The following is a 140,840-nucleotide window of genomic DNA, read 5'->3' on the forward strand; positions in this document are numbered from 1 at the left end:
TCCACAGATCATGTAATGATAGTGAAGACAGCTAGAAGAACATCAGTCAATAAAATTCATCAACATGAGAATAAATCAAACCGAAACCTTGTCAGGCTACATTCAGCACAAGTGGGGACAAAGAACAAGGGGACAAGCTCTATTTTAAGATTAAGGGATGAATTCATTCAGCCTATGAACGTCAGCCAATAAGAATTAGGAAACGTTTAGACCGTGTCACAGTCTTCCTCCCCAGAGTATCCAGGAGGCTCCGTTGGACCCACTCTGTGGAAAATCTTCCCATCAGGCTGCGTCTTCCACGTCAGCTTCACCTCCTCCGTGATCCCTTCCTCGCCCAGCTTCACCTTCAGCTGAAACACAGTTTTCATATATCAACAGAAGCTCCTCACTGACTGGTCGAGGTGAATGAAGTTTTTATCGCTATAAAGTGCGACTGATTCACGATGACAGGTCTGGCTGCAGTTCTTTGATGTCCACCACATGCTCCTTGATAATTTACAAAAATAAAGTTAAAAAGTAAGATTTTGTTTATATAACACCTCCCATGATAAATATCACAACCGGCAGCAATAAAGGCTCCAAAAGAAAACCTGGCGGTACACCGCAGGAAGGAGAAGGACCTGCGCACAGAGCCAAACATCATTCAGGCAGAGAAGCGCTCCAGAACAGACCCTGATCTCAGCCTTTCAAGGATAACACGATGGTCAGCAGTATCAAATTCTAAAATGAGGGCAATATGAAAGTGTGCAATGTTGAGATTGATCTGTAACTGCAAAGAAAAGAAGGGTCAAGGACTTTATCAGGGTCCAGTGAAAATATTCATAGCGAGCACACGGAGAATAAATGGAAAAAATAATAAGTTTAGACTCAGAGATATCAAAACTACGGAAGCCCGTCTCCGCCACTACAAAAAAAAAGTATCAATAACTTGAAATTTTGAGTGATTAACTTGAAATTTCGACTTACTTCAAAACTTTGAGTTAATAAATCGAAATTTTCGAGTTAGCGCTGCCGATCAGTAATCTACGTGAATGACGTCATTTCCTTGTCAGCCGGAAGCTGAAGCCCTCAGCTGCAGCCAGTCATGAATGCAAACATTGCTGATCATTTTCACCGTGGCTTCACAAATGATGAAATCCCTGTGCTATTAGCTGAATCACATGGCGTTACTATCAGCAAACTCTCGAATGCGCTAATTTGTTGCGATCCGGTTTTGAGTGATTACTGATTGGCAGCGCTAACTCAAAATTTTGAGAAAAGTAAGTCAAAATTTCAAGTTACTGTTCTAGAAATTTCGAGTTAAGGATTGTTTTTAGTGGCAGAAACGGGCTTCCATTCCCTTTTTCCAGGTCTCAGCAGCTTCTTAGTCGGCTGTATTGTGAGATACTTTTAAATTTACCCGGTAACTAAAGCAAGCAGCATGGTGGTGCAGTGCTTGCAGTTTCACTTTGCAGCATAAGATCGTGGGTTTGAATCCATGGACTGGTCTTCGTGTGCTCTCTGGAGCTCCATTCATTTGATATTTTATTTTTTTAATTGGATTATAGTTGCAGGAATGCGACTTCCTGTACCTGCATTTATTATTACAGTTATTATAGCTGTGCGCTCACTGAGTCAGGGCATCGCGTGTCCTCTGACCTGCTGCAGGATGGATTCTTGCACTGTCGGGTCGTTCAGGTCTGCAGATCCCACCCTCAGCTGAACCTTCACGTTGTGCGTCACGTTGTATGTCATGTTCTTCTCTGCGGGCTTGACATCTGCAGTGAAATAAGAAGTCACCAGACCAGGAAGATCATACTCTGAGGAAGCAGTGATGAAGGACCCACCTTGGTAACAGAGGAACTCATGATTCTTGTTACAGTCTTCACCGGACCAGAAAGCTGATGACTTTTCCATCAAGGCACAGTCCTTACCATCCTTAGGCTCTCCAGATTTCCAGTTTGTGTACGTGGCATTGCTTCCATCTAACCACCCCCACGATGTTTTGTACAAACCAATCCAAGCAGTTTGGGTGTTTATAATGTTTGACAGCATCAGAGCAGTGATCTTGATGTTGTCCTGCTCTGTGTTGATGCTTATCAGGTCTGTGTACTTCTCCCTGCAGTAAGACTGAGCAGCAGACCAATTCATTGGTGTCTGAACCAGGATTTGATCACGTGTTGCACCTGAACAAGGAAAAAATAGACAGATTCACACCAGTGACTGTTCTTTAGAGACAGTCTGATGCTTATGTTCTTTTCTGTTTGCAGTACTTTCACTTGTGATGTTTTTAAGTGCAGCATCTTGCATGAGTATAGACTTTGTTTGATGCTGATGTTGGTGAATTTAAAAATAACTCACCACTGTAACAGATGAAATGATTCTGAACTGTACAATCTCTGGTAGACCAGAACCCAAACTGAGATATTATGACACACTGTCCCGTCCCTGGCTCATTCCCGGCCCAGTTCTGGAACCAGGATGACTGAACCAGGCCTGTTTGAGACCATTTCCACATGTTCCTGAAGAGTCCGATCCAAATGTGTCCTCCTGATGCTGCCTGCTGGGCTTCCGAGTTATTGGCCGGTCCCTGGATGTTAGCGAGGTCGGTGTACGTCTGTCTGCACTTTTGGAAAGCTTCATACCAGTTCAGTGATTGACTGACGTAGTGGAACTGAACAGGCTGAAGATCACAGACCACCACACAACCTGAGCGACGACATGGGAAACAGTCAAAAGATTCTCTGTAGATTAAAAAATCAAAACGGTGCTCGAACCCTTTAAAATGTTGTTTGTTTGTTTGTTTGTCATTATAAAGTCACATGAAATGCAAAGTTACAAACAGGACTCTCAGTCTCGACTTGAGGTGACTGTTGTGATTCGGTGCCTTCTACATGAAATATCATCTGTGCATCATTTAATCATATGGACCACCTCGAGTACCAACTCTGTGATTGAGGCCTAATGATTTGAGGACAGAATCGCTAATTTGACATTGAACTTCTCCGTATAACAAAGTATAACAAAGAGTGAAACTTGAGTCATGCAAGAGGACGATGGTCCCATCACAGCAGCATCTGAAAAAAGTCCCAGAAAGTTGATTCTGTTCATCTGGATGTTTTCAGCGGGAGAAACGTTTCATCATCATCAGCTGACTGCAGGTCTCCAACCTTGTAACCAGAACATTTACATAATGACTGAAACCAGCCAACTGAGGGAACAATGGGCTGGGACGTCAGCTCCCTGATCATTAATATCCAAATAGTCATGACCATTTGTTATGACCCGGCTCGAAATGACCGTAACAAGAGCGGGGTGTCCCATGACTTCCCTGTTAGGATGTTTTTGAGTTTATTTATACTTTCTAAATGGTAAATGGCCTGTATTTATACAGCGCTTTACTAGTCCCTAAGGACCCCAAAGCACTTTACACATCCAGTCATCCACCCATTCACACACTGGTGATGGCAGCTACATTGTAGCCACAGCCACCCTGGGGCGCACTGACAGAGGGGGGGCTGCCAGACACTGGCGCCACCGGGCCCTCTGACCACCACCAGTAGGCAACGGGTGAAGTGTCTTGCCCAAGGACACAACAACCGAGACTGTCCAAGCCGGGGCTCGAACCGGCAACCTTCCGATTACAAGGCAAACTCCCAACTCTTGAGCCACGATCGCCCTGCTTCTAGTCTTTGGTTTCTTTGAGTTCTGTCTTATGGTTTATGTCTGTCTTCTCTAGTTGCTCTGTCTCCAGTTCACGTCTCTGTGTATCCTTAGTTCCTATATCCCCGTGTCCAGTCAGTGTCAGTGTCTGCCCTGGTCCCACTGTAGTGCCTGCATGTGAGTCTGTGTCTTTGTTCAGTCTGTGTTATGTGTTTCCTGTTTTACTTTGAAGGTCTCTGTCTTATCTCAGTATGTTCAGGTTACGCTTCCTTTGTCTCGTCGGTTCTGATTTGCCCCAGCTGTGTTTCCCTCCTGTTATTCATTCCCTGATTGCTCCCTCTGTGTATTTAAGCCCTGTGTTTCTCTGTGTCCGTGTTGTGATCTACCGTTTACCAAATGGTGTGTTCTGTCAGTCCTCTGGTGTTAGTTTATTTTGATTGTTTCCAGTTATGTTATATTTGAGTGTAACATTAAAGCGGTTTTGAGTTCACATCTGTCTCTGGAGTCTGCACCTTGGGTCCTTTTCCTGTCTGCACACAGCCGTCACATAACATTCCCACGCCCAAACAGACACAGCCACAGCATCGGACTTTTAACAACGGTTTATTCACAACAATGGCACTCACGGTAGTGGGAGTGTATAATTTCGGGGTGAGCTAAGGCCAACACAACAAACAAAACTCAACCTAGGCTTCGGTTCCCCTCTGACCTGTTTACGGAAAAGAAAGAAACAACACAGTCTGACCTCCCTGGTCTAAAAACACAGGAGAAAAGAAGGCTTCCCAAAATAATCGGCAGCTCACCCCTACTTGCTCCGCACTTCACACACATGCCCGACCTTTTATCTAAATAGCTATGGCTGCGGCTGCTCCGTCCGGACCTGAGGCAAGTGCACGGGAAGTCTGCCACACCCCCCCGCACCGCAGCTCTTCGGTCGCCCTTTTATAGTCCATGTCCACAGCAGGAACCAGTTACATCAGGCCGTGGCCCTGCACAGGTGAATCTGCATACACACGTTAAGAAACAGAGAACCCACCAACACACGCACGTAACACCATTGATCAATGATTAATTCTTTGATCAATAACCACGAGTACCATTCACAGAGAGTTGGAGAATGGCTGCAATCACAGCGTGTATGTCACAGCATGACAGATGCACCCTTGGGCCCCCTCCTCGACTCAGAGATGGTCTTTACACAAATGGCCTCCTTGACTGAAGAAGTCAGTTGGATGAGAGACGAAACTTTTTTCCCACTGAAGACGCGTCAAGATGAATTTCATATAATTATGTTCCTGTGAATTTGAACTTGGCAGAACAAGCTATGGGTGTGGTCCGCTTTATTTATTATCATGTCCTAGCAGCGTGTGCTTTTGAAGCCCTTGAAAGAGCAGTTTGCAACTTTACTTTGTCCCAGGGTTTAGTTGGTAGGTGACAGGAGGCAGATTCTACAGTCATGGTACAACATTGTGACTTCAACAGTTCTTTGATGGAATAATTTCACTGACCTGAGAGCAGCAGGAGGATCACTCCACGTCCAATCATGACTGAGAGCTGAAAGACCGTGAAGATGTCGTCATTAATATCATTTGCAGCAGATCACGAAAGCAGCAGCATCAGAGCAGACTCAGACTCCAAAATATAATTACACAGAGCTCTACTTAAAATATATTACTTTTTATTAAAATGTTTACTTAGCCCATGTAGGAGGTACATTTTTAGACAAGTTACTACAGTCAGCGCAGTCAGCAGCTTCACCTGAGATGCAAAGTAATGTAACTGCAGGTTCAGAGTAAACTGCACAGACGTCAGTATCACAAAAAGAAGGATGGATACAAAAAAACCTTTCTTTTCATCATTAGCACAAAGTTTTCAAACATCCACAGAGCTCAGACAGGAACAGAAACGTGATGTAAGTGGGCAATATTCTTATCAGGGACATGTTGTGCACGGGCACAGTGAGGAGTGGACCCAAATGCAGACAAATTAAACGTGAAGACAGAACTGGATACTAACGAAATGCGAGCCGTTTAATAAGGCTGATGAAACAAAACAAAGGGGCAAAGGTGAAACAACATGAAACTAAACAATAATCTAAGCTGGCAGAGCTAAGGTAAAGCAAACGGACATGAAAACCTGGACACGAGGAACGTGGAACACAGACAGATATGTAGTGATGTCCCGTTCTGTATCGAGGCTTCGAAGCGTGTGTCGAGTAATGGAGGAGGCGTTTCCGCGAAGCGCGTATCGAGGCTTGCTTCATTTATGGGAGGAGCTGAAAATGATGACGTCCGAAGCCTCGCTGCCCGGCTGTACCACGTGACTGGTTCAGGAAGCGGTTCGAACTTTGCCGCGAGATATGACAGCGATATAAACCCCTCAGACTTCATTCAAAATGTGGGTGTTTGATGGAGAGTTGCGGTTAGTGAGAGTTAGAGACCGTTTAGAAAAAAAAGAAATCGCCTACGACCTGCCACAGTGGAGAAACTGTTGTTTTTAAATAAAAACCAATGATGTGTCCCCTAAACACTAATCACTGTCCTTGCCTCAATGTTACAAAAGCACAACCACTGTCCACACCTCACCTCACAGTAAATGATCATTTCCATTTCAAGCATTTCCAAATAATCATTTCCCATACTGCCACTATAAATATACACAGTATACTGCCATCACTACAATATACATGTTTTACACACTCCTTTTGTTGTTGACATTTACAGGCTGTGTGCAAAAGGCCACACTCTTCAAATTCATGCCAGCTATTATTTTTACGTCCAGTAGGTGTCCTGCTAGAGCAAATGAAGCTTCAAGAAGCTTCGCGTTGGGGTGAACCAATTGGATGAAAAGCTTCAGTGCTTCATGAGGCTTCATCTGCCGATCACTACAGATATGGGAAGATTAACAGGCAATCCGACAAAGACTGAATGACAGCTAAACCAAAGGAAAGGAAACACACGGGGAGCACAGCTGGGACGAATGAACATAACGGCAAGACAGGAGGAAGCGAGCTGAACACGCTGAACATGGGATACGAGACTGTCAAAATAAAACAGGAAGTGCAGAGAAGCAGACCCGAGACACACAGGCTTGACATAACCTCAGGGAAATAGAAACGGGAGATCGAGCACGGACATAACTTTAGCTACGTTCACACTGCAGGTCTTGATGCTCAATTCCGATTTTTTGATCAAATCCGATTTTTTTTGTCTGCTCGTTCACACTACAAATAAAATGCGACAGCAAACGCGCTCTAGTGTGAACGCTCAAAGCGGCCGCATGCGCAAAAGAAGACGTCACACACAACGCGCTCTGTTTAGACCCAGAGCAAACAGCATTGTTTGACTGATGGCCGTTAATATAAAGACTTCGGACTTCACGTTTCCCAATTTTTGCTTTAAGTTATTTTGTTATTTACATAATGATGTAAATAACCTAATAATGATCCTTATTGCTGTTTTAGAGGAGCGCTGCTTCAAAGGATAGCTTATACAGTACAAAGAAAATGTTCACGTTTCTCCAACGTTGTCTTCACTGGATGGACAGGAAGCGTTCGCGATGTCTTCTCTGGAGCTGATAATTGGCGTCTGTCTTGTGTCGGTGACATAAAAGACAGATTTAATGCGACATGACCATCAAACAGCAGTCGCTTTCTTTCTTTCTTTCTTTCTTTCTTTCTTTCTTTCTTTCTTTCTTTTTTTTGCCTGTCCCATTTGGTTCTTTAGCCGTCAGAATTGTTGTCTGAAGACCAACAAGGATACCCAATGGATTTACTTTGCCAAATGGATCATCGTGGCATTGCCGTATTGGTCCATTTGATCGATCTTTGTTTTTATTATTTATTATATTTTATTTTCAGATGTTACAGACGGGACAGACATGAGTGAGGGATAGGAAAGGGAGAGAGAAAGAGGAAGGAAAAGAAAAACAGAAGGGGAGAGGGACAGTGAGAAAGGGGGGAAGAAAAAAAAATCTCCTGGATCACCTGTTGAGAGAAGAAGAATAGAAAACAAGCAAAAAAAACCCAAAACCAAAGCAACATACTAAACACATCACCATCGCATTAATCTAGCTAAGTGTAAACAGCAGTAAATACTAAATATTCAATGTTGTTGTGCAGCACGCAGGACAGACAGCGCACAATGTGCTTTGAAGTAGCAGCCAAGAAAGGTGTAATTTAAGTCTACGAGCAGTGAACACCCGTGTGCACACCTGTGTGGATCAGCGCGCTTGTATTCAAATGGTTTCCACATGTAATGGTCTGCAAGAGGATGTAGCGAGCCATAGCCCCGTCCCCCAGGGCATGAAGCAGGCATGGAGGAGATCCAGGTTCCAGACATCCAGAGGCCTCAGAGTGCGAGAGCCCAAGGAGGACCACCGGAAGGGCATCCGTGCCACCCTCATGGGAAGGGCTGAGGTTCCTCAGACGAGGCGTCACCCAGTAGCCACCGAGCAGAAGCTAGAGGGGGCTGCACCGGCGTGCCCGCCGGCTCTGCCGGCAGCCAGCTGTGCCAGAGTGAATTGAGCCGCAGGCCCAGAGGCCGGAGGCCCGAGGGCCCCCCGCACCCCGGAGGAGGCCTGACCGAGCAACAGGCGCCAGGCCCCGCCAGGTAGCCACCGGGAGTGAGCCGGTACATACCTGAGTGCCCAGCCCCGGACACCAAGAACCACCAACGCACCGACCCCTGAGGGCATCAGTCACCGGCAGGGAGTGTGGTGAGGGGAGACAGGCCTTGGAGGGCCTGGGAGTTCCCAGAGAGGTGGAGTCTAAGACCCGACCTGACATATAGACACAGACACAAACATGCATTCCCACCCTCATGCACACATATACAAACACTCAGCACTCACCCAACGTAAGGATTGACATAAATGGACATGTACACACAATCACACTCCCCAAACATACTCTATACCCCGGGTCCAGGTACCCTTGCCCCCAGAGGGGGAAACAGAACCCAGACCCAAGAGATGTTACCCTTCCCCCCGGGGTGGAGGCAAGCAGACCGTCCCAGGCTCCGCAGCAGCAGGGAGGCCAATCGGACAGCCAACATCTCCTCCCAGCCCCCCCGCCCCGATGGCTAGCAGAGAACGGGGGTGTGTGAAGACCACACACCTCCCTCCTCCCGCTCATGTGTAGTGTTGCTGCGTGTTGTTCTCAAGTGCATTTAAAACAAGGGAGAGCATGCTGCTGCCAGAGAGCAGCAGGTGTTAGCACGGCCCCTCCCGAGAACCCTCAATGTCTACATGGATTTAAAATTGAGAGGTGGGCACCGGCGCCAGAGGTAGGTTTGAGTACACCAACCGTCCACTGGACGCCGTTAACGTGCCCCGCTTTCTAAAACATCGGATATGTATCGGATTCAGGACCACATACGAAAGTGACCCAGATCGGATTTGAAAATATCGGATTTGTGCCGTTCACACTGTCATACCATGATCCGATATGGGTCGCAGAGGGTCAGAAAAATCGGATTTGATGCGCTTTCGCCTGCAATGTGAACGTAGCCTAAGAAACAAATACAGAGAACATGACAGCAGGGAGACACACATGACAGACAGAAGGACACGACGGGAGACGTGTAGCCAAGATGAGACGAGACCCAGAGGGAGACAAAGACAGCACTGAGACACACAAAGGGAGACTTAAACACAGGGGACATGACAAAGTGGGGAAGAAGACACAAGGACACACACATAAACAGAGACACACAGAGAGGGACACAAAGGACAAAGACACAAGCGGAGCCTAATAACAGAGAACTGGTCATAAGTAAGCTGAGAGACGTAGTAAGAGTGAAGTCAGAAATAACCAGTTAAACAAAAATAATCATAATAATACACAACAGAAAAGTCAATGACGCTCTGCCAGATTAGCTACATGATAAAACAATAATAAACATGTAAAGGTATCATCTCTGTCCAGTGAGCTTCTGTTGAGGTTTGTTCATGAGAGCAATGACGTACCTGAGACGAGGAGCTGCAGGCGGGCTGATGGACTGACCGCTCAAAATTCTCCATCTGATATAAATCTGATGTTTCTGCCTCCTCCCACATCAACATGAAGTATGTAAAACCAGATGAAGTGTGAGTAATCGTTCATTAGAGTCCATTTGTTTAGAAGATGACATATTCAAACTTGCTGCAGATGCAAACGGGTTGTTAATTACAGCTAAATGAGGTCATAAGTGTCCATCCGTGAAACAAAGACGGAGCTCGTGCACAACAAGCAGGATGTCGAGGGGTTTCCCTCAGTTTTCCTTCAGTTTTCCCTCAGTTTTCCCTCAGTTTCCCTCAGTTTTCCCTCAGTTTCCCTCAGTTTTCCCTCAGTTTCCCTCAGTTTTCCTTCAGTTTTCCCTCAGTTTCCCTCAGTTTTCCCTCAGTTTCCCTCAGTTTTCCTTCAGTTTTAAGTCTCAGACTTGTCCCTTTACCAAACCTTTATCCAAACGTCACATTTTCCGTGTTTCTTCTGCATTGTTTGTCTTTAAAGACGGACACGCTTGAAACATTGGTGTCTTCATTTGAATTGGAAGCAGCATTTTGTGTGTTTGCCTTTTGTGTTTGCATAGATGTTAGAGACTTTCTGGCTGACAACTTCAGGGTTATTTGAGTAATGTTGTAATTAAGATAATTCCCTTGAAGGCTTTACGCATCATCTAAACAAATCTGTGATGAGCAGGATGGAGACACAACCTGAGACATTTAAATCCTAGTCATAAAAACATCCTAATGGCTCACTCACTTCATTCATTGATGTTGGAGCAGTCATTTGTTTTCCAACATTTTAGTGTTGCTGCATCTCCTCGTGTTGTATTCGAAAACTGCAGATATAAAATTTTCATTCATCATTTGCTTTGCATGCGTTTTATGCAAACATGGTTTTCTGTGTAAAAAGCAAAGTTTCACTCCAACGATGAAATCAACCTGACATTTTACTGAATGAAAAAGAAGAAGAAGTGACATCAGAAATATTTGCTCATGTTGAATTTGATACCTGCAACACGTTACGTCCAAAATAAATCAATAAATACAAATAAAAGTTTCCCGATGTCTGATGACACGTCGCCCGTCCTCAGGCCTGATGGATTGATCCAACACTCCATGTAATACACTACTGTGTGTGTGTGTGTGTGTGTGTGTGTGTGTGTGTGTGTGTGTGTGTGTGTGTGTGTGTCTGTGTGTGTGTGTGTGTGTGTGTGTGTGTGTCATGGATTGATTTGTGTCCACTTCAGTGCTGTGACTGACTTTGTGTGACATCAAAGTAAAATGATAAATGCACGAAAGAGTCAAAAGACTTCAGACTAAACATGTAAACACAGAAAAACAAAAACAGACTTCCATCTCTCCGGTTTCTCATTTAAAGGCCTGGAGACCAAATATAAACATTTTATGGGAATAACATTTTTCTTCTGATTGTTTTTTAATCATGTGTTTTGTTAAAGTTTGGGACGCTCCAGCATCACGTTTGTGTTCGCAGCGCCGTGATAGCGGTCCTTAAATGATCAGGCAGCATGCTGGCATGTTGTGGACAAAAAGCTTCCCTACAAGAAAAAGGAAAGAAAAGAGACACATTACAATCAATAAATTGATCAAACAGGAGAAGCGTTGCTCTTCTGAGGCTGTAAAATTGCTGCGTGACGGATGAGTGAAACGCTCTCACAGCCTCTTCTCAGCAGCTTTGTCTCATAAAGGAGGAAAAAAAACTACTAACAATGCTAACAATTTGTTTTTGATGCACTGATGCAGCTGAAAGAAGCTTAGTTTATTACATCTATATTGGTTCTGGAGTCTGACATGACCGTGACTTATAATCCTGCAGCTTCTACTTTGAGATGAGAGACGAGACTATTGTTCATCTCACAGACCGCATCCACTAGGATCTCCAGAAACGGCCCCCGTTCTCCTCAATTTTTGGAAGAGGTGAAATAGTTACGGCCTGGGGCGATGCTGTCTCCGTGTGTTCACATCTGGTTTGGAGAGAAGTCACGACAGGGCGCAGTAACCCCAGTATTTCAGGAAAACAGAGTATAAAGTTTACGCCTGTTTTGACGACTGTCAGTAAGGTTGTAGCAGAAACCTTGATTTGTGGTGACAGTCGAGCCGACCGCAGAGATTAGCGTGGCGGACAGACAAACTGAGTGTGACGCATGTTTGGGTAAACTGTTTCATCTTTCTGGTGACTGGAAGATAAACTTATCGCTCATCAGAGCGGGGATAGCGCAGGTCAGTAGGTGGAGTGGTTACCTCATGATCGGAAGGTCGGGGTTCGACTCCACTGAACGGCTACCCTGAGGTACCCCTGAGCAAGGTGCCGTCCCTACACGCTGCTCCCCGGGCGCTGCATTGGTGGCTGCCCACTGCTTCACTGGGTGAATGGGCTCAATGCAGAGGAGTCATATCCCTATGGGAGACTAACACACACACAGTGGGTCAGAGCCCTGACTGTGCCCCTCAAGTAGCTCCACTCACTCGACCTCCACGGCACTGTGCAGCGTGCTTCCTGATGGTCTAAGTAGAACCTGTCTGGTGTGATCAGTGAACGACCCAAAGGTCATGTGCTCTCCTGTGTCGGGCTGAATGAAAGGCTCCATATTGGTCTCAGTGTTCAGATAAACTCAAACGGACGAGTAGGGATGGGTACCAGTATCTGGTGCCATGATCTGTCATAAACGGTAGTAACCAGACCGAAAAGCAGCGCACATTTCGGTGCTTTATTTCGGTGCTTTATTTCGGTGCTTTTTTTTCCTGAGCTGTGATACACTTTAGATTCTAGCCAATCATTTTATGTTTCCGAGGATAGTAGGCGGGCCCAGGTACGTACGTTCTGTTAGAGCAGAGCTACAGATTAAAAATGCCCAAAGCGAAGCGGTCAAAAGTCTGGCTGTACTTCACAGCAAAAGATGCAAACTCAGCAGCAACAAGTGCTTTAAGCTGATACTGTGATACTGTCAAAGGAGGTCACACCTCGAATCCGATGAAACACCTGGCGACGCATAGCGGTTTTTAAAAAAGTCGAGAAATGCGTCGTATTTGATAGCTTGCTGCGAGACCTCACACCGAGCACGTCTACTGCGGGTGTGGTGCCTGTTATCGGACCCGGAGTTAGCAACATCCCCCAAAAACACGAAGAGGAGAGTCCTGGCCCCTAGCCCTGCCAGTGTAGCAGAAATGATGAGGATGATGATGCAGCAGCAGCCGTTCTTCTCTGCGTGAGGAGCTTAATGTTGTTCGTGTGTAATTTACGTTGAGTAGGCTAACCACGTTATTACATTAATGCATGTAAGGTGAACTAGCTAACATCATCATAGCTACATGCGGCTGTCTTCTTGTTTGATGGCAGATACTCCCTTCACCCTGGACAAAAAGGCTAAAATGACCAAAGAAAAAGTGGAAAACAGTTAAACATGAGAGGTTTAGGACAAAGTTTGTGTTTTTTCCATTGTTTAAGCACTGCTTCCAGCCAAGAGTGATACCATATATGCCCCACAGCTGCAGAAAAGGCTAACATTGTTATCTTTTTACAAAAAAAAACAGCTGAACATGAGAGGTTTTTGGACAAAGTTTGTGTTCTCCATTCTTTAAGCACCGGTTCGAGCACCGTTTAAGCACCGGCACCATTTCAAAAGTACCGGTTTGGCACCGGTATCGGATAAAACCTAAACGATACCCATTCCTACGGACGAGTCATGTTTCACATGTGTGACCATGACAGAGACGTTGTCTCTATTCTGTGTTTGCAGGCCCTTGGGCTCAAATATATGCAGGCTGCTGCCACACTGTTTGACACCTTTGATAAGGAAAAATAAACCAGTTTATTTCCAGTGCAATACTTCAGTTACCAGTCAAGTCAAACAGTGATGAGCAGTGCATGATCACATCCCCAGTTCATATACTTCAACAATCACCTTAGGTCAAAGCATTACTGTCGCACATACCTGTAGACACAAAATGCTGCGACTGTATATGATGCGAACATAAAGAAGCACGAGCACAAATATTCTTGGCACGCTGTTTGTCTGCTGTGTCAGATACCAGGATCCATGTAGATGTGCTGTACTGTGATTAGAATATTTACCCATGTTTCTCGCTTTATTTACAAACACAAAACTGTCTGATTGAGTTTATTTAGATCAACATTCACAAATGGGAGAACTTTATGAGAGCTGCTGTAATCAGCTGTGCGACAGCATTATTTACTCTCGCTGCTAAAGGAGGGAATAAAGGAAGCATCCAAGCTCCTTTCCTAAGCTCTCATCATGACCGCCATGCAGCTGCTTCGGGGTCACTTCACACAGGAGGAAACCTTCATGAGCAACAGAGGTTTTGATTGGACGATCCGTTTTAAACCGTTTGATTTTTGGATTTTTCCTGTGTTTCTCAGATCTCTCTTTAATGGTTCCCAGTAAACTTATGCTCACCTAAATGTTTTTCTTGGATATACAGGCCTCAACACATCTTCGTGACTTCGTGTTGTCCTATCAGAGCACTTCGCTCTCAGACGGCAGACTTATTTGTGGCTCTTTGAGGTTCAGAATGAGAGAGTTGGGCTGAGCTATCAGCTCTCCTGTGGAACCGCGTGCTGTTTGGCCTTTAAACTTTCCTTCTTTTGACTGTGACCCTGAGTCATCTTTTAATTATTATGCTGCAGGTTCAGGTTGCTGGAGGACGTCCCGTACACTGAGCGCTGCTCCCTCACGCTCCTCTGCTTCACTTCCTGAACTGTTTGTTTCTCTGCCGCAGCGTCTTTATTTGCCTCTCTGGGAGGAGTGTTGCTGTGAGCTGTCACCTCGTAATCTTCTTGTTCCTCTTTTGTAACCAGGAGTAGTTGGGTTAAGACAAATATACCCAAACAGTTTGAACATAGCAGCACTGCATCAATACTTAAGCAATACTGCAATATTTTCACTGATCCATTTAAATGGAAAGTCTACCTCATTAGTCTCTTGTCTCTGTGAGTCTCGGTTTTAAATCCCTCGACTGTCACATTTGGCTCAATGCAATGTTTCCAGTTTTAAGCAGTTAATAAAAGCTCCCATCGGTGGAACAGCTGCAAGGTCCCGTTAGTGATCTGATGTTTTCCTGAACAGTGAAGACTGGTGTGTTCAAATGTGAGGCCTGTTTGCTTCATCATTTATTATTAATTTTGCTGTTTTAAATGACAATATTAGAGAACTGTCACAGCGGGGTGCGCCGGTGTGAGGAAAGAGGTAGACCCAGATGCAGACACGGTGGAGACAAAACGTAGTTTCAGAAATAAAGCGAGCCTTTATTGGCTGATTGCAGAAGAAAAAACAAGGAACTAGAGAAACTAAGGAGGCTATGAACACTGTTAACAAAAAGGCTGTGACACTCAGTGAAAAACTATGACAAGAACACTGAGTAAACTAGAAACACAGAGAAACAATGGAGTAAACCTATGAAAGCTGTGGTGAGGTTAACAGACACTCTGACACTGACTGAGTGGAACACACAGACTAAATACACATAAGGAATGACCAAAGGAAGTAGAATCACATGGGGAAAACAGCTGACAGCAATTAATACAATGACAGGACAAACTAAACATAATAAACACAAAACTCTTTCAAAATAAAACAGGAAACATAAGGAGATCCAGACATGACTTGAACTTGACAAACAAAGAAAACTTAGAGATGAAACATGGCAGAATGTAACCAGATAAACCGAAATGAAACGAGACTAAAAAGAAGAACAAAACACCAAGAAACTCAGAATACTGGGTCACATGACCCAGGAACATGACAAGAACACGGAAAAAACAATATTGTAGTTCCAATTTGGCACAAAGTTGAATTTCACACTACTGTAAAATAAATAAAATAAGTCACATAGATTCATCTTTTTAAAAAAGAAGAATCCTCAACATGAAATTCTGACTCACAGAAAAATTTATTTTCATTCAACTTTCACGGCTGATTGAGTAAATACGACAAGTCACACCACAAACACAAAAATATCAGCAGCGTCTAATCTGAACAGAACAAAATTCTTTCTCGATGGCACTAAGTATAATATTACAGGCTTACAAGTAAAATACTGTCCGAATAAGACATAAAGGATTTTTCCTTTCATAATTAAATTATCACAAAGCAAAATTAAAACCTCAAAGTGCTCAGAGCGCAACAGAAAACTACAAGTGACTAAATGTTTTTTATTACTAAAATGTTGTTATGTTTACACTTTTTCCGACTGTTATTACAGGTTTTAGTGCGACATAGAGGATGACATCATCTGATTCCCGAGCTTCTGCTTGAGCTTCTGCAAAAAAAGATGCGAAACAAAAACTTGGTAACTTACCCGACACAAAGATGCCGACGCTCTGTTCAGCATCAAAACTCTCCATCTGATATAAATCTGATCGTTCCTCCTCCCACGCCTATCAGAAGGTCCTCGTGTAACGTCCATTTGATGCTCGCAGTCATTTAAAGTGAAGATGACTTATTCAAATGTTATTACAGATGCAAACAGGCTGAAGAGATAGTGCGAGATAAATGAGGTCAGGAGTGTCTTCTTCATGTCTCCCGTACCTCTTTATTAAAGTGCGTTTCAAACCAGCACATCTGCTGCATCATCTGTCAGTAACTATGGAAACGTTTGGAAACGGCGGCGGCGTCCTCTGAACTGAAAGCAGCTTTTTGGGTGTTTTTACACCCAAAATCTTTTTGCCTGAGAACTTCAGTGATATTTGAATATTATTATAATTATGATAATTCTGTCACAGGAGTGTTCAGGCTCGATTCCTCCTCTGAACCAATCAGTGATGAGCAGGACGAGGATGCAGCCTGGGACAATTTACATCTCAATCCTTATTTTAATGGAAACACAAAATGCTCGTACTTTGTCTCAAACCTTCATTTTGTCGTTAAATTTAAACTGGATCAAATGATTCAAACTCCAGTCACCCGTCTCCACGTTACAGTTAACTGAAAACTGCAGGAAGCGAATATATCGACCTGGGAAGTGTTTTGTTTTGTTAAATGCATGTAAGTACTAAAAAAGACAAAAATCTTAGGAACTCTGCACAACAGAGCTGTGGGCTCTAACAACAAGAATAGCAAAGGTCCACCCTTAAAGATGGATCATCGCGGTGCAGTGGTTAGTACTCGTACCTCACAGGAAGGAGGTTACTGGTTTGAATCTGCTGGTCAGTTCGTTCTGTGCCGAGTGTCCAGGGTTCACAAAAGGAGTTTGTCTGCATGAGTTTCTGGTAAGAGTCCAAAGAGATGCTTCTCAGGTTAACTGGTAATTTTAACTGGTCAAAACTTTGAATGTGAGCATTATAAACCTTGAACAAAAAGTAAGGAAATTTGTGTTTGCTTTGTTAATGCTGATTCGCCTTCAGAATTAATAAAGTTCTATGAGATGGGCCCGGATTTATCTCAGACTGTTCAGGAGCTCAGTGGTCCAGATGTGGGCAGAGATCCAGGACACCATCTTTTACGTGTCGGGAGTGAGAACGGGTGTAAATATTTTACTTTACAGAGGTTTTTTTTCTAATTTAACACTGCAGTGATGGCTCTCATACAAATTGATCAGCTCCTACTCAATGAGTAAGTTTTCTAAACTGAGTTAATTCTGCAGTTTCAAATTTGTTTCATAAGGAGTTTTTGTTGCATCCTGTTGTAGTTTAATCGCTGAACGTCATGGATCAGCAGTGTGAAAGGAAGGATGTGGACCCAAATGCAGGACTCGGGAGGCGGGACTTAAACTCAAAATTACAACTTAATCAATGGCCAAGAACACAAAAGGGAACTAATGAGAACCAACTCGCATGTCAGTGGTAACAAAAATAACAAGAACAGAAGCTCATAAAGCCATAAAAATGCACAAACACGAGATTTGAGAACACAGAGAACAAAACTAAAGAAGCTCCTCCTCATTCTCTCTGTTTTGGTCTTAAGGGAGCACAGACGCTTCCGGACCTCAGTGACCAGAGTTGCTGGGATGGGAGAGGTCCATCGTGACCTTCATGCTTTGGTCTTGCACGCTTGGTGTAGACGGACCGCAGGTTCCCGGGTCCACACCTGGTCCTAGAACACAGGTACAGCTGTTTCCTGTCATTCTGCTTCAGCGGTTTGTGGACATATAAGTACACTTCCTGTTTATTATCTAACACTGTAATGACGCAGCCTGGGGCGGGGTCTCCGCTCCCGCGAGTACCAAGCGGACCCTCGCAGTGATGAGGATGCTGTGATGATGTCTCACTCTGTTCACATTTCTGGAAACCACAAATTTCAGACGGATTTTAAAGGAAAAGGCTCTTTTGTGTTTTTAGTTTACTTTAAATATGATGTAATAAATATATTTGAATCTTCACTACAGAAATTGACATTTTCTTTATATAGAATATGGACACATTTTGAATTGACTACATTTTAGTTTTGATCTTTTGTTTCTGTAGTCACATAATCAACAAGTACTGCCACACTTAAAAATCTGTATCATCCAAGTTACGTTATGGGGCATAATATCTAACTGAATTTATGAAATTAATATCTGTCTCTCTTCCACAGCATGTCTTTATCCTGTCTTCCTTCTCTCACCCCAACCAATCACAGCAGATGGCCCCGCCCCTCCCTGAGCCTGGTTCTGTCGGAGGTTTCTTCCTGTTAAAAGGGAGTTTTTCCTTCCCACTGTCGCCAAAGTTCTTGTTCATAGGGGGTCATATGCTGGTTGGGTTTCTCTGTATCTATTATTGTAGGGTCGACCTTACAATATAAAGCACCTTGAGGTGACTGTTACTGGGATTTGGCGCTTTATTAATAAAACTGAATTGAATTGAAAAACGTTGTATAAATCTCTCTGAGTAATCCAGGAGAGCAGAAAGGTGCTGTATGAGAATCATTTACCATTTATTGTTATCATTATTGTTATTATGCTCATCTGAGAGGTCTCATGTGGAAAGCAAAGCTCTGTAGGCTCGAGGTCACACAGTTCACATCTCAGATAAATAAACTATGTCTGACTAGTCCTGAAAATGTTAATTCCTGCTAAGCTGAACTGTTATAATTCACATTACTGACACATGGGTTCTTCTTGTTTGCAGCAGGCTGACAGATGAGGTCAGGCTGGAGCTTCTGTGGACTGTGATGTTTGCAGACGACACTGTGATCTGCAGTGAGAGTAGGGAGAAGGTGGAGGAGAGCCTGGAGAGGTGGAGGTCTGCTCTTAGAGACAAGACAAATTAAAGTCAGTAGAAAGAAAACAGAATCCATCTGTGTGAATGAGACGGAGACCAGTGCGAAGGTCAGAACTTATTTCTATTAGTTTTATTGTTATTTTTAACGCCTCAGTTGACCACATATTATTTTGTTTTTTATTTGTTTTTGAGGAGAAGATTTGGCTTCTTTTTCGTTCCAGAGGTTTTTCTTTTAATTTTATAATTTATTTTCTTTGCTAGTCATTATTTTTTTATGAAAGAAGAAAATGTGGAAACCCTGTTCTGTCAGCAATAAATAAAAGACGGGAAGGTCTGCTTAGCTGACATTTCTGCAACACAGCACAGAATTCATTTAAGAAGTTTCTCCTTTTTTTTTCAAACAAGGATTTTACAAAAATAAAAGTAAAAAAATCACCAAACATATTCAGCATAAACCTTTACATTCACACACTGCATCAAAATTATGCAGCCAAACTTATTTGCAAGCAAAAACGTTTTATGAGATTTATAAGATCTGTACTTTTCCTTATATTTATATATATTTTAAACATTTCTAATTCTTTAATATTTATATGTAAAAAGAAAAATAAAGATAATATGTAGTTTTAGAATGTACTTTTTGTCCTTGTCCTTTTAAAAAATAAAGATTCCACAACAATAAAAAATAAATGAGACACGTTGGCGCAGGAATCCTGCTTTGAGTGAGTCATCTTTTTTTAGACAACCTTTGGCCAGCCTCATCGCGAGCTCCTCCGCGCAGACTCCCTGCATCCTAACGGGAGCATCACTGCGCACCGACACGGAGACCAACGCAGCGAGCGGACGACACCTCCGTCAGCCGATGTATGAAGGCTTCCTTTCCCGGATCAGCGGCTTGTTTTCGGTGATTCTCTTCTCATCCGTCGCTCCTCTATGGATGTGAAGTAAAAGCGGGCGGTAGTCAGTCGGTGTCTTCTCATCTCTGCGCTCTTTCTCCCCGCTCGGTCAGGACCGCATCCTGCCCCGATCCACAAAATGGCGGATATCAGCGAGCTGGGACCCGCCTACGGTGAGATCCAGGCCCTTTTGGTCTTCGTATCTTTTCCATCTCACCCACATCCACCGTGTTTAAATGGCCTCACTGCGTTAGGCTGTGGGGTGTACTGGGGTCAAATGCTGTGACATATTTAACGGATGCCTGCAGCAGGTGAATAAAGCGGCCGCACAGCCCATCACATCCAGTCTTTCCTTTCATGCTTCAGGGGTGGAGCGGGTCATCTTCCCGTGACTGGCACCACTGCCAGGCCGGTCAAATGAGCTCACACGGTGATTTTGTGACCGCAGCCATGTTTGAGTGGACGGTGTTGGGGAAAGATGACCGTCCTCTAAGTCATCATTTCACTGCCACGGAAAAAAGTGCGTGGGGTTTAAACGAGGCCTCGCGCGTGCCTCTGCATCATCGGTGACAAATTAAAAATAACAGCAGCCCGCGCGGGGGAGAAAAACAGGGCGTTCTCGCGGCGCTCCCACGCACGGTCTGCCTCGCTCTCGTGCGTGAGCGCGCGCCCGTCGGGGTGTGTATGGGTGACGTCATGTCTGTGCTCTCCGAGTGAAAAAACCTTTTAAATCAGTTTAATCGTCGCGTGGGAGCTGATCAGCGAAAGGAAAATAAAGTAAACGACGATTACGTCATCGATGAAGCGCCTTTTAATACAAATGAGCTGAAGATCCAGACTTACACCACATCTTATATATACTGGCTGATAAATGCAGTTAATCGATTGGCTGATTGTGGTGCGATCATAAAACTGGATGATGGTGTTTCTGTGGAAAATTATAATCGCTCCTAGTTTTCTGACATTTTTAGATAAAAATCTATATTGAAGGTTTCTGTTGTTTGCTGGTTTAAGACCCAGTAAAGAGCTCTGTCTGTGGTGAGCCTGAACATCCACCCAGAAGACACTCAGCCACTTTATTAGGCACAGCTTGCTAGCACTGGGTTGGGCTCCCTTTTACCTTCACAGCTACTCTAAGTCGTCATGCCACACATTCAACATTTGGTCTATGATCACATGACATCATCACACAGCTGCTGCAGATTTGCCGGCAGTGTCCACGATGAGAATCTCCAGCTTCACCACATCCCAGAGGTGCTCGACTGGACTGAGATCTGAGCCCAGTGGAGTCACCATCATGTTAAAGAAACCAGTTTGAGGTGATCTGCAGTTTGTGACGTGGTCTGTTACGCTGCCGGAAGCAGCCATCGGCAGATGGGCCACTGTGGTAGTATTAAGGAGATGCACAAGGTCAGCTAACAGTGCTCAGTTAGCTTTGGGGTTTTAACGATCTTTTTCGTTAAGGAGCCCAAAGTGTGCAACCAAACCACACCTTTACCTCACCAGGCTGAACCACTGAGTCGGCTTCCTGTTCTTGACGGGAGCGGTGCCTGGTGGACTCTTCCACATTCAGCAAAGAGTCTTGACTGCATCCCTCAGTGCACTGAGTCGCTCCTGCGTGTTTGGCTGAGGACATATTTGCATATTTGCAATTCCAAGCAGTTGAATGGGTGTGCCTAATAAAGTGGCTCGTATAGTATGTGACAGGAAGTTCTGTCCTAAAGATCTGGTTTCACCGACAGAAGCTGCAAATAAGCAGAACGAGGGAGCTTTAAAATGACAGGTTAAGACTTCTGAATCAATCCACTGTATTATTCAGGAGCTCGTTGATCCACATACCGATCAGCTGAGGTTATGGATCAGCTCAGGACGGTGCTGATTGGAAAAGAGCTTTTGGTGTGAAGAAATGGTGGCTTCCAATGATTATGTGAACAAATCATTGAGCGTAAAGACAATCAATCACCTTCTGCATTCGTTTTAGCTACAAAGCTGTGCGCTTGAATGGTTTGTTCTGCTTCCCTGCAGAGCGAGAGTTCATGTTGAACCCCAGTTTAGTTGAGCTCCGATGACTCAGAGAACCTTTAGTCAGCAAATTTAATCCAGATTAATCAAACCAACAGGCGTCACTGGGCCCACTGAAGGGCTGTGCAGAGTGCAGAGTTAGCATCCATACATTCTGGACTTTACTGCATTTTTTCATAATGTCTGAATCCCACTGACGAGTTTGATATTAGACATTAAATTCTCTTCATTGTCAGTTTAAATTGGGGGGGGGGGGTTCAGTAAAATTATTATATAGTTACACCTCCAACCTTAAAATAAAGATGTTGTTCCCCACAAACTAGAACGAGCTCGACGCACCTCACATACCAGACATAGAAGCTGTGTGCAGGGAGCCTGAGGACGGCTGTGCAGACAGCTGTCTGTAGCTGTCAGCAGGGGGTCTCAGCGCTGCACAGCTCAGGTGCCCGTTAGTTGTTAATTAACTGGAGCTCTCTTTCTCTTTCCCCGTGGCTCCCACTTCCTGCAGGTCACCTGAGGCGCCGCTCTGTGTCCATCTGGGCCAAAAAACTCCCACTGTGTTATTTATTATCTGTATTGTTCAAGTGTACAGACACATCTTTAATATTCAGTAAGTTCGTTGCATTTACTTAAGTGAATCGATATGTTAAATAATCACAATTAAACCTGAAAAATTGTGATTATGTTTCTTTCCACAATCAGACAAACGAATACGTCTCATGCAGCACGGACTTCCTGTCGTATCCTCCAGTCATTAAATATCTGGATGTGAGCAATTACAGTTATTGGACACTTTTTCCTGTAATCGAGTGTAATCAGTCAGAGACAAAGGTCAGAACAGACACAGGTTACAGATGAACTGGTTACTCCGTGAGAAATCACATTAAGTGATGATTTAAACTGCTGAGAATAAACCGAGCAGATCAGAGACTGTGAGCTTCTCCTCAGTGTGTGTGTGTGTGTGTGTGTGAGCAGGAGCGTGTATTCATATCTTTGTGGGGACCAAAAATTGGAAGTTTTAGGGGACCAACAGCCCTTATAGGGACCGAAAATCGTGGTCCCCACAAGTTTGAAGGCATTGTTGAGACTCAAAATGTGGTTTTAGTGTCAGGGTTGCAGAGGGGTTATGGTTAAGTTTAGGGTAAGTGGCTCAGGAAAGCATTATGTCAATTAGATGTCCCCACAAGATATGAATGCCCAACATGTGTGTGTGTGTGTCCCAGAGTTGCCAGGCAGCGAGCTCAGCTGCTTTCAGCTCTTTCCAAAACATGACATCATCTGATGGAGTCTGAATGAAAAGCGAGAACAAACAGGAAGGAGGATTTTCTGGACTTTGATTCTGCAGCTTTTACACTTTGAGCAGCGACTCTGTGTCCGTCACCTCAGCAGCAGAAACACGTCAGACCTGCATATGAGTCAAAACACTGACAGCAAAGAGGAAACAGGGAGGCTTCAAGTGTGTGACACAGTGTACCAGGCACAGACTGCGTGAAGCTGTAAATGCTGTAACCACAGCTAATCACACAGTTCACTTCATCAACACGAGCAGTTTATTGTTTTATTCAGATTTTATTTAGCGTTGTTTCCTTTAATCTGACTGAAACACGCGCTGATGTGGTTCTGACGCAGCCGTTTCTGTCACCAGCAGCAGTGTCCCGCCTGCAGAAGAATCTGATTGGTAACTCATCACAATTTAAAGCCTATAGGAGCCAAACAAAGTAGGTCATTCATTCTGGAGCAGCTCTGCTGAGCTGTGATGGAGACACAATAGCAGATGTTGGTGAAGTTGCAGTAAATAGATTTTACTAATGAAGCTTCTTAGATTTGATGGAGTTCTTCACCTCAGTTCTGCTCTTGCTCTTGTGTGTTTTTTCACCTCTCTTTGGCTTTTGTTCTGCGGTTGTGTGTTTATTTCATTCAGCGAGGTTGCTTTTCATGTTTTGGCTGCTGTGGAAATGCCAAGGGCAGCCTCGCGCTACGGGGCTGCTTCAGGCTGTGTGGCAGTGTTTAGGAGTCTGGAGCCTTCCAATGAGAGGTGGATACACTCTGCTAACGTTGCATCCTCCACCTGGAGATTCTGGGACATGAGGACTTTCAGAGAACAGTGTGTAAAGTGGCAGAAACACGAGCTCCCTGCAGCTTTCCAAGAATCCCAGTGACTCAGTGGATCAATTGAAAAGGTTTTTCTCGCACTAGTTTTCTGGGATGGACATTTACTAACTGCGTCCTCTCTCTGTGGATGCTTTGCGTCCGGCCTGATCACCGACATATTGAAGCTACAGCTCGCTACGTTTTGCTTTAGCTGCTGGGTAGCACACTGAATTCTACCTCAGCATTCAGTGAATACCAAGTCAGTACATCAGTGCAGTTTCTCTGGGAAAGCTACTGTGTGTGTGTGTGTGTGTGTGTGTGTGTGCGCGCGCGCGTAGCATCAGTGTGCCCTTGTGTGACTCACAACAATACTCTTTTATACCCAGCAAACAAAGAGCTCCACAAACCCCGCCTCTCTGCTCTTCCTCCGCCCAGTGCTCAGATGTTTCTAATGAGATCCTCGGAGAGTCGATGTGGTGACTTCACTCTGTGTTACTGTTTTTAAATATGCTGTCACCGACTGCGCTGCCCTAGCTGCTGTAGGATGCTACAGTCTGCGCTCTCTGGTGGTCCCAGTGCTTGAATATCTCCACCTCTTAGATTTGGATTATATGGAAGGGAAACACTGACGGTCTCTGTGAGGACTGCAGCGATTCACCAAATAACTAACTAGCTAACTACAGAAGTTAAAATAAAAGTGTGCGTCTGCAGACCAACTGTTAACGTAGCTTGACTTAGCTTCAAATCGGGCAGCTGAAGTCAGACGGCAGCTTTCTTACTTCCTGTCAGTGAACCTGAAGCGAGCAGGGGAGAGTCTAAAGGAGGGCACGGGGGGCACTACGCTGCAGATGATCATTTCTATAAAATCTAAGTAAATAAAGTAAAAACACAAATGGGTCAGTGCAACACTGAAGTATTATTAACATTAATTATTAACATCCACACCGTCTCAACATGTGTTTTACACACTGTTGCAGTCATCACATGCTCCTTTAAATCTCACACACACAAGGACTCACACATGAAGACAGTAAAGCTACATCATAGGGCTGGGCGATATATCGAGTTTTTTAAAAATATCGATATATTTTCATACGAGATATAAGATGTGACAATATCCTTTATATCGATATAGTCTATGTTACGTTATAATTATACTTGTGGAGCCACAGGTTTGCCTCTCTTTCGTCCACTTTTGTCTCTACACAACGTTACTCGGCCTCGCCTCTCCTTCACTGAACACAACTCCCCCTCCCCCATAGCTTCACCTGCAGGCAATGACAAGATGAAAGCGGAAAATCTCCGTTAGCGAGTTACTGTGCGTGGGGCTGGACGGCGTCAACGTGTTAGCGAGCTAACCGCGCTAACGAGCTAACCGCGCTAACGACATGCAGCCAGGAGGTGCTGCACGGCCTAAAATCCTTTCATTTTCTCAAAAATCGACAGCGCGCCTTATGTATGAATTCTGGTTGTGCTTTCTGACCGCGAACCGATTTTATGTGGTACACAGCGCTCAGCAATCTGTCAAATGTTTTAATATGACTTTGCTAAGCTACGGAGCTGCACGGCTTGATGGATTGTCGGAGGATTACGGCTACCGGGGAGGAGCCTCGCGGAGTGATACGTACTGTGTGTGTATAAGGACCACAAATGGCACCTGTTCAGAGACGTGGTGCAGGAGTGAAATCTGTCTCTTTGTTATTATGCTCAGCGTCTGTTAGTTTACATTTTGACTGCACAATTGTGAGCTTTTTGTTATGCACAAAAACAACATTGTTTTCTTTTATTTATGGACCATGATTATTTAATAAATGCTGATAATTTATTTTTGAGTAATTTCTTCATGTACATCTACGCTGTATGTAAATAAAAGTGCCCGTGTGACATCTGGGACACAGTGTGACTAAGAACTCTCTTTTTGTTCTTAACTTATGGCTTTAAAAAAAAATCGAGATATATATCTTATATCGCCATCCAGCTAAAAAATATCGAGATATGAATTTTGGGTCATATCGCCCAGCCCTACTACATCATACACGAGGCAGTGATACGCCTCCCAAAATACAGAGTAAAGACTATTTTCTGTCTCATTTTATATTTAATTACTGTTTTTATTATTTAATTATTTTTGCACTTGAGAAAATAAACATAAACACACTACAAGCGTTACGCTGGCACGTTATGTAAACCACTCAAAGTACTGCGATTTCTAAAATGGAAAAAATTAACAGTTTATTTAAGATTTGTTTTGAATATTTACTGTTGCTGATTAATAAGACGACTACTTCGTATCCGATTACTCGATATTCAAAAGTCCTCTTGGCTCCGCCCACAAACAGATGTTAATTGGGCAAAGCGTTCGGTTATATTTGGTTACTCGGTTTAGTGTTTTTAATTATTTGTCCTCCTGATAACTGCAGTTTGTTCTCCCAGTGAGGGATTATTCTGAAAGTCCTGGACCCTGCTGTGCGGTGGATGGCAGACTTCAGGGTTACAAATGGCGTCACACTGGGATAAACTGCGTGTTTGTGTGTTGACTGAACAGCAGCCTGTTGTGTCTGACTCACTCCACTGTCGCTCTCTCTCTCGCAGCCATGTCTCCGGTGCTGGCGGGCTTCCTGGGGGCTGGTGTTTTGGTTTTGGTCGTGGTGGTTCTGGTGCTGCTCTGGTCCTTCTGTCAGCGCCGTTACCTCCGAATCTCTGGGCGCTACAAGCTGCACGGGGACCGTTACTATGACTCGGAGGATCCGCCCTACAAGTTTATCCACATGCTAAAGGGGATCAGCATTTACCCAGAATCCCTCAGCAGCAGCAAAAGGATCGTGCGCGGCATCCGGCGTGCCGACCGTTCCGACCGTGACGGAGAGCGAGGCTGCACCACAGCGGGCACCGCCGGGAGGGGGATGGTGCTTGTGGACGCTGAGAACAACATCCTGGATGTCCCCGGTCAGCTGCAGATGAGTCACCTGGTCCCTCCTGCCGGCGCAGACGCCGCCCACGGCCAGGGTCGGCTGGAGCGGGCTTTACCGGTCCGTGCTGACTACTGCTGCCTGGACAGCAGCTCAGCCAGCAGCAGCCAGACCAGCAGTAAGACGGCGTCCCCCTTTACCCCCGCCTCCTCAGAGCCCGAGCCTGAGCCCAGCCTGGGCTCCATCAGCCTCACCGTCGACTACAACTTCCCCAAGAAGGCTCTGGTAGTGACCATCGTCGGCGCCCGGGGCCTCCCCGCCATGGACGAGCAGGCGGGTAGTTCAGACCCCTACGTGAAGATGACCATCCTCCCCGAGAAGAAGCACCGCGTCAAGACCCGCGTCCTGAGGAAGACCCTGGACCCACTGTTTGATGAGACCTTCACTTTCTACGGCGTGGCCTACAGCTCGCTGCCTGAGCTCACCCTGCACTTCCTGGTCCTCAGCTTTGACCGCTTTGCCCGCGATGATGTCATCGGGGAGGCAGTGGTGCCGCTGAAGGGCGTGGACCCGAGCACGGGCCGAGTCCACCTGAGCCAGCAGATCACCAAGAGGAACATGCAGGTGAGCGAGGCTTTGCTGCAGCTGTAATAAAACTAATGGTAGTTGTATTTGAAACAGTCGTGGAACAGACTTCTAGTCTGATCCCAGATTAGGGCTGCCACGATTAGTCGACTAGTCACGATTACGTCGACTATCAAAATCGTCGACGACTGATTTAATAGTCGACGCGTCGTTTGAAGCTTTGTAAGATCACAAAAGACGCAGGAATAAGTAGCAGGATTTAAGAGTGTAATAACGGACTGAAACAGAAGATGGCAGCACTGCATGTACAAGGATGCCAGCTGCCGTTAAACTCCGACGAAGAAGAAGCAGCTGTGTCCCAGAATTCATAGCGCGGCCCAGCTCAGTTTCCAACAATGGCGGCAGCTACTTAGTTTTAATATTACTCTTATTATTCTTTCTGGGTCACAAAATAAACGTTTAACATATTTTCAGGTGAGAATGTAGCTGTGTAAACCTCAAATATCTGCTCAGTTTATCAGGACACCACATATTTTCAAAAGCGCTCCGACGTTTTCGGAGACGTCTGTTACCCACTAGCTCGATAGCGAGCCGGGGGCCATGAGAGCACCGGACTCCCGGCAGATTGTTTTCAAACCCACCGCCCTACTCAGGTTAAACATGATATATGAGTCACTTAGATAACTTAAAAATGTTATTGTTTGGCTTTTTTCAGTATTTTATTTGTTCCTGAGTAAATCGGCTGAGTTTATTAAACTCCACCGAAACAATCTGCACATTTCATTAAAATGTAATAAACTATCATCTTGTCTTTATTTTTAGTTAGCACAGACCTTAAACACTTAAAGCTGTAAGCTAATGATAGTTATATAAGAGCAGATGCTGCTGGTGCAATAAGCTGTACTTTTACGTTCAATGGATGATGATCTGATTAGTCGACTAATCGCAAAAATAATCGGTGACTAGTCGACTATCAAAATAATCGTTTGTGGCAGCCCTATCCCAGATCAGCACTGAAACAGTGCCCTCATATAAATATGTTTCTGATGTAATCTCCAAAAGTTGAGTCTGTTCATCTGGATGTTTTCAGAGAAACGTTTCGTCACTCATCCAGGTGACGTCTTCAGTCTCAGCTGACTGAGACTGAAGACGTCACCTGGATGAGTGACGAAACGTTTCTCCCACTGAAAACGCTACGTGTGTGTGAATGTGTGTGTGACTGGATGTGTAGAGCGCTTTGGGGTCCTTAGGCACTAGTAAAGCGCTATACAAATACAGGCCATTTACTTTCCTGGATGATGGAGATGCATCAAGACGTTTCTGATGTACTGTATTTGTATACAGCTGAAGTCACAGTTAGTGACTCTCATATGCAGCAGGAAGCAGCAACATAATAGTGACGTGATGTCCAGCCCATTTTTCTTAACCAATAAAGTTCTCAGTTTCTAATAAATATAAAATCATGTTCACAGTTGGGTCTGTTTTTGGTTGTTTCCATCCTAAATGACAGAGTTAGAAGTCACATGAGGCTAAAGCTTCCTGTTAGTGTTTGCACTCATGATTGACAGCAGTGGTCCTGGCACTTTACATACGTGACTAACTGACCCTGTTGTCTGCTCTCTGCGTTACCATGGCAGCCAGCTGCTCAGTCTGTGTCAGTGACAGCCTCGCTGTTGTTCCGTCTCTTATCAGTTTAATGTTGGATCGTCAAACATGCGAGCAGTGGACGAGAGAAAACACCGTAAACAAGAAACAGTCACCCGGATACAACGCTAACTTTGTTCCCTCTGTTGTGTGTTTTAGTGCGAGAGTCGTGGAGAGCTGCTGGCGTCTCTGTCCTACCAGCCGGTGTCTCATCGCCTCAGCGTGGTCGTCCTGAAGGCTCGACACCTCCCCAAGATGGACATCACCGGCCTGTCAGCCAGTGAGTAGAAAGCAGGACAGAGAGCAGGAAGACGCTCAGCGTTCAGTCTGACTTGCTTAGAAGATATTTTTCTGTTTTTTGAGGCACAGTCAATGTTGTGGTTGGAACATGCAGCATGGAGCGAGTCGGCCTAAAGCACCTGAATTGATTGATTTATTCATAAACTATCCACGCATATCCAAACACCCCCTGATAAACAACATGCTATAGAGCTGCTGTGCAATTGTTGTTTGTTCTTATATTGATGTAAGAGGATATTTGTCAAACATCGAAGCTTGATCTTAGACCGTTCTCCTTCTGTCCTCAGACCCCTATGTGAAGGTGAACGTCTTCTATGGCCGTAAGCGCATCGCCAAGAAGAAGACCCACGTGAAGAAGTGCACGCTAAACCCGGTCTTCAATGAGTCCTTCATCTACGACATCCCGCCCGAGCTTCTGCCCGAGATCTCTGTGGAGTTCCTGGTGGTCGACTTCGACCGGACCACCAAGAACGAGGTCCTGGGTCGCCTCCTGCTCGGCCTCCACAGCCCCTCCCCCTCTGGAGCCTCCCACTGGAGGGACGTGTGCGAAAACCCCCGCCGGCAGATCTCCAAATGGCACAACCTGAGCGAGTACTGAGGGAGGAGCACCGCCCAAAACCAGCCGACACCACCCACTGGCTGGGACTCCACCAGTGAAGCCACTGGGAAATAAAGACTCAGTGTACAGCACATACACACACACAGACACACACATACATAAAACAACACAGTCACACTGTTGTGATCATAGGTAAACTCTCTCCCTCTATTATCTCTCTACCACAACTACATCTGCAAGTATAAGAAGAATCCTGCAGCTCTTTACAGCCAGTAAACAAACCATGACGTCCATCTCTAAGACTGTTCTCGTGTCTCCTCTGGCTGTCGATGTGTGTCGACGGGGGAAGGAATGCTCAAATATGATTAAAAGAAATGTGAGAAAAAAGAAAAAGTTCCCCCTCTTGCTGTTGTTGCCATGCAGTTCATTGCATGTCCGTCTGAAAAGAAAAAAAAATCACTCCAAATGAAGAGTTGAGATCTGTGACATCACCACGGCAGGAAGAAATTTCAGCTCTGATAGAAAATATGATGAAAATACTGCATATAAACTGAAACGCTGAATATATCCAAGTAACGATTGCTCCTCTGGAGGACCAAACACTGCTGCAAAGAGTCGCTGCGACGCTCAGTCAACGTTCCATTTGCAGGATAGTTGCTGTTGTCAGACAGCAGCGTGCTTCTGCCTGCAGATCATTTTCACCCACCGCTCCTGCAGCAGATCGTACGACCGCACCCGACCCCGGAGGAAGTGCACTCGGCCTCGTTTCAACGGGGATTCAGGACCGTCAGAACCTCCTGACTGACCCTAGATCGTGTGAAATCAGCTCCTGCTCTTGAAGACTGAAAGATTATGTAAAATACTTGTTTGTAACATGAATGCATTCCTCTAATTTAGGCTGCGAGTGACGCAGAGGGCGGCTGTGGTGCCTGATGATGTTTCAGCTGTTCTATCTTCAGAACTAAAACTAAAAGAGAAGCTAGTTTACCACAGGAGTGCTGTAGTTACGATGAGGATAACACTCGCTTTAAATGATGGGAGGTAAATAAGAACTTCAGGGCTTAAAACTGAAACCAATGTGGAAGTGCTAAAACCTGCAGCTCCTCTAAACACTGTTCAGGCAGCTGGGTGACAATTCAGAAAAGAAAACAACCAAAATAAAGTCTGAAAACCTGAAAGGACATTAAAAAGCAATGAAATCTGCAGCATACAGCAGTTAATGACTAGAATTCAGCTGACCGTCGAAAGTACAAAAAGTCTTTATAGTTCGACTACCTCTTTGATGCTAAAAGTAGCGTAACCAGAAACATCAGATGTAGCTTTTGTTGCTTACGACTCTTGCTGGAAAACGCTGAATATCCTGAAATGCAACAGTCCACATTCTACAGAAAAGCACTTTACTGTCATGTGACAAAAGTCCACCAAGTAATGTGTGTAAGGGCTGTTCAGTACACGCATTCAGAACTAATTAAGGCTTGTTTATAAAAGACTAATTCAGCGTTTTGACACAGTCACTGTTGATTTATCGAGGTCTTTAAAAGCTCTGATGGCAGGCGTCCACTCCAAAGGTCAGACTTCCATCTTGGACATAAAAGTTGGATGTAGGTACCGTGACATCAGCTTTTGGTCCCTGTGAAATCGAGGGAACTGAACACTCCTGCTTTTTAACTCTCATAAAAAATGACATCATGCTGCGTTCATAAAGACCTAAACTGTCAGGTGAAATGATAAATTCATCATGAAGGTGATAACAAGTAGGATTTCATTTCCTCAGTTCTTTCAGACTTCGGGCTTCTTATTCCAGCCCTCGCTGCCCCCTGCTGGTCATTAGAGGGAACTGCTTCCACATTGGGTTCACTTTTCAGACTCTGAACTTATGTTCATCTTCTGTATCCAGTCTTTATTTCTGCTGATTAGGCTCCACCTTCTCGTCTAAATATGGTCATCCTGGCACTAAACGCCGATGCTAAGGATGGGATGTGAAACATGCTCGGCGACCACGGCAGCGCTCCTCTGCTTCACTGCGCTGGTCTCATTTTGTACATTTCCCTCTCCTCCATCACACTGAGACTCTGATTTGCACTGCTTTGTAAAGCGTATCTCTCCCCCTGTGAATGTTCCCCTGCAGCCAGCTGGTGGCGCTGTTTTATATTACTTTGTTCCTACAAGCCCAGTGAATGTGTCTGAGGTGACGTTGGACTTTGGCTTCATGTTTTCTTACTGACGAGTTTGTTTGAGTGATGACACACTGTGAGTTTAGTCTCGAAAGCACATTTTAACCCCAGTTTAACTTTAACCTTGAATCTGCTCAACAGCTTGCTTACTAGTGCAGAGAGTAATAAAGTTTGTGTAAGTTTCACTTTGAATCATAGAGAGGTGAAGAAAACGCCACCTGAAGCCGGATCTCCATCGACGCCCTCGGATTCAAACTGTGACCTGCTGGCGGACGGACAGACAGACTGAGTGTACATTTGTACAGATGTGAAGATGTTTGCTGGTTTCCTTCCTGTCCGATGTTCTCAGAGCTTTAGTGTGTTTGAGCGCCCCCTGCTGTAGACCTGGATGCTAACCTCTGTGTTGGGTTTGTTAACACTCATTGGACGTACAAATAAAAACAAGTTATCCATAACGGCCGCGCCTGAACGCTCATTTCACTTTATTTACACTTGATCGTTTATTTTATGGGTCCAAGGTGGCGTGATATTAAGAATATTGTATATTGTCAACACAAACAATGGCAGATTTAATTGGCTCTATAAGGCATTATCACGCAGAGGTGGGACCAAGTCATTGTTTTGCAAGTCTCAAGTAAGTCTCAAGTCTTTATCCTCAAGTCACAAGTCAAGTCTCAAGTAATGTCAGGCCAGTCAGAGTCGAGTCTCAAGTCACTGGTGTAAAAGTCCGAGTCAAGTCACAAGTCTGACATTTTGAATTTCGAGTCCTTTCGAGTCTTTAAAAAAAAAAAAGAAAAAAAGCATGTTGCAGTTATGCTAAATGTAAATATTAGACCATGTGATTTTTAAATCTGTGTTTTTCTCAACACATGACAAAATAGTGAACTTAGAAAATATACACAAATTGTGAAATTGCACCTCTTTAAAATGCAGCTCAATTAAACTTAGCTCCAAGAATAATTTTCACCGACAGTTCTGAGATAAGCTGCATGTTATTCTTGGATGCGGTTGTAGGACCGGCTTTAAAATCGCATGACAAAAATATCATACACATTAAAAAAAACTGCATCACCAACGTAGCCTGGACAACATTTGCTAGTTAGATGAAGTCATGATCTCATCGTAGCAAGAGAGAAGCACCGCCTACGTTCTTTATGCAACTTCTTGAAAGTTGGAAGCTGCTCCATCTCTGTCTGTGATTCTCTTCTTGCATGTTTTGCATATTGCATTTCGGTTTTTTGTTCACTACTTCATAGTTTATGTACCTGAAAAAAATAACTCCTTGCAGCATTTTTGAGCGTTTTTTTTTTCTTTTTTAAAAAAAATCTGGTTAATTTGATTGGCTGTGCTACAGCTCACGCACACATACGTACGGAGTGTGGTTTGAATAAATGAATCAATTGAATTAATGGTGCACACTTTCTATATAATATAATATGCGTGTTAAATTTTATATTTGGGGTGAAATATCAAGTCCCAGGTCATTGGTGTAAAAGTCCAAGTCAAGTCACAGTCTTAGAACATTTTTTCAAGTCAAGTCTAAAGTCATAAAATTAACGACTCGAGTCTGACTGGAGTCCAAGTCATGTGACTCGAGTCCACACCTCTGTTATCACGTCAACCTGCAGATCATTCTAGCATATCTAAATCTTTACGTGGTACTTTCTATATGCTGGCAGTACACACCTCACTTGTAAGGGTCATAGTTTCTACGTTACAGGGTTTTTTGTCAGTCTTTGACGTGTCGACCTCATTGGATGGAAGCCAGATTTAATTGGATTGTCACAATGACATCACTCTATGCCTCTAATAAGTTTAAATACGTTTTTTCACTGTGAATGACGCAGTTTTGATATTAGTAGTGTGTAAGCCATTTTAACCATTAACTTTATTTGAAGGAGTTTTATTAAAGTGAGGAGCTGTATCAGTAAGTGTGCACCGGATGTTTTAATAAGAGAAAAATGCAGCATGTCACCAGATTTTCACATCATTTAAAGATTGAGAAGATGTCTTTCTTAGAAATCACCAGAGCCAGTGTCATCTGACCTTTGATGATCCCTGTCACATGAACGTTTCTCAGAAACTCTGACACTGGTTCCTTCATCCCGCCTCTCTCTGAGCATACTCTGACTGCATTTACCCAAGAAGACACTGACTTGGTCCACGGAGAGCGAAACGCCTGTAATGACACAGATATAAACGATTAACCTGCTAACAAAAAAAAAAGTGAAAACCTTTTACATAATATTCTTTCAGTGGTTTTGTAGAGTCTCCGGCAGGCTGCTGCTGATGTTTGCTGATCGTGTTGAAGCATGACCTCATTACTTTCACATTTTACATTAACAGTGAGCCAGTGTTTTCTTGTTTTTATGTTTTCAGACTTGTATCTTATTTGAAGTTCCTGAATTGAGTCATGCAGCTACAACAATTTGTAGGGTAGATTACAAAATGTCACTGCTATGTATCAAGTGACAGAAATATCGGTTGTGTCACGTACGCCTCACAGTTACAGGAACACGGTCACGATCGATGCGTGAACACCAAATGATAGGTTTGTAGCTTGAACCCATCCGCTGGAACGTTGAAGACAATATAATTACACTGCAAAGCAAGACACAAGTAGGCAAGCTTCTTCATGTTTCTCGTGCACGGGAGAGAACCGGACAGGCACCGTTCCTTCGCTTGACCCCAGTTGCTCTCGTCCGTTCTCCCGTACCACTGTTCTTTTATTGAGGTTACATGAATATGCATAAGTTCATTAACATATGACGTCTACATACACACAAAGAGTACCTTGCCTGTGTGTGTGTGTGTGTGTGTGTGTGTGTGTGTGTGTGTGCGTGTGTGGACTGCTGATCAAAGGGTCAAACATCCTTGGTCAGGAAGAGGGTAGCCTCCCCCTCACCCTAGATGGTTCATCCTAGATAACATGGTGAGGAAGTCCTGCAGTTCATCTAAACAAAGAGCACTTAGACTCGAACAGACGCAACTACGTTAATCCTACCATAAAACAATAAGACACGGTATGACCTCTCATGCTCCCAAAGTGCTGTCTAATACACACAAAGTTTGCAGACTATCAAGGATCAAAACCTCTACCAATCTACAACTAATTACAAAACTCTAAGCATATATAAGTAAATATTTCTAAGCATAAATGACAATCAACAATACAAATCTAACACCAAACCTGAGCAAAACACTGGGAGACATTAGCTGATGAAGGCAGATTCAAAACACCAAGCTGGCCATGGTGAAACCACTCCAGGATTCATAACAAGCTTCGGTAACGAGCGGACCAACAAGCCTTAGTACTGATTTGATAATATCATTTTTTTTAAATCAGTCAAGAAGAAGCCAGTCAGTCACTCCTTACCTTGCAGCTTCTTGTTTCAAAGTGGCCACACCCCCACCTGTAAGCCTGATCAGTTACAGCTTCCTGTTTCAAAGTGGCCACACCCCCACCTGTAAGCCTGATCAGTTACAGCTTCCTGTTTCAAAGTGGCCACACCCCCACCTGTAAGCCTGATCAGTTACAGCTTCCTGTTTCAAAGTGGCCACACCCCCACCTGTAAGCCCGCTCCTGTGTCTCGTTCCCTCATTACTTCCTTGTGTATTTCAGCCTTGTGTTTTCCTCTGTCCGTTGTTGCCTCTCAGGGCTGTGTGTTATCGCCTTATTGTTCATTTTGAGTTCTGCGGTTCCACTTGAAAGTTTTGTGTTTTCCCTGTTTGTAATTTTAGAGTTTTTGCCACAGCCAATAAAGCGGCCTCTTACTGTTCAAGCTTTTGTTTGAGTCCTCATCCTGCCTGCAACACAGCTAATCTGGACAGTATCGGATCGATACTAGCCTGATCAGATCAATACTTCTCTCCTCTGCGTTCAGCTCGTGGCTCCAGTACATCAGAACGCAGACGTGGCCGTCCTCCACTAACATTTTGCATTTTAGATGTTTTAAAAAAGGCCTTAGTTTTAGAGGAAGTCTAAACATAGACCACACACCAGAGGGTGCTGCAGAAAGAGTTTAATGTCTTTAACTTTACGTCTGTTTGAAAGGCTTCGATCAGTTGTTGGTTTATAGTTTCGTCAGCTTATTATTACCTTTATTCTGGATATTTCTGCTGATATTTTCCGGTGGAGCGTTGTGACTATCAGCTGGATTTACAGTATTTATATTTTGTGTTGCGTTTCCCTCGGCTCTCAGTTTCCTGTACTTTCCCCCTGAATGACCCTTTTGATTCAGAGGTAATTGATTAGTCAGAGACATGTACAGCAGGGCAATCATTCAATTTCCCCATTAAAGTCTAAAACCTCAGTGACATCACACCACGCTCCAGCCAATCTGGTCGCTGTTTATTAACCTCAAATCCCAGGAGCACTCTTTATTTACAGATTATAAAGTCAGAGTGTCTTCATGATTTTTGTCATCGTGACTCGGCTCAGCTGCTTCATCAACAGTCCTCTAATGGGGTAAGACTCTCCTGTGTGTCTGTGTTAGAGTTAAAACAGAAACTCTGTTACTGGCGCCTTGTAAAACCTGATGCTTGCAGGCACCAGAAGCTCTTCCTGAGTTTGGGACGATCAGCTCAGGACTCTGTGTGAAGTTTCCTTTCTCATCTGTGGGAAACAGCAGCTTTAAATGCTGTTTTTTATGTGTTGGCTTTGAATTCTCCATTTATTACCTGTTCTGTTCTCATACACAGCAAAATCTCCAGTGTTAAATTAACACTGGAGAGTGTCTATATGGGTCCAGTCCTCTGAGTGTTAAATACAACACTGTTGAGTGTTAAATTTACACCTTTGACAGTGTTATATGTTTAATAGTGACCCAGTCAGTTTTGAAGATTAACAAAGACTAACACTGAGCAGTGCTGATCTTCTAACACTGGAAAATAACTCAAAATGTTAGAAATATTCCAGTGTTAGAAAACCAGCACTGCTCAGTGTTGGTCTTTGTTAATCTTCAAAACTGACTAGGTTACTTTCCACCTGTCAGACGGTTGGTGGTTTGCTCCCTGGCAAATTAACCTGCTTTACGGTTACACAAGTAGTGTTTAGAGAAAAAGTAAGTGCATGGTTAAAGAAAATGTTTCATGTTAACAAAATGACAATTTTTTAAATCATCTGGAAATAAAAATTTTATTGTGTTTGAGCATGTATTCATATCTTTGTGGGGACCAAAAACTAATAATTGACTTGAGGGGACCAACAGCGTAATGGGGACCAGAATCCTGGACGGCATTTTTACACTCAAAATGTGGTTTTAGTGTCAGAGTTACAATTAGGTAATGTTTGGGGAAAGCATTACGTCACTTAGATGCCCCCACAAGATATGAATACCCGAGTGTGTGTGTGTGTGTGTGTGTGTGTGTGTGTGTGTGTGTGTGTGTGTGTGCTGGCACACTGGAATATTCAGCCGCTTTTCTTTGCCTGTACAGTAACACATTTTTGTGTAATAACACTCGTACGTTCTGAATGTTTTACCGTTGCATAAGAACCAAGTTTATGTTGTGACCCCGCTCTACACTTCTGTGCGCTGTGAATCCTTTAATTTATTTATTTTCTGCGTATTGTTCATTTTCTTTAATTTAATTATTCTATTTTACTTATTTCTTTGTAGTGAAGTAAGAATCTTATTGCCCAGCGTAACCTGAGCGGTGCGGAGGACAACAAACTTCTTCATTCAAAGTTTATTGCAGATAACAGTAACTACCTTTGCTCCTTCTGAAGAAATTATGATGGGACCCTAAAAAAATTACTACGTACAATAATGGATTTCTATACATTTTACATCAGATGAAAATGTTTGTTGTAAGATTTGGATAATTATTTATTAAAAGTGAGACATTTTAAATGAGAATAAGAAAGTATATCTCTGTGCCCCCCTCTCCCTGTTAATGCCCTACCTGCCCCCCTGGCAACACTTTGCTAGACCCGCCCCTGCACAGTTACCAGCTGTCAGCTACTTAGAAAAGGATCCTGGTGTTATTTGTCTCTCAGAAACAGCTCATAACTTCCCTTCAACTCATTCATCCAGCCAGTCCAGCTATGCATGTAACCCAACTAATACCTGTGGTCACTGCTTAACTTTAACGTTGCGAAGCTGCCAATTTACCGCTCAGTCTACATCCCAACCTTCACCGATGGTCACAAGCTCTGGGTAGCGACCAAAGGATGAGGTCATGGATACAAATGAGTTTCCTTGGAAGAGAGTTCGGCAGAATATGGATGGATGATTTCCAATGATCCCAGTCTGAATTGTGGGATTATTTCCACTTCATCCATGTTGAGTAGTTTAAATAGACGTTGCTGAAAATCAAAAACAGCAACAAACAAATAAAGAAAAAGTCAAAAAAAGTTCCCTCATGCAGAAAACTGCAAAATACTGATTATGTGTCTGAAATACAGAACGTTTATCTTGGTGCAATAGTTTTCCTCGTGATGTTTTTAGGTGACTTACTGAAGGTGCTTTCCATTTTCCACAGAGACGACTTGTAAAGCTGAAACTCAGATGATGCAAACTCAAGATCATTTTCTCCCTGTAAAGTCTTCACGCCGTTTCTCTGCGCTCTCGTTTTAAAGAAAGGCTTTTGTGCTGCGTCTGAGCCGCTGTGTGCTCGGCGGCTGGAGCGGATGGTGCGAAGAAAAGACGATTTTCATGCTGGCTTTGGTCGAACAGTCGTGAGCTTTGTGGAGGCTTGGCAGCTGACTGCCTCATGCTGATGTGAAGGTCGTGGAGGCGAGTCTGATCTGTGACCTCTGTTTGTTTTTTCTCAGATTTGGCGAAAGAGAAATGTCATCTCATCCAGATCATGAGGTGAGCTAAGAGCGAACATACTTAGGCTTCGCCCAAACGTTTCTCCAGCTCCTCCACAGAAGAGGAGGAAGGGATTCGATCTGTGGAAGCATGAGCAACAAATGATGAAATACAGAATGAATGGGAATAAAAGAACAACGTGATCTGTGTTTGTATCGATATATAAGTATGTGAAAAAGTATTTGTGAGGTGGAGGTGGGCTCGGATCATTGTCCTGCTGCATAACCTGAGGGAGCTTTAGCTCCAATGCCCAAATATTCCAGTATTCCCAGTTCCAGCTTTAAAAAACCCCATTGTAGTCCTGATGAGGTGTAACGGTTTTCCTCCTCGTGTTTCAGACCAATGCCATCCTGAGAGCTTCCCATCTGCCTCTGGTTCGCTCAGCGTTACAGATGGTGACTTCGATGTACTCGGGGGTCAAAGCTCGCAACCGTCTGCTGGGTCTGATGGGAGGAATGGCCGAGGTCGGAGTTCGCAGCTTTTCCCAAGAGGCCATGAGACGAGCCACGCCCCTCCTGCAGAGTTTGGAGCCACAGAGTACGTGACAGCACTGCTGGCACCGTTAGCTTCATCTCACCTAATCACAGTTTCGCTGCCTCTGAATCGTGTTTGTCTTGTTCTCCACAGTCGATGCTGCCAACAGTTTTGCTCTCGTTGGTCTTGATCACCTGGAGAAAACCTATCCGATCCTGAACCAGTCAACAGACGAGGTCAGTACCTGCTACAGATGTGATGTTTCTGTTGTGGTCATGTCACAAACTTTTCTTTGCACCGCTGCCAGTTAAGGTAACGGTAAATTTCTGCACTAGAGTACGAGCGAGCAGCCAGGCTGTCGAAACAACAGGATCCAACGGAAGAAAGGCTCAGCATTGTTTTAAAAGGCTATACACGGATCATTTAAAATCATCACCTTTATGTAAAATTAAAGTAATAAATGTAGTTTTTCCATCCAGCTTAAAGTCCTTCAGACATCACTCAAAGGATTCAGTTGTAGTTTCAGGTGTTTGTCTAGAACAGGACACCTGGGGGCAGAAATCACCTGGAGAAAGCCTCTGGGCACTTCCTGCTCAGCAGCCGACACACAGAGAGCTGCTCTGAGGAGGTGGTGGAAACCAAACCTGGAGCTCAAAGAGATTCATTAGGCAGGCCCAAACAGGACTGTAGATAATTGTAAAGTGTCTCACATGCTTCAGCTGCCCCCAGGTGGATCGTATCAGTTTGATCTCCTCCAACATTTGCAGTGTCTCTGAGCCTGTTAAAGGCTTAATGTGCAAAGACGACTCTTAAAAACCGTTTACAATGTCAGGGAAGGCTGCTGCCTGATGTTACAGGGACTTTAAATCGCTGTAAATGCCTGCCTCTGATCAGGTTATGACTCACCTGAAGGACGCCTTCTTCCTGACCCTGGATGACGTGCAGCTGTGGGTGGTGGACGGCCTGGACGCAGCTCTGGATCAGCTGGAGCGTCTGGCCAACGTAGGCCGAGTGGCTGTGCAGCAGCTGCAGAACACTCAGGTGGGCCAGGCCGCCATGTCGGGACTCGATGACGTGCTGAGTCGCGTGGAGGACGCCACCGCCTACTACCTGCCCCTCCCACCCACACTGCGTGAGTATGAGGAGGGTTGTAGTGCTCTTTGGCAAAACAGCTATTTTTCTGTAAGTCTGAGAGATTTAAGCTAATGTTGCCTCACCTGTAGTTATCGTGTTATCACACAGAAATGCATCCCTGCAGCTCGTATTTCAGACGAGATTATCGAGAATCAACTTTTTTCTGTGGAAAACGTGTGTTTTAGTGTGAGTACATATCTTTGTGGGGCAAAATCCCCACAAGTTTGAAGGCATTTTTGAGACTCAAAATGTGGTTTTAGAGTCAGGGTCATGGTTAAGGTCAGGGGCTGGGAAAGCGTTATGTCGATTAGATGTCTGCAAAAGATAGGAGTACTTGACACTGTGGCTGTATCCCAATTCAGGGTCTGCAGCCTTAAAGGCCGCATTTCAAGGCCGATTACGTCACAGCGGCGCGCCGAAGGCTGTCCCAATTCAAAGGCTGCTCGAAGTGCGGCCCTCAAATGCGTCCTTCATTTCCCTGAATTTTAAGGCTGTGGCAGTGTAGACTTCGTGGTCCCATATATCCCACAATTCATAGCGCGGCAGTCGGTGTGGAGAATTCTGCCGCAGACGGCAGAAGCGGAGCGGCCGAAGAGTAAACTGTGAAAAGTAAGTACTGAATATGATGTCACTTATTTATGTGCAAATGTTTAATAACGAAGAACATTAAAACATTACTGTTGGCCACATGTCTTGTGGCCTCTGACAGTGGACTCATCTCTGTGCTTGTCCTGCTAGACCTCAGTGCAGCATTCGATACTGTCGACCATAATATCCTATTAGATGATTAGAACATGCTGTAGGTATTACAGGTACTGCACTGCAGTGGTTTGTATCATATCTATCTAATAGACTCCAGTTTGTGCATGTAAATGGAGAGTCCTCTTCACACACTGAGGTTAATTATGGAGTTCCACAGGGTTCAGTGCTAGGACCAATTCTGTTTACATTATACATGCTTCCCTTAGGCAGCATCATTAGAAGACATAGCATACATTTACACTGCTATGCAGATGACACCCAGCTCTATCTGTCCATGAAGCCAGATAACACACACCAATGAGTTACACTGCAGGAATGTCTTAAAAACATAAAGACCTGGATGGCCGCTAACTTTCTGCTTCTTAATTCAGATCAAACTGAGGTTATTGTACTCGGCCCTGAAAAGCTTAGAAATATGGTATCTAAGCAGATTCTTACTCTGGATGGCATTACCTTGGCCTCCAGTAACACTGTGAGGAACCTTGGAGTCATGTTTGACCAGGACATGTCCTTCAACGCACATATTAAACAAATATGTAAGACTGCTTTCTTCCATTTGCGCAACATCTCTAAAATTAGAAATATCCTGTCTCAGAGTGACGCTGAAAAACTAGTTCATGCATTTATTACTTCCAGGCTGGACGACTGTAATTCATTATTATCAGGAAGTCCTAAAAACTCCCTGAAAAGCCTTCAGCTGATCCAAAATTCTGCAGCAAGAGTCCTGACAGGGACTAGAAAGAGAGAGCAGATTTCTCCTGTTTTGGCTTCCCTTCATTGGCTTCCTGTTAAATCCAGAATTGAATTCAAAATCCTGCTCCTCACATACAAGGTCTTAAATAATCAGGCCCCATCTTATCTTAATGACCTTGTAGTACCATATCACCCTATTAGAGCACTTCGCTCTGCAGGCCTACTTGTTGTTCCTAGAGTATTTAAAAGTAGAATGGGAGGCAGAGCCTTCAGTTTTCAGGCCCCTCTTCTGTGGAACCAGCTTCCAGTTTGGATTCAGGAGACAGACACTATCTCTACTTTCAAGATTAGGCTTCAAACTTTCCTTTTTGCTAAAGCATATAGTTAGGGCTGGACCAGGTGACCCTGAATCCTCCCTTAGTTATGCTGCAATAGACGTAGGCTGCCGGGGATTCCCATGATGAGTTTTTCCTTTCCAGTCACCTTTCTCACTCACTATGTATTAACAGACCTCTCTGCATTGAATCATATCTGTTATTAATCTCTGTCTCTCTTCCACAGCATGTCTTTATCCTGTCTTCCTTCTCTCACCCCAACCGGTCGCAGCAGATGGCCCCGCCCCTCCCTGAGCCTGGTTCTGCCGGAGGTTTCTTCCTGTTAAAAGGGAGTTTTTCCTTCCCACTGTCGCCAAAGTGCTGCTCATAGGGGGTCATATGATTGTTGGGTTTTTCTCTGTATCTATGAAGCGCCTTGAGGCGACTTTTGTTGTGATTTGGCGCTATATAAATAAAATTGAATTGAATTGAATGTCGGCGAAGTTATGTGACATTAGTGACGTTTGCACTAACTTGGTTTTAAAGCCTTTACTTTAAAATATACGCCGTTCAATAGCTGAGCTTAATCTTACAGAGAATGATCAAAGCTCATGTAGAAAGAAACAAATGAACAAAAGATTTTCTCCTTCATTTCTGTCAAACAAAGCTGTATGACACGTTTCCAGCTGTTAGTATCATGGTTGCTAGGCAACCTGGGCAGCGCAATGGAGGCTAGACCGTCCCAATACACAAGCCTTGCACTTCCGGCCTTAGCGGTCTTTGAGTATGCGGCCCTTGAGGATCGTTGAGGCTGCATACTTTAAGGCTGCAGACCCTGAATTGGGATACAGCCTGTGTCTGCGTGTGGGATATTTTTCTGCAGAATTCAACCAGCAGAGGGAGCCGAAGCTCTGCTGACTCCCCAAACTGCTGCTGGCGACTTCAGCTCTTTATGCTGATAATAGCCAACGAACCAATCAGAGAGCAGAGTCCTCAGTGTCACATGTTGACGCCAATAACACTGAAGGTGACAGGATCAAAACCTCACTTCATGTGACACTCTGAGGAAATTTCTAGACTGAGTGTGTTTACCGTTTGTCTTTATATCTATGTGAGGCCTGGTTGGAATTTTAAAACAGCGAGGACATTTGAGCTGTGTCACCGAAAGTGTTTTTAAAATCTTCTTATTGTAGGTCAGGGGCGTCAAATGCAAGGGCCACACCAGGAAATGAGACCAGACATGAAGTTTCTGAACATGCTTTAATGTCATGTGAAATGCACGTCCTGCCCAGACTCCAGTTCAGCACGAGTTCTACAAACGTTACTTTTGATGGCTGCTTGCTGTAACCTATCTTTATGAATGCAAAGCCTTCTGCCTCTGAACGTCTCTGCCATCCATCAGGTCAGGAATGGGAGCTGAGGGTGCAGCAGTACGAGAGTGAAGACGATGGCGATGAGCCCAGTATGTGGACGAGGGTCCGCAGCCTCCTGCTGACTCTCAGCCTGCAGCTTTATCACCGCCTGATGAAGATCAGAGAGCAGCTGCAGAGAGCCGTCAGGGCGATGGGAGACGCTGCCGACAAGGTGAGAGCAAACCAAACTCCCGCAGAACTCGGTGTGTGATGTTTAACGTGAAAGGAAACACGACAGAGTTGTGGGGTTTGTTTAGGCAACCTGAATGCCAGTGAGAGAAGAAATCAGATTCATTTTAAGGTCCGGAAGACCTGGGATCTAATCCACATAAACCTAAAAGAGGAACCAAATCTAAACTAAACTACATCTAAACATGTTGGAGGATCTCAACAGTTCCCCCAACGAAATGGCAAGTCCAGAGAGCGTGAGTTCTTAGAAATTCTTTCACATACCCAGCAGACATCCTCGCGTGGACCCACTTTTGGTAGCTGTGGGTGAACTGTGGGCCTGTGTGGGCAGAAAAAACCCACACTTATCCCACACTGACCTGAGTGGCTGTGCTCACCGCAACTTTGTCCTTTGGGGCCTCAGAAAGGGGCTTCTATGGGCACACTACTACACTGCCCAGCTGGGGCACATCTGGACCTTATAGTGCAGGATTCATTCCATGTAATCTGAATCATATCCAGTAATTTGATTGATAAAATCAATCCCCCAGCTGAGTTTGGGCTGCAGATAAATGATAAATGGCCTGTATTTGTATAGCGCTTTACTAGTCCCTAAGAACCCCAAAGCGCTTTACACATCCGGTCATCCACACATTCACACACTGGTGATGAAGCTACATTGTAGCCACAGCCGCCCTGGGGCGCACTGACAGAGGTGAGGCTGCCGGACACTGGTGCCACCGGGCCCTCTGACCACCACCAGTAGGCAACGGGTGAAGTGTCTTGCCCAAGGACACAACGACCGAGACTGTCCAAGCCGGGGCTCGAACCGGCAACCTTCCGATTACAAGACGAACTGCCAACTCTTGAGCCACGATCGCCTCAAGAGTTGGGATAAAAGTATAACAACTTGGACGTAGCTTCCAGGTCCTGTCTTCTGACTTATGACCAGCAGGGGGCGATATCTATGATCTCCTAGCTTCTCTGGGCTCGGCCGCGTGTTTCACATGATACTGAATAAACGTTTTAGACAGTTTTGTAAACATTGCGTATTTTAAGACTCACAAAGGAGGATTATCGAACAACAACAACAGCCAACAACCTCGAAGTTTGATGGTCCCATCGATTTAAAACACCACGAAGGCGATGATGAAAAAACACATCACAAGGTCAAAAAACAGGACTTCAGGACCCTGGGGCTGATGTCACCAGAGGAATTAAAACATTTAAACCTTTTCTAATGATGATGATGATGATAAGTATCTGTCAGTCACACTTTCCAGGTTTTTACTTTAAACCTGTCTTTATGTTTGAATGTGAGGAACTGACTGTGACAGTCACACTTTAAAAATACAAACAAAAGTCCTCATAATTATGACGAGCACATGAGGAAATATGTCCACCTGGGCCAAACTAAACTGCACGTTTCTGTGTCCTGAGATAATTTGAGTCCAGTGTGTTCTCGTTTTGTTGTTAATGTTAGTTTCAGTTATTTAGCCTCCTAAGACCCGAACTCTTCCACAGCAGCATTTTTAATTTCTCTTTGATATTTGGGCTGACTGGGTCCTGATGAATGTAAAAACAAAGAATTAGCAGATTTTTTTTTTGCCTAATTTTTGTTTCTAACAAAAATAAGAGCCACATATGAGGATATTCATTTTAAATTTTGATAGAAGAGTAGCACATACTGTCCTCGTAAGTGGATATCAGGCCCTTGTAGAGCAAAATTGAGTATTTTGGTCTAAATAACCCAAAATGTGATGTCAACATATGTGGACGCCAGGTCCTAGGAGGTTAAAGCTTTTAGTTTTCTGTGTTATTTTTAGTAGCTGTTTGTCGTTCAATAATGACTCAGGGTTCGTGAATATCATCGAGCATCATTTACTTCGAAACAAAGCAACCATTACACGTTAGTCATTCCATTCCAGGGGGCGGGTCCCCTCCTCTTGCTTCCCGTCTCACTGCGTGCATGCGCAGCATACTAATACGGAACAGGTATATTAAAGCAGCATTAATGAACAACATTGGTCAGATGTTCTACATCCCCTCTCTTTAGCTTATGGCTGTATAAACTGCTAACAACACCTTTAGCAATAACACGTTAACAACATGTCCATATCATAACATTCTAGCCTAAACATTAACAACTTACTTCACACCTTGAACTGTGTCATTGGTAAGGACATGGAGAGCATTTAACTTTGCTGACATCACATCACTTGTACTGTCCACTTTTTTTTTTTTTTTTTTTTTGTGTTACTGTCCATCTCTTATGCCTTAGTGTTCATACTTGGGGTTTGGTTTGCAGACCCTCCCAGATCGTGTGATGTAAGCATCACGTGCCGGGCGACAGGGGGACTGGACTGGGGCTTGTGTGAAGTGTTGCGTGTGGCTATGTGTTTGTTCGTCGGTTTGTGTCACGGGTTCTTGGATGTGCTGTGGGGAGTCAGTGGTAGGTGGTTGGGCTGCGGTGTAATCATCACGGGAATCTCCGTGTGGTGGTGGCGGTTCAGAGACTGGGAGGATATGTCTGCGGTTTCGCCTGTACTCTCCAGCTCCTGACTGGACGATGTACGATCTGGGCTCTTCGCGGGCTTCCTTGATGGTTCCTAAGGAGTCATGTCCTTGACGCGTTTGCATCCGCACAACCTCACCTGGCATGAGGGGGCGGAGGGGTCTGCTGGACTTGTCATAGTATCTCTTTTGTGCCTGGCGCTTGTGAAGTAGGTTTGTTTTAACTGTTCTGTTGCTTTTGGGGCTGGGAACGAGCAGACGTCTACACACGGGTAGGGTCGTGCGCGTCTGTCTTGACATCAGCCTTTCAGCTGGGGAACCTAATGTGTTGTCTCGTGGCACGTTGCGGAGATTGAGTAGGTTAAGGAAGACATCCGTTCCATCTCTCTTTGATCTTTCCATCAACTGCTTTGCACTGCGAACCGCACGTTCAGCCAATCCATTGGCCTGCGGGTATTCTGGGCTACTTGTCACATGAACAAAGTCCCATGCTGAAGCAAAGTCTGCAAAGCGTTGGCTGGTGAACTGAGTGCCGTTGTCTGATATTACTTTGTGCGGGCTGCCATGGACAGAAAAGTGTCTTTTGAGCTTTGTGATGACAGTGTTGGCGGTTAGGTCTGGAAGCAGGTCTACTTCGAACCAACCTGAGTAAGAGTCGACTACAACCAGGTGATGTTGTCCGTTCCACTCGAAGATGTCGGTGGCGACGGTTGACCAGGGTAGGTCTGGCACTGGATGTAGCTTTAACGGCTCTTTCTGTTGATGTGGCCTTGTGCTGTTGCACACTGGACACGCAGCTGTTTCTTGCTCAATATCTGCTGTCATTGTGGGCCAAAACACAATGCCACGGGCCCTGCGTTTAGTAGCTTCCATGCCTGGGTGCCCTCTGTGGAGGATGACGATATAATCTTTTTGCAAAGATTTAGGAATCACTGTTTTCAGCCATTTCATGACAATGCCATCTTCTAGAGTGAGTTCGTCTCGATATGGGTGGTATTGACGAAGTTCTGTGGGCAGCTGAGTTTGTCTGCAAGGCCATCCTCTCATTATGACAGTGCTCAGTTTCTGTAGCTCTGGATCTGAGGCAGTGTGTTCCTTTAGCTGCATCAGCCTGTAAGAAGAGATTTGCTGGATCGACATGATCTCGTAGTCAGCTGTTTCATCACTGTTCTGATCCGTCGAGGTTGTGGGAGCACGGGATAAAGTGTCGGCGAGGTACATCTGCGAGCCTTTTTTGTACACTATCTGAAAGTTGTACTTTTGCAGCCTAAGCATCATGCGTTGCAGTCTGGCTGGAGCTGAATGTATTGGCTTGTTCAAGATAGTGACTAATGGCTGATGATCGGTTTCAATTTGGATTTGTTTCCCATAGATGTAATCATTAAACTTGGAACAACCAAATACGACTGCAAGAAGCTCCTTCTCAATCTGCGCATAGCGCGTTTCTGTCTGTGTCAGAGTACGAGATGAGTAGGCAATCGGGGCGCCTTCTTGGAGGCATGCAGCCCCGAGTCCATGCTGCGATGCGTCACACGTTAGCGTGACGGGTTTCTTTACGTCGTAGTATCTGAGGGTAGGAGGACTGGTCAGGCTTCGTTTTAAAGCATCGAATGCATCTTGATGCTGCTTGAGCCAACACCACTGTACGTCTTTGCACGTTAGCTCCCGAAGTGGGGCTGAAAGCTCGCTGAAATTAGGAATGAACTTTCCTAGGTAATTAATCATCCCTAAGAAGCGTTGGAGAGCTGTGACGTTTTCAGGTGTGGGCATCTCTTCAATTGCTTTGGTCTTTGCTGGGTCAGGCTTCAAGCCCTCGCTTGTGAAGACGTGGCCAACATAGCAGGCTTCTTTGAGACTGAATTTGCACTTCAGGGGGTTAAGTCTCAGCTTGACTTCCCTTGCACGGTCGAGTACTTTTCTGAGATTGTGTTCATGCTCTTTCATATCTCTTCCACCGATGAGTATGTCATCGACAATGATAGCACAGGGGTATCCAGCAAAGATCTGCTCCATTGCACGCTGGAACACCTCACTGGCTGAGTTTATTCCATATGGCATTCTTAGAAAGCGGAATCTGCCAAACGGTGAGCTGAAAGTTGTGAGCATGGATGATTGGTGGTCAAGTGTTATCTGCCAAAAGGAGCATTTCGCATCCAAGACGGAAAAGACTTTGGAGTTAGGCATTTGGGCGGCTATCTCCTCTATAGTACGCATAGGATGATGTGGGCGTTTTAGTGCTTTATTCAAGTCTCTTGGATCGATGCAGAGTCTGATCTCATCTGAATTTTTCTTGTGGGTCGCCACCATGGACGACACCCATTCTGTTGGCTCTGTGACAGGGGTGATCACACCCAACTCGACCATACGGGTTAATTCTGCTCTAACCTTGTCTAGCATTGGAACTGGTATTTTGCGTGCTGGCTTTATTACTGGTGTGACTTCTGGGTCTATTTTCATGGAATAGATAACCGGAAGTTTACCAAGTTTATCTTCGAAGAGGTCTGAATACTCTGAGAAGATCTGTTCTGAAAAGGTGCTTTCCACTTCCTTAGTCACATGGTGGACTTCTTTGTTTAGTGTGATTAATTGTAAGTGAAGTGAGTCTGGTAAGCCAAGTAGGGGTTGTACGTCTCGTTTCACTATGAAGAACTGCAGAGGGTAGTCCTTGCCTGCAGAGTGGCATGAGAGTGTTGCTGTGCCAGCTGTTTGAATTTCCTCTCCCCCATATGCCACCAGTTTAGTGTTTCGTGATGGCATGAGTTTTTCATCATGTCTCAGTTGTTCAAAAAGGTTAGCTGGCATGACATTACATTTGGCGCCAGTGTCCACTTTGAGCTCTAAGGGTTTTCCATTAATATGCACCGTGGTGAAAATGTCATTCTTGTATGGAAAGCAGGGATTTATAGTGTCTATGTCAATTCCATTCACATAGAACATTTCTTCATCGCTGCCGTGCGCCTGCATTTCAATGTGGTTTACGGGTCTCTTTTTGAATTGCCGTGTTTGTGATGACTTGCAGCATTTCTGGAAATGATCCCACTTCTGACACCATGTTTGTCGTTCAATAATGACTCAGGGTTCGTGAATATCATCGAGCATCATTTACTTCGAAACAAAGCAACCATTACACGTTAGTCATTCCATTCCAGGGGGCGGGTCCCCTCCTCTTGCTTCCCGTCTCACTGCGTGCATGCGCAGCATACTAATACGGAACAGGTATATTAAAGCAGCATTAATGAACAACATTGGTCAGATGTTCTACAGTAGCGTTCACCTTTGACTCGTCCTCCTCAGTTTATCCTAAAACCCCCACGTTTCTCCTCCCAGCAGCTTTTATGACTCTCAGGCTGGGACCAGCGTTTATCGCTGAGAGGCGGCGGCAGCAAGCTCTTCCCTAAAACAAACGTTTCTGTCATTTTCACCATGATAGAAATCTTCTGCCGTCCAGAACAAACAAACGAGGAGACGTGAAGCAGCTGCTGTAAGACGAGTGGTCTCGTTTATCTAGCTCTGTGAGGACCAGTTGTTAAAAAATGAAAGCAAATTAGCCCAACACACAGGTCTGTCTGAGGGTTCAGAGGTCGACACGCGAAGTTTCCGATACAAAAGTCCAACCTGTTCAAAGTGTCTTTCTTTTCTTTTTATCCAATTCAACATAAAATATCCAATAAACCTGAAGAAACATGATTCAGAAGTGACTGTGCAAACCAATGAAACCATCCCAGAAGCTGTGGGATGAAACTGCACTTAAAATGGGACGTAAGACATTAAAAAACACCTCATGCACGCCTGACAAGTCAGAAATGTTCCAACTTAAGAATCTTGGAACATTTTGGCCAGTTTGTCCAGAAAGTCCTAAAACTGAGAACATAGAAACCTGAACAACAGCCCTACAAACTGAAATATGAAACGTCAGACAGGATAAGAGCGGCAGGATGTTTCTCAGACACCTACATGTGTGCTCATTACACCTGGGAGCGCCAAAGTGTGTGTGTGTGTGTGTGTGTGTGTGTGTGTGTGTGTGTGTGTGTGTGTGTGTGTGTGTGTGTGTGTGTGTGTTGGCGGCAGCTACATGACTGGACACACACGCACACACGCACACACGCACACATCAGACTCAGTTTGATCGAGTACAGATTAGCGTTGTTATGTGAGCAGATAAATTGAGAAGAATTTTAAACGAGAAGAATCCAAAGAGAGAAAACGTGACTCGACACTAAAACATGAATGAAAGCAATGGGAGGAAGCTCCAGCCTGCTCGGTGCAGGTGTTGCAGGAACACCTGTATTCACGGCGCTGTAATGACAACAGGAAACGGCTCATAAAGACATCTCCGAGGTCACTTTGACTTTGGCCTCCGGGCCTCACGTGTAAATCAAATCAAATCAAATCACTTTTTATTGTCACATCACATGTGCAGGCACACTGGCACAGCACATGCGAGTGAAATTCTGTAAATGTTTTTTAGGGTGTGGATGAGAACAGAAAATAAATATCAGCGTCAGTTTAGATGTCCTGCTGTTAAAGAAAACACAAGTGTTCTCTGAATAGCGAGGGATGGATTGATGGCACACAGATGGGAGTCTCCTGCCTTCGGGAAAATGAGCTCCATTAAAGATAAATGGATGTGCTTCCTCAGCAGACGGCTGTAATCTAAGCGGAGCTCGCTGCCTACGTGCCGCGTGGAGCGTCTGAGCTGATGGGGCGATAACGGCCGAGTGCGGTCTGCTCAGACTCACGGCCTCAGCTTGTTTAAAACATCATCAGCGACATGCAGAGCGACACAGATCTACATCATGATATTCAGCCTCTGCCCTCAAAGTGCACAATGAGAAGTTTATCTGTGGGTGATTTTAACTGTATTTCACAGATGCAACCTGTTACTTTACGCTACACTGAGAAACACTCATTACACTACACTCAGTGTTTGTACAGAAGCAGTTTTTGTAGCGTTGCCTCTACAGGACAGTTTAAATCACAAGTGCAGACTGTCAGCGTCACTTCAAGGAGTTTAAAATTTGTCATGAATTGTTCTGGACTTTCATTCATTTTTATGTACAATAACTGGACAGACTAACTTTAATTTTAAGGACTGGTTTAACTACTTTAATACTAGTCAGTCTAAACTGTGAGGCGCTTTCACCTGCTGCCATTCATGCCCACGCCATCACCCTGCTGGTGTCTGCTTCAGCTTTTCCCATCGTTCAGCTCCAACTTCATCTTGGTTTCTGTGCCGGCTTTTTTTCTGGCTAATCCAAGTTTTCCTAAGTCGGGTCTGTCCTTCTTGTTCTTCAGTGGAGTGCAGTCTATCGTAAACTCTGTATTTCCACTCATGTCCCGATTCAGACCTCATCATCGCGTTCTTCACTCGCTCCCATGTTGTGCGGAGGTTTTCTTAAACAAGGAAAGACGTCTGCACCACGATTTGTCTCCTGTGTGTTTCAGACCTTTCAGTGTTGCTGATCCCGTTGGTGGATTCCTTCTTTTTGAGACTTTTTAAGCAGATTGTGGATTTTTGCTGTTCTTATTTTGGTTTAATTTTGGTTTTTCATGGTAATAACGGCCACCTTCACTTCAACTGCCTGTCAGTCAATTGTTTAAGTACCTTTAAACTCAGGAGTTTAGATCATTCCTAAACCATTAATGCAATTTTATCTTTAATGCAAATGATAATTCGCACTCAAAACACATCTTGATATTCATATCTTCAAGATTAGGCTTCAAACTTTCCTTTTTGCTAAAGCATATAGTTAGGGCTGGACCAGGTGACCCTGAATCCTCCCTTAGTTATGCTGCAATAGATGTAGGCTGCCGGGGATTCCCATGATGCATTGAGTTTTTCTTCTTCACTCACTATGTGTTAACAGACCTCTCTGCACTGAATCATATCTGTTATTAACCTCTGTCTCTCTTCCACAGCATGTCTTTATCCTGTCTTCCTTCTCTCACCCCAACCAATCACAGCAGATGGCCCCGCCCCTCCCTGAGCCTGGTTCTGCCGGAGGTTTCTTCCTGTTAAAAGGGAGTTTTTCCTTCCCACTGTCGCCAAAGTGCTGCTCATAGGGCGTCATATGATTGTTGGGTTTGTCTCTGTATGTAGTATTGTAGGATCTACCTGACATTATAAAGCACCCTGAGGTGACTTTTGTTGTAATTTGGCGCTGTATAAATAAAAATAAATTGAATCTTTGTGGGGACCAAAATGATATGAATACCCGACGTGTGTGTGTGTGTGTGTAAAGATGCACACAGAGGATTGTGAAGTTATTTGAATGAAAGGCAGAAACGTGACAATGTTTGTCTAGATTGTGTTTGTGCATTACGTCGTCCTGATCACTGAGCCAAACACTGACTGCGCCCAGTGTTATTGTAGGTCTCTATCTTACCGTATAAAACGCCTTGAGGCGTCTGTTGTTGTGATTTGGTTTTATAAAATCAAACTGATTGAATTAGACCTGCTGCTGAAGCTCCACGTGTTGCTGCTTTGATAGCACCATTACTGCGTGCAGCACCACGGGAAAGCAAAGACCTTCACAGTTTTGGTGCAGCCTTCTGAACTGAAGCATCGTGATTCACCGCATGCAGTAGAAGTAGTGAGGAGCGATAAAACGAGTTGGATGCCCTAAAATGTTTCAGCTCTTTGAGTTTTAATGAGTCTTTTATCAAAAGCATCTTTGGTGTGAGGAAACACTGAACTCTATCCTTTCCCCTGTGAAACATGAAAGGCTTCTGTGGTGTTTTTACTTCACCAGTGAGCAGTTTGTTTCTTCTTGCTGGTATCTGGCCGTGCTGTGAAAGGCACGTCGCAGTGACCCTGCAAAAGCCTGTCATCTCCTCCACAGTGTGACTTATAAGCACAGGCTGGTCACATTTCTGAGGCTCGGCTGTGGGCGCAGCCGTCCTGTTTCATTCAGACTAATGAGGACGTGTCTCTGCAGGTGAGCTGGTCAACATGTTGTTGTGTCAGCAGCAATCTGCCGCCTCATTAGCCTGTCGCTGTGCGCTCACGTGTTCAAGTGGCTGTTTGTCAGCAGCACAGAAGGTCACAGCCCGCTGTCTCAGTTTGACCCAAATACCCGAACCCCAAATTTCCCAGGACAGACCTGAGAACATTTTGTATTCGGAGAGAAAAACAACAATCTCTGCGTAAATATCTCGTTACGCATCCTGGCTTGTCTCTGATTGGTCGGCTGATGCTCAGTCAGCTGTCACTCCAATAAACAGGACCAAAGACTGGAAGCATAAATTCCAAAATGTTCCTCCTGCTGTTTATTTTTAGCACCACTTGCTTTTCTCCCAACTTTTTTGCTGCGAATACTTTTCATGAAATAGTAAAATATCTCAGTTCGAATATGAGTTTATGAGATGTGCAAATTATTGCATTCATACTTTGTTTACATTTTACACAGCATCCAAACGTATCTGCAGTTTGTGTTGTATGTATGTTATATGCAATTACATTGGCCCAAATCTAAATTAGACAGAGTTTTGTCTCTCGGTGAGCCCTGAGTGTTTAACCTGCAGAGACGAAGTAAATGCAGACGAGGCAAGGAAGAGGAAAAGGGAGCGCAGAAGGAAAGCAGCAAGTATAAAAGAGAAGGTGGCGAGGGAAGTAAGAAAAATGAGAAAGGAAATGATGTTTCACATAAAGGATGATGGGATGGAAGGTTGTCTGTGTGTGCGGCTACTGCAGGTAGGGGAAAATCTAGACAGTGTGGAGTGAACGTCGGACAGGAAACAATCAGTGTCCTGATGTATAATTACACTTTGATCCTTTTCCTTTTAAGTAAGTGATGCAGATTGTTGCTGTGAGCCTTTCTGGAGTGAGGCAAACAAACATAATTCCTCTTATTACTGAACTTTCATCCACATAATGCAGTGTTGCCACGAGTTTACAGGCAGGCGAAATAAATGAATGGATGTTTTTATCATCTAAGAGCCCAAATTCCAGGTTTGAAGCTGTTGCTTATGGACCAGATTACGTGTCACTGTGATCCTGAAACAAGATATTTTTTATTAGTTTATAGTCTTCAAAAGAAGTATTCAGCTGGAGGCATGGTTCTTCTAAATACCAGTACAAACTGGAGTCCTTTCACATGTGAGTGTAGTTAATTCAGTGCTTTTCCTCCACAAAATAAATGCATCACTGATTACATTTGGGGACGTGTGACAGACGGGCCCTCATCTCATTCCTGCTGTTCCTGCCGTCTTTGTTCCTGAGCAATCCCTCCTCACGCGTTGCTTTCTGTGTCCTCACGTGTCGCTCTGCTTCCAGCTGGTACCGGTCCAATTTTTCTCCCCCGTTGTGTCCCAGAAAATTTGCTGTCTCCGTAAACTCTGAGAGGTTTACGGAGAGTTTATGCCAACGAAAGGACACGAGTGTCCCAGTTCGGGTATGGCACTCACTTATTACAGATTTAAGGAAAGTGCAGAGAGGCCCCACTGAACAGTAACACAGTATTTCACTACACAGATCAGAATTCATCACCGGGGCAAAGGAACTCAATCAAGCTGTTTGCGAACTTTCTTCATAATAACACCAAGAACTAAATCCTGGAGATCCTCGGGTACTGTGATCTGTTCCCAGATGGTGTTGCATGTTTGATCCACCTTCTCATTGATCCAGGCTTGGAACTGGGACTGGGAGTAGCTTATGACCCCATGAGGTTGGGTTTGTGTCTCCTCCTGGTCTCAGAATTGTTGAATGTGTTAGCCATGCATAGGTCCATTGCACCTGTCCATGATGGGTCATGTTTAGGCTACTAACAGGTACATGTATGTGTTTACTGTAAAACAGCTGTAAGGAATTCTGGTTTATGTGACAGAAAAGTTAAAGGAGGTGAAAAGACAGAAGCTGAAGAACAAAGCAGCTAGAGGAGTGAAAAAGTCGAATTCTTCCGAGTTCATTCACCATTTTAGTAAGTTTACTGCTGAAGAGACACAAGATTCATGGATGTTCTAACAACAGCACCTGTTCCCTGCAGGTTGGTCTGCTTCGGGTCCTCAAGTTGTCCGGTGACCTGCTGCAATTCCTGCAGGGCCTCCTGGTGGCGCTGGTGTACCAAGCAGAGGCCCTCAGAGAGGCCTCTCTGAATGCGGTCAGAGTTCGGACGACCATGTTGGCAGAGCTGCGTGTGGTTCGTCTGGTCCGAGCAGTACCCCTCCAAATCCAGGAGCTGCTTCAAGAGCTGAGGGAAGTGGCCAAGATCATCCTTCAGTTCGTGTTCAACACCACACCACTTTACGACATGGTGAGTAGAAAGCACCTGCAACACACCTGTAACACACCTGAGACATGTCGGGATTTCCAACTCCACTCCCCATTTGTTTTCAGCTGCAGAAACCATCTCCTCAGGAGGTGGAGGAATTCTTGAACCAAGAGGAGCTTGTATCCGACAACTCGTCTCGTCGTGGCTCCAGTAACAGCCTCTTCCTGAAGGCCATGGACGGCCGTCCTCGCCGCCGCCGGAGCCTGTACTCCCGCGCTGCACGAGGTTCCGGGGGTCCTGTGAGCCCCGACCCAACTAATGGCTGTCGTCGCTCGAGTCTAAAGGAGCCCCAAGCCGCAGAGGTGGAGGGCACGCCCCTCCCTTCCGAAGGCGCCGCCCTTCGACGGCCATCTGCCGCCGAGCTGCTCCTCGCCCCGCTCAAACAGTTCGTCTCCCAGAGCCAGAAGGCCTTCGAGTACCTGACCCCCAACTCCTCCGAAAATGCTGCCAACGCTACAGAAACAACCGACTCCTAAACACCACGCTGAGGTTTGACCCCACCCTTATCCCCCACCGACCGCGGCCTTTGACCCCGACCCCCGAGCGATTACAGCCGGCCACCTCAGTCCTGGATGATCAGACGAACCTGCCTCAGCTGCTGCTGGTTTGTGCGTTCGTGTTCAGCCGCAAAGCTGTCACCAAATTATCATTTGATCGCTGACGCCGTTCTCGCTGTGGACAGGCGGCAACATGCAAAACCTACAAGAGGTTTCCTAAAGGAGGTTTTTAAGACAGAAGAAATAAAAAAGGGCCCAAGACCAATTCGTATGGGACGCCTCCCAAAAAACACCGTCACATGAATCTAGAGTATCAGCCTGCATCAATGTAATTCCAGAGAAAACTCTGTCATTAGGTTTAATTGGGTTTAATGTCGAGCCACAAAGTCCCAAATAATCCCAGATCTGTTTCACATTTAGCAGAAAATGTTCTATATTTATTTCACAATTCTTTCAAATATGTTAAATGTATGCTGTTCATAATCTGCTTTGCTTTGTAGAAGAAGCAAGAAGCCTTTAGCCACATTTCATAACCTTTTTCCAGTCACAGAGTTGATGAGATGTGACTGAAAGCTGTTTTGTTTTTTTGGTCAACGTGCAGCTTGGTTATGATGTTATTTTGTGTTTTGCTCCTGATAATCAAGCACTGATGCAAAGTGTGGAGCAGGGAAATTATTTAACAATAGCAGTAAAATAATTTCCTGAACTTAAAGAAGGACCAAAGAGGAAGGAAAGCATATATTTTGGTTAAGTCTGATAAATTAGAATTAGAAGGTATTGTTACATTAAAAGGAGCAAAATGAAACAAAAAGGCTATACCAAAAACAGGTTATAACATAGGAAATGTGAGGTTAAAATGAAGTTAACACATAGGAGTTGTTTTTAGGCAGCATTTAGCTATGATGAAATGTATACAGGAGTAATTGCTTATATGCTTAAACTTAATTGATTAAAGTGGTTGTTTTTCTTTTGGAGCTTTTAGTAGAATAGGCTGGTTCTAATGATTTTTTGTTAAAAAGGTGGACAGTTTGTGCACAGGATGTTGATGATCAGATAAGGGAAAAATAGAGCGAGCAACCGGACGTAAAAGCAGGGCTTAAAGAGTTTTAAAGGGATGAGTAACGTTGAAGAATATATATAAATACAAGTCAATAAGTTAAGAACATAATTAGGATCATGCTTTTGATTACAGAGTCCCAAATAGGATAAGTTAGGGAGGTGCAGGAAAAGGTGTTTTGTTTCCTTTGCAGAAGATCTCGGCGACCACAGGAGGGGCGAGGATGCTGGAGATCTCGAGGCCTCATGAACCAAAAGAGAGGGACCGAGAAAACCTAAGCTTACACATGGAGTGTTCTCGAATGGGAGCTGGTTGAGCCAGAGGACGGCTAGAGAGGGTCTGAGCGAGGACACAATGTATTGCGACCTCTGGAACACCAGAGGTCGCGAGAGGGAGTGTGGAGCAGGGAAATTATTTTACTGCTATTGTTAAATAATTGTCATCATTACCATTGCATTAATAATATAATCTGGAGTTTATATTGCGTTTAGAGGTTTAAACAGTGTGTCTTTCAGAAAGGCTAAAAGTAACAGGACAGGAAACAGGCTTGGAGAGTTTTGCAGAAGTGAAAGTTATTTTGAGCAGCAGGCTAAGACGAGGCTTTAACAATGTAACAGATAGCTTTAAGAAGGCCTTAAGATGTTATGCATACAGTTATTATGTTAACTTTGTATTCCAGGTGCAGTTATGACTATTTTATACACAATGCATATCTGTGCTTATTAAAGAGTTGGAGCTCGGTCAATTAATTGGGGGTTGGAAGCTTTGTTCGGCGCGATGTCCGGACAATCTATTGTGCAAGTGACTTGGAGCCATAGAAGGAATTGCAGTACATGCTTACAAAACACTTATATATCAGATCATTTTATATTAAGGTTTTAGTAGAAGTTCTTGGTTAAAACATTTATTTAGTAGAAGACATACATATAGTCTCAGTGAGCCTCTGGTCTGGTGAAAGGTCAGAAGTGCAACAGGTGAATTGAGAAAGAGCATGTGAGGTCAACACACACACACACATGAGTTAGATTTATTTAGAGGAGAGATTAGTCATGTCTCGGCAAGAAAGAGGAACAATTCACTTTAAGACAAGAACGGAAAGTACCAGCCATGAAAATAGAAGATGATCTTCTGGGTTAAAAGTCATTGTGGTGTTGATCTGATCTATGTATAAAATGTATCTGTGACGCATGAAGGGGCGTCAGTAAATCAAACCCTGATGCTATAAAATATCTGTTCATGCTTTGATTAAGTTGAAGATTAATTCCTGTCTGTGTACAGATTATTCTTCCCACACGTGTGTTCATTAAAAATCATTGTTTGACCAAGAGCTTCTGGACCAAGGGTGGTTTGTACTCTCCTTCCTCAATTTTGAACCTTAACAAAAGTAGTGATGAAGGCTCTGTGTTGTTGGTTGGAGATGTGTGGATGGGTTTGATACCAAGACTTGTTGGGTAGACGAATGTTCGCCAAGTTCTGAACTTTATTATGTAAAAAAGACAGATGCAGCAGAATCTAGTCAAAGTGATCAGCGGTGGTTGTAATTGTCCAAAATATCGAGCACTTTGAAATATTTCACGTTCAAACCTGTCAGGAAGTGACCCGTTTTATTTGGACAGAAATTTGCTGAAACTCATTTAATCTCTTTTAATTAATATAGTTTTGATAATTTAGAAGTTATCATTGGTTTTATGGTTGTCACTCTTGTCTGTATGAAACCACTTATGTAAACGATGATCTGAAAGTGTTTCTGACTGAGCCACAAGTTCAAATAAAAGCTTCGTCAAACCTCAGAGGACTGAACAGTGACTTTGGTTCATGTTGTTTATTCAGGTTTGAATTTCAGGGGGAAAAATTTCTGTACAACACTGATATGAATAAATAGATTTATGTACAAAAAGAAACATTCATTTTACAGTACAGATAGGTTATTTTGTTCTCATATATCCCAGATAGCTGGGTCAGCTGACGGCGGGCCACTCGTTCATCCAGGAGCTAAAAACAGACTGAACCCAGCATTCCTGCAGGTCCATGATGGTGTAAGTTTAGTGTCTGGAGAACCTGATAACCTGTTTGAAATCACAGCCAGAAAAAACGCTGATCGTCAGTCAGTGAGCGAGTTCACATCTAAACCAGTTTTTTAATCCAACAGAAATGTAAGTAGCTGATGAATTAAAGACGTCCGTCTGACACACAAAACTTTCCGACATTCCCACCAGGCTGCAGAGTCCTGATGATTTCAGATGTTTCAAGGGGAACTCGAGAATTTGTTGAGCTTTTAAAATATTTTCTGAAACAATGCAAATTTAGTGCATGCTTGCTACCTTAGCATGCTAAAGACTATACACAAGGCTAATGCTACAGTCAGTGTTTTTGCACGTTTGGTCACAAACCAAAGAATGGAGCACATAATGTCGGCCCTATTACAACACTATTGGTTCGATAGAATGGTTACCAGAATTTAATCAGAGGAGGTTACGTGACTGAAGTCAGTCGGGTTCACGCTCTTCGGTGCTGGAAGAGTTCGTCAGCTCATCGGATGGAAGAGCATCCTGCCTGTGCGGCTAATGGAAAAGTCAGAGGACCACCTGTGTAATTAGGATTCATCCTCTGAGGAAGAAACTTTGTGTCAGTGTCTGATAAGTGCCGAGATATTCATCGCCTCTCTGCTAGCTGAGCTAAAGGTCTTCAGCTCCAGCTGCCCCTCTTTATTCTGAAACAACTTTTCTCTGACCAGCTTTACCGTCGACCTTCCAATAAAGAATCGTTCTCTCAACCTCCTCAGCCCGTCTCGTATCTGACCTTTGACTTCACTCAGGAGGCATCTGACAGGAAATTCTCGCCCTGACGTTTTCATCTCATCAGAATGAGCAAAAACAACCTTTGCATGTTGAGTCTACTCCGCCCGTTTCTTTGCAAACACTGCAGACACGCTCCTGACGATCCCTCGGACGCCGGCCATGCTTTTTCTTATAGCTCGTGTCTCTTTCACGAGGTCGACCAGGCGGTGAAACACCAGCAGGACGCCGTGGTACGTCTCCGCCGCGGACACCTCGAAGAAGCCACACTGTTGGGACAGGGCGAGCAACCGTCCCTCCTCGCCAGAGACGCTGCGGTGCCGCTGCAGGTCGCGTTTGTTTGCCACAATGATGATGGGGACAGAGGACGGCTTCCTGCTTCGACGTATCTGCTGCAGCTGCTGCTGGACAATGTCGAAGCTGCTGCGATCACACATGTTGTAGACGAGGATCATCCCGTCAGCCCACTGCAGCTGTTTGTCGCTGACGGAGGAACTCTTCTCTCCGGGCTGTGGAGAAAGCAAACGCACAAACTCTAAAATTCATGCTCACATCATTATTTATGGTGTTAATATGCAAATTTGTGCAAAAAGGTTCCCCAAACTAATCTGTCGAACTAAACTAACCACACGCTCGATATAAACGATTGGTCCTCAGTCTGCATTCTGTCTATTGACCATCAGGGGGCGACTCTTCTGACGTTCCTTGGTATAGAGCTCTATTGGAGACACTTGACCTATGACCTTAGCAAACACTTTCCCCATGTTTATTTTATTAATCATGTTTACCTCAGATTTAAGATGCCCTTTAATCACCATGGATACTGATGTGTGGTACCTGCTCCATCTTTAGCACTGACCTTTATTATATTTTTCAAATCTGTTTGCTCAGCCACAATTTGGGAACCAAAAAGGTGTTTTAATATAAAGGATCACATTTTAAAGAGCTGGAAATACACCTGTGTGTGTGCGAGGTGCAGCCAGGTGGAGACCTACCTGTGCATACTGAGAGTCCCAGATGTTGAAGCAGATCTCCTGCCCATCAATTCTGTCAACTCGGCTGTAAACTGACTCTGAAAGAACGCGAGATAAAGGGGAAGCGTGAATAAATATTCATAGTACTGACACTGAATAATGATTTCGATCAGTCGGAGCATGTGAACACAGACGTTCTCTCAGACTGAGCAGACAGAGCTCTCACCGATGTCGCCGTACTCGCTGATGAATCTCCTGGTCAGAAATCTGACGGTGAGAGCTGCACAGAGAGAAAAGATCATTAGATCAAAGAAAACACTGCAAAGTAAAAACAGAAATCAGAACATTGAAATATGTTCATAGCTGACTACAGAGCTGCTTCCTCTGAGCAACATTTGAGCTAGAAAACTAGAAATGAAGTGAAAATACGAGAAGAGAAACATAAAGAGGAGGATATTTCTAACGAATCAACATGAAAACGTTCTGTAAGCAAAGGTGAAATATTCTGGAAATGAGCCAGTTTGATCTTTACTCACCGGACTTGCCGACATTGTGAGCTCCGAGCAGCAGGATGTTCACCTCCACCCTCTGCTGGTTTCCCTCCATCGCCTCCATACGACTTTTCTCCTGTACCACCATCAGGAATCAGTTCAGGTTTGCTGACAATAGATGCCAAAGATCTGGAGGCGCCGCTTCAGATCGCCGGCTTATGTACCCCGTGTGGGCGGGGCTTCGGAGCTGTGAGTCACAGCCCAGTCTGACTGCAGCCCGTGCTTGGTGGAGGGTCTTATCTGGAGTCTTATTACAGCAGTAACGAGGCAGATATGGAGGCAGATATGAGCATCTTTGTGTACGTGCTTGTGTCGGTGTCTTTTTGAGGGTATTTCAGGGCTTTCACTAATTGTGGGAACATTTTAGGACATTTTTGCACCACTCTGATTGGTGGGTGGGGGTGGGAGTGGGGTGGTGGTGATATAATGACCTTTCTCTGTTGTTTACAACCTTTCTGCTTTTATACCATCTGACCTGTTTTGAAGTGAGGGGACATTGAGGGCGTGTCTCTGTCTCATTTTTCAGTTATTGGGACATTTTTGCATCGTGTGAAAATCTGCAGATTTGTGCAGCTGGGTTCGTCTCAGTGGGGAAAGACTATGTGCTGCAGAGCGCGTCGATTAAACGACGAGCTTCGTTTCTGCGCCTCTTTGGCTCCACCTGCTGGCTCCCAGCTGAACAACCTTATTCTTCCTGTTTTTCTTCAGCAGCCGCAGAACTTAACTGATTATTATTTTCCTCAACAAATCATTTAATTTGATATCAAATTTCATTTCATTTCCAACAAATTTAGACCAAGTTATCTGATCTTTATTCATTACTGGATCCCTCGGGGCCATATTTGGTGTATAAATCATGCAGACAAATATGTGACCTTTGTATCGTCGACTCTAAGACTCTCGAAGTCCTCGTGTACCTAAAAGTTTACACTTAATCATTTGGTTTAAACGCGGTTTGTCCCACCGCACGATTTTCAGCCTACCGAGAAATTTCAATAAGACAACGATCAAAGTCTCACGGGGTTTCCACAGCGGATGGTGCATTTGGCAGACTTTCACGGCCTCCTGATGCAAGCACAAAGGAATTTGTGTTCCGAGTAAAGATGTGATTTACAGTCACGTGAAAAAAATATTTAATGGTATTTTTTAAAACACAGCCCAACATTTTCTTTGATAAAATGTACAGCCGAAGAAGAATCCACGTTTAGATTTGAATTCTTGTTCTGATTCCCGTTTCTCTTTTTCAGTAGATTTTTATTTTTTCGATGAGTCATCAAAGTAAAATTATTTCAAATTCCTAAAAAAAGGGAACATAAACACAGACTTTCACAATAAAGTTTGAACACAGGTATGTGCATGACATCGAACTGCGCACACAAAGAAACGAGTCAGCGTTCCCCAACCAACACCAGGGGAAACATGAACCGGCTCATTGGTTCCACAGACGTGTGACTGGGATCCATTTGGACACGACAGCTTTGACATATAATTATTAAAGAAAGAGAAGACAGCGACATGAAGTGATTAGAAAACAAATCGCGTCATAAAGCTGGAATGAAAGAATAAACAACAGCTGAGACCTCAGCAGGATGTGAGTCAAATACTGAAGACAAAGATCAAATACAGAGTCGCCTGTTACAATAAATCACATGTCGACTGAATGTTCACAGTAAATACACGAGACTCATCTCAGATACAAAGCCAGTCAGTTATGGAAAAGAACGTTTATTTTAATGTTATATTTTTATATATGTCAAACAAAGTAAATTCTCTGCGTATTTCATCGTAAGAGAAAAAACAACGTTCGTGTAAAACATGAAATATCAAACGAGAAAACTCGGACTAACCTGTAAACATGTCACGCTACTCGCTGCAGGCGTGCGCGCCTCAGCTTTCAGGGGAAATACCAAAAATTAGAACACGTTATGGCTGATCAGCTGCCAAAGAGATGAAATCTGACAGTAGTAAAGGTAACAATACTGCCACCGAGGACTCGCTGTAATTACAAAAGTAACAGCTTCCTGTCTGAATGAACGTGTCACACTCACTTTACATAAGGCGGTAAAATCGAGCCCGGCACAAAGTCTCAGACGAAATCACCCGTTTAATGTTTATAAAGTCAGAGCGCTCACAGCACGGACACTGGGCCGATCGATGCCGCCATCATTTCATCCCCTTTTGAAGAAAAATGTGAAATACTGAAAAATTATTGCCTCTAAGATGTGACCACTCCCAGAAAAATGAACTTTTTCATACCAAAAATATTGTTTAAAGTTCAGACCAAAATCATCGATTACGACTCGCAGATGCAGCGAACTGAGTGCAGAAATACAGAAGCGCTGGCGAGGACGCGTCCCGCCCACCGCAGAGGAAACCTTTAGCGGTTCTTCACGCTGTCAGTGAGAGACGACGGGGTTAATACTCCTGTGGGGTTACACGCGGCGGCCACTCAGAAACTGACTTCATCATCAGCGGCTGGGTTTCCAGGTTCTGTGGGCGGCTTTAAATTAAGGCACATGGTGTTTCTGAAAAATGCTTTTTAAAGTTACTCGTGCTGTAACTGTCTACAGCTGCCTGCTGTGAGCTCAGATGCTTCCTGTACATCAGAGTGCAGCACACCTGGAGGAGCTCCCCCTGCACCCCTGGAGGAGCCCCTGCACATCTGGAGGAGCCCCTGCACATCTGGAGGAGCTCCAGCACCGAGCGCACAGAGCCGAGCTTCCACCGATCAAATCTGCATCAGGACAGGTTTTTATTTTCTTTGAGCCGCTGAAACTCTGATTTTGGTTTTTAAAAGCAGCGAGGAAACAAACCGATGAAGGCGGAGCAGACGAGCGTGTTTCCGGTCACACGCACGGTTAGTCGCGTCGTTTCCATCGCGCTACTTTCAGTCTCGCTGGGCTTTTCACACAAACTTATGACATCTGAAGACGGCCCCTTGCTACAGGAAACTGCGACGGGCAGTTTCTCCTTCATTTTATGTGTAAAGGTCATATACGAACTATTGCTGAGGTCACTCGTACATTCATGGGTTAAAAAAGAAAAAAAGCAGCTGTGCAGAGTTTTCTTGGTCATTTAAAACCTCCTCAGTCATCGTCTCTCTTTCTCCTCTTTGGACCAGGACTTCCCTTTAGATCCAGAAAGTCTCTCAGTCTCTTCCTGAAGTCCTCGAGTTTGGATTCCGGTATTAACCCTTCTTCTTTTTCCAACTTTAACCTCTCGTCTTCTCGGCCATGCTGCGATCTGCTTGCGTGTCCAGCGGCAGTTTGCGGGTTTGAGTTCGGTGCGGTGAGGAGTGAAGGATGGAGCTCCGAACTCAGAGTTTCCACCAACTTCATCCGGAAACTTTCCCGCAGTTTCTGCAACTCGTCGTCCTGAAAACAGCAGAGAGAAGGCAGAGTGACGGCTCGTCCTGCTGCTCAGTTATCTCAGCGAGTCTGCGCTGAAGCCGAGCGTCGGCAGCTCGGCGTCACTGAAAGAAGCCAAAGCTCGCGCGTCAGCTGCACGGCAAACATGGCTGCAGGCGGTGAAATCAGCCCTAAATTCTGATTATTTATTTTCAAATTATACGTCCAACATCTTCAGACGTGAAACACCTGTGAGGACGAGAAAGGAAGCCGGCGCATCGACGCCACACTCACAGCAGTGCTCGATGAGGTCGAGAATAATTAGCCGACACTAGCGGACAGGTATCACCTGAACAGGTAAGACTGACTCCAGGTCATTTTCCTGCTCTCTTTTTAAACTCGGGGAACTAACAGTAGCAGCAGGTTAACAGGAAGCACGGCTTTCGCAGCCGCTAAAAAGGCGCCGTATCCTTCAGGTTTCTTTGACGTTTCAGGGACAGGTGCCGCGGGGTGAGGGGCGGGGAAAAGCTGATCAGGACCACAGACTCTCACATCCACAGCACAACTCTGCTGCTCTTATCACCGAGGCAACGCCACTCAGGCTTCATGGTAAAACTCTGCCTCCTAGTGGTGAAAGTTTAAGGTACAGTTTTAAAACAAATACCTGCATAAAAAAGTTGGACGTTATGAAGGCGAGCCATATTTTACTTTGTGTCCTTATAACTGAGCAGCTGTGCTCACAAGCACAAACAGCCCTTTAGAGACCTGGATTATTATTATTATTATTATTATTATTATTATTAATGGAATAATTAATGTGTTTCATCCATCCGGCATTTTAATTTCATGATAGTATCAAAAAGTACAGTTTAACACCGTCTCATTAATTCATTAAAGAGAGACAAACAGTTCATCGGCTCCGTGTTTGACTCCACCTGCTCCGTGCGTACCTGAGAGGCGTCCTTAAACAGAGTCCACATGTCAGAGACGAGCTCCGCGGCCGTTTGATACGGAGGAGGCCGGCGGAGGGTCAGGCGGTCCGATATAGACTTCAGCCGAGACAAACCGCCAAACTGAAGAGAAGAAAACAGAAAGTCTTCATCGCTGTGACCTGATCAGGCTGCAGGAGCGCCACCTGCTGGTTCAACGACAGCTACAGGAGACCCTTTATTTTGCGTTTCCCAGGTTTATTTTCATTCATGCACCTTTTATGAAGTGTATAAACTTGTTAGCTGCTAAAAGCTTCTACTCTGACTGGAGCTTTGTTCAGACTGACCTGAGAGCACCGACTGCAGACTTCAACCTTCAGATGCAGAACGAGACACTCGCACCTCTGAAAAACAAAAACAGACAACACACAAAACTTTAGAAGAAAATCTACCACAAACCGATGGAGACAAGAGTCACGTTGTGAAGTGAGGTTCATGAGTAAGCGTTTGTGAGCAGACGCTGACCCTGAGGCTCTGCAGACTGAGGCTGGTGCGCTGAAGTCTCTCGGTGCTGTAGGGGTCCGACGGGTCTGACAGGTTCTGACATAATGAACAGGCCCACTCTGACCTGCAGGACAAGGTCAAACAGCAGAGGTCACTTCACTGTGTGATGTTACTGACACTCATAGTATGCACTTCCTGCAGAGGTTTTGATGCTCAATCACCAGGTAAGGAAGACCCAAAGAGCTGATTCTGTTCATCTGGACGTTTCCAGAGAAACGTTTCGTCATCATCAGGTGACGTCTTCAGTCTCAGCTGACTGCAGGTCTCAATCTTATAAACAGGACATTTGCACAATGACTGAAACAGCCCACTGAGGAACAACGGGCTGTGAGGTCAGTTCCTTCAGCATTAAGACTTGTCATGACAGCAATTTGCAGTACGGCTGTTCGATATAACCATATATATCCATCGTTTCATTTTACGCTATCGTTTGTTTCGTGGTGTCGAAAAATAAACTGTTTACGTCAATATTTTTTCATGTTCTGATGTCACTGCAGTGGCTGTATTCATTTCTTAAAGTTCTCTCTTTCTCTTATATTTAATATCACCACACTACAGACGGACAAGCGCCTGTTTTTATGCGTTGTCGTTAGCAACAACGACGGTAACAGCATCGCGTGTCCGCTTGTTTATGTTCCACATAAACCTTTCACAATAAAGCTCAAGATCCTGTTGAGACTTTTCAAAATAAACTGAATCACATGAAAGAGCAGATTATTTACGGATGAAAATTTAAAAAAGAGAGCCGCCAGGAGCTAAAAAATAAACCTTAGACTCAAACGTTAGAACAGGCTTTTCCCCGCAGCACGCCGTGTAATAAATACTCACAAAGAAAACGGCGCCGTTACAACTTATGTCTAAAAATGTGTCGTTTCATGCATCGGTTAAAACACTCGACTCCAGCTGGAAACACTTCACACAAGTCGAGCTGCTCGAGATTCACAGAATTTACATAAATGTTAAACTTTTGTGACTTATATGGTTATCGGGACGATAGACGTCTTATATCGGGATATGAGATTTTGGTTAAATCACACAGCCTGATTTGCATATCAATGCTGAAGGAACTGACCTCCCAGCCCATTGTTCCCTCAGTGGGCTGTTTCAGTCATTATGTAAATGTCCTGTTTATAAGATTGAAACCTGCAGTCAGCTGAGGGTGAAGACGTCACCTGATGATGACGAAACGTTTCTCTGGAAACGTCCAGATGAACAGAATCAATGTTAAGAGACTTCCTGCAGAGGTTTCATAATAAAAGTAAATCAGGAAAGAGTTGAGTTTTGTTCATAATAACTTAAAATGAAAAAAAAAAAAACTTTTTGAATAGGCTTTAGATTGATTTTCAATCCAATGGTCACACATCAGTGGACTTCAGTCATCTTAAAGAAGCAAAAGGATAAAAATTATTTTTCTTACCAAAAGTCGAGTCCAACTGGGGGGACGTGGCAGTCTCTGTGGTATCCTCGACCACAGGCAGAGCAGATGATCGAAGTGCCGGGCGATGCACAAACCGAGCAGGCAAGAATCTCCAGGGTTATCGGAGAGTCTGGGGACGATTCCGGCTTCATGAAATCCTCTTTGTCAGCCGGCCCGTCTTCGGCATCGGACTGCAACGGAGCACAACGACGACAGTCTCTTAAAGCTGAGCGGTTCATTTTATAATCCAACTTTCTCAAGTTTGCCTGGGTTACAGATCGTGCATCCTACCTGACAGTCGTCGCTCATTTCCTCCAGGTAAATCTCATCTTCAGTCTCTCCAGGTAACAGACGAAAACTGGGAAGGGACCGTCCAAATCTTGGCAGGGACACAGGCAGTCTCAACACGGACACTTTGGGCTGCCACCGACTCAGACTGAAGTCCTCCTGTCCAATCACGGCGCTCAGCTCTTCGATGTCCTTGTCAGGAGTTACCAGTGTTGGTAAGTCGTCTTTTGGCTCGAGGGCGTTCGGTTTTGCTTCGTCAGAGACACAAGTGGCGTGCTCGGTTTCTTTCGTTTCCTGGACCTCCTCAGTATCTTGTATAGTGCTATCACAGCGAGAGTCAACCACCAAGCCCTCCACGGGAACCTGCTGAGTCTGTTCCTGAGGGGAGGGGGGATGAAGTGTGCTGTCGAGTTCCTGAAGCGAGGACAAAGGGCTGCTGGGTAAAGCCGGGCTCGTATCCTCCATGGTTTGCTGCTCTGACGGTAACGTGCCGCTCGGTCCGTCGCAGCTAGAGTTTCCCGCAGAAGTCTCTGGACTCACTTCTGTGATGCTGCTTTCCTCGAGGCCGCTTCGTTTCTGCGCCGAGGCCGGATGGAAAGCGCGATGATCAGGCAGCCTGATGAGAGCAGTCTCGTTGAGCAGCACCTGATACATACTCTGAGTGTTGGTCAGCATGACGATGGTGGGCTGGTTCCAGTGAGGACCAGCGGTTTGGTTCAGAACCTGCAGTGGTTGGACGGGTTTAAGTGAGGATAGAAACTGACCCGCCGACAGGGGGAACGTGGAGCCGGCAGGCAGCATGCTGAGAACAACTGAGGAACGGGAGGCGTCAGTTTGGGGGAGGAACAAATAGCTGGGAGATGAACAACTGGTGGCGGAGGAGGGAGAACTGATGAAGGACGACAAGGTTGGAGTGATAGAGGGAGCGAAGATCTGTGACGTACTGAGACTGCTGACTGGAAAAAGCGAGTGAGACGTGTGGAGCAGCGAGCGAGACGTGTGGAGCAGCGAGCTGTGCGCCGCTGTGGAGCAGGTGGTGCTGGGCGGGGTGGCAGAGGAGGAGTATACGAAAGCTACAGAGGACGAAGTGGACGAGGAATTCCAAAGAGATGAAGGAATGCTGACGGGAACAGGCGAGGCAGCGTTACTGCTGGTCAGAACAGCAAAGGTGGATGTGGGTGGGCTGGTGGAGGAGGAGTTTATGGTTGTCGAGGAGGTGGTGGTGGCATCAGAGTTGACTGGAACAAGTAGGTTAGGATTACTGAAGTTACTTGTTTGGGGGAGGAGGCACCAGGAGGACACGGGACGGGCGGAGTTTAATGTGGAGGAGGTGGCTGGAGAACCAGCCAACACCATGCTTGAATGTGTAACAAGAGGTTTGAACTGATTCGGAGAGGCGCTCGGCGAGTTAGAAATCTGAGCAGGTGGGCAGGTGGAAGAGACGGTTGGAGGAGAAACAGACGAGAGGCAGGCGGAGGAGGACAGACGAAGATTAGACTGATCGTAGGGCAAGAGCCACGCCGAAGGGCGACACGTGGAACTATCTGGAACAACCAGGTTAGTGACACGGCTGTCGAGAGTCTGGAAAACAGACGCGGTGGTGGCTGCTGGACAGGTGGAGGTGGGAAGAGGGGTGGATAAGGAGGAGGGGGGAAACGCAGACAACTGATTGGTTAAATGTGGTGACGAGAAGCTACTGATGGTAACAGGTGTGTCGGGGGAGGTGTTGGCTTGAGCGATGGAGCCGGTGAACACTGGATTGGTGGAGGTGGAAGGAGTATAAGAGGAGGTGGAGGAGTGGGGAAACATGGAGGTTGTGGAGGATGGCGGAATAGTGGGCTGACTGGACACAAGTGCTGACAGACTGGGACGGGTGGAGATGAAAGGAGTGATGGAGGAGGGAAACATGGCGATCGTGGAGGACAGAGGAACGCTGGGCTGAGCAGACACAGACGTTGATGGTGGAGGGAGAACACTGGTAGTAGCTGGTGGGTTACAGTTCATAGCTTTGCCAGTTTGAGGGGTGCTGTCAGTGGGCAATGGAAAGGTGGAGGTGTGAGCAGGAGGGGTAATGGAAGTGGAGCAGCTGGATAAGAGCGTGCACAAAAGAGAGGCACGGCTGGTTGGAGCACCTGGGGCATTACAGGATGGGGGGAGGGGCCTGTTGGAGGTTGCAGGAGAGGTGGCGGTTGGAGGGAGAGCATGACTCAACTGACCCGATGGGGAACTCGAGGGCGGAGATCGAGGATTGACCGAATCCTGAGTGCCAACCTGGTTGTGAGTGAGGAGATTATAAAGGGTTAGGTTGGGCGAAAATTTCCAAAGGGCCGAAGATGAACTTGACTGTGAGGATGGAGAAGGTGTAGCAGCACAGTCATCAGGAACAGGTGTAGCACTGGAACCGGCCGTCTCAGTTTGGGGGCCGGGGGATGCCAGACAGGTGGAGGGAGACTTGAAAGAAGTGGAGTCTGTTCCATGTGTGGGGGCAGATGAGGATGTAAACGACAGATGAAGCGAATGAGAAGCAGAGGCGCTGTCCATCACGGTGCTGGAGATGGGGTTGCAGGTGGAGGTGGGAGGAGGGGCAGCAGGAGTCGCCGGAGTTCCTGTGTTTTTATCCAAGGTTGGTGGCACAGCGAAAGGGATCCAGGAAACATGAAGGTTACCTGGAAACCGAAACAATGGAGGAAGAGGAGATGGAGGAGGGTGCAGCAATTATTTTCTCTCGATTAAACTACATCCAAACTCAAACAGCATCGACATGAACTCTGAGCTCGTAAAATGATTCGGTTTGGTTTCCACACGTACGGCCGAGCATCCGCTGCAAAGCTGAAGACAACATAACAAACAGATACACGAGCGGACTTACAAAGCTCAGAGAGGGTTTCCTCGTAACCCAACTTGGTAATGAGCTTCACTTCAGGCATTTTCAGAGGGGGGTCCGAGTCCTGATCTAGAAGCTCCTTCATTTGGGTTTTAATCTGGCAGAGAAAACAAAGCACGGATAAAATGGTTGGTTCACCGTCTACGCTCTACATCACCAGATTAACGTTTTCTGCACAACTTCTGTTTGTTTGCAACAGTGTTGCGTTTTGTTTTCAAAGATTTTTATAAACAATGATTATCTGATATGATTGGGGGACGCTCATAGGGATCCCTGTGCATGACTTAAGAGTCACATGATGTGCGAAACGTCCCTTTTTAGGGGTTTTAATCTTTGTTGAGCCAGATAAGGGAGGAAAGCCTGGCTTTGATGGACTTTAGTCTAACTCTGTGGGGACGTACCAGTGAGGACTGGCTCCTCCCACAGTTTCGCATCTACAGCAGACATTAGTGAAGATAGGCGACATCCATGAACATGGAAACAACTCCAGTCTCTTTGCTTCTAACTGTTGTTGTTAGATTTCTGTCATGACTGTTCATGTATGATTTACATGTTTAAACGTCTCTATCGCTCTGTAAAGACTTCAATATTCAATATTAGTCACACAGCATTTTGAGAGTCAGTGCGCCTCGCATGTTTTCATATTATGGTATGATGAGTACAGCTGCAGTGTGTCTGCCACATCTCTGTGTACCTGTGCGGTGTGTGAGAGCAGGGTCGGCAGGTCGGTGAGATTTCGGGCCTTTTCGAGCGTTTCCTTCATGGACATTTGGCTCTGCTGCAGCTGCTTCATCTTCACCATCCTCCCCTGAATCTGCTCACATTCCAGCTCATACACCTTCTACACACACACACACACACACACACACACACACACAAATCATTTTTTAGGCGCTCCATTTTTTTGTATTTTACCAGAAACGTTGGCGTGCGAGGCTGAGTGAGCACAGACGTTTGATACTGAGAGCAGCAGCAGATAAGACTCAAGGTTACGCTGAGGAGTGAAACTCACTGCAACAACTTCAGAGCACAGACTGAAAGACTTCTAAGAAACATCAGCAAGAAGAAAAATCTGTTCATAAATTCGGTTCCTATTTTGAGAAAAGATTTGCGTCACTTTCTAACAAATGAGAAACGTGCACTTGAAGCTGAGGCAGCGGATCAACTCTGGCTGCAGAAAACAAAGACTTAGATAGAGACGGGGACACTGCAGAGAGAAACAGGAAATGACATCAGCCTGCTAGATAGTCAACAATATTTAAAACAGCTGATGGATGTTACCTTTATGTCTTTGAGGAGTGACACCATTTTCGCTTTCAGAAGTTTAGCAAACGCGACGAATCCCGCCTGCAGCTCGGTCCTCAGACGAGACTCTGTTTGCTCGATGCTCTGCAGCCTGAAACACAGCAGAAGCACGAGGGGGGGTTATTTTCCAGAAAGTCCTCAGACGGGACAGCGAGCACCTGAGGAAGGTTCAAGTTATTAATACTAAGTAGGAATGAGGTGGCGAGCTTTACCGCGTGGAGACTCAGAACAGTGAAATTCAGTGAATGTAACACAAATTCTCTGAATGTTTCCAAACATGAAGATAACGAGTAAAAGTCTGTGTGAGGATTCACAGCAGCGCGGAGGCTGACAGTGGGAGCGTTTCACGTTAACGAGCAATAACGACTTCAAACCCGACGCAGTATGGTGATGGGAGATCAGGAGGAGGCCCTGCAGCCTGTGGCGAGTGACACTTTGATCCTTTCCTGCTCCGTGTTTGAGACGTCACAGGTCAGGATGTTTATCAAGCCACGCTGCACACTTTCCAAGGGCAGCCACACATTATTCCCGTCCACGCTCTTCTGCTTATCGTTGTCAGGGTCACGGGGGGGTGGAGCCTACCCCGCAGAGTACACCCTGGACAGGTCGCCGGTCTGTCGCAGGGCCAACACGTAGAGACTGACAACCATTCACACTCACACACAGTATTCCCGTTTAAGAGTATTTCCAGTGCCACTGTGTAAATTGAAATGTTGTTTTTTTGCCCTCTGTGGCAGATTTCAGGCCCACAAATGATTCGACCAACACAGAACTGAACGTACAGAGACGGTGTTTTTGTGTTGGCCGGTCTGCACACGGTTAAAGACACCCGCTCTGCTGCTCCTCTGTACATTTACTCATAATCTGCTAAACGAAAACACATTTAAGAAGATTAAAAACACTCGAGCTGCTGATATACATTTCTGTTTGGTTCTGTGGAGTAAGGATTTATTCTGCTGGTGAGCCATCGTCTTTTCAGGAAGTAAACAGTGAAATCATCAGTCGTACCTGGTCTCCATGTCCTGCAGACTCCGCCTCACCGTGTCCTCCTGCCTCGTCGTGGAATGAACGTACACGTCCAGCTGCTTCTTCAGGCTGACCACCGCCTCACTGACAAAGCGGTACCTGGAAACAAAAGCAGCTCACGGCTCAGTGTGCCGGCTCACGTCTGCACTACAACCACTTTAACTCGAGAACGCGTCCGACCCGGCTCACCTGTGGTTCATGTGAGTCGTCAGCTGGCAGTCTCTGCAGGTGAGCTGCTTACAGGTGAAGCAGATGAGTTGGAGTGGCTCAGATGGGTGGAGTCTGCAGAACTTGGTGGGAGAAGACAAGATGTTTCCTGAAGAGACAGACACACACACAGATTATCACTTAGTTTGCTCACTGACCATGATCTCGATGATTACTATAATATAACAGGTTGTAACAGATGAGGTAAAATCAGGTTCCCACTGAAACCGTCTCTGGACCGAGCGCCCAGACCTGAAACAAAGTATGAAAATAAAGTAAAATATGTAACAATGTAGTACAAATACTGAGTGTACGGTGTTTGATATTATCTGCGGGACTTTCCCTTCGTTTCCACGTGTTGGGCTCGGAGCTCAGTGGAAGTTTGGCAGGTGAGGGAGACGCTGGAGTCCTGACACGCTAATGGTGTAAACACAGAAGCTGGAAAGCACCAGTGTTTCTGAGCTGAACACTGCAGAGACAGGCTGGGCTTAGCAGACCACTCCCCATTAAAGCGAGTCGTCGTTTCTACAGCTCGACCCGTCGGGTCAAAAAGACTAAACTCTGTCCGGCTGTTGGAGGATTCAGTTCTTCAACAATAAATAAAAACAGTGGACTGAAGCGCCTCTGGCTGCTCCTGCTCTTGGAACCATCACATCCTGTTTCATTTGTATCAAACTCCAATTCATGAACCAAATACTTCACAAGTTGTGGCTTACACACACTTGGATGTGCTTCTACACTTTTACAACATAAAAGATCTTTTTGAAGCTCGTCACTAAGTCAAAGGTCAACAGCGACGGTCAGCTGACAGCAGAGAGCAGTTTCTCTCCAACAGAATCTGGATCTGGGTGTGGGTGGGGGTTTTTTACCTTCTGGCGGGTGATGGAGGAGCCTGTGTGATCTGGTCACCGTGACTCTGCGATGCGCCGACACACAGACGCCGCACAGAGCTTCATTACAGTCGAGACACCAACATGCGGCGGAGGCTGCGTCGCAGTTGCTGCACTGAGGAGATGAGAAGGCGGAGACGTTCACAGGTGAGACCGAACTCCAGCTGGAGGTCTTTTCTTTTATCAGTCAATTTAAATGCCATAAAAATCACACAAATTCACGTTTCCTGCACGTACGGACCACGGGAGATCCTGAAAGTGTGTCACAAGACAGAAAGGTCTTCATAGGGCTCGTGGTGTCTTCACCAGCCTCACAGTGTTCTACGTGCATGCAAACACACACTCACACACATTTTCCACATGCTTGACTTTTGTTGCCATGATGCCAGGCATCTCAATGAGACTTTTTACCTGGATAAATAAAGGACTAATAATAACAAAATGCTGCTGCAGGATCATATGTGAATATTCTTTGGTTAAAAAGCTCAAAGCAGGAGATCCTGGTGCAGATACAGATAAATAAAATAAGGTTTGCTGGAGGTTCCCACGCCACCGTCTGAGTTACCTGCTGACTCAGGTTGTCTTCTGATGCTCCTGTCGCTTCCATGTTGCTCAGCAAAGTTGCTTCCTGAAAGACAGAAGCTGATGAAGTCCGGCAGCTATGATGAGAACATTTGTGGCGTTGGTGATGTGCCAATCTAATATGTGAATCAGTAATCAGTCTGATCCTGACACAAAAAGCTAGATCTGACATTGGTGACATGGTTCCCCTTTACTTTACCAGGCGACAGCAGCAGCTAGCGGGAGCGCTAACATAGCACGGAGGAAGTGATCCAAAGAAGCAGGTTCAACAAACTCTAAAATCAGAAACTCTTTGTTTTTGGTTCCAGAAAGGCTGATCACAGATTATGTGCAGGAGTAAAGAAAGTCATCATCAGTGGAGCTCTGATCCCAGGATTCCCCACAGCAAAGAGTAAATAAGGAGCGGAGCCTCCATGTTAGTCTTTGGACACAGTGCGCACCGTGATGTTCATCTTAATCAGGACGGGCTCGGGTCACTGTCATCATCATAAACATCCGCAACAGTTTATCAGCGTTTCAGTTTCTTAATCAAGTTTCATGTTGCCGACGGACGCCACAGGCTGTTTTTATAACACACTGTCTTTACTGTTTTATAACTTTATCTCATTTCAGCCTTCAGTGACAGACGGCAGCTTTCTCACAGACACGTAACTGAAAAAAATACAATTTGAATTTAAAGTTTTGTCTGTAAAGACAAACAAGCTGTAGGAAATTTCAAATCAATGTCTACATGTTGGTAATTTACATTTGAAATAGTTCAGCACAGTTTTGGAAGGATGGTCTCGTTAAATACAAACAGCTTACAGATCGTGGACAGAATAACAGTACGATCAGCTGTGATCAGATCCTGATCAGATATCATGCAACTGGATCCAGGTTGGAGTCTCCTGCCGTGTAGTCGGACCTACTGAGACTGATTTATGTGATTTATATTAATTTAAGAGACTGAATCTTTCAAAATGTTGAATTTATGAACAAATCGATACAAAATGTGAACACAGTGAAACTCACTTTAATCTCATTTCAGCCTCATCTTCACTCAGTGACGCAGGTCGTCCAAAGGGGGCACAGATATACGTATATATACCCTCACTGTGTTTACAGCCCCTTGCTGCACTTTAAGAAAATCTTCCAAGTGAACAGACTAAGCTCAGACAGTCTGTTACCATGGCAACTGACTCAGAGTTCACTCTCTTTAACAGTAAACCTGAGTTTCGCTCATCTGAGAGCTGCTATTAACGGTATTTGTAGTTTGAACGCTGATCATGAGTCTGCGCTCACGTTTGTGCGATGGTGCCGTTTTGTTGGTCACACAGCTGCAGCGTTCGTGCAGTCGCGTGGAGGACAGCGCAAAGGTTTCTGACTGCAACGCTGCTGCAGATGGACAGAAACAACTTTCTGGGAAACATCGTCCATTACGTCAGAGTCTGACCCCGCAGCTGTTGTAATAAAGGTCCATATGTGGCCTCTGCGGGCCCTCCAGAGCTGAGTCCACATACTACAGCAACCACGCTGCCACAGAAACAACCGCAACTCAGCGCGTCTCCTCTGAGCCACATCTGACACTGGGCTTCGTGGGTTTGTCACCCTCAAGTCCACCCTCACGGGAAAAACCGTTAGAGCCACACATAAAACACACGCAGGCGTGTCTGTGGAGGATCTCGGTCATCCAGGTCATGGAAGTTTCACCTCTCATCAGTCCTTCAGTTACAGGGTTTAGCGTGTCTCCACTAGTCACGTCACGGAGCGCGTGCCTGAGGGCCAAGGTGAGCCGAACATCATGTAAACACAGAGGAGCGTCCCAAACACCGCCATGACGTCATCGCGCGGGAAATGGAGTTTTTGCTTCCCACGGTCGCCAAGTGCTGGCTCGGGGCGTGGTCTGACGAGTGGCGCCGCGATTTGGCGCTGTGTAAATAAACCTGAGCTGAGCTAGACCCGGACCCGAAACGCCGCTAAGGGGGCCGAGAGCCCCGTGTCAGAGACCAGCTCCGACACCGGAGGTTCAGCCGAGATGTCATGGACTCACCGTCACCGTCCGCTCCATCCACAGACACGCTCACCGTCGACATTCACGGTAACACGAGTCCTCCCGGTTTAGCCTGGAACCAACAAGAACCGTTACAAACACAACACAGATATAACTTCCGCCCCGCTTCTTCTTCTGGTCCGCGCAGGTGACGTCCCGACTGTGAGCGTATTACCGCCACCTGCTGGTCGTCACCGGAAACCTGTGGTATTTACAGACCTGCTGCAGGTTTGGGAAACAGCGGAGCGTCAGAAACACGTTTATACACTCATCGACCACTTTGTTAGGTACACCTCGCTGCGAGTCCCTCACTAACATAAGGAAACACATTAGACATAAAAACACGTCATAAACATCAACCGTCACCTCTGTCCCGTTGTGTTGTTGTTATATTCATGGTGCTGGAAACCTTCCTCGGAGACGTGGGTCCACCACATCCCGGAGGTGCGCTGCTGGACTGAGATCAGGTGACTGTGGACCTTTCAACAGGTCAGTTTGCCCTCGTCTACCTGCCTGAATACACTGAGCTGCTGCCACGTGATTGGCTGGTTACATAATCAGGGCTCAACAGGTGTACCTAACAAAGTGTCCAGTGAGTGAATATATTGGATTTTAAATATATTTTATTTTGTTAATATATATATTTACCTTTTTAAATGTATTATTATTTAAATACATTTGAGATGTTAACATGTTTTGAAAGTAATTTTATGTATTACTCTAAGATAATTAGCAAATTAGTAAAATAGAGTTTATTACTGGGAAATCGAGGTGGATAATAAAGAAAAGAAGGGGCGTGTCCTGTCTGTTTTCACTGTATCACTTCGCACCAAATGCAAAGATGCTAAAAACACAATTTTTAAAAAAAAAGATATCCTGATGTTACAACAAAACCGTGTCGGGCTGTGTCCTCAGTCTATAACAAGTTGAGCTTTTCTGCTCTTTCCAGAATTATAATAATTACAGCTTCACTCAAATATGGCTGAGGTGGTGAAGCAGCCCTGCAAACACACAAAACTCTGCTTCAGATTCAAATGAAGACACAAACCTGAGACCTGATGCAGCAGACGTGTTCAAGGTTTGATGCTGTGAGAAAAGCTTTATTACACTCACAGACTAGAAGTGCAGAAGAAGGTCAGAGAGGATGAATGCACGAGCACAGCTTACAGGGTATCACCTCAGTCTGGTTTCATGGTTTCACACTTCATTCCCTCACCATGTGGTGGTTGATGGAGGTCAGTCTGAGGACTCTTTGCTTCTCAGATGAATTTGAATAAGGCAGATTTTTGCATAAAGAAAAGACTCCTGATATCTTTAACCAAATAAACCTTAATGAGCGCTTACCTTTCCTGATACTACATCTGGATTTACATAAATTACGATGACCTTCTGATAGAGGAGCAGATGTTTATTATCTGGACGGTTTTAACTGTTTCCAGTTCAGCAGACTGGATGCTTCTCTTCATGTCAGCCGTTTTCTACATTTTGTGGCTCTATGAAGACAAGCTCACTAGAAAGAGAAGTGAGATGAAACATTCACTGATTCAGTCATTTAGCATCTTCTTGTAGCCATGGAAACGATTGTTATTGTAGGACTCACTGGGTTCATCAGTTGCACAAAGCACAGAAACATGTGTCTCTCTTTCATATTGCAGCTGCTATCAGGCTCAGTACACAAACCTGAGCAACAGCATGAAGGTCGCCGCTCTGCTGGCATCAAACGCCTCTGATGAGGTCACCGTGCATGGAAATGGTTTGAACAGCAGCGGGTGTGGTCAGATGGCAGCAGTACCCAGCACAGACAATGGAGGTCGTGCTGGTCTGAAGCGAATCGTACCGATGGCGCAAACGTCAGGTAAATATGTGTGTTTTTGTCCTGTGTACTGTTTGTTTGTATACATGTCTTTCTTGCTGCTGTTACACCCAAATTTCCCCTTGTGGGACAATTAAAGGATTATTCTATTCTATTCTATTCTTTTCTAAATGGTTCAAACGGCTGTCGTGAAATCAATCCATGTAGAGCAGTGTCACAAACCATGGAAGCCCCAGAAAAGTGCAATGAAACGATGAGTTTATTAACAGCCCGGAGAAAACATCAACATATGTCTTCTGACCAAAATACATGTTGTGGACACTTATAAAGCAGTGGGGTACACGCCCCCCCCCCACGGCATCAATGACAGATTAAAATAGGTTCCAGACATTAGTCACAGTTAATCGTACATCTTTAATAGCTATAACAGACATAGAACTTCTCTTTTCTATAACACCTTCCATACAAGGTAATAAACTTCAAGCCCTCAGGGTCTCTGAGGCTAATTATTGACTCTGGTCATCTGTTACCAAGTAGAATAAAATATATTAAGACACCAAATGAGTTGAGGCCTCCGGCCGGACACATTCCTAGATTATATGTATTATATGTACTGTGAGCATGCATTGCAGTTATCCTTCTATGTTCTAGTTTCCCTCAGCATGGATCACCTGGACAGTCACGCCAGTGAAGCTTAAGACCCTCAATGAACCGAACATCAACTCAAAATAAGCACAGATAGGCAATGTGTATAAAATACTTCTAACCGTACCTGTAATAAAAGTTAACATAATGGAAGGATCCTCAAATGGACATCTTCAATAAACAGCTGTAATGCAGTATCAATACTGTGGGAAATATTATTAGATGGAATAATGCTGTAAAGAATGTTATTAATGCAGTTACAATGATGCAGATTATATGGCAGCAATAAAAGAATTTCTGTATCTCCACACGGCCCTTCATCACTCCGTCTGTGAGAGCGAGCACTGTGATGGTTTAGTCTGCACACTAGGACGGGATCAATGATTTATTCCCTGATTTTTTATTTTAGGTTACAAGCTGTAAAGATTCAGTGTTTGTCTGGATTTAAAATAATGTTACAGTCAAACAAAATGTTAGAGCTCTGGACAGAGTGCAGAACATGAATAATCAGTCTGTCTATGAGAGGTAACAGAGAACACGATAAACTATGTACTCGTGTTAAACTCGCGTTGATGATTGGGAGTCACTGGTCTTCATCCACTGACACCAAACACCAGTTCTGTATGGACCGCTAACCCTCACTGGTCTCATTGCTCTCCCGACTCTGTGATTAAACTCCAGGTCTGCTCTGCTCCCGTCTCTTCCAACAAAGGAACCTCTGGATTTATTTCTGGGAATAAACTGTTCAAATACTGTGCAATCATCATCTGTTTTTAGGTTTGGGTATACTTTAAATACGACAAAGCTGTGTTTCTGTGCTTTTTCCATGAACATTTGGACTCATGGTTGCTGCTTATTATCAACTAACTGTATTTTTTTTATCTCTTTCAGAAAAATCGAACCCATTAAAGCTGTAATTCTCGTGCTATCAGCTTAATGCATGATTAAAAAAGATATTTAGCAACAGTAACAGATTTCCCTTTTTTGGTTATCCGAGGGTTCGAGTAAAGAGGTGATCGTACACAAGTCCTCACTGTGTTTCTGTATGTAGCCGGTGTCCACACAAGAAAAGACCAGAGCCACAGAGGCTCCATGTAAACATATTACTCAGTTATATGTGAGGGGGCAACAAATCATTAACAAACTGGTTTAAATACATCATATAAAGTATAACTGTTTTCCTGATCTGACTGGAATTTGATGGAGAAAGTGCAGCTTTAGGTTGTTTAGTTCAAACTTAACTGTTAATAACTGAGTGAAACTGGATACATCCATGAGGCATTTTCTCTTATCTTCTTGCTGAATGATGACATATGGACCTTTGTTGAGTCCAAGCTTCAGATGAGTTCATTTTAAACATTTTGAACATTCTTCAGTCTCCCCAGCATTTTATTGCCAACTCATATACAGCTCCTCTTTAAGTTAAATAAATCCATCATTTATTGAAGCGGGGACAGGTTTCTGTTCAGCAGTCAGACCGACAGAGAGTCAGAGCTGCGTCGCATTTATTACAGTTTACACAATACAACACAACACCTCCCACCATAAAACCCCCCAATGGTTCTAAGACAAGGCACTGTGTGTGTGTGTCTATGTGTGTCTATGTGTGTGATGGGGGTGTGTTTGTGTGACCTCCTGCTCACCAAAAGGGTCATAAAAGCAGGAAGCTTACAACACAAGAAGCAGATCTGTCAGACAGGATGTATCTGCAATAAAACCTCCCCCAGCACAGAGAGGCTGAGGTGGTCAGGATCAAAGGAATGTCTTGATCCTGCTGCTTAAACTAAGACTTTACAAATTTAAGAAACACAATGACAACATTCAACAATTTGACTTAACAGTTTGATTTTAAATTTGACTGATTTATTTTAAGAGGCTGTGCACCACAGGCTTTTAAGGTGTGTCTGACAATCTGAGCTCTGATTTAACTGAAGAATCAAAGTAGAATAATCAAAATCATGAAATGTATTCAAATTAGTTTTATTGGCGCCCTGTTTGCCATCATAACCCGTAAGTTGTGAAAAAGTAGAGGCGTGTAAAGTTGCTCTTTTATTTAGTTCATAAAATAAGATGAAAATTACAAATTTCATGCATTGAGAAAAACAGCTGAAGAAGAAAAATCATAGTTATTAAAAAGAAAATCATTTGCACCTGTTTCCTGACACCACAGCAGGACCCTCAAAGCAGAGCGTCACCCTGCTCAGGAGAGTCGTGATTAGAGGTCCAGCAACACTAATCTACAGAGTAATTACTTTTCAAACATTACACATACATATACTCGATTACTAACCCTAATATACACAATAATTTAGGAGCTAGCTACTGATATTTGTCAGTCAGATAACTTCTAAAGATTAAAAGACGTAATCGATTTATCATTAAAACATCAGCCAGTAATAATGAATACACAGATGATGTCACTTCCTGGTGTGCAGACTAAACCGCCACAGTCTTCCTTCTCACAGTAAGCGGCTGTCTCCTCCTCTCTGTGGAAAACCTTCCCATCAGGCTGCGTCCTCCACCTCAGCCTCACCTCCTCAGTGACTCCTTGCTCCGCCAGCTTCTCCCTCACCTGAAACACAGTTTGCACACATTATGACAGTGTGTAAAATCAACAAGTGTTTGAAACCTGATGAAGACACAGTGACTGATTTATAACCAGCACAATCACCGAGGAGTCTGAAAATACCAGGATCACTGAACTTTCATTCTTAAATTCTTGAATTCATGCCTATGTACAACGAAATTGTGGGTGCTCGACAACAACTGTGCAGAAATAAACAATTTGGAAGAACAGGTTGCAAAGTGCTTTGAAGTAGTGCAAACTGAGTCTGTGTGTGAGCGTCCTGAGTGATGAGGGTTACCCAGACCATGGCTCTGATTTGTGGGTGGGTGGTCAGGGTGGGGTGTGGGGGGAGGTGTGTGGGACCTGATTGAGCTGGGGTGCTGACCAGAGGGCAGCGGGTCAAAGAATTGGTGGGCAGGATGTGAGGGGTCACCTGTGATCAGTTTCTGGAAATATTCATTTGATTTATTAGGCTGTAGATTAGTAAGCATGTCCTGAAAGTCGTCCATGGCTATCTTTATTATACTGACTCTGCGTCTGACACTAACCACAACACAGGGTTTGGGACAGTTAGGTTCAGGGTCATCAGTGATGATGACCTCACAGGGTTAAAAAGCCAATCTCAACAGAGAAAGTTGATAACCGCTGTCTTTATTATCTCTTTAAGACTTTGTTGAGGCAGCTGACTCAAAGAAAGTCTGGCTGTGTTGAACTTTGTAGTATACAGTCTACAGACAAGATTAAATACTTATACGGCTTCCTTATTCTGCCTCCAAATTACTTGCCAAGTGTAAAAAATCTTGTATTTTCACTCAGGAAGTGAGCAACATCATGTGACCTTGGAAGGGGCGGGGCTACATGCATTTACACAGAAGCGTGGCGCGAGGAAGAGCCTGTTTCACCTGTGAGCTCAGTAAAAGGAAAGGATGAGTTTGGGCCCAGCAGCAGAAAAATTCCACTGAGTGAGCAGGAGTGTAATCATCATCGTCATATCCAAGGTGGAGCACCCACCCCCCTCCATCCATCCTCCGTTTACACTGCCCCTGCATCACGAGCACTGAGACACTACAGTGAATAAAGTTAAGGTGGACTCCCCATGTTACTTCCCTTCTTTTCATGCCAAATCTGTTGAGGGGCGCCTTAATTTAACTATCTATATTAAATTTTGCGTAACAAACTGGGATATTTAGAATAAAGCTATATATCGGAGCTACTTTATTATATTTTGTAACTTTGTAGCATATTATATTTTATTTATTGATTGTATTGGAGGAACTGTGACCACATTATTTCCTCTGGTATTAATAAAGCATTTTGATTCTGCTACCTCTGCAGCTCATTAGCTGCGCTCATTTAACCTGACTGAGCGTGACCAGTAGAAATAAAGGATCGAACTCAGTAATTCCTGGAAACCAGATCTTTGTTCAGCGTCAGCAAACCAGCAGCTTAGCCTGTAGCTGATGACTAAAAGGACCCACAGTGCTCAAACTGCACCTTTTTCATGATCCAGGGCAGGTCTGGCTTCTTCTTTCAGTGAAATTTAGTGGTGACTTTAAAATCAGTGCATTTTATTTGTCTGTGACTGAGCCTCCATCTTTGGGAGTGGTGCTGTGTGAGACTCTCAAAGCACGTTTTGCACTTTTAGAGGAGATGCACTAAAACTGTAACATCATTAAAAAGACGCTGAAGCCAAACAAACAAAGAACAAAATAAAAACAGTTTGTTCTCTATGATTGGAACTGACATGTGAAATGTGTCGGGCTGTGTCGTCATCATCACTGATTTGTTTGGAGGAGTTGAGCTTGAACGCTCTTTTCTCCCAATTCTAATAATGACAACATTATTCAAATAAGACTGAAGTGGTCGGGCAGATGTCAGTCTGTTTGCATCTGTAATAACTTTGAATAAGTCATCTTCAGTTAAACGACTCTGAGCATCTTTAAACAAATGCACTGTAATGAACACTGGGCTGCTTTCTAAAAAACCACTTTTACAAAGTCTCTGATGGACGTGGGAGGAGGAGCGAGGATGACATTTATATCAGATGAAGAGTTCTGACTGTGTCACAGCTGCACAGACGTCTCATCGTGTCGGGTATGTTCTGCATATGTTTGGTTTATTTGATAATCTCACACATTCATTGTCTGGTATTCTAATAAACAAAATGATGATAATTGAAGGAAGACAACATTTTTAAAGTTGAACGTTTCAAATGTTGAATATGTTTGATAGTTTTGTTTGAATGATTAGATTATAGATAGAAATGGAGTGAATGACAGAGACAGCTGCCTCTTTGTTGATGCTGCTTTAAGTGTTATGATTAATAATGAACGAGCAGCTGCAGATGAGATTCATGAGGACGTCTTCACAGTTTTTCAGCTCTCAGTCATGAAGAGGTGTGGACTGATCCTGCTGCTGCTCTCAGGTCTGTGAACTCATCTCAGTCGCCTCATTTACAGTTTGAATAAAACTTTTGATGTCAGAAAATCAAAGAAAGCACAAAGTGAACTGCTCCATAGGGATTATTTTAAAGGTGTCTGTAAACGAGCTTCAAGCAGTCACAGGAACACTCGTACAATCTCCAAAGACCTTTGTCATGTCAACTAAACTTCTAAAGGTTTCTTTGGGTCCAGTTAGAAGTTTGATTGACAGTTTAATGGTCGGCAGTTTGTAAGAGTTTGTATAAAGTGAAGTAAAAGAGTAAAGAAAGAAAGGAGGGAAGAGTCAGTGCATGAACGTGGCTGTTTGTGTGCACTGCTGAGAAAAACACGTCTTGATTTTATTTTCTGTGTAGAAATCTGACTGAAAGCCTGAAACGCTGCAAACCCGTCAGCTCGCTGAAAAAGATCCTGACTGCTTTTACCACGTCCGTGTGCACGTTAGAGCAGGGCGATATGACCAAAAATATTTATCATGATATTTCATTTTCTTATTGTTGCCTAACATTGTACCGGTATTACCGTGAACGCTATAATATGGCCCAGCCCTAGTGCACGTGTTGTTCAGCTTTGAGCCTCGACCACTAACACGTCGTTTTCCTTCATTGTGCACACTGAAGAGGAAAAATCGTCCAAATACATGTGCAATAAGGCCAGAGTGAAAAACAAACTTAGCACTGTTAAAGCAGCTTTTTAAGCTGATGTGAGAGTTTCGCCCTGGAGCAGGAAACCAGTGTGTAGGTGTCCACAGGCACCGTAAAACAGCTTTTAACCAGTACACGAGTTACACATCCTTTGAAGGACACATATATTAACATATATTCACGTCTTTAAAGATGTCAACAAAAAGTTTGCGTTGTGGTAGCATGTAAAGAATTTATTCTCCTGATGACTAAAATAGTCGAGCTGAGGTGAGTCTGTGACCGCGCTGACTGACTCGTGTCCTCTCAGGTTACGTGATGGTCTGCCATCTTCAGTCTGATCAGTTAGTCAGACAGCTCCACCTGGTTGACCTGCAGAAGTCCTGGAACGATGCTCAGCAATACTGCAGAGATGAGTACATTGACCTCGCCATCGTTAACAGCTCAGCTCTCATCCAGGAAGCCCAGAAAAGGGCGGGGAGCACCGAGGCGTGGATTGGACTCTCCAAAGACTGGAAATGGTCTCAAACTGGTCCAGTTCAGTCATCCTGGTTTAACATGTGGTCACCGGGACAGCCAGGGACTGATGAGTGTGTGATAATAACTGGATCTGGATCATGGTCCACTGCACCGTGCTCAAATAAACATTACTTTGTCTGCTATGACGGTGAGTGTTTCAGACTTTGGTACCAGGGTTTGACAAACTGAACATTTTAGCTGCAGGTTTGAATCCGTCTGATCTTTTGTTTCAGCTGCGACTAACAAACACATCCAGGTGAAGAACTCAATGACCTGGTCTGATATCCAGGTGGAGAACTCAATGACCCCGTCTGATATCCTGGTGGAGAACTCAATGACCCCGTCTGATATCCAGGTGGAGAACTCAATGACCCCGTCTGATATCCAGGTGGAGAACTCAATGACCCCGTCTGATATCCTGGTGGAGAACTCAATGACCCCGTCTGATATCCAGGTGGAGAACTCAATGACCCCGTCTGATATCCAGGTGGAGAACTCAATGACCCCGTCTGATATCCAGGTGGAGAACTCAATGACCCCGTCTGATATCCTGGTGGAGAACTCAATGACCCCGTCTGATATCCTGGTGGAGAACTCAATGACCCCGTCTGATATCCTGGTGGAGAACTCAATGACCCCGTCTGATATCCAGGTGGAGAACTCAATGACCCCGTCTGATATCCAGGTGGAGAACTCAATGACCCCGTCTGATATCCAGGTGGAGAACTCAATGACCCCGTCTGATATCCTGGTGGAGAACTCAATGACCTGGTCTGATGCTCAGTCTTACTGCAGACAGACGTACACAGACCTGAGCACCATCACCAACACGCAGGACAACAGCCAGGTCACTTCTATGTTGTCAGATACTGCTGGTGCCTGGATTGGACTGTACAGAAACTGGACGTGGTCAAACTCGAGCACAGCCTCCAACCTGCGGTGGGGGCCCGGGCAGCCTGATAACAGCGTAAACTGTGCCACAATAGTCGGATCAACAGGCTCCTTCAACAGTCATAACTGTGATGACCAACGCCCCTTCCTCTGCTCCAGAGGTGAGTCTGTCCTCTGTGTTTCTGCACAGTCTGGTCCTCCTGGGCTCATCCGGACACTCTTGGCACAGCACTGCCGATGCTTTGGGTGGCGCTGTCATTTAGTGTTTGCTCTGTCTGCGGTAGAGTATCACTTCCTGTTCCTGTTTCAACACAGGAACAGGAAGTAGTAGTTGAGTAGCTTATCTGCGTAGCAATTTAATTAAAAACCTTTAGATAACTTCTGTTTTCATAGTATAATCTTCACGTGCACCATGGCTACTTCACCTGTCCCTCCTGCACTTTCTTGCTCATTGTGTCAGATGTTTAGTTACTCCTTTAGCAGTAATGATATCTGTAACAAATGTAGCATATTTGCAGCTCTGGAGGCCAGGATTACTGAATTGGAGACTCGGCTTCGCACCCTTCATTCACCCATAGCTAGCCAGGCCTCTGTAGCTGGTGCAGCCGACGATAGCGTAGGCCCCGCTAGCTGTTCCCCGGCAGACCCCAAGCAGCTGGGGAAAGAGGGCGGCTGGGTCACGGTGAGGAGGAAGCATAGTCCTAAACAGAAGCCCCAGGTACACCACCAACCCGTTCATGTGTCTAACCGTTTTTCCCCACTCGGCGACACACCCGCCGGGGGTCAAACTCTGGTAATTGGTGATTCTGTTCTCAGACATGTGAAGCTAGAGACACCGGCAGGGGCCAGAGCAGGCGACATTGAAGGAAATTTAAAACTGCTGGCTAAGGGTAAACGTAAATTCAGTAAGATCATAATTCACGTCGGCAGTAATGACACCCGGTTACGCCAATCGGAGGTCACTAAAATCAATATTGAATCGGTGTGCAACTTTGCCAAAACAATGTGGGACTCTGTAGCTTTCTCTGGTCCCCTCCCCAATCAGACCAGGAGTGACATGTTTAGCCGCATGTTCTCCTTAAATTGCTGGCTGTCTGAGTGGTGTCCCAGAAACGATGTGGGCTTCATAGATAATTGGCAAACCTTCTGGAGGAAACCTGGTCTTGTTAGGAGAGACGGCATCCATCCCACTTTGGATGGAGCAGCTCTCATTTCTAGAAATATGGACAAATTTATTAAACCCCCCAAAATATGACTATCCAGAGTTGGGACCAGGAAGCAGAGTTGCAGTCTTACACGCCTCTCTGCAGCTTCTCTCCTCCTGCTACCCCCCAAAAACCCATCTCCATAGAGACTGTGTCAGCTCCCAAACAGACAAAAAACAAACTAAAACCAGAAACAAACACCTTAAACATAAACAATCACAAAGAAAGAACAATACAGTATCCACATCTGAACCAAAGAGTAAAACAGTGAAATGTGGATTATTAAATATTAGGTCTCTCTCCTCCAAGTCTCTGTTAGTACATGACTTAATAATTGATCAACAAATCGATTTACTCTGCCTTACAGAAACCTGGTTGCAGCAGGATGATTATGTTAGTTTAAATGAATCAACACCCCCGAGTCATTCTAACTACCAGAAATCTCGAAGCACAGGCCGAGGGGGTGGTGTGCTGGGCTGGTTCTAGACAGGCATATATGAGGGGGCAGACAGAAATGTAAAGGGGGCACATGGTGGCAGCTGAGGCGAATGTGGGGTGCTCTGAATAACTGTTTTTGTCATGTAATTGGATTGCACTTTGTCAAACCTCTACCCTAAAACCTGACCAACTTGGGTGTCCCCCCTGAAGGCTCAGCTTCTGCAGGTCTAGATCTTAGTGTCACTGAGGCACACAAACCCCCTGACCACGTTAAGGTGGCAATCACTCAGGAGGAAAACTGAAAAACAAAATAAAAAATAATAAAATAAAATATTGCTCATCAGATTCTACCAACTAAAAACATGACATTTACCTTAATTAGATGCCCTATGTTAAATACATTTGAATCCAACCATAGTACTTCTCACTATTGCCAATATTAACAAAACTAAAAAGGGTAGGCCAAGTTATGAAAAAAGGGCACTTCTCCAACTCTTGAAAAATAGAAATAAAAAATACATTAAAATATCCATCCAGTTCTTTAAAACCAACAACATAAAATCTATCTTAATTTGATTGCCTAAGTAAAGTATCAAATCAATTTTATTTATATAGCACTTTTACATTATACATGCTTCCCTTAGGCAGCATCATTAGAAGACATAGCATACATTTACACTGCTATGCAGATGACACCCAGCTCTATCTGTGCATGAAGCCAGATAACACACACCAATGAGTTACACTGCAGGAATGTCTTAAAGACATAAAGACCTGGATGGCCGCTAACTTTCTGCTTCTTAATTCAGATCAAACTGAGGTTATTGTACTCGGCCCTGAAAAGCTTAGAAATATGGTATCTAAGCAGATTCTTACTCTGGATGGCATTACCTTGGCCTCCAGTAACACTGTGAGGAACCTTGGAGTCATTTTTGACCAGGACATGTCCTTCAATGCACATATTAAACAAATATGTAAGACTGCGTTCTTCCATTTGCGCCCCTCCCTGAGCTCTGAGTTCTGCTGGAGGTTTCTTCCTGTTAAAAGGGAAAAAGTTTTTCCTTCTGACTGTCGCCAAAGTGCTTATTCATAGGGGGTCATTTGATTGCTTGGTTTTTTCTCTATATGTATTACTATAGGGTCTACCGCACAGTATAAAGCGCCTTGAGGCGACTGTTGTTGTGATTTAGTGATGTATAAATAAAATTGAATTGAATGGCCCTTTTCTTTCTCTGCAGATGTCAAACCTTCAGCCTCGAGGTCAGTGAAGGTTCAGCTGAGGGCGGGATCTGCAGACCTGAACGACCCCACAGTGCAAGAATCCATCCTGCAGCAGGTCAGAGGTCACACGGGCCCCGATACAAGGAACAGACCGCTATAACTACTGTGAAATGATAGAGAGCAGTGAGTCTGTGCAGGTTCAGGGACACGTGACAGCACACAGCTGCAGAGATACGGGGCTCGTTTAATGCAATCCCATCCATTTGTATTATTTAACCTTTTTAACTGGTAACTTGAAGAAGTCACTTAATTTCAGATTACTGTGAGGAGACGACGTGAACCAATGACAGGCAATGAGGCCTAATTCCAGACTTCAGTTTCATCCCCAGCCAGTTCATTTAGTTCATTTCCCCCAGAAACAGCACCAACAACGTTTTCTGCTCACTACAGAAACAACGGCTGATTAATGAGGAGCTTCTGTTAATGTGTGAAAACTGTGTTTCAGGTGAGGGAGGAGCTGGTGGAGCAAGGAGTCACTGAGGAGGTGAAGCTGAGGTGGAGGACGCAGCCTGATGGGAAGGTTTTCCACAGAGAGGAGGAGACAGCCGCTTACTGTGAGAAGGAAGACTGTGGCGGTTTAGTCTGAACGTTATTGGCTGATGTTCCTCAGATGATCTGCTGTGTAATTCAACTTATTTCCATCTCTGTACTCTGACTGCTGGACTGTAACAGCGTAGCTTTGCATGACTGACAGTTGGAAATCATCCTTCTTTATCCTAAGCTCAGATCAGAGTGTCTGATGAGCTGTTTTATGCCTCTTTGTTTCTTCTGATTTGTGAAGCTAAAGTTTGCAGGTGAGCGGGTGGGCGGACCTTCTGTGTCTCAGATATAAATGTTCATGATATCCTGTCTCTACATATGAAAGTTCAAGAGGAGAAAAAGGTGAAACTGAGTGTTCAGAGCAGCCTGATGTCTGAGCTTTTTGACTTCATACTTTATAGTTCAAATGAGCACCCAGCAATATAACAGTAGATATGCCATATATGTCAGTGAATCGCGCATTTATGCTCTCTATTATCATATTAAATATACATTTTTCTGTCTCAGAAACGTCTCTGCTGCTGTTTGATTCTGTAAACTACAGTCATGGCTCTGCATCCATCTTCATTGTAAACTCTATTCAATAAAGTCTATTGATATTTTATTGTCCTGTCAGAACTTTCAGTTGCTTCATTTTTATGCTCTTATTTTGAATTTGATGCAGTAACACACATCATAAAGGCTGAGACAACATGAAGTTTAATGCTAAACAATAAGAGTCTCACATACAGTGAAGCTGATTGGCGGGACAGCAGTCACATGACTGGCTATGAAATCCCAGACAGACAATCCAACAGTTTGTGAAACATCTGAATGTAAAATGCTGAAAACTTCTGCTGCTCATCTGTTCACAGAAAAATCTGTGAAAGCGACGAGACGGCTGTGTGACGGTGATTTTCAAAATAAATTCAGATCAAATATTTTCTGTTTTAAAACACAAAGTGTTTCACAGTCTGATAAAACTCCACATTAAGACCAGAGTACCTGTCCACACAGCGGTGCATTCACTGCTGCACACACACGCACACGCGCACACGCGCACACACGCACATTAGAGGAACAAAAGCCAAAAACAACAGGAAACAGATTAAAGCTCATCTATAAAATGAGTTGTCAGCAGTCGCTGCCCTGACATGGACGTGGCTGATGTGTTTACAGATGCATGTCTTTATTTTTCCTTTTCATGATGATCATGTGTTTTGAATAATTGTATTGTTTGTTATTTTCTCTTTTACCGTGGGAGGGGCTTTCGTGAGAATGAGATAAAGTAAATGATGGGCTGAGGAAAGCTGTTCCAAAGTTGGGAGCTGTGACTCTGGGTCGGTTTAGTCTGCCCACCAGGAAGTGACTGATCAGCTGATTTTTAATGGCTGATGTTCACAGGTTGATTTGACTCTTTTTTATCTTTAGAAAAATGCTCGTTTTGTTGGACAATAACATTTTTGTTATTCAGAGATGCTAACAGTAGAAAAGGTCTGAGTGGTAATGATCGAGTTTTCCTTCAGGACTTCATCGTTCTTCCTGAAAATGTGTGACTGACCATTTAAAAGTCCAGCCCTTCACCTCCACAGTAACACTCTAAGGAGTTTAAGACCATGGCGCCATCTGCTGGCCAAACCTTCACATTGCACCACGAGAATAGAATAGAATTCAACTTTATTGTCATTGCACACGTCACAAGTACAAGGCAATGAAACGCAGTTTGCATCCATCCAGAAAGTGCTTTAGCCACAATATAGATGTATTACAGAAATGGGTCTGTTACAATGTTCATGGTATGAAGGTATGTCATGAATAAGCTCTAAGTATGTGCAGGCTGTAGTGAGTATACAGGCTATGAACAGGATATCAATATGAACTATGCAAGTTATAAACAGCTGGTTATAACTTGCATGCGGTTTATAGAAGATGGTTGATCACGCACGCACGCACACACACACACACACACACACACTAGAGGAACAAAAACCAAAAACAACAGGAAACAGATTAAAGCTCATCTATAAAATGAGTTTCCAGCAGTCGCTGCCCTGACATGGACATGGCTGATGTGTTTACAGATTCTGCACTGTAAAAAATTGCAGTGAATTTGACATATAAACCATGTAAAATCCCTACAGAAATGTATAGTAAACCCCAAAACACATTTTTTCTGTTTCAATCACAGTGAATTTTTGTAAACTATTAAACAGAATGTTTTTGTTACATTTATGTTACGTGCCTCCAACCGAAGGCGAGCTAGATGCACCTTAAGTCTAGCATGTCCGTTTGACCCACTGAAGTCTGGGGACAGAGGATCGAAACGAGGTAGAGTAGGAGGCACCTTAGGCTCCACCTGGACTTTGGGGGGAGTAGCTATAGCACCAACATCCTCCTTCAGAGGTTCGACACCTTGCTCAGCAGAAAGAACGTTACCATCACATACCTCTGAACCAGTCAAGATTTTCAACTCAACTAAACGTTGTAAGATAATACCCTTAATTTCCTTTTTTGCACTATATTTCTTTACTGGAATATCAAAGTGTGCCGCAATACTCAATAAGTCATCTTTACGACATAACTCAAACTTCCCAGGTCTCGGAGCATGAATGAAATCTTCTAAGTCAAAATCCATACTTAATTACAAGGCAGTAACATTGTACCAAGCACCAGCGTTGTCTATAGCTCTGGAAAATAGATCCCGGACGAGCCCCCACTTGTGTTACGTCTCCTCGAGGGCAGGAGGGGATAACACAACAACTCTGGAAACTCGGTACAGGTGTTATGAAAAAGGTTTAATGGCAGCGCTCTCACAGATTAAATAACCCAGATTCAAACAACAAATGTGGGGGAGAAAGGGACAGTTAGGTTGTGCCAAAAAAAACACCAAAAAGACAAAACCAAAACTTAGCTGATTCTATTATCCTAGAAAAGCAAAAACAAGAGGGAAAGACCCTAAACCTCAACTCGAAACAAGCTCAAAATTACAGATTATTAAGAAAACACACATAAAACCATGTCATCTGCTAATTCAGCCACTGATATGCCAGAGAATGATAGTCGGTCTTATCTCAGAAATATGTGTCTCTTTTACCTTAAACTGCAAGGACAGCTGCTAATTCCTGCCTCTATAATACAGATTACTTGGATTTGAAGGGGAAAAGGTCTTCTGGACTACATGACCACAGTTGGTGTCAGCAAAAGCAAGACGTTCCTTCAGACTGATGCAAGGCTTCAGAGGATACGGGGACGGCAGAGTGGCTGCTCAGATGATGTGAAAGAGGTGGTCCTGCTTCTGCTCAGCTACTTTGAAGAGAAGGAGTCCATGCTTTTCCATGTAGAAGATGCATGTCTGGCAGATGAGGTGCAACTGGAGCAAGTGTCTCTGACACCCACGATTATTGTCTTTGGTAAGTCTGTTTCATAGCTCTCTCTCTCTCTCTTTTTAATTGCACTGTTTATAGAATCTCATGTACTGCAGTGCTTATTAATATAACCTGTTAAATAATTTGTTCTCAGGTCAGTCCTGCTATTCCTTAAGATGATACATGCTGAGTCTTGATCGGAACCTCGTCAGCACAAACATATCCTCATTCATTTCTGCACTGTGCATCGTGTTCGGGAGCTACTACAATTTTAACATCCATTATCTGGCTTCCACTCTGGAGGTTCTTCAAAGGTGAGCAAATATGTCTTTCTTATTTCTCAGACCTGAGAATCTCGCGTTACAACAATTGTGATTGAGACTCTGAGATCTGGAGTCTGGCTCTGACTCTTGGCTGGGTTTGGACCCGGATTAAGACTGTTTTTATAAAATAACAGTCTTTATTTTTCCTTTTCATAATTATCATGTGTTTTGTATAATTGTATTGTTTGTTATTTTCTCTTTTACCGTGGGAGGGGCTTTCATGAGAATGAAATGAATAAATTTTTCTTTTTCTTTTTTTTTGTGAGAATGTCTCACGACAGTGACGTAAGCGAGTGCGACGTTCGTGACAACAGCTGTGTGCAGATCAACAGTGGATCACATATCGATTATGGGAGAGAGTATGGGCGTGCAGCATTTAAAGCGTGGAAGCACTGACCTTACTTTGAGTTTGATTCCATAAAAAGTGACAAAAACATTAGTGTCCATCGTGCGTGGGAAGAAAACTTCTTTTTACAGCGAAAAAACCCCCAAACGTCCGAGCAAGCACCGAGTAGCTACGATGTAATTGTAAATGACCCAGATTATTTGTTTATTTGATATTTTTCAAACAGTTAAATCCCTGAACGAATTATACCTTATAATATAGATTAGACTCTTATTTTGAAATTCGGAACGGGCAACTTCCGGGAAGGAAGATCGTACCGCAACTGCTTGCCGCAGAAAGGATTAATGAGAAGGTTATCGTTTTCCATCCATCTTAAAATTAGCATCTAGCTGGAAGGCGAACAGGTATGTTTGTGTGTTGTACTTGTTGTTTACATTTCGGACAATTTGTAAATGTATTACTTGATTGTTAATAAGTTTATGAGCGATCTAGCAGGCTGATGCTAGCACCTCCTGTGCCTTTTCTGTGAATTGATTAGCATAACAGAAACGTGGTTATATCAAGTGAATGTTTATTTGTTTTATGTTATGATTACAGCTCTTACGATGTGTCTATGGCAATTTGTGAATAAATGGGTTGGAATACCCCACCATGGTCCATCCGTAATGATCATTGAGTGCATCGTCTGAATAAAGTCCGGCTGGAATGCTACAGTAAGAGCTGATCCCCCGCATCATCCTGCTGCCATCCTGCACCACGGAACCACGAGGACGAGTCACGGAGCTGTGTTGCTATTCGTCTGTGATTGACAAGACATTTCACGGAGCAACTCAGTGCCATTCTATGGGTCTTCTAGACAGAGACTTTATAATCATCATGCAGCTGGCTTAATGGTTTGATGTGACGGTCAGAAAAGGTATGGAACATTTCATTCTAATCGACAAGGAAAGGACATTCATTCTCATCAGTGGTGGTTAAAGGGAGAGAGAAGGTCGTCAACTACTGTGGACATCTGCTGCATTAAGACACAACGGACATGAAGTAATAACAAGTGAAGTAATTTTGTTTATTGGTATTTACCACCACTACTGTATATTTATCATTCTTTCTACTGACCAAAAAGGGGGTGAAAGAGGGGCATTTAGTTCAATTTGTAACTGTACAATAGTAATGGTGTATTGATCTGTGTTTAGCATAAGAGGTTTACTTTACCACATCAGTTTGCAACAGCTAGCAGGTTGCATTTATTATTTTATACATTTCTTCTCAATGTTGTGTTGGTTATCCGCTTCTATTTCAACTTGGTTTAAAGTGCAAAGATTCTCCTCCCTTCTGTTAATGCAGCCTGTAAGTTATAGTAACCACAAGCAGCTCATTAACTAAAGCCTGCAAATTAGATAAGTAAATAACATAAACATTAAGGAAATGGAGACTCCCTCCTCACAAACAGAACTAGAGCATCAGATAGTCGACCTGCAGAATAAAATCAAAGGGCTTAAGGCGTCTCTTGAAGACACATCAGAAACTACGGAAATAGAACTTTTGGAGAAGGAAATTCAACGCAGAGAAGAAACGTTGAACAACTTACAAGGTGAGCTTAAGGAAGGCCTCCGACGTTCCACTCGAACAAAAACCCCAACTCCAAAGGCGCTCGAAATGCAACAGGAGGAAGCAAGAAAAAGGGAAAGAAAGTTCATCTCAACGTACGAAAGATGGAAGATTCGAGCCCGAGAGTCAAGAGAGCAGCTCAAGTCAGACATTAGTAAAGGCGAGCTGGCATCTTTGATGGATGCTTTGGAGAAAGAGAAAGAAACTGTGTTAAACACTTACCTTGAAATACGAAGTCACATTACACCTTCTCCAGAATTAAGACGTCACGTTGACAGTTGTGAGGCAGTTACAGCCGAAATTATGAAAGTTACCTACGAGAGAATGTCAGATCTCGATGGTGATTATGATGCAGAACAAGTACATTGCCGTCTCAGGGAGCTGCTTAAGAACAGCTACGCACGCTCCATCTATGGATCCACTGCATCTAGAGTGACAAAGTCAATCCGTAGTCACAAAGGCACTACTCTAACACTCAAACAGGCGGATGCAGCAGCAGAGCTAGCTGCTAAGGAAGTCGAATTTGAAGGGTTGCTGGAAGAAGAGAGACAAATGGAGAAGATAGAGGAACAGCACAGAAAAATGGAAGTAGAAAAGCGCAGACTTGAACGCCTTCAAGCAGAAAGGAATCTGAGGGCTGCTCGGGCCAAACTGCAAGTCTACAGCCAGGTAGCCTCGCAGGAAGGCAGTCCCCATTCCTCTAATAGTTCAGTGGGAAATCATCATGTTCCCCCTGCTATCAACCCTCCAACTCCCACCGTCACAGCATCGCCACCCGACCTAAACGTGTCATCCCTTGCCCAAGCCCTACAAGACAGTATGGCTCTAAATAGACTTCCAGTTCCAGAGCCGTCTGTATTTAGTGGGAACCCCATTCAGTTCATTGAGTGGAAAACTTCATTCATGTCACTTATTGACAAAAAGGCCATCTCCCCAGCAGACAAACTTTATTACTTGAGGAAGTATGTAGGCGGCCCAGCTCGTAAAACATTAGAAGGAACTTTCTATAGGAATGACAGCGACGCTTATAAGGATGCGTGGAACAAACTGGATAACAGATATGGCCAAACCTTTATTATACAGAAAGCCTTCAGAGATAAGCTCACAGATTGGCCAAAGATCCAACCAAGAGATGCAGAAGGATTAAGAGACTTCTCAGATTTCTTAAACGCTTGCCAAGATGCAATGACACATGTGAAGAGCCTCGAAATACTGAACGACTGTGAAGAGAATAAGAAGCTAATCCTTAAACTACCAGAGTGGATAGCATCTCACTGGAACAGGAAGGTTACTGAACCCTTAAAGGGCAATAAGGAATTCTCCAGTTTTAAGGACTTCGCCGCATTTATGGCGACAGAGGCAGAGATTGCTTGCAATCCAATCACCTCAGCTTATGCCCTCCGCGGCTCTGAGTCGAGCACAGCAAAACAAGGCAGCAGAGACCCTAAGAGGAACAAGGCAAGGGTTCTAAACACACAGACTGAGGCTGACACCGAGAGGCTCAAGCCAGTTAAAGGAAAGGAAAGGTCTCCTTGTGCCTTCTGTCAAAATAATCAACACAGACTACATGGATGTCCCAAGTTTATTGCTAAAACTCTGGAGGAGTGTCGAGATTTTGTCAGAGAACATAAGCTCTGCTATGGCTGCACCAAACCTGGACATAGTGCAAAAGACTGTCGACATCGACACTCATGCAACACGTGCAAGGGTAAACATCCCACTTGTTTACACGATGACAACTATTTAAAGAAGGAAAGAGTTCTGCCACAGGAAACCACTATCCTGAGCAATGCCGGCCAAACGGAGGCTGCTGCAACTTCAATGTCAGTGATTACTGGACAGCCAACTAACACATCAATGATTGTGCCTGTGTGGGTGTCAAAAAAGGATACAGGAACTGAGAAACTGGTTTACGCCTTGCTGGACACGCAAAGCGACACGACGTTTGTTGACCAGGAACTGAGTGATGTATTAAAGGCAGATTCCTGTCCAGTTAAGCTGAAGTTAACTACTATGATTGGACGCGACGTGATCGTAAAGAGCCAAAGAGTCTCAGGGCTTTGTGTTCGGGGTTATCGCTCTTCCCTCCTCATCGACCTTCCTCCTGCTTATACCAAGGATTGCATACCAGTAAACAGAGCCCATATCCCAACATGCAAGACAGCTAAAAGGTGGAATCATCTCTCCAAGGTTATAGAAGAGATTCCACCTCTACAGGACTGTGAGGTTGGTTTATTGATAGGCTATAACTGCGCACGAGCAATGGCACCAAGAGACGTCATAACGGGAGGAGACGATGAGCCTTATGCAATTCGTACCGACTTAGGATGGAGCATAGTTGGTGGTACGTCGACATGCCCCGACACCTCAAGTACGGCGGGACAGTGCTTCCGAGTTGCAGTCAGGGAGCTCCCACCAGTCACTCCGGCAGATGCCATTCGCATTCTAGAGTCTGACTTTAAGGATGCTAAGGAAGACGGCAAACCAGTGTCTCAGGAGGACATCCTGTTCCTGGACAAACTCAAGAACCACATCGAAAAGAACAGTCTAGGTCACTACGAGATGCCGTTGCCCTTTAAGGAGAGACCTACCTTACCTGACAACAAACAGCTTGCAGTCATACGTCTGAGCCATCTAAAGAGGAAGCTGTTAAAGGATGAAGGGTACAAAGAACAGTATATCAAGTTCATGGAGGAGGTCATAGAAAGGGGTGATGCAGAGGAAGTCCACGATGATGGGAAAGAGGGCGAAAAATGGTACATACCTCATCACGGTGTATTCCACGACAAGAAGCCAGGCAAACTGCGCGTGGTGTTCGACTGCTCTGCCAAGTACAAGGGAACCAGTTTGAATGATCATCTGCTCACTGGTCCTGACATGATGAACAATCTCAACGGTGTACTTCTTCGCTTCTGGTTGCACTCCACTGCATTGATGTGTGACATAGAGAAAATGTTTCACCAATTTCATGTGAAGAAGTCAGACCAGGATTACCTGCGCTTCCTTTGGTGGAAGAAAGGAGATCTCGGTGCACAGCCCTAAGAATACCTTATGAGGGTGCATATCTTTGGCGCAGCCTCATCGCCTGGCTGTGCGAACTACGGATTGAAGCAATTGGCTACAGAAAATAAAGACCGATACCCATTAGGCTCTCAGTTCATTCTGAGAAATTTCTATGTCGACGATGGAGTCACAAGTACAGACAGCTCAGAGAAGGCTATCAAGTTAGCAGAAGAAGCCAGAAAACTTTGTGCCCTGGGTGGTCTTAGGCTCCACAAGTTTGTGTCCAATGACAAAGCTGTCCTGGTAAGCATACCAGCAACTGAACGTGCATCAGACATTAAAGACCTCAACCTTGCCTTTGATAACTTACCTTCAGAGAGAGCGTTGGGTATCCAATGGCACGTCGAATCAGACTGCCTGAAGATCAGCACCAACCTTAAGGAACAGCCTGCAACACGTCGAGGCATATTGTCCATTGTTGCATCCCTGTACGATCCCTTGGGTCTCATAGCCCCCTTTTTGCTCATTGGAAAGGAAGTGCTGCAGCAGATGTGCTGCCATGGAACAGGTTGGGACGACCCTCTAACCAACGAACTTCGTCCACGGTGGGAGAAATGGAAAAACGACCTCAACAACTTGGAGAGGATAAATATACCCCGAAGTTATGCCCCGGCAGATTTCGGAAGGGTTATTAAACGTGAGTTACATCACTTCTCCGACGCAAGCACTACTGGCTATGGACAGTGTTCATATCTGAGGCTTAGCAATGAAGAAGGAGACATCCACTGTGCTTTAGTCATGGCCAAATCTCGCGTCGCCCCAACAAAGGTCACCACGATCCCAAGATTAGAGTTGACGGCTGCAGTCATCTCTGTGAAAACCAGCAATGTTTTGAAGGAAGAACTTGGATATGCGGACATTGAAGAGCATTTTTGGACCGATTCCAAGGTTGTACTAGGGTACATCAATAATGAGGCTCGACGTTTTCATACATTCGTAGCCAACCGTATCCAGAAGATACATCTCTACACGAATCAAAGGCAATGGAGATACGTCCCTACTGACCAGAATCCTGCGGATCGTGCTTCTAGAGGTTGTTTTGTCCATGAGCTAATATCATCGGACTGGTTTACCGGCCCTGCATTTCTATGGGAAAAGGGAGTTGACCTCTCAGAAGAGGTGGCTCCGGAACTGTCAGTCGGAGATCCAGAAGTTAAGGAAACACGGACTCTAAACACGGAAACTGTAGAACAAGATTCTCTTACTTATCGGCTGGCAAAGTTCTCATCCTGGACTCGCGCCATCTGTGCAGTGGCTCGCATTCTTCGAAGGATCAACAAGGATAAGTCAATCGGCCTCTCTACAGTGCAGGAAAGAGAAGAAGCCGAGCGCCTCATCATCAAAGATCTGCAGAGACAAACATATTCGGAGGAAGTGCGGCTACTGAAGAAAGGTTGTCAGCTGCCACCTCATAACAAGCTACATCACCTCAACCCCTTCTTGGACAACAATGGTGTGATTAAGGTGGGAGGTCGACTCCGTGATTCAAACCTTCCTCTCTCAGTTAAACACCCTACCATCATTCCAAAGGAACATCATGTTACAAGGATGATCATAGCATACTGTCATGAAGAAGTCAAACATCAAGGCAAGGGGATGACTCTCAGTGCAATTAGGACAAGAGGTTACTGGATACCAGGAATTGGCAGGACGGTTGCATCCTATCTTCGCCGATGTGTAGTTTGTCGGAAGCTTCGGAGACGGACAGAAGAACAGAAAATGGCCGATCTCCCTCCAGAGCGAGTAAATCCATCTCCACCCTTTACCTACTGTGGAATGGATTGCTTTGGACCCTTCTATAGCAAGCAAGGACGTAGTGTGCGAAAACGATATGGTCTCCTTTTCACCTGCTTCTCCTCCAGAGCCATCCATATTGAAATGCTGGAGGATCTATCTACAGACTCATTCATAATTGGACTGCGCTGCTTCATTGCTATACGTGGAGCCGTACGCCAGATCAAATCTGACCAAGGCAGTAACTTCCTAGGAGCCAAGAATGAACTGCAGGAAGCCCTCACGGAATTAGATGGTGATAAACTGACGAACTTCCTTTCTAAGAAGCAGTGTGACTTCATCCTAAATGCTCCTGGATCAAGTCATGTTGGTGGAGTGTGGGAGCGTCAAATTAGAACAGTCAGGAGTGTTCTCAACGCGACCCTTGGACTCTCACCTGGAAACCTACCTGATGCTTCCCTCCGAGCATTCTTCTATGAAGCAATGACGATAGTTAATAGTCGTCCTCTCACTATTGAAAACCTACATGATCCCAACAGTCTTGAGCCTCTGACACCAAACCACTTACTTACCCTGAAGTCTACCATGGCCCTTCCTCCCCCCAGCAAGTTCATAAGGGAAGATATGTATGCGAGAAAGAGATGGCGCCACGTACAATATTTGGCCGAGCAGTTCTGGAGCCGTTGGCAAAAAGAGTACTTAGCCAACATTGCCTTTAGACAACGCTGGCACACCCCAAAGAGAAACCTGCAGATCGGGGATATAGTCATAATGAAGGATGAAGACTTGCCCAGAAATGAATGGAGGTTGGGAAGAGTCGTAGAGACTACAATGGACAGAGATGGACTGGTTAGGAGAGTGAAGCTCTGTCTAGGTGACAGGAAACTTGGCAAAAATGTTGAACGTCTTACTAAGCGGTCAGTGCTCGAACGGCCAGTTCAAAAACTAGTCTTATTGTTGGAAGGTGACTAGTCCATTCCTTGCATACTATGCTTCTGTTGTTTGGTCATTATTTGTATTATGAAATCATTGTGTTCTTTCTTCCTATGTTTATGGAGTTATGTTTTTGAACACTAATGATTTGGTGGGAGTGTAAATGACCCAGATTATTTGTTTATTTGATATTTTTCAAACAGTTAAATCCCTGAACGAATTATACCTTATAATATAGATTAGACTCTTATTTTGAAATTCGGAACGGGCAACTTCCGGGAAGGAAGATCGTACCGCAACTGCTTGCCGCAGAAAGGATTAATGAGAAGGTTATCGTTTTCCATCCATCTTAAAATTAGCATCTAGCTGGAAGGCGAACAGGTATGTTTGTGTGTTGTACTTGTTGTTTACATTTCGGACAATTTGTAAATGTATTACTTGATTGTTAATAAGTTTATGAGCGATCTAGCAGGCTGATGCTAGCACCTCCTGTGCCTTTTCTGTGAATTGATTAGCATAACAGAAACGTGGTTATATCAAGTGAATGTTTATTTGTTTTATGTTATGATTACAGCTCTTACGATGTGTCTATGGCAATTTGTGAATAAATGGGTTGGAATACCCCACCATGGTCCATCCGTAATGATCATTGAGTGCATCGTCTGAATAAAGTCCGGCTGGAATGCTACAGTAATGGGAAACTCAGAGAAACTCGCGGATTCTTCAACTGACATGACTGCTGCAACACACCTGCACCAGGGCAAACCTCCGCCTGCCCCACTCCTGCTAAACAGGTGAAAATAGATCAACAGGACCGCTGAGTCTATTTGAAAGACTGAGTGTAAACACAAAAAAATATTTTATTTTATGTGCAGAAAATAGGTTTAAATGTTAAACAAATTTCTTCCAGTCAGAGAATGTTGTATATAATTTAATGTTTGCTTGATGCATAAAGTTAGATGAGTAATAAATAAATAAAACTAGTTTTAAAAACCATTTGATTACATTTTGTATGATGGATTATGCAGAAAAAGTAGAATTGGGCTGAAAGATCTATCGCTTTATCACCTCTTCAGGTTGTAACTAAAAAACTAATTACTTTTGAAAATAAGTATCAGTAAAGTAACAGGATTACTTTTGGGGGGAAGTAATCAGTAATTAGTTACTGATTGCATGGCGCCATCTGCTGGCCAAACCTTCACATTGCACTACAAGAATAAAGACTATGTAGTGTGCATCCTGGTAACTGTGGCTTGTTTACAGACTCTAATATACTGTGTGGAAATGTACAGATTGTTTGTTTGTTGCATTCAGTAAGACCTGAAATTAGAGACTGCACTTCTATACAGTCAGATTTCTTCCAACCAGACCAGCTGCCCCCTGCTGGCCTGTAGAAAGAATGCAGATTCAAAGCTTCACGTTCAGATGCGCCAACGTCCATCCTTTTTTTACAGCCTATTTGTGACTTGGCCGCCATAGCAGTGGGTATCAGTGTGTTTACAGTTTTGTTTACATGTGAACAAAAAGAAGAACAGGACTGTAACTACATGCAACCAAAGACGTGATTGGTCAATGCATGTGGACTACAAATAAATATGTATATAAATGAATAAAAGCATCTTTCACCATTTTTGTTCATTTAGCCAATTTTTTGCAATAAGTCATCCTCGGCTCGCTGTGTCCACAGAGGACGTGTCCACCTATAAAAGTGTGAGGGCTCAGCAAACTCCAACCCCTCCACCACTGAGGATGTAGGCCCATCCTTCCTGTCCACTCAGTGAGCCGATACACACCAACGTTGATTTTCTCACAAATAATTATTCTTATAAAAATTTAGTCGGCACACCGCAGTAGGATGTTATACTAAAAGCAGTCACAGGTTTATTAACATTGAGATGATCAGATGGTTTACAGTCAATAAAAACATGTTAGTAATATTCAGAGTGAATATAAATGATGTTAAAAACAAAACATCACAGTTTCAGCTAAGAGATTAAGTCTAAATGAGAAGTAATTTATAAGATTGTGTTAACTCCAGGATTACATTAAAAAAGACATTGATTAGCTAAAAACATCCTTGTTCCATGTTTTTGTTAGAGTGCAGTCATGTCGGTGACCTTTCCCTCTGCTCGACTTCACCTACGGAGGACCAAAGCTGACTTCATGAAAATAAAGTAATACAGCTGATAAAAACGACTCATATAAAACACTTTGAAATACAAACGAGAAAATACACAATTTAATTCCTTTTAAATACTTTTCATGGTCTGTGTTCATCATTTTAAATTCATGTATTAACTTTAGAGAACCTTGAAAATATTATTTCAGTATTTTATGATTCGAGATCAGTTTGAGTCAGACTTCAACTTCCATACAAGAAGTGACTATAATTCTCCTTTTATCCATTTTCCCTATTTCATGTTGTGTTATTTTAGTATTATTATTGATAAATAAATTTACTATTTGAGTATTTTGTGGACATATTATTACTCATTTGTTACTTTTCAGTGTTACATATATTTTGCGATGTATTTGGTCAAGAACGTCTTAGCTCTGTAAATCGTTTTCATTTATGAAAGTTTAAATTATATTTATTTCTAAACACATGTTGTCATTTACAAATGTGTTTATTCATTTGGCCTGTTTGTTTTTCAACAAGTCACCTTTGGTCCTCCGTATATTCGGTGGGTTTGAAACAGACTGCAGGTTATAACTCGTCTTTAATGCAAACAAAGTTTGAATATCACCAATAAAACTCTTCTTCTTTTGTGTCTTCATGTCCCACTGTTACCCTGCAGCGCCCCCCTGTGGTCTGCACAGAGAAACCCGGCAGGTGTGGTGTTTCTGGGCTCAGGTGTGGTGGCGTTTTGGCTTCAGAGCTCACTGCAGCAGGCAGGTGCACTTGGTGCCTTTCTCTTTGTGCATGGTGCCGAACAGCTGAAGGGCCTGGTTGTTGATCAGCTTCCAGAAGTTGTCGAAGGAGATGTTCTGGCCGCTCTGCACACCCATCTGCTCCAGGACCTTACCCAGGCCTTCTTCATTCTCCACCGTCTGCAGGCAGGAAACAGCAAGTCAGTCAGCACTGCTGGAAACACTTAGTGGAAACTCAGGGGAGCGTGATCTCAGGCACAAAGCACTCCAACAACTCTGGTCCAGAATAACAGAGAGGAGGATGTGACCTGCTTCATTACTGTTAGCATGAAAGAGTTTTATTTCATATTTTTTTGCTTCTCTTGTATGCTTAAGCATCCATCCATCCATCCTCTTCCCATTATCCTTTTCAGGGTTGTGGGGGGGCTGGAGCCTATCCCAGCTGTAATGTTAATTCAATATTTTTAACATAATACTGACTCTAATCACTTTTTCCTTTCTTTTTATGCAAAGTGTGTTTTAAGCTTGTTTTAAGACTTTAAAAACAACGTTGAGCTGTCAGTGCACAAAGACTCGATTAGTCTGATTGTTACCTAACGTGGGACGTTCTGCTGACTGATGGCAGTTCGCTGAAGAGAAGCCCATAATTAAATCACCTCTGCGGCGCCCTCTGCTGTGCAGATGACTGCATTTACAGTTGGTTTCCAGGTGATGCAACAAAAAGCAGAATTCTTTACGACAACTTTCAGAAATATCATCAAACTTTAAGCTAAAGGAATCAGTTGCTTTGTCATTTCCAGAGATGGGCAGTAACACGTTACTGTAATTCGATTGCTTTTTTCAAGTAACGAGTAAAGTAATGGATTACTATTGCAAAAACGGTAATTAGATTACCGTTACTTTCCCGTCGGAACGCTGCGTTACTGCGTTACTAAAACCGTGATTTTTTTTTTTTTTTTTTTTGCGAGAATGTCTCATGACAGTGACGTAAGCGAGTGCGACGTTCGTGACAACAGCTGTGTGCAGATCAACAATGGATCACATATCGAGTGCAGAGAAAAAGTAGAATTGGGCTGAAAGATCTATCGCTTTATCACCTCTTCAGGTTGTGAATCATGTTTTTAAAAAGTAACTAAGAAATTACTTTTGAAAATAACTAATCAGTAAAGTAATGGGATTACTTTTGGGGGGGAAGTAATTAGTAACTGATTACTTTTTACAAGTAACTTGACCAACGCTGGTGATTTCTAATAAAAGCATGTTGGAGGATCAGTGTGAAATCTAGTTCGGTTGTAGACATGAAGGATTTTTTATTTTAGGAATGATTTGATTGGGAGTATAAAAACAAAGTCTGTTTCTCAGTTGAAGCCCTCAGCGTGGACTGGGATGGATAAATAAGTGACAGAAAAATCAGAGTTTTGCTGACTTTGTTCCAAATAAGGTTTTAAACCCAAAGCACAACAAAAACACTTCAACTTCTACCATCTGTGCAGATTTCCCTTCAGGACTTTCTGAGGACTGTCTCCGTCATAACGTCTCTGATCTGCAGTGAGCATTCCCGAACACGTCAGACGTCACCGAGGACGCATATTATTCCAGCCCCCACGCTTAATTAACGAGGAACAGACGCATGTTCTCCTGCAGTCTGCTTACTTGGTTAAACAGCCTTTGTTTGGAGACCGAGTTAAATGATTTGTGATTGGAAGACGAGCTGTGATGTCATCAGTACCTTGGCAATTGCCGGCATCTGACTGGAGATCATGGACTGGAACTGGGTGGTGTTCATGGTCGGTCCGTTGTCTGCAGCTTTGTGAAACTCGGTGACCAACGTGTTGAGGGCCAACTCCAGCTCTGAGTACTGAAACAGGAGCAAAACAGCTGCTGTTAGCAATACTGTTATTAATCATCAGGAATCAATAATCAGTGAGAGACTGACAAAAGCTCTTGACCAACAATTTTTAATTAACCGTTCTTTCTTTCTTAATAAAAAGGCAAAGATTACGTCTGAACCAGAGTCACATTGTTTCATATTCCTGGAAACTTTGTTCCCAAACGTAAAAATCAGTGAGAGCTGCTGATCGCTGATTTTAATCATCGTGAAAAATGTCAGGATATCAAGACAACATCTTGAAATCTGTTCCTGAGAGAAAATTGAGTGAAGACGAATACCGATGATAAACGTGTGTTTGACCATCTCATGTCAAACATGAACACTTTTACACTTTATTGAATGTAACAACAACCAAACTGCATGAAACCATCTTTGTAATAATAAAGAAGCCTCTCATGTCTGTCTGCTCTGTGTTGGTCCAGTGTTTGTGATCCTGATGATTTGAACTTTACTTATTGATGAGATAGCCTTTATTTGTCAGTTGCAGGTCTTTTGCCCACAACCGAGATGACAGACCTTGCCGACCGTACATATAATACAGAAACATCACATTGGGGAGACAGGTCAGGCCAGGTAGCAGGAAAAAACATTGAAATGTGTAACACAGAAGGATAATACAGGAATGCACAGATATCAACACACCACAGCACAATAAACACAGACAGCAACATGGGGAAGAGTTCCAGTGTGTACATCTGATCTGGGACCGCTGCAATCTTCGACTGCGCCTCCAGCTGACCCGATGTCCACATCAGAGGGGAGGTAAGTGTTGGAGGTGGCGTTGGATCCGGGGTAGGGAGGGTGATGCGTCAGTGAGTGCTTATCAGTATATGTATGTGTGTGCGTGTCCAGAGTTCAGCTGAGACAGTGTCCTTCGTCCTGCCAGGCTAAGTAAACAGTCTTCCAGCCAACCCAGGTGGCCTTGCATGGAATGGGAAGGAACAGACTCAACACAGTCGTCATCAGGGAGTTGTTGTTCGGCTCCGGCCTTGCAGCTGGTGCCAAAGGGGTATCCGCATGAAGTGATGGTATTTTTTACTTTAGTGCGAACAGCTCATATGAATTTCAAAGCAGTTCTACAGTCCAACACCGGTCTCTCAATCTCCCGTTGGAGAGCCGCGAGCTTCACCATACTTGCGTTCTGTGATGTTGTCATTTCTTGTGCTCAAGGAGCCGATTCTGAGAACTCACGGCAGTGTGCCTCCCTGAGATGTCATCCAATTTGTGCCCAGAGATGTTATTCCGAGCGAGCCCTTCCGAGATGTATCCAGTCTGCAGTCAGAGATCTTATTCTGAGTGTTCACAGCAGCCGTAGCTTCTCCAAGATCTTATCCGTGCTGACTCAATGAGCCCATTTTGAGAAACTCACGCCTCTCCCATCGCTTCAATCCCAGCGGGCAGCCTTGTGGGGGTTTGAACAGCTGGTTCCACTTTCTTAATTCTTCGATAAGTCAGGGCCAAGCCAGCTCCGATCAGCCAGAACCCTGTTACCATGGTTCAGAATAGGTCGATATCTTCAGCACTCAGGCTCACCCGAGCCCAAACTTCTCGTTGAGGAAGGGGTGTCAGTTGCATTTAGGGACCAGTTGATCAAATCCATAATTCCTCTTTATGTTTTAGAAACAGACTGTGAGAGAGTGTTCCAGGGAAAAGGAATACAAAAAACACGAGACTAGACAAGGACATAAGCAGGGAAGATGAGGGAGAGGAGAAAAAGTGCGTCCGCCTCCTCCGAGAGCCAAAGAAGAAAGTCAGCAGCAGATACGAACATTTCCACACACAGTTCATCCTGCTGTAATTTTACAGGTGGGCTTCATCCCCGATGTTAGCGACAGCTTACAGATATAAAACAGATAAAGAACAATTGCTCTACCGCTCCACTCTGACGCCCTTCACCTGTCCTTCCTCTTCACCTGGATCTCATCCCTCAGTTGTCTGTGCATATATAACTGTGACGTTTCCTTAAACGTGTTGATTGGGACTTTGGGTCGCTGGTCTGTTAAATAAACTGGTTTCCTGTTCCCTCCATGACACATTCTGTTTCACCAAGCCTTTATCCAGCGCACATCAAACATGGCAGGTATGTTTCTGGGCACTCAGGGGTTTTCCTGCTTTAGGTTTTAAGTTTGCATCTGTTAGCAGTGCCTGCTCCACTCAGTGTGCGGGGAAGGGCTCTTTGTGACGACCTCCACTGACTTCTTACGCCCACAACCCCCACACTGACCCAAACTCTGACTTTAACCCTAAAACTGAGGCTTAACAGCCAGAATCTGTCCTGATACTCACCCTCTGTGACTGCAGCATCTGATGCATTTAAGGAACGTGTGTAAATTACAGCTACAAGTACACTAGTACTGTCAAATGGACTAAAACATGCAGGAGATTAGAAAGATATCTCTTTTCCTGGGTAACTACAGGGTGCAGCTAAATGACACACAAAGCTGGAATCTGAAGAATTTCTAGCATCACAGATCAGCGTCTCCAATCTGAGCGGGATGATGTTTCGTGTGATAAATCCAGCAGTGCTAAAGAACAGAGGCAGCGAGGTCTCTGCACACGTTTAAAGAAACAGGACGACCCAGCCACAGCGTGTTTCCTCACAAGCACCGGGGTTTTATTCCACCCTCTCTGTACAGACTCATTGTGTCAACACTGGATCTCTGCTGTTACTCATATGCGCCTCACCCCGTCACTAACAGGACGAGGATCTGTCAGCCAATCACAATCTGGACTGATAAGGTGCTCGATTTGATTTGAAATGTCCAATGTTCATATTGCAGTTGTTATGAAGCATTAATCATTTACTCCTGAGTGAGAGATCAGTCGTTACTCTTTAGTGGACAAAAATAAACCCATAAACTGACACAAGCTTCGATTTCTGCACCAAATCTTTTGATTTACGCTCTTCAGTAACAATATTAAGTTTCACACTGGGTCAAATCATCCTGGATTTTATTTGTTCGCTACACAAAAATATTAACATCAGAAGTTTCCTCCGAGCTCGAAACTGATTAAGATTGGGCAGGATCACAAAAATAAGGGCAGTAATCTTTAAATTCTAATGAAACATAATGAAGTTCCTGCAGTGTGCGGGGCTGGGTTTGAGCTGTTTGGCTTTGCTTTGCCTCGGCCGAAGCAGAAAGTGTTAAACAGCTGAATGAGATCAGACCGAGCGGCCCTCTGAGGGCTCAGCTGCTGTTGTGAAAGAGGGCGGCGGCTGCAGAAGTCTGCCTGATCCCAAACCAGAAAAACTATTTCTCCTGCTTTAACAGGCGAATTAAAGAGAAAAGATGACTGAACACGAGCCGGGACTCAGAACGTGTCAACCAGCTTTTATGTGTTTTTACTCAGAGGGTCCAAACTGCTTCAGCTCAGTCCAGAGATCCTCTGAAAACCCACTTCATGCGATTGTCCAGCCTCCTTCACCCAGTTCATGTGAGCTGCTTGTGCATGGTGGGTGTAGCTGAAGCAGACGAGCACTTAAAGGGTCTGCTGTCGGCTCCACCTGTATTTTTGCATTCTCAGTCAGTTTAACCTGAGCTCAAATCTGCATCAGCGTTTGGTCCAAAGTAGAAGCTGAATGCAACACTGCCTCCCAGAGGCCAAATGCACCAACTACAGCTTCATTCAGGCGGATTTACAGCTTGTAATGGATTTCCTTCCATCCATTTTATTTTGCAGGAACTGCTGTATACTGTGTGCAGAAAAACAGTAGACATAAAACTAACTGTACAAATGATATCAGCTTGAAAACGAATAACGCCAACGCAGTGTGGGAAAGCCCCACTCTTAATTGTGTGAATAAAAAGAAATAAGAACTTATTTATTGGGTGAATTGACTTGTTGAGGCTCTAAGTTAGGGGCGTGGCTTCTTTGGCTGACAGGAGTCCACACAGCCGTCTGTTCGGCTTCACTGGACCTGTGGGCCGTGTTTTGGAGCATCTCTAATGTGGTTATCTGACCAACAACATGGCTGCTGTGTGGTTAGGTGTAACAACAGACTGAAGTCTGAGCTCCATTCTGATGAATGAAATTTCAGCAGCCAGTCAGCACGTACCTGTGCTCATGTTTTGCACCTGTACAGTTTATGAAAGCAGCTGCTGAACCAAGCTCGCTACATTTAGCTGATAACTCAGCGCTCTATGGTCAGGTCTGTCCCCAGAACCCCAAAGGCAAACATCACGTACTCAACAGGAAGAGCCAAAAGCCCAATGCCATCTTTTATGTACAGTCTGTTTAAAACTAAACCAAATGGGGAAGGTTTGCTGATACCATCAACCCACATTTATTTTATTCAAATTGAGCCAGGAAAGAAAAGTTTGACTAGAATTTCAGAGCTTCGGCTTCCAGTAACTGCTGTCCTTTATCTGCATGCAGCAGCTGCTTTCATTTTCAGGTCGCCGGCCTCATTATTTCACGTTTCACTGCGCTGCTTTCATTAAAGCGCCTTTAAGCTTATTTATAGAAAATAATCAGTCACACTGATGGAACATTAATTAGCCTTTAAGGTATTATAGTTCTAACCTGGGCTATTCTCATAAATATTACTTTTACTGTATTACTTTCAGAGAAATAAACTCTACGGAGACGCAAACACCGGACAGAGGAGAGAATCTGCACCTCTCGCACCTGGAAGTAAATCAGTGTTCCCGTTTGATTCGACCCGTTTCCTTCATCTCTGTCTCACACATCCTCATAAACTTGATCATTTCTCTCTCCAGCAGCTTCATCGCGCAGCTCTGGGCGCCCGATCACACCCAGCAATCCTGCGCTCCGCCCGCCGAGCCCGTCTCAGCCGATCGCTCTGATCGACCAGCCGGGGAGTTCGATTATCTTACCTGAGTCTCCATCTCAGAAGTTCGGTCCCAAAAAACGAGTAAAAAACAACAAGAACAACTAATAACTGAAAAACTACCGAAACCGAGGAGCACCGAGCGGAGAGTGCCGGAGGATTTACACGTTTCCTGCTGAGAGTCACACAAAGTCCTCCCACTCACCACACACACAGTGATACACGCGCGAATACACACCCACTGAACACACACACGGACGTGTGAGCCTCCGCTGCTTTCAGACCCTCTAAACTTTGTGTAACCTCTTTGTTTGTCAGCGCTGAGCTCTTATCAGCCCCACCCACACGCGCGCGCACACACACACACACACAGAGGGACGTGACCAGTCCAAACTGACAACTAACAGCAGCGTAAGATGAGCTTTCTGGAACAGCCTGTTCAGGTTTGTTCTCAAATTCTTATAATTGTTAATCAGTGGAGACGCGTCACAGGTCCGTCACAGGGAACTGGACCACACCAGCCGGGTGTGTCTCCGAGGGCCTGAATAAGTCATTCTTACGTTTAGAGTAAAAGCAGATCTCTGGCGGTGTTTCTGTTGGGACAGGAGAGACAAACAAGCGGCTCGGGGTCCAGATCCAGCCCGCCAAAGCGTCCGGTCCGCCCCTGGACGTTTTGCAAAGTGTGGAAGTTGCAGTGACGTCAGCGACGTTGTTTGTGTGCATAAATTGGCCAAATGACTGTGAATGCTACACGTGAGACAAGATGCTGATTGGACCAGCCAAACATAACTTTTATGCGTTTCCACTGTGACGTGTTTGTGAGATTCCACTCATGAGATTTCTCAGCTGTTTTTACAAAGATGACACATTAAATGATCAAAACTATTTGACAAAATACTTTCGGTTACCTGTGCTCAGGTGAACATCTTCAGATTGTTTAGCTACAGATAAGAGAACATGGAGGGTGGGTCTTATTTCCAGTTTTAAACGTGGTCCGTGAACTCGACTGAATCCTGTTAGAGGTGACAAATTAAAGGAAAAACTAACAAAGTTTGTTAATGTCACATATGGACCGCCTTAACACCGATTCTCCAAGTCTCTGAGAGTGGGTGGATGAACACCTTTCTTCCAAAAGATAAGGTGGAGTGCAGTTTTACACGCTGGCAGTCGTGGCGTCTACTGACATCCTGGAAAAGACCCAGATTCCCAGATGCTTTTAGCAAAAGTGCTTTGTAAATAAACTTTATTCTGATCACTTTTGGATAAAACCAATAATTAACTTTATTTATTGGAAAGAACACAGCGAGCACAGTCCTGCTGTAAAAGATGATCTGAAGAAAAAAAGTCTCTGCTGTCTGAAACCATAAATCAAAAAAGGAAGACGCGTAATGATCGTGGCAGCAAGCAGGAAGCAGTCAGTAAGTGTGGTCAGGCCTCGACAGGTGAGGCTGGCAGTTACTTCCTCCTGCAGAGCAAAACTTTCAATGAAACAAAGAACATTCAGTCTGTAGATTTCAGAGCGACTTATTACTCCGTGTGCTCAGCACGCCTCACGCTACACGCAAACACACAACAATCATGTTATCTGATGCTTTGGCAGTATGTGTTTTTACTTTCACACCAATCAAAGCTTTTCATTAGAAACGGTCTTTTCACTTCTGTCGGTTCCTGTTGTTCCTTTGTGTCGTTTTAAGTCTGTGTGGTTCGTTTGGTCTCTTTTAGCTCTTTATTCTCAGGTTTTGTTTCTCCGCTGTCACTGAAACACTTTCACGTTCTGTGCTTTACCGTGGACGGATCAGAGGATCAGTGCAGCGTTGAGACTAACGTGGACCATTTTGGGTAAAACAGAGGAACCAGAAGACAGTCAGTCTACATTCTTACCATCACCTACGGCCGTTGGGTCGACAGGTGAGCTCGAAGGATCAAGCAGCAGATAATCATTCATCTGTAAGGTGACTGAGCTCAACAAGGCGAGGAGCTGCTTGGTGGTGTCAGCTGATGTCAGGCAATCTCACCTTGGAGGTTTTCAGCGTTTGTCCTACTGCAGGGATGTCGAACTCATTTTACACAGTGGGCCAAATATTTGGATCTTAACTGACCCGGATCGGTGAAATTCTGTCAGTTTGAAGAAATTAAACTAAACCCTCAGATTTCTTATTATAAGAAAAATAAATATACTCCAACAGTGTGGCTCAGTTCAGTTTGCATGATAAAGAAATCACGACACCTTAAACTGTAAGAAATAAACATGTAAAATTACAGAACAAGCTCAGGTAAATCTTTGCTCAGACTGTCTTGTACTAATAAACAAAATAGATAATTATATAAAATTATAAGAAAAAAGTTTTTCTAATTCACAGAATTTTAAAATGTGGCTTTACAGCAAAAACAAAAACACAAGAAAGTCGTAAAACTTTTAAAAAATACAAGTAAGTCCAAAATTTATCGCCTGCTCCACATTTTCCAAACCCAACAGGAGTCTTTGCCAGGCCCATTCTGGCCCTCGGGCCTTATGTTTGACACACCTGCCCTACTGGGATGAGCCCTTTAGATCTCGGACGTTCTCCTGTGTCCCGCCTTTTTGTGGCGTTCTCAAAAGCACAAACCCGAGGCTTCAGGATGTGGGTCCACGAACCGCTACCGTCTGTTTTCTCTATGATCCGTTTATCTGGAGCACATCTGGATTCTCCGCCTCACTGAGACGAGACTCGGACTTCAGAATTTAGCCCGTATTTTTGTCTCTCTGTGGAAAAAGTCGATAAGTGGAGCTAAAGTTTTGTTATCAGGTATTTCATGTGTAAATTTGCTTTATTAGCTTTAATCACAAAGTGGAACATCTGGCTGAGCTTCATGGTCCGGGAGACGGAGCCCAGAGAGAACCCGATGGTTGTGGAAGGTCCTGGAGGTTTTGAGCACGGTCGGGTCGGTGAATGACGACTGAGACGAGGGACTCGTGCTCTGAGAGAGCAGAGTTAAAGGAGTGGTCGCTGTCGGACTCGCCTGACCCCGGTTGGTCCTGGTACATCAGGTCTGCTTCACTGGCCAGAGGGGGAAACAGATGTTCAAGACTTTTAACCTCCGAGCAGGTCACATTTAAAAATATCTACATGTGGACATGCGATCCTTTACGTTTACCATCAGCTTCTATCAATGCCTCCTTCAGACGTGTCCTACCTGAGTTCAGAGTCCAGGTAAACACTGTCATCACTGCTGGGGCGCTCTCCTCGTTCTGCTTCCCTTCCTGAGCGGCCACTCGGACTTTGCTGCCTCGCTGTGGGGATCCTCCTCTTTATCTGCGCGTTTGTCTGGCGGGTCGACGACAAACTGGGCCGCTCATCATCAGTGGAGTCTCTGAGAGAACCAGACAGAGAGCATAGACCAGTGGGTGCCACTGTGGGGCAAGCCACTCTTGGGGGACACAGAGCTGCAAGATGGAGGGGAACCTTTACCCCAGATTCTGAATCCGGGGCAGGGAAGAACATGTTTGACTGATTTAGAGGAAGCACTTCTGTGCTGAAACATCTGGATCGCTCATCTGCTCCTTCACTAAATTTAATTTGGAAAATAATGTTAAGAAGCAAATATTTGTTGATGGGCCCCGAGCACAAGTGCAAAGAATTTAAATCTTTAACATGACTCTTGACAAGGAAAGTAAGGAGAACCGGTGCCGTTCTCAGCTGCTCCAACAGCTTTGGGAAAGATTTATCACTGAAAGAAGTTCAGAAACGCTGAAGAGTAACAGATCATAGCTGCGCGCTAGGTTTCTGTTAACAGCGATCAGTCTACGGGGAGGCGTGTGCAGCAGAGACTGACAAATGTAGCTAATACAAAAACCGCAATTCCTCTGATGGCCACTTGAGGCAGGCTGCAGCGGTAAGTCAGCCTGTGTGGGGGCGTGGCCTCAGCTGTCGCTGCCAGCTGTTTGTTTTTAAACAGTGACAGCAGGCATCTCCATGGAAACCGTTGTAATTCTGCCTCGTTACAGTTGTTTGGACCCTTCGTCACCCTGCGTCTCTGTGACGTCCTGTCACTGGATAACGTCAGAACTCAAATCCAGTGCCGCTTCTCTGCTTTATAAATCACTTAAAACAGAGTCAATGAGACACATGGCGACACCGCTCTGGCTCAATTTTACAGCCCTTCTCTGGCGTTCACTCACAGCTCCTCCTCGCTGTCTTCCTGGAAGGTCAGAGGTCGTACGCAGATGACACACGTGCTCCCCAAACTCTGGAAGCACGGCCGACAGTACACGCCTGCAAAGAGACGGCAGCTTGTAAAAAGAGCATTCATCCTCATTCATGACACAAACTCTGCTCGTTTTAAATCGCTCACTACGAACTTATGAGGAAATGAAAGGACCAGTGAAACAGTGACCCAGGCTATCACTGGGTGCAGTCTGATATAAAGTTCTCCTGCTGGGTGGACTGATTCAGTGTCACAGATAACAGGTGTTTTTTTATTAACCAGCTCAATGTAATCCTCTCTGCAGCCTTTTAAAAGGATCTCTTGGCTCTGTGAAACCTAAACAGAAGCTAAAGAGTTAAATCTGCTACAGTTACAGTTATCTCTCACTTCAGCTGAGTCAACAACACTGAGTGCTGCAGGACACTCCCTCAGCGTGCACACACACACGCACGCACACACACACACACACACACACACACACACACACACACACACACACACACACACACGCGCTCCAGTTTACGGCGTCACACTGCAGGTATTTGTCCTGGTGTGAGAAATGATTCAGTCTTTCGCTGTTTTTTGATGTAAAGCGTTACCTCACTGTTTAAAGGGAAAGACACACCTCAGAGACTAAATCACATCACATTCATCATCAGGGCTGAACATTGATGCTATGTCCAGCAAACAGACTTTTCAGGGTTGATGCAGATATCCGGCACGTGGCTCCCTGTGCTTACTTTCTGTTGCAAATGTGCAGAAAATCTGCAAAGAATCTGGACAGGAAGAGGCGCCACGTGGAGAGGTTAAAGGTCAATCCACCCAATAAAAACTAAAAACCTCAGGACGGTTTTACCAGGGAGCGCCCTCGGTGGGTTTACCTGAACAGTGCGGGGCATCACAGATGACTGCGCTCAGGTCAGGCAGGCGCAGCACCTCTCCACAGACCAGACAGCAGGCAGGTGTCGACAAGCCCAGCAGGTGAGACAGGCGACCTCCTCCAGGTAACCTGACAGTAATGCAAACAGATCGCATCCTGACCTTCTGAAGGTTCTGGTCCCTTAGTTTCAATGAATAATACCAACCCTGTTATTAATGTAACCACACACAATGTTTCAACATTAAACAGGCTGAAGTCGATCTACTCTGCTCATCCCTGTCAGACCTGTTGCATCGCATTAACCACAAGCTGTGACAGTGAAGCAGCATAAAGGATCATCACATCAGGCCACGATCTAAAGACACAAAGTCAGTGACATCAGGGACTCCAGCGAACCACGGTGGGAGCCGTTATCCACACATGGAGAAAGCCTGGAACAGTCCTGGAAGCTTCCCAGGAGCGACCGGCTGACCAAAATTCATCCAGGAGGACCTGCAGGCCTCAGTTAAGGTCAGAGGTCACGATTCAACAAAATGAGAGTGAGCAAAAAATGGCCTCCGTGGGAGAGTCCAATGAAAACCACTGCAGACCGAAAAGATCGTCTCACATCTGCCAACAAACATCTGGAAGCTCCCAGTAACGTCTGGGAAATATTCTGTGGACTGACGAGGCAGAAGCTGAACTTTGTGGAAGGTTTGAGTCCCGTTACGTCTGCGTCAACCTGCACGCAGAACATCAACCTGCCACCACTACAGTCGGACTCGGTGGTGTGATGGTCCGGGCTGCTCTGAGGGAACCACGAGTGAGCGAGGATGTCGGCCCATCAGGACGCAAACACAGCAGCGAGTGTCTTTCCCTTCACGAATGAAATCATCATTTGAAAAAAAAAAACTGAATCAGACTGAATTTGTGTTCAACAGTTTCTGAGGGAAATACAAATGTTTTTCACTCCTACAGCACCTAAAGCGTGCACGTGTTTGTGGGACACGACTTTAGGTCAGTCTTTGTACCGTATCAGCAGAGCATGGAGACGTCCTCCTCCTCCTCCCGGGTCGGTTGTGCTCCTGCCCACAGACCTCCTCAGGGCTCTGCGCACCCCCCTCCTCTGATCCAGGATCTGCTGGCGGAGGAACCGGATCCTCTCCTGTCGAGCGCAACGACAACAGCCCAGCTCGTCACAATCATGTCTCACTTTTCCCTCACACATCCAGAATGTCACGCTCTGTGATCAACATCCACCACAGCAGCAACACAACCTCCCGCTCTCTGTGCAAAATCAGAAACATTGGCAGAGTTTCAGCGTTTGTCACGGAGAGTTAAAACATGCCGCTCGGCGGGAGGGTGAGGGCAGGTCCGCTGTCAGGCGATGCAGAGATAAACGGACATGTTGCAACGACACACTGACGGCCGACAGATGAACGTGCTGCTTCTTACGCTTTGTGAGGGAACATTTCAACATAAGCAGCACAATGAAGCTGGAATCATCAGAAAATTCCACGTTAAAGAAATTAAGCTAGTTTCACACTCCAGTGACCTGCTGGTGTCCCGCTCAGATTCCCACTGAGTCCGTTTGCTTCTCCTGCAGCTCGTCGTGGGTTTGTTTTAACATGCAGTGAACCGCGGCTAACACACTGATTAAGGAAACAGCATCAGTGAGACGAACACGGAGTAACCGACTAACCATCCTTATATAAAACATCACGGGGCCGTAAATGAACCCACGCTGTCATGTTACTGAGGACTCACATCTAATCTGTCGAGGCTCCGACTCCACACTAACAGAAAAATCAACAGGCCAAACTCAGCCCAGCAGCATCCCAGCAGCTCTCCCAGTCATCTAAACGGAGCCCATGAGGCTGCGCTGGGCTCAGATTTGGCGTGACACTAAATCTGACCCGGCGTCCTCCAGCCAATCGCATCTCCGGCACGCACTCCTGGCAGTCAGAAAAGCAACCACGCCCAGAACACGCGGCTGATTATATTTCACTACAAACAGAAGAAGAGGAGGAATCCAGAAAGCAACATTGGTGTGATTTATTGCGTGAAAGTTGCATCCAGCCTGCAGAGCGAACGACACGTGCAGCAGACACACACTAACGTGCAGACAGAGGAAAAGCAAACACCAAACTGAACTCTTTGTGAAATCAGAGTTGAAAGCGGCCGACGGCAGTGGGTCATTTCCCAGAAATTTCACAACCACCACGACCAAAGCACAGAAAACAGATGTGTTAACAGACACACTAGTCGCCGTTTGCCACAGCAGTTTGTGATCAACATTAGACACACAGCCCCCGCCTCAGAGCCGTCGACCAGCCGGGCGGCACAGGATGTTCTGGTTCCTGTAACCCGAACAATCAGGGTCGCGCAGAAAGGCGTTGCCAAAATACATGAGGTTGAAGCGGCGAGCACCTCCACACCGTTAAACCTGCGCCAGCTGTCGAGCAGCGCGCCCGCCTCTAACCTTTTCAGCGTGAATGCTTCGCAGTCACGAGCAGCGGGCACGACCTCAGAGTGAGTGCAGGCTGCAGCTGGGTCATCGCCCGGATTTCTAACATGCGGTGAACGTGGATCTATTTGAATCCTGACAATAATCCTTTCCTAAACCGCAGGCTGCATTTACAAAAGATGGCACCGCCACCATGAAGCCAGCCGCTCGGTCTCATGCCCAGCGGCATGCTGGGAAATGTTTCTAACCTTCATTGTGAAAGTGTTTTGGCAAAAGTCAAACGTTGGTGTTATTTGGTGGTTGTTTATTGATTTATTGATTTCCTTTTGTGGGGAATCGTCTAAGACTGGGAAAGCTTTGGCCTTTAAACTGGAGATCGGATCTATGTGACGGAGTTGCCGGGCTGGTTTGTGGCAGCAGCGTGTTTTCCTGACTTTCGGCCTCGCCCGGGCTCGGGTCTCTGCGAGCAGTCCGGACCTGCCTCCTCCTTCCTCCTCCTCTCACTCTTTCATTCTGCAGATTCTTCAGATGCCTCTCTGCTCCGTGACCTTTCACCCACAGCAGCAGCTGTTCTTCCTCTTCGCTCGTCTCACCAAAACAGCACACCTTCACTCGGAGAGGAGGAGTGGGCGGGGCATGCAGGTGAAATAAAAAAACCTGCCCTGGGGCACAGCTCTCCTGATCCTCGTGTTGTCAGAGGATCGGTTTACATCATCTCTGCGAGGCTGGCCGGCGTCCAAAATCCACGAAGAGAATATGAGCCCAGGTTTGAAAAAATGCGAGCCACCCAGGAGCGGCTGCGTGCGCTGCCAGACAGCTTTGTTAGAGGGTTCAGAGCTGGTTTAAATCAGAGTTCTCCTTGTAAATCCACACCACTGCAGTGGATTTAAAACTCACACAGTGTCGACGGACGGGCAGGAGGCATGACTCAGGTGCAAACTTCCAGCTTCAGTTCAACTGGTTTAAACAAAAACGCAGCAATAACCTGCGACAAGGTTTCCACCCACCCACAAATTTTCTCCCATTTCTCCATTTCGGGGACGCCTCTCGCCCTGTGACAGCTGGAGCCCGTCCCCGCTGTCACAGGGCGAGAGGCGTCGTCCGAATCATGTGACTCTAAGTGTGTGAGTACCTGCTCTCTCTCAGGGTGATATGAAGCACAGATGAGGCGTCTGCAGCGCTGCATGAATCCGCTGGTCAGAGACACAAGCAGAGCCAAACCCAACAGGAAGCCTGCAACACAGACCACAACCAGTAAAACCAGTAAAGTCCCTTTGTCTCAATGTGGTTAAAAAAGAAAGGTGAAAATGTGTGTGGCTGAAACACCGACCCCGTCTTCACGGTGTGACGGCAATAACACACATACAACACAGATATCGGACGGACAGCTGATTATCAGAAGTGTGAGATGCTGGAGAATATACTCCGGTGTCCTGTTAGATTTTAGATAGCAAGGAGTTTATTAAACTTCACCGAAACAATCTGCAAACTTCATTAAAATTTAATAAACGATCATCTTGTCTTTATTTTTAGTTAGCACCGTAAACACTTAAAGCTGTAAGCTAATGATAGTTATATAAGAGCAGATGCTGCTGGTGCAATAAGCTGTACGTTTTACGTCCAATGGATGATGATCTGATTAGTCGACTATCAAAATAATGGTTTGTGGCAGCCCTAGTTCTTATTGATCTCAGTATCTAATTATTTCATTGTAAGGTTTGAAGCTCATGCTGTGGTCTGAATAGTTGAGTAAGTGGAGCGTGTAAAGTGATGAAGGATGCTACGACTCCATGTTGTCACGTCATATGAGTGTTAGAAATCTGACTGTCTGCTCTTTCAGTTTTAATGAAACTCAAATATTCCAAAAGCTCTGGACGGATCAGTGACTGATGAGTCATTGCTAAGCTCAAAACAACACAACCTCTTCCTCTGCTCGTCTTTGTTGTGATGTTTGCAGGTCAAAGCTGGATTAAAGCTCCTGAGCTCAGGACGTGTTTGTGTCAGAGACGCTCTGTCGTCACAGCTTCTCTCAACAGTCACTCAAAACGTTGCTTCCAGTCATCTGCGTGTTCAGACAAAACAACGCAGTCGCTCTGACACTCGGATTCCACATTCCTGGGTAGTTTTTTTTTTTTTTGTTTTTTTTTTTAAATCCTCTTCCTCTGCTGCTACTGGCCCGTTTCCAGTACAGGAAGCTTCTATGAACTCAGGAATCTGGCTTTTATTTTATTACGACTTTGCTTCCAGCAACAAAATGAAACCACTGATGCCTGAGATGAATAACACCGATTATCTCGTTACAATCAGCCTCCTGGTGTGTCCTTGTGTGGGATTTTTAACACAGCAGGTGAGCAGTCAGCTGTTCGAGGTGATGCCCTGGAGGCAGGTAAAAGGCCAGTGAGTGATTAGGGCAGGGGTCACGTTGCACACAGTGATCCAAGGAAGGATGACAGGTGAAGCAGCCAGTATGCTCAGAGCCCACATAAGGGTTACTGCAGCTCAAAGGAGCCAGATCACTCCACCTCCACCTACAATGAGCACAGAGCCAGGCCAAGGTGGTGTCCCGGTCTGATGAATTACTTTTCCTTTTCCATTGTTTACCTGGAGAGGAGATGGAAGCAGGATGTACTACAGGAAGTGTGTGTGTGTGTCTGCGGGGAAAGTATAGGTCCTTAGATTGAGACCACATTCATCTTCCCGTCATGGCAGCGTCCTCTTTTGTTCAGGGATCATTTGGGTAGATTGTGAATCCGTTAACAGCTAAAACTAGGAAGATTATTCAAAAAGCTGCAGATGCATAAACTGGATCTTGTAATCAGTGCAGACCTATCGATCTATTAGTACAAAATCATGTTATTCATTAGATGACTGCATTAAAACTGCGTCCAAAGGCTCCACAGCACAGACACTGCAGAGGTTACAAGAGCTGAAACTGAGCAGACAGCTGGCAGCTACAGCCACCTGCGTCACTGCAGCCACGCACTGATTTATTCTAAGCTTTACGTGGTTTGTCCTCCTTTAAAGTTCAATGAGGCCAATTGTGATTCGCTTCCTGTGTGATGTCATACCTAGGATGAAACACGTGTTGTAGTTTGGTTCTGACGGCTCCAGCAGGCACTTCTTGCTGATCACGGTGATGTTTCCCCGCTGCAGGATGTTGAACGAGGCCACCACGTCTCTGTAGATGTCTGAGGCGTAACCCGACCCGTTCACCTGGACCGCCACCGTGACCGGAACTATCGGGACAGAGCGTCACGCTGGTCACCGCTCACAGTGAAAACGCAGGGCTGTTTTTGGCAGGTGTGCTGGCTCACCTCTGGCCACGATGTCCTCCGTCACCTGGTGGTGCACCTGATCCAGAATCCAGAACACCAGGAAGTCCAGCGCCACCAGCAGGCTGCCTATGATCAGGTGCCTGAAGACCGAAACCAAGCCCGCCATCACCGCCCGCCGCTCTCTGTACGTCAGCTGAAATGACACTGCAGGACAGACGCGTCAGATCGCTTTGATGAACATCGCTGATCCACAAACCATGACCTCGTCCAGCACCTGCTGTGTACCTGTCACACAAGCTAACAAACAAACCCACACACACAGATGTACTCACGTGGTGTGATGTAGGTCTTGGCCTCTCTGCGCGTGATTGGAAACACAGAGGCTCCGCCTACTGAGGTCACCCTTTGGTCAAGGTCTTTAAACTGAGCAGTGATGTAGTTGTTATCAAATTTAATATTGTGGAGGTACCTGTGTCTGTACTGCACTGCCCTGCAGACACACAACCACATCAACACCCATCAGCAACAATCAGCATCGAGGTTAATGCAAAGCAACGCTCGTGGAAATAAAGTGAAGTGTAAAGAGTGAGACGAGGGGAAAAAGTCAAATAAGGAAGCTCGTGGAGTAAAAATGCCACAAAGAGCTGAACATGATAAAGTGGATCGATGAAGCAAAATACCTCAAAAAGCGAAATGAAACTGAATAAAAAAGGAAACGAGCAGAGCGATGTGAGAAGACGATGCAGAGCTGAAAAACTGCAGCGATGAGATTACAGATGAGTCTCTGCTGCACAGATGTTGCTGCGTGAGCTATGAAAGACTTCCTGAATCGTCCTCGTGTAGCTGAAGTAAACTCAAGCATGTGGTTTGCATTTGGCTAAAGTGACCTAAAGCATGCAGAGTATGTGCAGATGTCATGAACTAAAGAGCGCAAATGAACCAAACTGAATCAGGCAGCTCAAGTAAGCTGACGCCTGTGGATCAGGGAGACCGAGCGGCGCATGTGGAGCGAAAACAGAGAAATAATAAAACATTTTCCTGCTTATTTTATTTTTTGCATTTTTCACACTTGCAGATCATCAAACAGATTTTAATGTGATCAATAATGATTTGGTTTACAGGGAGGAAGCTCTCCAAACCCACCTGTGTGAAGAAGTAACTCCACCCTAAACCTAACACCTGGTTGTGCGACCATAACTGACGCTGAGCAATGAGTGCTTCACGTCGCTGTGGAGGAAGCGTGCCACGCTCTTCTTTGCAGAATTATTTGAATTCAGTCACATTAGAGGGTTTTCCAGCAGGAACAGCCTCTTCAAAGCATTTTAGGCGCCACACGATGCCGTGTTCCTGATCACCGTCCTGATGGTGGAAGGTTCTCCTTCATCCTGGTCGAGAGCAGAATCCATGGTTCCACCAGTTACAGCGACTCTGACCTCACCTGATGCGAGTGAGGCCTGCGGTTCTTTAGATGTTGTTCTGGGTTCTTCTGTGACCTCCCAGATGAGCCACTGATGCGTTCCCAAAGTAATTTTGGTCGACCAAAGTTTTACAGGCTTAGAAACGGATCTGCAACCCTCTCCAGACTGATGGATGTCAGCGACTTTGTGTCTCAGCTCTTTCTTTCAATCGAGGAATGATTTGCTGCTGTTTGGGATCTTTTGGCGTGCTTCGCTCTGTCAGACGCGCTTTGTCTAAGTCAGGGGTGTCCAACTCCAGTCTACTGTCTGCAGCTTTTAGATGCATCCCTGCTCCAACACAGCTGAATCAAATTGCTTGGATCATCTCTTCAGCACGCCATCAAGTTCAGCAAAGGCCTGATAACAAGCCATTCATTTGATTCAGGTGTGTCGAAACAAGGATGCGTCTAAACGCTGCAGGACGGTAGCTCTGAAGGACACCGCTGGTTTAGGTGATCAGCCCCGGTGTGGCCGTGAAACTGAACTCATGAGTTAAGTTTTATTGTTTTATTGTAAAATGCATCTATTTTGATTGTAAACCCAACAAGGGACAATTGTTGAAAATTAGCAATAGCTATAAACTTGTGTATTACATCAGTTTCCTGTTTTGTACTTGGACTCAGTTAAGCTGCGCTGTCCCTTTTAAATAAATAGATTCAAGGAGGGGACGAATACTTGTGGTGTGACTGAAGGATTTTAAAGTGTTGCGTTGCATCTATTAGATGAACTGAAGCATGTGCACTGTGTGGAGCAACTGAAGTGTGCAGCTGTTGTACATTAGATAGATTCAGTGAACCAAGTGTGTAGATGTGAGAAGAGTCCCGACCTGAGGAAGGAGCAGGCGAGCAGGACGAGGCCGATGTACGCCAGCGGTCCACTCAGCTTCTGAAACACTTGAAGTTCCGATGAAATCTCCGACATGATGCTCTGAGACATCTGGTGCAGAGACTGGCTGCTGTTGGCATCCAGGTCAAAGTCCAGTGAGGCGGAGATGTTGAACTCAAACTCACGCTTCATCTTCTGAAACACTGCAATGACAGCTGAAAGAGGCAGGAGTCAGCCTCTGTGCGCCCGGCAGTAAAGGCTAAACAATAAAGAGGAAATGGACTCACGAGCCGCGAGACGTTTCCTCAGGTGGTCGGCGATGTAGGAAGGGACGATGCAGAAGAACTCGCCAGCTGAAAGACCAACAGTGAGACGATTACAGAGACGTAAAGATGAACGTGAGAGCAAATACAGAGTTTGGACTCTTTGGTTTTTAAGGCCACGCTGACATTAGAATAAAATCATTGAAATAAGTGAAAAGTGTCCTGGACCGTGAACAGTAGAGCTTGTCCGACACTCCTTTTCCACGTTTTATTCTTTAAGTCTCAGAGATTACAGCCTGACCTTCTGTAACTTTGATATTTGTGCCTCTGAGGGTTAACGTCCACACAAGGACCGGGATACATGGACGCACCGCGGGCCAGGTTGCAGAGCGGCAGGAAGCCGTCCACGATGTTGCACAGGAAGTTGAAGTCGCCCAGCAGCTCAGAGCAGTCGCTTCGAGCTTCCTCAAACAGTGACCGGCACTTCCTGTACGGAGTTCCCATCTTTTCGTTACAGATGTCCCCGATATCGGCCAGGAAGCGTAGGACATTCCTCAGCGCGCGAGCTGCAGGGTCAGAGGTCAGAGGTGTAAGGTGAGTATCTGCAGGCGTATGGCAAACATGGTCGGTCTGACACACACTGTCTCCTATAAGGCCTCAGCCCGCCCACAGTGCTACACACCTCAGGCCCAGCCTCCTCCCTTTACCAAACACAGAAACTCAACTTAAAATCTGATGTCAGCGACACCTGTTCTGTTCTGGGCGGGGCCTGCAGCTCAGAGTGTGGATCCCCAGGTATGCACATGGAAGGTGTGAAACTGCAGCCAACTGTAAATGACTGTGGGTGAAACCATCAGTCCTCTTTAACACAGGGCTGCACTTCCTGCCTTCACAGCATGGTTCGGGTCAGTTTTCCTTCATCTACACCAAATGAGAAAGTCTGAAGAGCCTATTTGAGATAAATACATGCTTTTACAATCTTATGACCCTCTGAGGCGTCTTTGATGTTTGTTAGCTCAGTGAAAGTGTTTTCTAATTGGTTCATTTTGTTATGTCACAGGTGCAAAGCTTGCATTTATATTGCATGTACACTTCATCTGTTTCACAGTCACGGCCACTTTCGAATGACTAACTTGTCTTTGGGACAGAAAGAAACGTACAAACTGTACACAGACATGCCCCGGCTGGGATTTGAACCAGGAACCTTCTGTCTGTGAGGATATAGTGCTGACCACTGTCGCACCATGCACTGGATCTGGTGGCTGCATCTGCAGGAACTGCTGTCCCATATCAGCTGGTTAAAGAGGCTGCCTTACCAACATGGCGGATGCTGTCTGTCATAGCGTAGATGAAGTTCTGGACTCTTCCTGCGACGGCGTACGCGTTTCTGCTGATCTCCCTGATGTGGTCCAACACGGCTGCAAACCAACAAAAACACTGACGCTCACAGCTCGCCACATTCATCTGATTTGTGACTGGATCAGAAAGAATTATATGAAACCATGAAACTGGATAAAAACGGCAGCAACTGATATAAAATTCATATTTTGTTTAAAATTCTATTAAATTTCAATATGAAACACGAGTGGTAAATTTTTAGGAGCACTGGCGGCTGTAACTGCAGTGGGTGTGGGGGCGGGTCTTACAGAAGAGGGGCGTGGCTGCTTTCTGCATCAGTTCCTGCGTTTGATTGGCTGCCAGCTCAGCTCCACACAGCAGGCTGGAGGCGGCTCGCTCGGTGTTCTCCAACGTGTTGCTGAGCGGACCGGACACGAGCAGCGACACGAACATGAGGAGGAGGAAGTTCCTGCCATGACCTGAAACACAGGAAGAGAAGCGCTGTGACGGCGTGGACCTGGCGTCTAATTCAGAAGCTCTGATTGTCCACCTCTAATCGGGAATAGTGACTCTGCTGGGAACTCCATGTTTATTTGGGACCTTGGGATTCAACCTCCACTTCAGAGCTCGTACTGCATCAGGTCCATTTGCGTTTGGGAGGAGGTCCAACTCTGTTTGAAGGTTAGGGAGCACGTAGAGTGTGTGTTGCTTCAAATCTGAGAACTCTATTTGTGCCGTTGTAGAAGTCTGCTCAGAGATTTCATACCTGGAAGCTCATAAGTGGAGAGAGTCACGTTTTTTCTGAATCAACATGGAGGCTCTAACTTGATTTATGAGTCCTAACTCATCCCTTTGAGCTATGACGTCATTTAGAAATGCTTCTCTGTTTTGGAAGCTCATCTTACTCGACCGGTAGTGTAAGCGCCACAATACCAGAAGACGGTTTACTTGACTTCATATCTAGATTTTGCACAAGAACAGCATGATGAATTTGAATTTCTTAAAGTTGTTCCCTTTAACACAGCGAGTGACGTCGTGGACAAAGATGGAGACCTGCGTGTGATGATGTCATTTTGATCATTTCAAAGCAGAAGTTCTCAAACTGAATTGTACAGGAGCTCAGAAGTGTCTTATTTAGAGCTTTAAAGGGCAATAACAGCTCGACCTCTCAGAGTTTTCACCATCTGAATATTGGCGCGCAGTCTCTGAGAGCTCTGTACGGCGTCACCTGTGGTCGTAACTTTATTCTAGAGATGGCACGATACCACTTTTTTATGTCCGATACCGATATCATAAATTTGGATATCTGCCGATACCGATATGAATCCGATATAGTGTTTTTTAACCAACAAAACTGTTTTTTAAAATATCTTGCTGCATTTTGCAAGTCTGCAAGTTCATACTCAAGTTTAAAACAACAACTACACTAAAGCTATTCTGTTATACCTGTATACAAAAAAATATTTCATAGTACAGCAATACTGATCAATCTAATAAACTTAAACCTACACCATCCTCACTATTCTGGTATTTTAAAGAGTACTTAGCATAAATATTAAGCAACCTAACTAATAGGGTTCCAACTCCCAGCAACAACAAAAATAAATAACTAAAAAATAGGGAACCACCCCTCACGCTCCACCTCATGATGCTTAATCGACGTAATCAACCTTAATTTGATGCAGTGTGAAAAAAATGCACAGAAATCAATTTTTTTTCAAGAAATATTAAATAGATTCAACATCTTTCTTCAACAAAATTGCAGACTGTACAGATGGTACCTTCCCAAAGTAAAAAGTACTATAGCTTACTAGGGTATATATATTAGACTTAATAGTTACTATATACAGTAATTGACTTCTATTCATTTTACATCAAATTAAAACTTTGGGTGTCAGATAATTATTTATTAAAAGCTAGACATTTTAAATGAGAATAAGAAAGAAAAGTATGTCTTTGTGCCCCCTTTTCCCTGTTAATGCCCTATCGGCCCCCCTGGCTAAACTTTGCTAGATCCGCCCCTGCACAGTTACCAGCGTCAGCTACATAGAAAAAGATCCTCGAGTAGAAAGTAATAATAAATAAATTCTAACAACAGCTGATCAAGCTTAAACGTGCTGCTGTTGTTCAGCCGCTGGTTTCCTCTTTCTGGCGCAAAGTGGGCCAAAAACAAACCAGAGAGACGGACTCGCGACAGAAAAGCCGATCAGCTGATCGTTAAGCAGTTTCATGATTGAAGTAGCAGCAAGAAGAGGCAGTCGCTCCATATATCGTTTGTTAAGCTTAACGCAGGAATGCTTTACAAACATTCAGAGATGGACTTACACACTTGCTTTACTAATTTACAGAGTTTATAAGTTTCTTTAGTAGTAGTAGCACTAACGATGAGGACTTATTACAACACACAATATTGTCATTTTTGGGATGTTTTTCTCTTCTACAGCATGTCAGATTTATATCGATGAAAAAAGAGAGGATCGGTATAAAACCTTGAAGGCGCGTCGCTGACAAACCTGAGCACATGGAGGGCAGCATGACCATGATGCTGGCCCTGACGCTGACCGACAGCCCCATACCGAACGCTGCCAGGCCAGCCAAGCACAACGTGGTGTGGGCGCAGAACCACAGCGGCTGTTTCTGCAGGAAGAGAGTCATGAGTCCGTACAGAGACGCGATCAGCAGCCCGGATACAAACGCCACCATCCTCTGCCCCACCTCCACCAGGTGAGCTCTGAGCTTCCTCCTGCCGCTGAGTCGAGAGCGTCCCGCCGGTCTGTGGAAGCAAAAACAGTGAACGACATGTTCACTAACCTGCAGCACCACATAGACATGAAGCTACAGTGCTGCCACCTGCAGGCCGTGACGTACAGGCGGATTCACAGTGGCTGGGATATTTATCAAAGATCCGTCTTTGTAGGACAAATTAAATAAAAAACTAATAAAAGTTTAAAACATCAGCCCTGTCTTATTGTATTTAACAAACATGTCTCAGGACTACCTCACCTTCTACCTGCCTTTTCCCCGAGACTCGTCATTTCAAACACAAAAGGCTGAAAAGCCTGATTGTTGTTCCTGTTTGCATCGCGCTGGTGGACAAACAGAGACGACTACAACGGAGTAACAGACTTTAAAACTATCTGTGAGTTCTGAGTAAGAATAAACAGCTACGTGTCTCTGTTACACCGTTTTAATGTTGGATTAATGGAATAGAAACGATGAGTTTCAATGTCAGCTGTGAGTGCGCGCTGTGCAGTAAAGGTCTGCACAGACACGGTGACGTCGGCGAGGTCTGATGCTGGGTGTGAAACCAGAGATGATAAGCCCGTGTGCTGCCCCGAAGCACACGTCTGTTTGTCCTCGCCTTTCACCCTGATGCAGGTCGTAACTTACAAAATACCATCCTGTTGTGTAAACTCATCAGAGTCCACTGACGTCAAGCCAAGTGAGAACTCTGGGGTTGTTTCCCCAAATAAAGCCGGAGGAGCCCCGCCCCCACGGATGAATGTTGGGTTCACTTTCAGATGCTTCCATCCTTTATATACAGTAAAATAATTTGCAGGAAGTGAATAGGAGGGAAGTTAAAATGTTCTGTGATGAGGCTGTGGAGCAATAAATGTGAGCACAAATCATTTTTTAAAAAGGTGAAAGGTTAACATCCAGGTCACTCTAAATGAGAATGTGTTAGCTCAAAAGCTAACAGTTAGCACTCAGGTGAATCTGGTCCCTCTACCTGCTCAGAGCTCCTCGGATAGTCTCTGTGACTCCGCCCCTCTTCACCTGGACTGAGATGTCACTTTTCATCAGGAGCTGTTTCCTTTCTTCACTCCTCATCTTCATCTTTTACACCAGGGGAAACGTTTCCGCGTCACCTGGAAACCAGAGACACATCACGTGACAGGCCGAAGCTAACAGAAGCTCCAACAGTCAAACGACGATACGTTTGTAAGCGGTGTGCGCTTGAACGCAGGTTAGAGGAGCGATTTGTGGTGAATGATGGCTGACACCGGGACACGTCACAGCTGTGAGTTCACCCACAACAACTCAAAACTCAGGTGGTGGAGCTGATCAGCCCTGAGGCTGCCAGCCGACGGTCAAAACCTGTTTCCAGGTGTTTGTGCTTCCTTACAGCGGCGCACAGGTGCGTTCAGACCATCCTGCCTCCAGTTGTCCATCGGTTCCTCTTCAGCCAATCAGAGGAGTTTCCGGTGGCTCGCCCGCTCTTCAGGGCGCTGTATGGAGTAGCGACCGGCACAGGTAACACCTCCAGCGACACACCTGGGCGGTTCATCTCTGAGCTTCGATCCTCACATGTTGGAAACCAGCGCGGGCATCAGAGCGAAAAGACGCCGCAGAGCTGCGCTCATTTTGGGGCCGATCAGCTGTTCGGAGGAAACAGGAGCGCGCACAGAATCAGCCTCTCATTAAATAATTTCATTCATTGTAAAATACTAGCTGATGTTATTATGACTTAGTCACATTGTTGTTGTCTTTATTTTTAATATTGTGTAATTTTATCATTTGTTACTATAAATATAACGAATGCAAAGCTCTTCTTTTACTTTCCAGCTGTTTTTATTATTATTCTGAAAGGTTGTTAGAAAAAAGCCGATGTGATGTTTGACTCCTGTTGTTGTTCGTCTCACCAACAGTCTTGTTCCTGGGCATTGCCCACAACCTCCCGCTGACCTTTGACCTGAAGGTGGCAGTAGGATGTTTGTTTGTTGGTGAGGCGAGGTCGCACACTCACATCTGTTCTTTGAAGCACGTTTGAAACACGTGGAGATCTGACCGAGTGTGTGTTTCAGCTGTGTGTCTCGCAGGCGGACTCCTGTCTTCGTCCTTCAGGTGTTCGGTCCTCCTCGTGTTTCCCAGCATGCTCGGCTCCCGTGGCCGCTCCTACCTGATCCTGCTGGCCCTGTCTGTGCTGTACGCAGGTAAACAGACGCCTGTGCAGAGTGTGCACACGGCTCACAGTGTGGTCAGTGCCGTCATCTTTTTCATGGAGTCGTATCAGAAACATTCTCGTGTCCAGTGAGTCCAAAGTTTCATGAATCTGCAGGAATCGGCACATATTTGGCTTTTTAACTGAAAAAACAAAAATAATGAGCTCAGAAGGAGATGGAGGGAGGATCCACTCCTCTCGTCTGTACCTGTGAAAGCACAGATGTCCAAACTGTCTTCATTCTGCTCCCCTCGCTCGTGTGTTTGGTCAGAATCCCTGAAACCAAATCATTGATGCGTCATTTAGAAAAAAACATAAAACCCACAAATAACTTTTCTACAAGCTCCACTGTTTCATGTCAGCAAAATATTGATCAGCAGGACAGATTTAATAACACTTTATCAGCAAACATTAAACACTGTTAAAAACAAAGTGCAGCAATCAAACCAGCAGAGGTCAGTGCTGTCTGAAGTCACACAGACCTGCTCCCGTGTGACTTTGGGATAGGCTGATATACTGATCAGTGTTAAAGAGTTCAGACGACAGCAACAATCAATGTGTGCGTCGTCCCGAGGGCTCAGGCTGAGGCCGGCTGCACTTCCTTTTGGTTCGTGAAGACGTTTCACTTCAGGCATCTTCAGTTTTAAAAATGTTGTTGAGAGGTGAAATGTTTCATCCTCATGAACCAAAAACCTTCATTTCGACCACTTAGGATGAATGAATACTAAATACATATGAATGAATTAACAGCTACAATGTCAAAGACTACAAAGACCTCTCATGTGATGGAGTGACATAAAAGCGAGTGTTGGAACGTGTTTAAAGCAGCGGTCACCAACCCCCGGGCCTCGGACCGGTACCGGTCCGTGAGTCGTTTGGTACCGGGCCGCGAGAGTTGAGGCTCAGGTGTGAAATGTCTGGTTTTCAGGGTTTTTATCGGTTTTCAGCGTTATTTTGTTATCGTCTTTATCGTTAACTCGGTTTTCCTGGGTCTTTTCACGTCTGTTATGAATAAATCTTCTTTTTTTCGGTACCGGTTTTATTTTGTTGTATTTATCCGCGACACCTTAAAGGCCGGTCTGTGAAAATATCGCGGGCGTAAACCGGTCCGTGGCGCAACAAAGGTTGGAGACCGCTGGTTTAAAGGACGTCACTGATCCTGTGAGCCTGCACAGTAACATTTATGAGTCTGAGTCGTCCAACATTAAAGTGCACTGAGACAGTCAGACATACTGGGTCCAGAGGCCTCACTGGACCCAGTCTGTCTGTGGCTGATTAAATCTTTTACTAAATACATAATACAACATGCAGATACGATTGGTTACCTCAGCGGCTGAATGGGCCTGATTAACATGTCTTCAGGTGAGTTTTGTGTCATGTGATGCTGCGTCCCGTCTGCAGGCCCAGTTTCAAACATCCAGCGTAACGTGGAGGCCGCCGCCGTGTCTGTGAGCTGCAACCTGGACCTGCAGGTCCGTCACAGCAAGCTACTGTGGAGAGAAGCCATCAAGCCATTTTTGATCATCACACAGGAGCTCATGGTGAGAGGAACATGTTTCAAAGCTCCTCTAGTTTAACATAATAATAATTATCACCCTACCTACTGCCATGAACATGAAGCTGAGGGGCCTCAGATCTTTTGCTTCTCTTCCAGGATGATAAAGAAGGTTTTGAGTTGGAGGCTTTAAATGTCAGCAAGAAGTTTCAGGACATCAGAGACGAGATGGTCCTTCAGTACGGATACGACCGATTCGAAACTAAACAAGGCGGCGGTAACAGCACCCAGGAAGAGTTCACCGCCAAGACCCTAAAGCAGTGCGACAGTAAGTCAGAAACACCAGAAACACCAGACGTGAAGTTCAAAGGTTTCAGGCAGGAAACACAATACAGAAGGAAACTGTTGATCATCATCCTCGTGTCACAAATACGAGAAAACAATCGCTTTAAATGTCGTCACTAATGTGATTCAAAATGATTTCACACCTGCTTCACAAACGTCATTTAAAGATGAGAACTCGCGCGTGGTTTGATCCCCAGGTGTGGTGGCTCAGGGCGTGCAGCGGTGCGTCGATTGGTTCGCCAACAGGTGGACGGCGTGTTTGGAGGCGATCCCCGTCCCCGTCATCAACTACATCCTCTGCATTTCAATGAAGTTTCACTTCCTGTGTGACATCATGAAAGGTAAAAGGTTATACGTACCACGGCGTTATGAAATATCCACATCCAGCTGACCCTGCGGTCTCTACTCTTTCCAGTCAGACATTTCTAACTCACAAACATCAGCATCAGAATACATTTAAACTGTCACCAGAAAGTCTTTGCTTTAAAAAATAAAACTGAAATTGGGCTCCGGCGCTTTGGTGTAATACCACTTTGAGCCACAAGGTGACACTGAGTTTAGCATCCAATCACAACACAGCATGACAACACTATTATTGTTAGCTCGGTGCTAGTTTGACATTTGTACAGAATTCACATTAAAGTAATATTTAGCGACTTGTTCTGGGAGCTCGAAGAGTAAAAACGAGCAGTTATATTTTTAAATATTAAAAAAACGACTACACTAAACCTTTCTGGTAAATGCTGCCATCTTGTGGTGGAAGTTTTTATTAAATTTAGCTCAAGGTTTTGCAAAAAGCACCTTTAAATTTGAAGGTGTGCAAACATTAGCTTCAGTGTTCTGAGCAGTATATCGTACTCAAGTGTCCTCAAACGTAAACGGCAGATTATTTTTGAGTTATTATTTCAGGGTTGATAGTCTTGGTGTTTTGGTGACTCTTCTGTGGTGCTGAAAAGGCAGCTGCTGTGATCTTTAGTTCTTCTCCTCCTCCCATCAGTCATGACTCCGTGGTGCAGGGACAACATTCCCGTGGAGGGAAACTTTGGTCAACTCTTCGACCGGCTGAATGTTTCGGTTGACCTGCTGTCCAGAGAGTTCAGCGCCGAGCTCACCGTAGAGGTCAGACCTGCACCGCCGGTCCTCCAGCACCACCCACAGGACGAACCCAGAGTCGGCTGAAATGTAACCTGCGTGTCGTCTCGCAGGAGGAGGAGCAGCCGGCGCTGAGCGAAGCTCTGCTGGACCAACAGTTCACCAACGCTGTCAAAACATCCTTCCAGAAACTGACATCAACGACGGGACGGGTGCTGAACATCCTGCAGATGCTCCTCTCCTTAACCTTCATCACCTTCTTCACCCAGTAAGAGTCTCACCTTCACCTTCATCCCGTTAAGATTCACACCTTTATCTCCATCTTCTTTTCTCCTCTGCAGGGCGTTTGGGTACCTCTGGCAGTACAACAGGGACATTTGTTTCGACAACGTCTACATCACCACCTACTTCAGACAGATCGATGCCCGCAGACGGAAAGCGGTATCATTCTCATCCTCATCATCCTCACTTCAGTACAGTCCACGGTCTGACCGTCCTGTCCTCTCCTGTGCTGCGTTTAGGGGAAGCGCTGCCTGCTGCCTCTGAGGAAATCTGAGAAAAACAAGCTGATCAACCCCTGCAGTCTGAAAATTTACCCCGAAGAGGTCAAACAAGTGGTGCGTTCAAGAGCAGTAACTCTGGCAGTATTTATGTAGTGTTTCACAAAGTGCTTCACAGGAAATAATCCACTGTAATAGCAGCAGTGACGCGACTCCTCAGTTCTTTGCACTCACCTAAAAATCTGCAGATTTGTTAAAGGATCATTACCCTAAATACCACTTTTCCATCTTTTTAAGTTTAAGTTATTTTTATAAATAACGTGTTTAGACATGGTCCAATCAGAGTGCAGCACTCTCACAAACAGGTATGCAGCAATAGCAGATTTCTGTGCCGTTATAAATTCAAGGTGCAATTTCAGGACACAGTCTGTGTTCAGCCAAATACACCCAGAAAAAGGTGTAATACACATTTTACTGTTTTTATAGCTGATGATCACAGTTTAGTTTAATAAAGATAAAAAAGTATTTGAGGTTGTGACTTTGAACCTTGTCCCCGTGCCGGGCAGGTTTTTCATTTACAGTGGGATGCAAAAGTTTGGGCGGCCTTGTTCATAGTCATTATTTTCCTGTATAAATCGTTAAATATAAGCGTCAGTTAAATGTATCATATAGGAGACACACACAGTGATGTTTGAGAAGTGAAATGAAGTTTATTGGATTTACAGAAAGTGTGCAAGAATTGTTTAAACAAAATCAGGCGGATGAATAAATTTGGGCTCCACAAAAAAAAGAGATGAAATTAATATTTAGCAGATCTGCCTTTTGCAGAAATTCCAGCCTCTAAACGCTTCCTGTAGGCTCCAATGAGAGTCTGGATTGTGGTTGAAGGTATTTTGGACTGTTCCTCTACAAAACATCTGTAGGTCATTCAGGTTTGATGACTTCCGAGCATCAACAGCGCTCTTTAACTCACACCACAGGTTTCAATAATATTCAGGTCTGGGCTGAGATGAACGTTGTACTTGTTCCTCTGCATGAATGCTTCAGTGGATTTTGAGCGTTGTCTTGTTGAAAGATCCAGCCCCGGCGCAGCTTCAGCTTTGTCTCTGATTCCTGGACATTGGTCTCCAGAATCTGCTGATACTGAGTGGAATCCATGTGTCCCTGAACTTTGACAGGATTCCCAGTCCCTGCACTGGTCACACAGCCCCACAGCGTGATGGAACCAGCACCATATTTTACTGTAGGCAGCAGGTGTTTTTCTTGGACTGCTGTGTTCTGTTTCCTCCATGCATAACGCCCCTTGTTATGCCCAAATAACTCAGTTGTAGTTTCATCAGTCCACAGCAGCTTATTCCAGAATGAAGCTGGTTTGTCCAAATGTGCTTCAGCAAACCTCAAGCGTCTCTGTTTGTGCTGTGGGCGGAGCAAAGGCTTCCTCTGCATCACTCTCACATGCAGCATCTCCTTGTGTAAAGTGCGCCGAATGGTTGAACGATGCACAGCGACTCCATCTGCTGCAACATGATGTTGCAGGTCTTTGGTGCTGGTCTGTGGGTCGACTCTGACTGTTCTCACCGTCGCTTCTGTCTCTCCGAGATGTTTCTTGGTCTGCCACTTCCAGCCTTAACTTGAACTGAGCCTGTGGTCCATTGTCTCAATCTGTTCCTAACTGTGGAGACAGACGGCTTAACTCTCTGAGACAGCTTTCTGTGTCCTTCCCACCATGATGCTGAACAGTCTTTGTCTTCAGGTCATCTGACAGTTGTTCTGAGACCCCCATGTTGCTACACTTCAGAGAAAATTAAAAGAGGAGGGAAACTTACAATTGACCCCCTTAAATACTGTTTCTCATTATTGGATTCACCTGTGCATGTAGGTCAGGGGTCACTGAGCTTACCGAGCCAATTTGAGTTCCAGCAATTAGTTCTGAAGGTTTTGGAATCAATAAAATGACAACAGATTTATGCACCTGCCTGATTTTGTTTAAACAATTCTTGCACACTTTAAATCCAATAAACTTCATTTCACTTCTCAAACATCACTGTGTGCGTCTCCTATATGATATGTTTAACTGACAGTTTTTATTGTACCAACCAACGATTTATACAGGAAAATAATGACTATGAACAAGGTGGCCCAAACTTTTGCATCCCACTGTAGCTGCAGAATTTCCAGTCTTACTGCTGCTTTGCACCACTTCCTGTTTCAACCCCTCATTAACCCCACCTTTCACTCCCCACCTGTCTGTGTGTAGCAGAGCTCAGAGCCAAGACAGCAGACTAAAGTTAGTGTGTGTGTGTGTGTGTGTGTGTGTGTGTGTGTTGGCAGATGTCAGGTGTGTTTCAGGTGCTGACGGTCTTCCTGCTGTCCGTTGTCCTGCTGACTGTCGACTTCTCGCTGTCCCACGTGCTGGACATCATCAGTAGACACACCCTCACCCATTTCAACATCACCAGTAAACACACGCACACACACACACACACACGCGCGCGCACACACACACACACACACACACACACACACACACACACACACACACACACACCACTCTCCAGTCTTAAATCCCACACACGGGTCAGCTGTGTGCAGGAGCTGTTTGGAGCTGCTGGGGGTCATTTCGATGTCCTGCTGAAGGACCAGCAGGATGACTGGAGTGAAAGAGGTTTAAAACCTGTATTAAGTAACACTTCATATAAGTGGAGCTGATATCAACACTTGTGTTTGAAACTTTGTGAAACACACAAACTGGACAGGATATATTCTGTTTTCGCTGCGCGTCAGGTTGGCGATCTGTCCGAGGTGCACCCCGCCTCTCGTCCCGTGGTAGCTCCAGCTCCCCCGCGACCCATAAATAATAAATATTTTATTTAACCTTTATTTATACAGGTAGTCCCATAATAAATGTTACTCTGCTCTTATCTCATGTGTTTAGGATTATCTTACAGAAATGCTGCAGATTGAACTCGCTGACTGCAGGGAGTTTCACTTTGTGACTCCGCCCCTTCTCTGCAGGTAGTCACCAGGTGGACATCAGAGTGGAAGGGGACACCATGATGGCCCGCCTCCTGAGGACGACAATTTCAGCCTTCAACAGCTCGTCCACCCTCAATATCCAAAGTGATAACCAGGGTGGGTCATAGGTCAAAGGTCACACAGGATTTGTTTAGCATATATTCAAATTCACCAGATCATTAAACAACCAGAGAATCAGGCCTAAAAGATGACCACCAGAGGGCAGTACACAGTACTGTTACACATGCATCGTCCTGACAGCACATTTTAATGACTCCGATTTTCATGTTGATGAACACAGGCGCTAATTAAATCAGACTGATTTTACTATGTGTCCATGTGTGTCAGTTACATCTCTGACACGGGAGTAAATGTCCACGTTTGCTTTGTTGGATGCTGAAAGTTTCAGTCTCGACTGCCGAACTTTTGCTGACAGCGCAGTTTGTCTCAAACTACACACAAAAGTGTCCCACACCTCTTCCTCTCCCCCCTCAGAGTGCATGTCCCCCCCCTCCACCCTCTCTGCTGAGGTCTATGTGAGATGTGTGTGTTGTGTCCTGCTGGTGGCGCTGTTCAGCTGCCTTCAGATTTACACCAACCGGCTCCGGCATGTCATTGCTGCCTTCTACAACCCCAAGGTGAGCGCACACACACACACACACGCATGCACGCACACACATGCACGCACACGCACGCACACACACATGCACGCACACACACTTTTGCCTGTGGAATAAAATAAAGTAAAACATCGTCTGCAAGCAAACATATGATTGTATGACACTAACATGCTAATTTTTCATAATCCAAATTAATGTTGGCACAGTAACACAGTAGTGCTTGAGTAAACAGGTGGCTCTGCGATGTTGCAGTTTACACGCTCACCTAACATCTAACATGAAACAGGATCGAGACCAGAAGTAGCTGTAATATCTCCTGAGGACATCCAGCACCAAAACCTGGGAATCAAATATGTGGAGCCAACAGAATGGAGAACAAAACAACCCATAGTTATGTATTAAAATTGTACTTTGAGACATCATCATGCAGGGTTTCTGGGTAATTCCTCTCTGGCCTGTCCACATACATTTGGCTGTAAAGTGCTGTGTGCCCTCCTCCCCCCTCCTTTCCTGCCACATGAATATATAAAGAAGCTCCTTCATGTGTGAGAACAAATCAAATGTGTCAACTCGACTTAAGTTGGTGTTAAATCCAGATAAATCCAAGTTCATGTTATTCTCGAATGGCAAAGAGTCGCTAGCTACGTCTCCTAAGATTAAAACAATTCAAGGAACTGAAATTTAAATGGTCTCATGTATCAAGGGATCATTATAGATCAGAATTAGTCATTTAAGACTCACATTCAAAGGCTTGTGTCGAAGTTAAAACTAAAACTAGGTTACTTTTTTAGAAATCCCTCCTGTTTCTCCCTCCAAGTGAGAAAACGCTTGATTCATGCAACTTTTTTACCTTTATTGGATTATGGTGACCTGCTTTTTATGAATGCACCTGCCCACCGCCTACGAGCTTGGAAACTGTGTACCATTGTGCTTCATGTTTTATTACTGGCTATGGAAATCCACCTTTTGCATATTCAGACTCTCCCACTGGTTGATCTTTATCTATAAATCTCTGCTTGGGCTGGTTCCCTCTTATCTGTGTGTTTATATGTGTAAAAACCACAACCAATACAGCCTGCGTTCTCACAATATCATACAAATGATTGTCCCAACAATCAGAACAGAATTGGAGAAAAAGGCTTTTAAACACGCCGCCCCTGCTTCCTGGAATCATCTGCAGGAGGAACTGAAATGATCAGAGCTGGTTCCCTCGGGGAGTTTAAGTCCGTCTTAAAGGAGAATAACTCTTTTACTCAGTGTGATGGTTTTTAATGTCGCTCTTAATTCGATCTGTTATTGTATATTTTTCACATGTTCGTACAGGATGTTGTATTTGTTTTAAATGTTATACACTTGTGTGGTACGTGTATCTTTACTTTTGTTGCCATGATGCCAGGTGTCTCTTGGAAATGAGATTTTTAATCTCAAAGAGATTTTTTACCAGGATAAATAAAGGACTGAAAATACAGAGACATTAGTCAAGTCAACTTTATTTGTCAATTCTGCCACATGTACAGGACATACACAGAATAGAAATTGCGTTACTCTCAAACCCTAGTGATTAGAAAAATGCAAATAAAATAATTAAAAAGTAAAAATTTAAATAAATTTAAATAAATACAATACAATTTTACGTATAACAAAAAAAAGCTATGCAATATACAATATACAATATTCAAGTAAGAAGGCATAGTGGTGCAAAATAGGCAAATAGTGCAAATGGGGATTTAGTAGTGTACGGTAAGAGATAGTGTAACAACAAAGGCTTATGAGGTCCAATGCTTAAGCAGTCCAATGCTCCACAAAGTGACTGGAGCAGGCCAGTGAGTGCGTCAGAGAGTGAGTGTGTGTGTGTGTGTGTGTGACAGAGTTCAGTGAGACCGTGGTGGAGAAGAGGGGAGAGGGGGGCAGAATCGGGAGGGAGTTTAGCTTCCTGACAGCCTGATGGATGAAGCTGTCCTTCAGTCTGCTGGTCCTGGCCTGGAGACTCCGCAGTCTCCTCCCCGACGGCAGCAGCTTGAAGAAGCTTTGCATTGGGTGCGTGGGATCAGCCGCTATGCAAAGGGCTTTTTTTAGTGAGACGGGTGCTGTAAATGTCCTGGAGGGAGGGGAGAGAGACACCAATGATCCTCTCTGCAGCTCTCACTATGCGTTGGAGGGTTCTATGACAGGACGCATTGCAGGCTCCAAACCACACAGTGATGCAGCTCGACAGGGTGCCTCTGTAGAAAGTGTGCATGATGGGGGCTGGAGCTCCTGCTCTTCTTAGTTTGCGGAGAAAGAAGAGACGCTGCTGTGATTTCTTGGCCAGTGCTGTGGTGTTGTACGTCCAGGAGAGATCCTCTGTGATGTGCACACCCAAGAACTTGGTGCTGCTCACTCTCTCCACAGACGCTCCGTCAATGGTCAGAGGAGCATGTTGGGTGTGCATTCTCCTGAAGTCCACAACAATCTCCTTCGTCTTCTCCACATTCAGAGAGAGATTGTTGTCAGCACACCACGTGGCCAGGCGTCTCACCTCACTTCTGTAGTCGGTCTCATCCCTGTTGCTAATGAGACCCACCACCGTTGTGTCGTCCGCAAACTTGATGAAGAGGTTAAATGAGAACAAAACTGATGTTGCATCTCTGATTTGTGTAAAATTTGTTGAAGTTTGTGTGGCGTTAACATTTCGAGTTCTCTGTGTTTCGGTGATCGTTCAGCTCAGACTTCAGTGAATATCAAAGCGTTTCCTTCGTGTGTGTGTGTGTGTGTGTGTGTGTGTGTGTGTCCATTTCCTCATGGCGGTGTTTGTTGTGTTTGGTCACGACTGATCACAAACAGACAAACAGAGATTCGGATGGAGCGCGTGCAGCGGCCGGGTCGCTGTGCTGTCTGTAGCGACAATAGCAGTATTTGTTGTGTTTATTAGTAAACAAAGAAACATGAAACGAGTGTTTGTCTTGGTTTGAGCGCACGCCGTGATGTCACTTCCTCTCCTGAACTGATGAAGAAGTAAACCGCTCAAACTCATTAGCACGCACGCTCTGTTTAAACCCTGGGAGATGCTGTAAATCTGATCTGAGAGCAGATTAGTGTAAGAGCATTACAGCTGAGCTGACTGTGGCCGAGAGACATTCAGAGCGAGAGAGCGAGCGAGGCTGCGAATGAATGAGCTTCAGGTGCACACGTGGTCTGCACATTCACACTCAGCACTTTGCAGTCCAGCATCAGCTGCTGCTGCTGACGCGTTCACACGGAGGATCAGAGAGTACTCGGATACAGCCGTGATCGAGACGTTCCTTTATCCTCAAACTTTATTTAAATCTGCTCCATTCAGGCCGTTTCCTCAGGAAGCTTCCAGTCCTGCAGCTCTGGTTCTGACCTCCAACCTGTGCCGACAGCAGCTGTAACAGGAGAAC

At 44.8% G+C, this 140,840-nt stretch overlaps 9 protein-coding genes and 1 long non-coding RNA gene across 27 annotated transcripts in view; 5 read left to right on the forward strand and 5 right to left on the reverse strand.

Moving 5' to 3' along the window:
- The first annotated feature begins 19,562 nt into the window (after positions 1-19,562).
- syt11b (synaptotagmin XIb) lies at positions 19,563-32,435 on the forward strand. The gene is made up of 4 exons (XM_085472416.1): positions 19,563-19,871; positions 26,404-27,344; positions 29,109-29,229; positions 29,537-32,435. The coding sequence occupies exons 1-4, from the start codon at positions 19,838-19,840 to the stop codon at positions 29,845-29,847; spliced, it is 1,407 nt and encodes a 468-aa protein (XP_085328542.1). The 5' UTR covers positions 19,563-19,837; the 3' UTR covers positions 29,848-32,435.
- Positions 32,436-36,394: 3,959 nt separating this feature from the next.
- On the forward strand, positions 36,395-58,929 carry plin6 (perilipin 6). Its single transcript, XM_085472422.1, has 8 exons — positions 36,395-36,450; positions 38,758-38,797; positions 39,136-39,334; positions 39,425-39,507; positions 40,166-40,403; positions 43,577-43,758; positions 55,253-55,519; positions 55,603-58,929. The coding sequence occupies exons 1-8, from the start codon at positions 36,395-36,397 to the stop codon at positions 56,011-56,013; spliced, it is 1,476 nt and encodes a 491-aa protein (XP_085328548.1). The 3' UTR covers positions 56,014-58,929.
- Positions 58,930-58,960: 31 nt separating this feature from the next.
- LOC146699479 (ras-like protein family member 11B) lies at positions 58,961-62,200 on the reverse strand. Its single transcript, XM_085472423.1, has 4 exons — positions 61,397-62,200; positions 61,087-61,140; positions 60,882-60,958; positions 58,961-60,395 (listed from the first exon to the last, which is right to left on the reverse strand). Exons 1-4 carry the CDS (start codon positions 61,497-61,499, stop codon positions 59,985-59,987), a joined length of 645 nt encoding a protein of 214 aa, XP_085328549.1. The 5' UTR covers positions 61,500-62,200; the 3' UTR covers positions 58,961-59,984.
- Positions 62,201-62,529: 329 nt separating this feature from the next.
- Positions 62,530-77,307, reverse strand: trim33l (tripartite motif containing 33, like). 5 transcript variants are annotated; one of them, XM_085472420.1, is made up of 14 exons: positions 77,246-77,307; positions 74,834-74,896; positions 74,248-74,383; positions 73,361-73,487; positions 73,154-73,270; positions 72,122-72,236; positions 71,535-71,681; positions 70,826-70,937; positions 67,960-70,622; positions 67,669-67,859; positions 66,213-66,315; positions 66,035-66,091; positions 65,709-65,831; positions 62,530-64,785 (listed from the first exon to the last, which is right to left on the reverse strand). In XM_085472420.1, exons 2-14 carry the CDS (start codon positions 74,873-74,875, stop codon positions 64,498-64,500), a joined length of 4,221 nt encoding a protein of 1,406 aa, XP_085328546.1. In that variant the 5' UTR covers positions 74,876-74,896; positions 77,246-77,307; the 3' UTR covers positions 62,530-64,497. The 5 variants fall into 5 exon arrangements, with proteins under 5 accessions (XP_085328546.1, XP_085328543.1, XP_085328545.1 ...); XM_085472417.1 differs by lacking the exon at positions 77,246-77,307 and adding an exon at positions 76,880-77,033; XM_085472419.1 differs by lacking the exon at positions 77,246-77,307 and adding an exon at positions 76,540-76,603.
- LOC146699481 (uncharacterized) lies at positions 76,870-83,057 on the forward strand. 5 transcript variants are annotated; one of them, XM_085472427.1, is made up of 6 exons: positions 76,870-76,927; positions 77,028-77,166; positions 77,300-77,368; positions 78,535-78,734; positions 81,508-81,581; positions 81,803-82,707. In XM_085472427.1, exons 1-6 carry the CDS (start codon positions 76,870-76,872, stop codon positions 81,803-81,805), a joined length of 543 nt encoding a protein of 180 aa, XP_085328553.1. In that variant the 3' UTR covers positions 81,806-82,707. The 5 variants fall into 5 exon arrangements, with proteins under 5 accessions (XP_085328553.1, XP_085328552.1, XP_085328550.1 ...); XM_085472426.1 differs by lacking the exons at positions 81,508-81,581; positions 81,803-82,707 and adding an exon at positions 82,720-83,057; XM_085472424.1 differs by lacking the exon at positions 81,508-81,581.
- A 750-nt stretch (positions 83,058-83,807) lies between these two features.
- LOC146699482 (uncharacterized) lies at positions 83,808-90,458 on the forward strand. 2 transcript variants are annotated; one of them, XM_085472431.1, is made up of 6 exons: positions 83,808-83,997; positions 84,275-84,328; positions 85,293-85,649; positions 85,735-86,553; positions 89,274-89,371; positions 89,762-90,458. In XM_085472431.1, the coding sequence occupies exons 2-6, from the start codon at positions 84,292-84,294 to the stop codon at positions 89,900-89,902; spliced, it is 1,452 nt and encodes a 483-aa protein (XP_085328557.1). In that variant the 5' UTR covers positions 83,808-83,997; positions 84,275-84,291; the 3' UTR covers positions 89,903-90,458. The 2 variants fall into 2 exon arrangements, with proteins under 2 accessions (XP_085328557.1, XP_085328556.1); XM_085472430.1 differs by having other exon boundaries at positions 83,808-84,328.
- Positions 90,459-103,058: 12,600 nt separating this feature from the next.
- s100v1 (S100 calcium binding protein V1) lies at positions 103,059-110,993 on the reverse strand. Its single transcript, XM_085472432.1, has 3 exons — positions 110,808-110,993; positions 105,808-105,936; positions 103,059-104,258 (listed from the first exon to the last, which is right to left on the reverse strand). The coding sequence occupies exons 1-3, from the start codon at positions 110,817-110,819 to the stop codon at positions 104,088-104,090; spliced, it is 312 nt and encodes a 103-aa protein (XP_085328558.1). The 5' UTR covers positions 110,820-110,993; the 3' UTR covers positions 103,059-104,087.
- Positions 110,994-112,995: 2,002 nt separating this feature from the next.
- Positions 112,996-129,267, reverse strand: dcst2 (DC-STAMP domain containing 2). Of its 8 annotated transcripts, XM_085472439.1 has the most exons (17): positions 129,161-129,267; positions 128,146-128,203; positions 127,944-128,067; positions 125,739-125,909; positions 125,409-125,510; positions 124,464-124,658; positions 124,117-124,182; positions 123,831-124,044; positions 121,880-122,037; positions 121,587-121,751; positions 121,341-121,508; positions 119,405-119,505; positions 116,837-116,970; positions 115,828-115,955; positions 114,921-115,014; positions 113,936-114,112; positions 112,996-113,799 (listed from the first exon to the last, which is right to left on the reverse strand). In XM_085472439.1, the coding sequence occupies exons 1-17, from the start codon at positions 129,265-129,267 to the stop codon at positions 113,610-113,612; spliced, it is 2,352 nt and encodes a 783-aa protein (XP_085328565.1). In that variant the 3' UTR covers positions 112,996-113,609. The 8 variants fall into 8 exon arrangements, 7 of the variants coding, with proteins under 7 accessions (XP_085328565.1, XP_085328564.1, XP_085328567.1 ...); XM_085472438.1 differs by having other exon boundaries at positions 127,944-128,203; XM_085472440.1 differs by having other exon boundaries at positions 113,551-113,794; positions 127,944-128,203.
- A 31-nt stretch (positions 129,268-129,298) lies between these two features.
- dcst1 (DC-STAMP domain containing 1) overlaps positions 129,299-140,840 on the forward strand; it is a 12,480-nt gene continuing 938 nt past the window's right edge. The window contains exons 1-15 of one of the 2 annotated variants that reach the window (XM_085472447.1): positions 129,299-129,451; positions 129,559-129,684; positions 130,080-130,154; positions 130,236-130,364; positions 131,774-131,913; positions 132,027-132,195; positions 132,410-132,553; positions 133,210-133,331; positions 133,418-133,572; positions 133,646-133,745; positions 133,826-133,921; positions 136,136-136,262; positions 136,820-136,936; positions 137,315-137,457; positions 137,726-137,861. In XM_085472447.1, the coding sequence (XP_085328573.1) occupies positions 129,421-129,451; positions 129,559-129,684; positions 130,080-130,154; positions 130,236-130,364; positions 131,774-131,913; positions 132,027-132,195; positions 132,410-132,553; positions 133,210-133,331; positions 133,418-133,572; positions 133,646-133,745; positions 133,826-133,921; positions 136,136-136,262; positions 136,820-136,936; positions 137,315-137,457; positions 137,726-137,743 (1,692 nt within the window). In that variant the 5' untranslated portion in view covers positions 129,299-129,420 and the 3' untranslated portion in view covers positions 137,744-137,861. Of the gene's footprint in view, positions 129,452-129,558; positions 129,685-130,079; positions 130,155-130,235; positions 130,365-131,773; positions 131,914-132,026; positions 132,196-132,409; positions 132,554-133,209; positions 133,332-133,417; positions 133,573-133,645; positions 133,746-133,825; positions 133,922-136,135; positions 136,263-136,819; positions 136,937-137,314; positions 137,458-137,725; positions 137,862-140,840 lie in introns of those variants that run through there. The other variant, XM_085472446.1, reaches the window with a different exon arrangement.
- LOC146699486 (uncharacterized) overlaps positions 140,710-140,840 on the reverse strand; it is a 3,593-nt gene continuing 3,462 nt past the window's right edge. Inside the window, exon 4 of the long non-coding RNA XR_014922843.1 lies at positions 140,710-140,825. This is a non-coding gene — a long non-coding RNA (uncharacterized LOC146699486). The remainder of the gene's footprint in view (positions 140,826-140,840) is intronic.

This window comes from Copadichromis virginalis, linkage group LG11, assembly GCF_057382275.1.
Source record: "Copadichromis virginalis isolate Kocher_CV1m ecotype Utaka linkage group LG11, C_Virginalis_male_GT1.1, whole genome shotgun sequence".
NCBI lineage: Eukaryota > Metazoa > Chordata > Actinopteri > Cichliformes > Cichlidae > Copadichromis > Copadichromis virginalis.

Bases quoted from the DNA above. Each gene is read 5' to 3' on its own strand.
- syt11b (XM_085472416.1), top strand. From the start codon at position 19,838: ATGGCGGATATCAGCGAGCTGGGACCCGCCTACG. The intron at 19,872-26,403 runs GTGAGATCCAGG...TCTCTCTCGCAG, and splicing joins CGAGCTGGGACCCGCCTACG to CCATGTCTCCGGTGCTGGCG. The intron at 27,345-29,108 runs GTGAGCGAGGCT...TGTGTGTTTTAG, and splicing joins TCACCAAGAGGAACATGCAG to TGCGAGAGTCGTGGAGAGCT.
- plin6 (XM_085472422.1), top strand. From the start codon at position 36,395: ATGATTTTTGTCATCGTGACTCGGCTCAGCTGCTTCATCAACAGTCCT. The intron at 39,335-39,424 runs GTACGTGACAGC...TGTTCTCCACAG, and splicing joins GCAGAGTTTGGAGCCACAGA to TCGATGCTGCCAACAGTTTT. The intron at 40,404-43,576 runs GTGAGTATGAGG...GCCATCCATCAG, and splicing joins GCCCCTCCCACCCACACTGC to GTCAGGAATGGGAGCTGAGG.
- LOC146699479 (XM_085472423.1), bottom strand. From the start codon at position 61,499: ATGGTGGTACAGGAGAAAAGTCGTATGGAGGCGATGGAGGGAAACCAG. The intron at 61,141-61,396 runs GTGAGTAAAGAT...CTCTCTGTGCAG, and splicing joins TCACAATGTCGGCAAGTCCG to CTCTCACCGTCAGATTTCTG. The intron at 60,959-61,086 runs GTGAGAGCTCTG...GCGTTCTTTCAG, and splicing joins CAGCGAGTACGGCGACATCG to AGTCAGTTTACAGCCGAGTT.
- LOC146699481 (XM_085472424.1), top strand. From the start codon at position 76,870: ATGGACTCACCGTCACCGTCCGCTCCATCCACAGACACGCTCACCGTC. The intron at 76,928-77,027 runs GTAACACGAGTC...TGGTCCGCGCAG, and splicing joins GCTCACCGTCGACATTCACG to GTGACGTCCCGACTGTGAGC. The intron at 77,369-78,534 runs GTCAGTTTGCCC...TTCATATTGCAG, and splicing joins GACTGTGGACCTTTCAACAG to CTGCTATCAGGCTCAGTACA.
- trim33l (XM_085472417.1), bottom strand. The intron at 71,682-72,121 runs GTAACATCCATC...GTGTGTGTGTAG, and splicing joins CACTCCTCAAAGACATAAAG to AAGGTGTATGAGCTGGAATG. The intron at 65,832-66,034 runs GTCAGTCTGAAC...TCTTCTCTTCAG, and splicing joins TCTGCAGTCGGTGCTCTCAG to TTTGGCGGTTTGTCTCGGCT.
- LOC146699482 (XM_085472430.1), top strand. From the start codon at position 84,220: ATGATTAATAATGAACGAGCAGCTGCAGATGAGATTCATGAGGACGTC. The intron at 85,650-85,734 runs GTGAGTGTTTCA...CTTTTGTTTCAG, and splicing joins TTACTTTGTCTGCTATGACG to CTGCGACTAACAAACACATC. The intron at 86,554-89,273 runs GTGAGTCTGTCC...CTTTCTCTGCAG, and splicing joins CCCCTTCCTCTGCTCCAGAG to ATGTCAAACCTTCAGCCTCG.
- s100v1 (XM_085472432.1), bottom strand. The intron at 104,259-105,807 runs GTACTGATGACA...TCCTGCCTGCAG, and splicing joins AGATGCCGGCAATTGCCAAG to ACGGTGGAGAATGAAGAAGG.
- dcst2 (XM_085472438.1), bottom strand. From the start codon at position 129,267: ATGAAGATGAGGAGTGAAGAAAGGAAACAGCTCCTGATGAAAAGTGAC. The intron at 115,956-116,836 runs GTACAAAGACTG...CATTACTGTCAG, and splicing joins CTCCATGCTCTGCTGATACG to GTTACCTGGAGGAGGTCGCC. The intron at 113,800-113,935 runs GTAGGACACGTC...CCCTCTGGCCAG, and splicing joins TACCTGGACTCTGAACTCAG to TGAAGCAGACCTGATGTACC.